We start from the raw sequence: 114,851 nt of genomic DNA, 5'->3' as shown, positions 1-114,851 counted from the left end.
CCCAAAATAAAACGTATTAATTAAAAAAACCTAATCTGCCAATCGTCAAATTCCTTTTCCTTGGAGAGGGATGGGGGTTTACAGCGTACCCAAAGCTACTATGATAGTAATGTTCATTTCCATTTTTTTTACTACTATTTTTTATTTATCCTCAAAAAGTGGTGAGGGGGAACTCCTTTAAAATTTAATTTTCTACATGTAAATCTAAGAAAAATGTTTGCTGCGAGAAAAGGGGACCCCCCTCCACCCTCCCCCGATGCTACGTGCGTGCTAAAATGGCTCTAGATAATGCTTTCCTTGCTAAGCCTCTGCTTTTTTTCACTTAAAAAAATATACAGTCCAAACTTCTGCCCTGAGTTTATTTGCCTACAGATTTATCTTGGTGTGGCCTATAGCTCATCAAGTTCCAAACTCTTATAACAAACAAGGCTAGACTTCAGTTCTTAGTCTAACAATGTAACATTAAAGTTTTATACTCAGTATATAAAGGGAAGAAAACGGTTCGATTGTATCATGGATCAAACCAATCGAAAGCCTTATATATAAATGTAAATAATAGTATGCAATAGCCAAAAGTTTTCAGTTCGGGGTAATGGTTTTAAAGTTATTCCACCAAATTTCGATTGTGTGGTGACTAATTGAGAAATATTTAAAGTAGACAAAGAATCCGTAAAATAAACACGGATCTTTTTAACAAGTTGAATTTAATGATACATTTTTTCACATCTACAAGTCATAATTTTACAGCATGTCAAACTGTACTAATATTGTTCATTTTATAACTTGCAATGCTAAACAAAATGTCATAACGTGCCACTGTAAGACAGTATCACATACTATCAATCATTATTCAGTTACTGAATGTACAGCTTGTTCTGTGTTTGAGAGCCTATCTTCAAACAAAGCTCCCTAAAATCCCTCACCCACCCATCAATTTAATTTACAGTACCATGCAGTACATTGTATTAAAGCATGTACATTATTTTGTCAACCTTCATCATAACCAGGTGATGCTTCAGTTTTCCGGTGCTGACAGAGAATCAACTTCCTCTGTGATTGGTTCATATGCTGATTTGGGCTTTGTTTCTGCATTCAGAGATTCAATCTGAGAATCAGTCAGTTTTTTAATTGCATCGTAAAACTCCGAAAAGTCCACATAAGCTTCCACTCGGCCATTTTCGTCCAGTTCCAACTTGTTTGGGTTGTAAAACCTGGTGGGGAATCTCATTTCTCCACTGCTCTGAGTGGAAGATTCCGTACTAGTGTACGTATGGTTGGTATCCTGAAAGGTGGATTCCAGAGTGGATGAGAGGGTATCTCTTGGCGGGGTCTGTGCTGGGGTGGGGGTCCCTGGGGTGGATGCCCCAGACTCGCTGTGGTTCTCCACTCTCTCTGCCGTGCTGAGTGTCGGTATCGTCACGGTGGGGGGCAGGTTTGGTCGGGGGCTGTAGAATGGCACGGACACTGGGTGATAGGCACCACCTGCAGTGGGGCTGTTTATTGCATTGGCAAGAGGGTAGTTAAAGTTTCTGACTAACAGGGTGATGTCTCCCCGCTTCTGACAAATCTGTTTCATTTCAGGCGTTCCTCCAATGAAGGCATCGTGGTGAATTCGTACCACTTTGTCGACTACTGCTTGAGCTACACCATTTAGTGTGGATTGCTGAGAGAATTCTGCTGCCACCATACGAGCAATGTCAATATTCACACGGTCTGTGTTTGTGGCCGCCTGGAGAGCCTGATAGAGACCATCTGACATGATGATCAGAAAGCTTGGACGATTTCCTATTTCAATGCTTCCATGTACATAAGGATCAGCTATCACTGGCTCCCGAGTGGCATTCCTAAAATTACATGCATCAAAGAATTGTGAAATACATTAAGTAAAGCCTAAACTAAAGGTTTTTTATACAGAATACAACTTTACCATTTCTATTTCTATATCAAACGTGGGTTATGTATTTTTTTTGCAATGTCGCTACCTTCATACCCCGCATGAATAACTTTTATGTTTTTAATTTAAATTACCGTAAGCCGCATTATGTATCTTTTTCTGCAATGTTGCTACCTTCATATAATGCATGGATCACCACAAATGCATTTTATCGTTTAAACAAACCACTCACTGTAGAATCTCTATGTCCATGTAGCCCCCTTTGACATGGTAGTCTCCTATACACCGGGTGCTGTCAGAGCTTCCAATTCTTCGGTGCAGTTTCAATCTTTCCACATCTAAGCCCAGTTGAGACAGTCGATTAAGCTCCTCCTCATTAAAAATTGAGTGGTCCACAGACAGCTGAGCGACCTTGAAAACCCCACCTTCGTCTGTCTGACAGAACAAGGCTCGAGTGTCGCCTGAAATTTTGTGAAAATGCTCATACTTACTAATTACTAAAAGACAATGTAACTTCTGTGTACATTTTTTTGTTTTCAACATTATAGAAAAATTAATGGAAAACTTTTTAACATCAGATCTTTTAACTACCATTAAGTAGAATCTCTGAAATCACAATATATATAAAGATATCTTTTTTCATTCAGTCAGTGAAATAGCTCGATCGATACAAATTAAGTCAATTTATCATATGTGTAACTTACCGACATTGGCCACATACAACTTGCTCTTATAGACTAAAGCTACAGTGGCAGTGGTCCCCCCTGTTATTTCCCTCTCTAAGGCATCAAGTTTCTTCATCACATCAGGAAACTGATTCAGGGCCTCATAGTGCCCTATACCCTAAACGAGTATTATCATAAAATAAAGTTGAGCTGCTGGCATAAGTATTTTCATCTCTAAAACTGCAGCTGGTGATTTTTTTTCAAAACAGAATAAACTCATTGTCTTTTTCTATAGACAGAGACCAGTCATTGGTAATGTGTGTCATTGGATAACCATTAATTAATTAATATAGTATGCTGTGAAAGACAGACGGAGATCTAGACAAATAACTTTTTAGGTTTATTTCTTAATATTGCTCATCTTCTATCTGAGTCTGGCATGCATTTGGTATTTATATAATTAAGGCAGAACTTTAAAGACTAATAATAATTCAAACATATACCTCTGGCAGTTGTAACTGTATTGTTGTCTTCTCAGCAAATATATGATCAATAGATTCAAAAAAACTCTTCTCCACAGCGATAAAGGCCTGGAATTGATAACACAATCATTTCAAAAAGAAATTAAAAAATCCTCTTATATTTTATTCTGGTGTAAATTGAAAATCAAAGTAAATACTGTTAATTTTTTTGTTTTTAATCTTGTTCAAAACAAAATCTAACAAATATTTTTGTTGATAAATGTTTATGAACATACACCAATGTATATATAATGGTATGTATTAGATATCATTAAGATAATGATTCCAGAGAAGAGGATAAAAAAAAAGATTATGTCTCCTTACTTGGTTAAGTACATCTTTAATATCCTCATCCGTTGTTTTCTCCAACAGTTGCCCTAGCAACAGTTCTGCTGGCATCCTCTGGGCAGCAAAGTTAGCAGCCCTGCTTCCATCGTGTCCGTCAAACACGCCGTACAGATAACAGTCCTCGTCATGCCTGAAAAATCAGACCAATCAAACAAAACATTAAGCTTTGATAATATTTAGTTTTTCAGTTTTATACTACACAACTTTAATCACTATCAATTTAACCTGAGGTAAGTTTGATTCTTTAGAAGATTTGATTATGTTCACAATTGTTAAAATTACAGAAATTTTATGTTTGCAATAATCCAAGCAAAAAGTACTTGCTATGATCACTGCGATGGCATGAAAAAATTCATACAGAACGTTTTTGCTATTTTTGCTGGTATGAGTCTTCTACATGAACTGTACCACAAAATTTGAAACTTCTAAGAATTATTAGTCTTGCATTAAAATATTTACATTTTGAATTTAAAATGAAAGCTGCAGTCTTCAAACTCGTGCTCCTCCCTCCTGATGCCATCTTCCCGATAGATCTGATTGGTCGAGAACCCGACCCCTGAGAGTGGACACACAGGCAGGTCATCTGTCCAGCTGAGGGCATGTCCCTGTTAAAGCAACAGAAATTCAGTTTTACAGAGACAATTGGATTTACTAAATTTGTAGAAAAAAGCATACATAACCATGCATATGAGGCATTCTAATAATGAAAAATATGGCAGATTAAACATTATATATCACATTCAGCACATGTATAGCAATGATTTAAGCCAAAATCAAACCTTATATCATCTCATACATAATTAGCATGTTTATAACATGTTGTTTTATAGATATGATGCAGCTGACCAGGCCATGTCTGCTGTTAAAGAGAGAGAGAGAGAGAGAGAGAGAGAGAGAGAGAGAGAGAGAGAGCACTAAATATAAGGTACAGATTGCCAATAATTCACGTTAATCAAAATGTTTCTGTATTTATCTAGTAAAATTAGGATTTATACAGTATCACATGCATGTCTTATAACCCGACTTTTTTATCTTTAGAAATAATGACTATATTTGTTGTCAAATTAATTAGAAAAATGAATGCAAAAGATTCAAATTTACACACGTGTGAACCAATCCGTGGAGGGGATCCTACAACAACACCATTTGACAGCAACCCGCTCGACATTCTCTCCCCAAACAGGGAAAATCCGGAAGTTTTCGTCACTTCCGCTTTCATTTCACAAGGACGTGTGTTATTTTCATTTTGTCTCTCAGAATCTCCGTGTACAAAATACAATCATATCAACGAAAACTAAACGCTGTAAGTGAGAATTAAACCTTGTCAGTGTAATTTAATGTATAGCATGGGAAATGTTTCATCATTAATCAATGACATTATCCTGGCGTTACGGGTTTTTCGATATTGCAAGTTTTCTCTCATGTACTGTGATGAAAACTGTCCATTTTTCCCCTCATATATATGCTTTATTGTTAACTTAACAACCAGCAAAATTCAAGAATAAAAAATGGGAAAATAGTTGTATAAATACGTAAAAGCATATTAACAAATATGTTAATTATTATCCAAAGCACAACACAGCACATACATGTACATTAGAAAGAAAAATCTTACCGTGACCAGGCTATGCTCAGGTCCCGTAGGACATCTGTTATTATAACGATAGAACATTCTATCAACACATACATGTACATGTACATATGTCCATCTTCATGGTTTTTTAGGTTATGGTTATTTTTGTGTTACATAAACTGGTGTTCGTCATTCCCCAGATACAGTATACATGTATAAAATGTGATAGTGGGTTAACCATTAGGGTGAGCCGTTTAGCTCAGTTGATAGGGCATTGTTATTTTTAACCGAAAGCCTCAAGTACGAATATACTTTTGGTCATTAAAGTACTATATTGTTAAGGCAATATGAATTTCACTTAATTCTTTTTATTCAGTGATGAATCCTCTCTGATTCAATCTTGTAGAATCATACAGATGGTTTAAAACTACAATATACAGACTACATGAAAAAAGGACATGAGTGTCCGTAAGGAGGTTCTTGGATTGTACAGGAAAATATTCCGCTTATCTAGAAACTGGCAGTCTGCAGACTCCAGCCAAACTGCAGCAGAAAAACAGTACATAAAGGATGAAGCCAGGGTTCTCTTCAGAAAAAATCAGAATGTAAATAAGGGCAGAAATAATTTTATCAGTGTATCCTAAATTATGATTAAATGAATGCTACATATAAATGATTGACTAATTATTTTGCTCAAATACATTGTTTTAAAAAAAAAATGGCATGATTTATTGACCAATTTTTGTGATTGTGTGTTTTGTCATTGAGTGATAAATTGTATAATAATTTCAAATGAATTTACAAATCCTCAAAACTAAAGATAAACAAAAATTGATGCCAAACAATATAATGAATAGTAAATACTTCTTAAAAAAATAAATTGTAGATCACAGATGAAAATGAAATAAGAGAACACATCAAGGAAGCAAATATAAGGATTGAAATGGGTAAGCAAGTGAAAACTTGATTCTTTTTTCATATTTTGATGGTTACCCTGGCTTTCCCCTCTCGTCTGCAGTGTTTTGTAGTGCAATGCAGTGTAGAAAGGTGTGGGCAGCAGGCTATTAATTAAAATTCTTTTTTTTTTTTTCCTCTCTGAATTTTGGGTTTAAAAATCAATCTCTGCACACCTTACTGGTATTTTGCTGAGCCTTGACATTGCACTTCATGATGTACAAAGATTTCCCAGACAACAAGCAATTTTTTATATGATTTAACTGATGAAGATTATAAAGGCAGTCAAACCATAAATCAAATTTTGTGGAAAACTTTTTGTACTGTAACAAGAGAACTGTAGTTAACTCTGTTTGCTACTCTTCCTCTGAAAGCAGAAATGACTGCAAAAACTATACAGAAAGGTTATGCTCACTCCATGTAATAGGGAGTACCTTTTGTTATTATTATAATATTAACTTTTATTAATGAAACAAGTGACTGTGATATAAAATTCTAATCATCATTCAATTTTTCTGACTTTCAAACCAATATTTATGTTCTGCATTTGAAAAAAAAGATGATTGGCATGAGTTTTGATATATTTTTTTTTTTTGTATTTTAGCTCTGCATTACAAGACTCCATATCCTAGACATGTAAGTATAAAAAAAATGTCAGCTGCCCTGTACATTATTCTTTCTATCAAAGTTTTTGTATACAGTCGCTTGATAATGCCATCTGCCATCAAGAGTTATCTTTCTTTTGTTGTCTTTACTGCAGGTCAACATTCCCCAAAATGTGTTGGCGCCATTAACCTCAAAACTCAAGAAAGCTCAAAAGAGAAAGATCAAAGAATCCATTCCTTTGTATTGGAAATCCTATGAGGATGTTACAAAATAAAGACTTGCACATTGTTTTCCCTTTGACATTTTCTTGTTCACTTGGAAATACTCTGTATCCTTGTACATCACAGGATCTATAGACATTTTTGTTCAGTGCGAGAATCATCTCAGAAGAAACTTTTGCTTTCTCTGGTATAACATTCAGTACAGGATTGATTTATTTTAAGTATGAATAAAGAATGTCCAATTTCCAAATTTGTGTCAAATGAATATCTTCTACTGGTATTTTTTTAAAGATATGGAATGTCGTACTAATTGTACAAAGGAAAAGAATAATGAATTGAAGGGTTCAAAGGCAAAGAATAATAAATGAAAATACGATATCATAACTGGATTTTTATTTACTAGGTCTTTTAATCATTCTAGTCTGGTTCTCTCCAATTAGAATTGTTGAACAATTTAATGATCAATTCAGCCTTACTTTTAGACAAATTGCATTTTACAAATCTTTTGTTTGTAATTATAGAATCAAAATAATTGCTAACAGGAAAAATTTGGCAAATCTTCAAGAAATGAGACAATTAAATTTTCTTCAATTTTCAATATGATAGCATGCATTACCGGTAATTTTAAACAAACGAAGACCAGAAATGTGGTTTTTGATACATGTAATTTTAATGAGACAATGAATTGACACACGATTACAAAGTAAATGTATTTAATATGGCTGCCCATCTAATCAGCTGTCTTCAGATTTGTCTTTTTTACCTGAAAAATTAAACACATTTCCATTATTTATTGAATGTAAATATTTAGAAGAAAATGACAACTTTGAATAAAAGAACTTAATAAATCTATGTGAGATATTTTTGTAATTACATGTTTATCACTCATATTTGTTAGGTTAGCTTTTAATTATATTAGCAGACTTTATAAAATGCATAAGAGTTAACAATGTTTTTTATAACAAAATTAAACAGCAATGTCAATAGAAACCTTACTTTTCTCTCTCATTTCATCCCTTGCTTTCATCCTTGCAATGAATCCATGACTCTTGTTTTTACGGAACTGTTCAAAGGGATCTTTGAGATCCACTCCCACACCTTTGAACATATCTTGCCTGTCTCTCACATCCCCTCCGGAGATGGGATCTACTATTCCTTGCTCACTGGCTCCTAACCCCTTTCCTCCCCAGCCTGAGGAAAAAAATCCCAAAGGATAAAAAATGAGAATAAACTTATTTGTTTAATAAACTAATGTTGTTTGTATCCTAGACCATATCAAAGGAGCACATCGATAAAATTTAATAAAGTTCATGATAAATTAATATTTAATATATGCAGTTTGTATAAAGCATTTTTATTTTTATTTTGTTTTATTTTTATTTGTGAACTTACCCATTTTCATCAGCATTTGGTGGCCTTTGTTGTCGTAACCCAACTTGGAGTCGGGAGTCGGTTGTGCTCCCATCCCAACACTACAAAAACAAGTGAAAGAAATAGCACATCATGCAATTCACACAAACTCGGATAAATTCTACCAAAATTAATAACATGAGGTTTACGCGTACAATTCGTCAGTTGGAGTGGGGCTCCTGGACACTTTTCGTCGCCGTGGTGATGGAGAGGGTGACTTGCTGCTCCTTTGATAAGGTAAAGGTGACTCTGACCTTCAAACACAATAAGTAAATTTAGATTTTTGTAATTACATGTAATAAATTTTTATTTTTTTTAGAATTCTTCCAGAGCAATGTCATTCTCTTTTTTATACCTTGACCTGCTTCTCCTTCCACTTTGCCTCCTGCGACCTCTCGGCGGAGGAGAAGGTGACCTTGATCTACTTCTTGACCTTCTTTCCTCTCTGTCTCTAAATCTCTCCCTCTCCCTGGATCTGGATCTGGAACGTGATCTTGACCTTGACCTGGAGCGGGATCTTGAATGTGACCTTGACCTTCGACCTCTCTGTTGTCTCTCTGCTTCTTTCTCCTCCTCTTTAAGTTTTCTAGCTCTCTGTTTGGCTTTGAAGAACTCGTACAGACCAAGTTTTTCCCATCCTTCACTGCAACAGAAGTAATATTAATACTGAAATTCCAAGCGAAACCTAATTTTGATAATTCTATACATTTTGATTTATTAAATCACTATTTTGTATCAGTGTTATACCTATCTCTAGGCCTCTCATGAGTTGGAGCACTGTAGAAAGCCTCCACAGCTAGCAGTAACCTCTCACTTGGTGGCATTGGAGGAGGTAAGCGGATGTCTTTAGGTTCCAATGGGCGATATTCATGGTCTTCCAACTACATCATAATAAAAGTGATACATTATACTCTGGCATTGGTATATGAAATTCACTAATATTTTTGCCCAGTCCTCAAATAACTTAGTAGTTATTCTATATAAGCCTGATTGATCATGCATGTAAAGATAACAGATCATAAAAAGATCAATTTTCCCATAATGAAGTACGGTAAATTTCCCCTTACTTTAACTAAAGGTGCCATAAGTCCACCTGGCAATTCAAAGTATGGTACTGATGGTGTCAAGTCGATATCAGATGGAGGTGGGGCAAATGGGGGGAGTCCAGCAGGAAAGCCTGGGGGAGGTTTACTCAGATCAGGGAGAGCAAACTGATTCTGACCTGGTCCTGATGTTGAGGGTGCAGGAGTGAAACCTGGGGGTAGTCCTGCAGGCGGGCCACCAGGGCCTGAAAGGCAAGGAAATTTGAATTATACCTGATACATAATAAATTGCAAAAAAAGTACCCGTACTACGAACATGGATATAGACAAATATTCATTTATACATAAATCTTTCAATTTTCCATCCAATCATTTTAGGTTTTTAGAGAAGGTAAATTACCTAATGCCTTAATAAGCTAAAATGGTTGTCTAGTGGAAGAAAACATGTACACAGCGAATTTGATATACCTATTATCATATTCATTATACAAATACAATGGATTACAGATTAAGCAAAGTAAATCCACTGGTCTATAGAACTTCACTATAACTGATTTTCACTGTACATGTTTGTTAGGTATGAACTTGTTCCTTCAACCTCACTGGATCTCATGAACAAATTGATATTTGTAAACCTTCCTTACCGACATTCTGAGGAGGTGGTCCCCTAAATCCAGGAGGCGGTCCCCCAAATCCCCCAGGTGGTGGTCCAAACTGCTGAGGGGCAGACCCAGGAGGAAGACCCTGGAGGGGCTGGGCTCCTGGTATTGGACCAAGTTGTTGCTGAAATAATGAGTCAGCGTATCATTACAGATACACCCTATTTAGATGCATGACTATAGCTCTTTGATCAAATCAATCTATGGTTGCCCATCTAAAATTACTTTGACTGTAAAGCTGCTGTTCTGCAGCTACACCTTAATCTGTGCTTAAATCAGTCACCACAATTAAAGGACTGGTACATAATATATCATACTTTTGAATTTTGCATTTTTCCTCTGCAGCTATATAATTATTAATACTGTTAATCGTAATTTAAAGCATATGAATGGATGAAAACACACCTGCATCAATGGAGGGGGAGGCTCCGCCGAAACAGGGGGTGGCTGGTCCCCCACAACACAGGGCGTTGGTATCATCTGTGTGACCTGTACAACCTGGGGGTCCCCAAGGCTGCTGGGAGGCACTGCCATTGGCGCAGAGGATGGGATCTGTAGGGGACCCGGTCCCATGGACACAGAGAGGGGAACAGATGCTGGGATTCCTGTAGGAATACCACTCCCTAATCCAATCAAAGAAACATTACATTAAAACAAATACAGAAAGAAATTGTGTTCAAAGAAAGAGGGGGAAAATTGAAGAATCTTTTTATATTTATGTAAAATCAATACCCTGAAATGTGCTTTATACCCCTCATTTAAATGTTTCAATGGGAAAATGTTCTGTTTTCTATTAAAGCAACCTTCCCCGGGGACTTTGGTGCCAATTGCAGGAAGCAGCTTTAAAATTGAGCTGTCTTTAGGGCTATTCATGAAATGTTTCGTTCCTTGATTTAAAGATCACCACCACAATTAAAATCAATTACTTTCTGGGGGGTTTTTTGGTTTTTTTTTCTTTTGTTTTTTTTTGTTTTTTTTTTGGGGGGGGGGGGGGCTATATATCAAATGTTCAATGCCAATTGCTGAAGTAAAAAATATTAATGGTTTATATTTCCTGGGACCATTTATCAATTTGTATATACATTTTATGCCTCCAGTTGGCATTGGAACATACTGGTATTCAATTGGTAAGTATAACCAAGAAGAAAAAACGCATACCATAAATCATGAAAATTTAAGCCTTTGAGACATTATTTTCTTTAAAAAATTAATAATCATTTTTTTATTTTATCATCATTAACGTTAATATGATCCTTTTTTTTTTTTTATCTAGAAATATCAAAAACTGTTAATGTTGGAATAGTGGCAGTACAGAGTAAGCCTCCAGTAAAGTTTTATCAAGGTGAAAAGTTTAAATAAAAATGAATGACAGATCTGAAATGACTTGTACTATTCGATAAAAAATTGGTAATTCAATACTGTAGATCAAGGTTGGTCTTGACGCAACTCTATTTTTGCTTCCAGGGAAAGTGCATTCTAAATCAAGTGTATGTCTCTTATAAAAGTGTCATGCTATAAAAATAGATATAGACCGACACTTTACTTTTGTAATAAGGCATTGGATTTGCTTACAAAGAAATTCAGTATTAATATTATCTTAATTAAATCATATCCAACTTAAAAGTTAATGTTGTTGAACTATTGTTGATAAAATACATGTTGTAATACTGTACAGGCCTCAAAATCATGAAACATCTTAACAAGCTTATGTCAAAATCTTCATAAATTGTAATATAAGAAAGTAAAACTTATTCAGACTTAAAAACAACAGTTCAAAATATAAAAACACAATTCAACCTTGCATCATAAACTGCTACTTTCTGCAAATTAACAGACTTAAGATTAAAAGAAATAAATATTTTTTTAAAAATTGAAATTTTGACTTGAAGTCTTAAAGTAGGTTTCATGATCCTGAGGTCAGGTATGTTACACCACCTGGTGGTAGCCCCTCCACCATTGAAGCCATCCCCTGGGGTGGGGGAGGCCCTTGTGGCACCACCTGTTGCTGCAGTATCTGTAACTGTTGCTGCAGTTGTTGCAGCTGGTTGTTGAGGTGGGCGATGAAGTCCTGGTGCTGCTTCTGTAGGTGGCCATACTTCTGTTGAGTGGTGGCAGATATCTGTGCAACAGTCGCACCATGTTCATTAAGCAGGTTTGTCTGAAAATGTAATACATGTACTATAAACATGTATCCAATAATCTTGTTCTGGGGTTGTTTTGGGGGAGGGGGTCCCCAAAATTATAATTTTTAAGATCCCAACAGAATACGGTAATAATATAGATTTTTAAGAAATCTGCAACATTTGAAATCCCATATTTCATATTTTAATCTTATTACAAATTTATAAAATTAATTTAATAGGGAATAATAGCAAATTATAGAATCATACCTGGTAATTAGCTAGGGCTATTGTTGGATTCTTTAGTTGCTGCAAAAGAAAGAACAGGAATGAGTTACCTCCCTTTGATCACAAAATTCAATTTTTTTTATTACCCATTTAATATATATTTTTAAGAACACATGTACTATTTCATACACCATTATGTCTTATTTTCATAATGCAAGGTGTTTTTGCTTTAATTACCACTTGGCACAAAAATATGATAATTGACTTCATTTGCATATAAATTACAGGTCATTTATATGTAGGTTGAAAATCTTTATTAATGTTCAATTTATAGCTAGTACATTGAAGATATTAAAAATTTTCTTCAACAGCATGAAGTTTGCTATCATTTTCACTGTGTAAGAATTCAGTGTATTAAACAGTGCTATTAAATAATTGTTAGATAGATGCCAAAATACACATGTACTACTGTTTTATTTAATGTTCACAGACTTGCTGGTATTTTACCAAGTATTTCCCATAATATTTTTCTGCTTAAACAAATTATGCCACTACATTCTCAACTTTTAAGATTTTTAAGATTATAATTCCCATTACTGGACATAATATGTACACAAGGCAGTGTGTCCTTTACCGAGATCCAGCAGGACTCTTTAAGATCTGCGAGCCAGCAGAAACCAAAACATATTTACGTGGCCTAGTTTTACAATATCTTGTTTAAATCCCGACTCTAGCACAGCAAGGTCGAGAGATCTGCGTATGATGTATATTGTGCAAACGTGTCGGTGATCAGAGGCAGTGGAGTAGAAATTCCTTACATCATGAATTTACCGAGAATTCCAAAGCCATTGAACCCCTATTTCAAAATCCTTATCTTTTGTTGAGAAAGAAGTCTATTCCCTCTTGCATCATTCTGTGAAGTCATTCCACCTTTACTCGTCAGGCAAGAATGAAGGAGTTTATATGTCCGTAAACAAGTCATTAGAAGGAGATTAAAACTTTTAAATTCTGCATGGTCAACAATCCCAAAATGTAAACAAAAACAAACAGTCAACGGCATTAACTGAACAAAATATAAACATGTTTTATGCATGCAGCCTAGTTGTTTTCATGACTGCCTCATATATATATAAACTACATGCAGGTACATTATTTTTCAAATAAAACAATAATTTAAACCAAAATAACTTAAAAACCTTAATATTCAAGGAAGACATAAAATTTGGTTCGAAATATAATGGAGTTCGATCTTTAAGTGTGTATAGAGTTAAATTCTCCTATATAGCTACAGCCTGGAAAGTGACCCTGCCAACTGTGTATGACAAAATAATTTTGCAATCTGCATACATTCTCAACATGTTGAAATGACCACTTCCCATAACTTATATATACACTGCCAGCTAGCTAGCACTATTATATGATCAGATTATCAATGTTCTAAGACGCAGTTCTGCTTTAGAGCTAGAGAGCAGTTACACAATTAACAGAGGCCGCTTACATAAGTTTACAGATCAAACAATCAGGTGAACAGCACATTTTTGAAAATGTGATTTATTTGATAAGAAACATTCTAGTTTTCTTTATGATATTTAAAGTCAATAAATTAACCTTGACCTTCAATGTCCAACAAGTCACCCGAGGATCGTACCACACATAGTCCGATGTATATTTAAAAATAGACAAAAATAGACAACAATGGCTGGTGATGTGTCTATAATTACAGACACTTTCACATTCCAAATTACGTTATCATGAGCAGTCAAGTTAAATAGACAAACTTAAGTCAGTTATATAAATACACAATTATGGCTGCTGTTGTGCCTTTAAATATAGACACTTTCGTGTCTATAAATATAGACACTTTCACATTCCAAATACGGTTATCATAGATAGCCAAGTTCTATATCTATTTTGACCATCACCAGATTTCAAAATTGTTTGTCCTTGTTCCATTGATCTTTATGCATTTTGAATATCTGACAGTTCTGGCTTTCAGAGCTAGGTGGTGTGCAATCACGCTAAACTATTAATAGAAAGAGCCAGAGCACTAATTTATAATTGGTCAAAACTATTCCATGTAGCATTTGCCAAAAATTAAAACCCTCGTCATATATACAGTATTATTTATCATCCATAGATAGCAATACCGGTAGATAAAAACATCTTTAAAGTATTACTCATTGCTCCCGAGCCTGCATGCATATACTTTCAGACATGTTCATATACCTGCATCACTATGAGATAAAAATCACTTTTTAAACATATTGATTCTTTAAATTAAGTTTCTGCAAACATAATGAAATACCTTAAGTTATCGCAATCGATTGAATGAGGTCTATTTATCTTGGCAGCACAACTGACAAGGAAGAATTTTCCTCGATGAAGAGTACAATTTTTTTAACTACATCAGTTTTTATGTCTGATTCATGCATGCTTATCAAATAATGTCTAAAAAAAATACAATCTGAATTTTTTTTTTCAAATCAGCATTAATAACACTCATGGATTGTATAAGCATATTGCCAACTGAAAATTTCCATGACTTGAAAATAATCTAGTAGATAATAGTTTGCAATGATACCACCGACAATTTAGATTTGATAGAAATGGTCCTAATAATTTCTGATCATCCTTCTACATTAATTATATACGGCAACTTCAAAAATGATACATGTACTGCAATAATTGGTGCAAATGTATAATTATAGTTTTAATAAAAGTTCCATGCCCAGATAATATTCCATGTTCTTATTATAAATTTAAAAAAAGGCATTTGAACAGGAAATTCTGTGCAGCTATTTTTCACTGTCTGCATACTAGCTATTTGTTTTGAGGGTTTTGGAGGGTTTTTTTTTAATAAAATATGGAATAATTTTCAGGCTTGGCTAACATCTGACATAATTCCACCTGCTTTTCTAACAAATGTCTACTACACATAGAAAAAGTGTCATCTTGTAACATGTACATTAAATGAAGCTTTAACGCCCCAAGGTGTATAAATTATTAAAGTAGCAAAATATAACTTCTATATAAGCTTTGATTTGCATAAATAGCTTATCAGCAATAATACCAAATATAAAATGAAATAATTTCTACTTTGAGTGTTGAATTTATAATAAATGTCAAAAATTTTTAGTCATTATTGGATGACTGAAAATTATGAAGATATGTAAATTTCTTGTAAAAAAACTTAATAAATGGAATTATATTCTGAAGTTAATTTGGTAAACTAATACATTATGCAGCTTTTGAAGCATAATGATGTATAATCTTTTGGAGGGCCATAAGTAGTAAGCTAATTTATATTTCACAATTATCATAAATCCTCATTCAATTTCTGGTAAAATACTCGTAAATGAAATTTATATTATACCTGCATGTTCTAACAGTAATTATTTTTAATATATAATGAGGTATATATACTATGATCTGCCCATGCAAAGCAAAATTAAGCAAGAGTGGGTGTTACTGCTAAAAAACAACAATTATTTTGACCTCACTCATACAGAAGCAATATCAGGAAGAGAGAATAATATGTCTTTGTACTAATGAACCATTTAAATGACGTATTGCAACTTGAGCTGCACCTACAGTGAACTTCCTATGTCGCCTCACTTCTGTGGGGGAGCTGTACGGGGGTGATAGTGCAAGCCTGAATAAAATCACGTACCAAAAGCTTCTACAGTCTTCAATCGCATTGTTACAATTTAAGGTATAAACTCTTTAAATTAATGATTAAAAAATGCATTTTCTAGTTTGCCTTTAGAAAAACTTGATGCTGCAATCTCGGTCATTGCTCAAAACTTTAAAAGAATCTTTTTAACGCAGCTAATTACTGGTCCTTCCACATATATATTTAAATTAACTTTTTTTCAAAACCAAAGCAATCCTTATTTCTTCAATGTAGGTGTTGGATGCTCGGGCTTTATAAAGCACGTACATGAAATTATTATTCTTAACAAGTAATTTTGACTACGGGCCAGGAATCACGCAGGTTCTGAGCACTGGCACTGACCAGACCATGCCCTTTCTTCTTTGGAAAAATATTATTAATGAGCAGAACATTCGAACAGATCTGAATAATAAGACCTCAATGATTTGTGGGATAAACTCCACTCCCTACATGATGCACTACCATTCCGGCCAAGATGGCGCGCATTGTTTACCTCGATCTTTTCATTGTGACTTTCACCATGTTGCAATAATATTACACCATAAAAAAGACATTTTTTATAATCTAACATTTCAACATTGTTTTGCTGTGTTCGAATTCATGGCCGGGACAGAGTTTATACAAAAAGCTTGTCTTAATTACAGGTATAAGCATCTAAATAACGTAGAGACACTGGTGTTCATAGCTGGGTGTGTTACAAGCATTAACATGACACAGACCACAGACAATGTTTATCACACGCAAGAAAAAACCAAAACACAACAATTGCACGCATTATCTAATCTTGTTTCAACTCTGAGAACAAATGCACTAAACAAAGTATGCATTTTGCACAGATCACCAAGTAATTTGCAGCATACCATTGCGCAGCAAAAGAAATCAGACTTTCATACTTATTGAGAAAAAGTAAAAAAGTGCATTTGTAGTGCATTCAATTAAAATTACAGCTGTGTTCATAAAGTTTGTCTACTTAAGACCTAAATTCAAAATTCAATTTCATCACTTCTTAAATTTAGAAGAGAAAAAAAAACTCATCAAGATCAATCAATCAATTTCAGGAATTTTTCTTGCATCTTTGATCTATGCAAAGGGCAAACTTGCAAGTTAACACAACCGTAATGCATTTTATTAATTATGTACATGTACTTTTAGAGTCATTGAATTCCAAGTAGCAATATACACCTGTTCCATAAAAACATGGGTGAAAATTGATCGCTTTTCAATTCAAATCCTATAAAACAACTTACAAAACAGAATTGATTTTCGAAAAACAAATATGTAAATTGTTAACAAAAGGAAACTTCTGAGGTAAATTATCAATCAAAATGTAAATGGAGGTGATCTTCCATTGTTGATGTACGAAACTTTGTTTTGAGTGTCCTTGTCATTGATGTAAATACAGAGAGGCGCGGCCATGTTAAATCAGCTCCCTGACGTTTGCTTGGCAAAAACAAACATCAGATCTCATTCATTAATATTCTAGAAAAAAAAAACACAGTAATTAAGAGTGCAAGAAGAATTCTTTGAGGAATATAGAGCAGATATATATAAAATAAACTGCTTGGAATGCCAGCATGATGGGAACTTTGGTTGTGTATGCATCAGTGACGCCAATGGCCGAACGTCTGCCAACAAATTTACGCAGTTCATGTCGGGAATATTGAAACATAAATGAATCGTGTGCAAAATTGATGTCCGTTATCTTACGGTCTTGTTACTGAATGAAAGTATACTACAAAATAACTAATTATATTTTCATCATTATAGTCAATTGACTCAAAGTTTCCTGTCAGAGCTTTAGTCACTGCATGCAGAGATGTGGAATATACTGAATAGTGAAAGCAATGAAAGCTTTCCAGCGATCGACCCCTTTATGATAAATGCCTAAAAATACATGCATCTAAATGTTTTCATTATTGTCAAAATGTGTCAATCATATCAAATTAATCTGTAGGAACATTTTTAAAATGATGATCATATAGATTAAAATCTTGTGCAGATGAAAAATTTCATTAAAATGCTTTGTTAAAATCTATATTAAACCCTGTTTTAAGCATGACCATAGAAATTAAGTGAACAATTTCAGATCTGCAGAGAAACTGATCCATTTTAGGGAGAGAGATGTATATGCATATGCAATACAAAAACTCCATCAGTACATCACCCAAGTGTCATAAAATCTATCTGTGTACCTGTGGTTGTTATAATATCAATATAGTAATAGTAGATCACAGCAGTACTTGTCTGCATGTATATTATAATACATACTGCATCAAAATTCACTTTGGTTGGCCCCTCCTGTCACCTGTAGCAAATCACCTGTGTTCAGTACAGACAAGTACCGACTTTATACAAATTTCTGTAGGCGATCATACACCGTTAAAAAAATTATGTTGGCCATAGCCCTATAGCCAAGGAAAGCGGCAAATTTCCTGTCATCAGCAGCAAATTACATTGGACGTCATTGGTTATGTAGGCATTAACATAAAGTGTTTGGTACGACATGGCTTGCAACAACGAAACAACATAAAACCCACAGCTAATTAATACTAATGAAATAATTAGTTCACGACACATTAATTGTCTGGATGCAAAAGACTGCCAATAATCTGCGTGACACAAATTTGTTTGTCAATTAACATTTGTTCTTCTTTTTTAAAAACTTAATTACCTTCCCAGTTTATCAAGTTACCAACAAAAAGGCTTAAGTATATTAGTATGATAATACAACTTTTATTAACTGTTCAGCTATTGCTATTTACTAATATACTTACTTATCTTATAAAGCGAAATCAGCTGATTAATTCATAAACCAATAAATTACATAGCTGATGCAGTGAAGGTTTTCGGACTCTTGTCAATTATTAGTTAAATGCTTCTCTGAACAGAATGATTTGCGACATGCATACAACATGATAAAACAAAGATGGCTGACTGATACCAGACATTAGCTTGATGCACACTCAATTATTAAAACATCCTTAGACCATAATCTTGATTAATTGAATGCAATTGAGAGCAGCTTTTTGTTTAATGCTGTATATTTTTTTTGTCCTGCAAACAAAAGCATGGTCTAAATATTTCAGACAATAAAATCTCTAGAAGACCTTTACTTAAAGTAATAGTCTGGTCTTTGTTGTTATTCTAAATACCAGTACACATCTATAAATTCTCATTCTCTAACATCAAAGCTGTAAAAGTCTCTTTTATTTCCTAAAACTGTTTTAACGAAGTGCCAAACCATTTTAAAAAATCATTGCCGATTACTCGTCTGCATTTTACTGTACAATCAAATGCCCCATTATTACGTTTCCCAATGTCAATCGATCTGTTTAATGCAAATCAAACACTCCCGATGATCGAGTCTACGATGACAAAGATTTTATGAATGACCAATTTTACACTAAAACAAGCAATAAAAAACATTGCTGCAACATGACCATCATGTTCAAACATATGCATGCACTGTTTGTAAAATAAATGAAGTCCATCTCAATGGAATGTATGCAAGAGGAAATGCAATTTATCAATGTTTATGGTTGTTAGAATGAAGTTAAGAGTATGATTTCTACAACATTACATGGAGTAATTTACGATGGACATTGGTATTTTTTTTTCCCTTGATAACGTTGAGAACTCAGTCAGGTGAAACAGACCACCGATGTATCACGTGAATACATTTTATTTAGGTCGCCAGCGAGCAGAAGTACAGAGAACTTGATGTTATTTGATTTATGGCGTAGGACTTTTTCAAAGTCGTCGCTGTCGTTGAATTTTTAATCGACAAAAAATTGATCAAATATGATTGAAAATAAATATATATGCAAGAACTTAATTCTTCTTACCTCAGATTTTCTCCGAAAATTGACATTCAATAGTTTTTGGGGTGAAATATGCTAATTAATAAATAAATGCTATTAATGTGACATAAGTACATGTAATATTTATTTAGCTTTTGTTTAGACAGACATTTCAATAAATCTTTGATGTCTTATTATGATAAATATGTCTTCAAAAAATCAAAATTGATAAATTGTTCCAGTTTTCACATTTCATTTTAAATAACACTGATAATTGATTATTATACCCATGCAGCAAGAATTTAAGTTATAAATGTTGGGAATATAAAGTTCAATTCAAAGTGAAGTCATTTAACTGCAATTTAATTAATCACTTAAATATTAGAATTGCATTGCTCATGGACGCAATTGTACATCATCTGCAGATTATGCTTTTCAAACAGAAGAGTTTCTTCACTTGTGATTCTGGCATTGTTCATTAAGAGAAATGTAATAAGTAACCAGACCTTCAACCTTGATCTTGTCTGAAGAAAAATTTATTTCATAACATAAATTTTAAACAACTTATTATGCATGTCAAGAAGCATATCAGTCCACGTACCATCCAATAAATCTTCTTTACACATTTAATTACACTCTGAATTTTTAATTCAGCCATTTCTTATGCAAATTAGGTAATAAACACCCAGGGCTCTTAATATAATGTCCTGAGAGAAGTCCAATGAAAGCATAGCAGCTGGTATATAAACAAATTTTCTAAATTTGGGCATCATAACAAACCCTGACATTCCCTTCTAAAATTTAGTTATCCTTCTGAATTTAGAATTCAAAGTTGACATTGCCATGGAAACTTTAATTTCAAAAATTAAAATTTGTTTGACGATTAAAATTCGATCCTCTCATAATGCAAGTTACGGATTGACGAATTTTAGCATGCCAACATCTTAATCATTAATTGTCTCCTAAATGCATGTGACATAACACATACCGTAATGTAAATTAAAGACTTGTATTAATTTGCCCAAATTCTGCACCTATTCTCACAAAAATAACTTGTGCTAAAAATTACTGGCACTACACTGAAGTGGGCTAATACTATTAATTGCTAGAGCAACAACAATGGGTAACATCTTGTCATCTTTCCAACACATACAAAGAAGAACCTCCATGATGGAATTTCATTTTTATGGTTCTTTATACTGTTGGGGCCTTTGCGAAAAATTTAAGCACTTCCAAATTTCTTGAAAGCATAATACACTGTAACAGATTGAGCTAAAATAATTGAGCAGTTTGTTCCCCCCTTATCATTCTGCACCTGATTTTGGCAAAGCTTAGAAATTCAAGAATCACGTTCTGTCAACTGCAGATCCAAACAACAAATGGCGGCCCCTCTACTATTAGCTTACATGTATTGTTTCCAATCTGATAATGGTGTCTCTGACGCATTCTCTATTGTGATATATAAATATCAATCTTCAATGCACCGACTTACTCTGACTCAGATGCCACTGGCAAGTCTTTGCAACGGAAACTGTGACCTAATTAAAAATAGTTTAACACCCCCCACCCTCCAAATAAATTCCCTGGCTATGGTAAGCACTAAAAATAGGTTGTGGTTTCACTTCTTTAATTTTATTTAAAAATTATTAACAGTCTATTGTGTCAAAACCAAATTACTTTCAATCAGCAACACATATTAGGAATTGACATCTGATTTACATATATAAACAGAACTGCTACCAAAAATACACAAACAATTAGCTTTTGTATATTTGAACAATGGATCAGGAATTTTGCCTTCAATATTTAAAACCCTTAATAACAAGAAGGGATATCTTCCATTTTAATGCTTTCATTGTCTGCTTGATGTAATCAATCTTTGATAAGACAATTGGATATATGGAAATTGTGTGATATATTCAGCTCAATTTTCCTCACACAACGTCATCATGCAATTCTTACATTAAAAACTGTCACTTTGACTTTTTTTGGCTATAAAAGATCCATATCAAAACTTATGCATGATGTACTACAAGATATTAACTTCATAAAGGAAATTTTCTGCCACGGTATTTTTTCTCCAATTAAACTATAAATATAATTTTAGAAACCCCATTTATATTTTGTTAGATCAGATGACACATAAATCTGAAAAGAAACTTGGGTATCACCATTTCATCAGTTCACATTTTCCAAGTCTGTAAGATATCAGTGACTGACTTTCAATTATTAAAATTTTTGCTATCTAATAACCTTTGCATCACATAGTACAGTACGGTACATCATAAAGGTCAGGCACTGCATTTTCCTTTTATACTCTGGGGTACTAACTTTTTGTTTAATCTTTAATTTAACATGATGTGGTAATTATGTTAAATATAAGGATCTTACAGGAAATAACAGAGAAGTCCTATCTGTTATTAGGAACCTCATGCTATTACTTAATATCATTCTTGGAATAGCTGCATATATACAAATACAGTGGTCATAGGAGTTCTAGCAAGGGCGTAGCTCAATATACATATACTAGTATAAACAATATAACATTGCAATTCATTATGACGTCAAATTTAGCCTTTGCTGATCGGTGTAGATGATTTTAAGGTACGTTAATACAAATATGCCTTACAGGAAACAAATTAATAATTATATTTAATATTTATAAAGATTATATGTAAAATGGCATAAAATAATAATTAAAATAGCTTAAATGTCTATAAATAACATGAAAATTCACAAAAATCATGGTTATTTTCTAGATTTAGGTAAAATAAAAGGTTACAACTAATTTATGACGACAGTTTTCACCTACAGATGCAGACATGATGTTCAATATTTATGTTTTTAACCACATGTATATAAATAATTGTGTGTTACCTTAAAATTCTTCCCTTTTTTTTTGGGGGGGGGGGGGGTGATTATCATATTGCTGTTTTCATAATTCTCAAAATAATTATAGATGAGATCCAAAAAAAAACCAAAAATGATAATTCCCTGATATTTTGACTTCTTCCTATTGAATTTGTCATTTCCTGAAAGATTCATTACATATGGTAATACATGTAATCATTTCAGGAAACAGAGAAAGATTACAATCTTCCACAGAATGAGTAAACTCATTTTTTTTTGACAATGCAAAAAATCTATTGAAATGATCATATATCTAAACCAAAACTATATGAAAATAATGACAAATTATAAATCATACAGTTATTTTTCACTTAAGTCTTTACAAATCCACAAACTTTCTTTTGCAATATAACTTATACAGATAGAAGTCTAATAGCGTAAGGGTTCTCTGACATTTCGCAAAAGGGCAAATTTTGGGTTACAATATACCGTTCTTTGTCCAAAGGTGAAGTACTATTTGTTATAACCATCTGTGTGCCTTCTCATATGTGTCAGCTAGGAAGTTTTCGTTGACTAGCAGCTTGCTTGACTAATAATGAAGTTCTACTTTGTATCTAATTGACACAATGCAACCTAAATTTTCTTGGTACAATGTACTAGACAGCTCCAAGCCCCCATTGATTGTAATTAAAGTGATTAAGCAACCCTCTAATTAATTTGCAAAACACAAGTCAATTGGAAAATTGACTTGGCATTTTTTTCCCCCCTCTATACTGATATTACCTGGTTACACCTGACAATTTGTAACTCTAGCTGTCTGTCGTAAGACTGCGTTTACTACCATGTAATATCAAGGGACAATGTTGCACTTAATGGCATGTGATCGCTTCATAAAAATGGTTTACTGGTTAATGAACAGACAACTTAAGTGCATTTGTTTGTTTTACAGCATATGGATGACACAGTTTTGTTTTTTTTTAAACTGCCTCCTTGTTTAACAGTACACTGCACCTAGATGTCATCTTTTAAAGTGCTGAGATCAGCACACCAGCGTAAATGATACCTCCATGTCAGATTCCCCAGAGGCCTGAAGGCCGGGCCAAACTCCATTATGTGCTTGTCCTTTGTCATAAAAGCTGTACTTTGGTTCGTAGCACCCCACACACACACAGACACTTAGTAGCTTGGGTCTGTGGATACTGTATTTTTTTACTAGAATCTTTGTTTGAAAAAAGTTCTCAATCTTGATCGGTATATATACAAATGTATATGAAATGTATTTAATTTTTTTTTTTATTTGGAAAGTCACAAACATAAAAATCTATTGGTGTGCATTTTTTAATTCAGGTACAGTCAATATCTGCAGTATTGTAGTACATGTACAAGACTCTTTGAAGTGTTTGCATAAAAAACTAGTTCGTTATCTATCTGTTGATTATTAAGAACAAGTATTCAGACCTTGGTATAAATGTTGCAAATTAAAGTCCTCTAACAATTCTTAAGTTAACTAGAATAATTGCTACAGTCAAAATACCGTACTTCAAGCTCTTTCATTTAAATTTCTTTCAGACACTAAATGAATAAATTATGAAGTTGCTCATAAATTTTTGGTAAAACTCTCTTGATCATAAATTCATATCATGAAAAGAATTGCAGACTTTAATTTGACCTATTCAAAATTAAATTCCACATAATAAAATAAATTTTTTACTAGGGACAAATATTCCATGAATTCAAATTGTTAGAGAAGACATCGAACAGTTTTTAACAACGAAGTTCATGGCCAAACCTCTCTTAATTTTCACAAGTCATTCATTATAAAGAACATATACATCTAAACCCGTGAGTCCTGGCAGTAAATGGCTGCGTAATTTTGATATCCAGCCAGGATAAACAAGTTGATCGAGTCTGATCTAACAGGTTCAACCATCGGACAGTCAATGGAAATGGTCTCTGTGTACATCCATCTCATAGGTAAATGGCATCATCCAATTTAATACTGGTCTATTTTTGTCAAAGGCCATTTATTCATTAAAAAAAAAAATGGATTAGAATCTACAAACTAGATATCCTCCAATGAGGGGGGTTCAAAAATCACAGTCAATACATCAATAAATTTATCTAGTTTCATGTTTACTCTTCACTTGACCTAGCAAGCTCATGCTTATCAGAAATTGAGATATATCGAGTAACCATACAATGTAAAATAAAATATAATTTCTTGTTTATCAGCAAGTTGTTGAGGCGCGTATAAAAAAATATTACAACTGAAAAACAGCCACTAACATTCCACCACTAAAATATTCAACAACTCCTTAACATGTATGGCTCGAATAAGGAAGTAAAACGACAAAACCACCCATTACCATAAACAGCAAGACAAGAAGAACTCCACAAAGCTATCGGAGGACAATCAACTGGGATCCGCTTATCATGGACCAATAGCACCTGCTCCTGATTAAACCGGCCGATCAACGATCAGCCGGGAGGGCATTCACTGCAACAAATCTTGTATAAGTGCGCGCAAGATGATAGTTTGTCTCTGATTTGATAGTCAAAAAAACATATAATTTGAGAGCGACAAATTTCATGTATAATTACATTGTAATTCACTGTTGCCCCTCCCTCTCCTTTCTTGCTTAATGACATTAAATTTATAAAAATGGTAAAAAAAATTAAAAGGATAGAATCATTTTGCTAACTTACTAGAACAAATGCCAGCAGAATGAAGCTTTCATGGTCAATAAGCAAGAATTGATCAAATCTAAGTTGATTTTTGACATATTATACATAATTCATGATATCTGCATCTTTTTTAGTTCTTTGGGCAGATGACATTGATCAAGAAGGAAACTCTGCTCGAGTCAGCAGATCTCTTCAATCTGAGCAATATATCAGCTAATACACATCTCAGTCCAGACAAATTAGGGCTTTTACGGTGACAAGTGCACTGCTCGTTTTTTGCCCAATTTGGCCTTGGTGACAAGACCCCATAATAACAGCCTATATAACCTGAAGGAGTCACTATATAGACGTACATGTGCGTCAGTGTCCAAATCAAATTACACACAGCCAGTCCATGCTGAGGTAAATTAATGATGACATAGACAGAACATGGTCAGTTCAAAGCATGTAATCTTATGTCTGGGGTCGTCATTGCCATCGCCCTCCCTAGTTCTTACAGGTATCGAAAGCTGAAACAATTACTTAACACGGAGACTAACTGCTTTGATCACCTGTACAGAGAAAATAAACCACAAATCGAGAATTGATGCTCTAGCTCACCAGAAAATCTGGCCTAATTCTTTTAAGATCAATATGTGCAAATATTCCTGAAGTGCATACTAATGATGCTGGCTTATAATGGCACTGTCATTAATTGTTTGAACAATTGTTTAACATCAACTGACTTTTCAAAACCACATGCAGTTTGACATATTATTGTATACACTCTGATCTGGCAAAAAGGTTCAAATTATCATTGATAAGATTTAATATACCACAAGAGACACAATACTTTACTTCAAAACCAAATCCGAGTGAAAAAATGTTTTGGCAACATTATTTTTTAAATGCTGTATTTGTTCACCTTACAGTCAGATGGTACCAGACACCTTTAGGAGTGGTTGATACATGAAGATGATAAATATCAACTATATAGATAAACTACAAACCAATTTCATTATCATTTCAATCCCTGTCAATATACACAGTTACCACCTATAAAGTATCCAAAAATTTGCATTCATGAGACAAAATCTGTATATTAAAAAAAAATACCATGATAAACCTGTGATTAAAAAGGAGGCAACATATCGGTAATATTACAAAAAAACATTTTGCATATTAGAATTTATTTTCTATTTTTCATATCTGGTACAGGACTTAAAAACACTTTAAAAGGTTCAACCGGATCTAAAGAGACTTTTTTACTTTGAAATAAAAAAGAAAAGGCAATTTGCGTCACAGACAAACTAAGATGATGGAGATATCTGTGCAAACCACTAATTTGTTACAATTAACAACTGTTAATTAGGAAAAAAACTGGATCAGTGTGTGAAGTGTCGATGAACTCTACGCGTTTTTCAAGGCTATATCTACATCTTAATCAAAGTGAATTAAGGATTGAGAGTCAAGGGTCATTCTCATTACACTGTAACTTAAAATCTGGTAACATTCATCAAAGTGTCACACAATACTCTACTGGGCAGTCTTAGATCCTGCACATTTATGCTTCACAATTAAACACTAACATAAACTGTAAATTTCCTACTTAAAAATAACTTTATTCATCAAATAATATCCATGTTTATATATTTATTAATTCATATTATTTACAATCAACTTTTTATTAGGAAGGTTTTTGTTTTCTAGTCAAATTTAAAAAAAAAAATAAAAGCACAAAATCCTTCAAACCAAATTAACAACAAGGACTATAAAATCAGTACACAGTATCTGTTGATGCTTCACAAAAGCACTTAACTTGTAAAATTCAGGATCTAAAGTTGATTTAAAACAATTGAACTCTGTTGAAAGCATCAAATTATTTATTCTTTTTGTAATCATTTATCTACGACAGTCATGTACTGCTAGATTGCGAGTACAAGGCCGGTGTTTTTCTGTTTGCTTTCTGATTATAAATTAACTAGCACAGGGGTCTGGTAACCATGACCTTTATTAAATGACCTTGAAAAACATACATCATCAAATAAGTTTTAGGGTTCTTATAAAAACATCAATTGAAGTTTAAGAACTGGTCATATTCAAATTCAATTGGTTTTTTTAATGACTTTGACCTTGAAACCATTGTTACCTTGACATTTTAACCTTGCAAGATTTCCTTGCATATTACTCTCAACTTGCTTTATCTTCATTGGCATATATTTTTAAAACAGCCACAAAAATCATGTGGCATGTTACCTATCATAGCAGATCCAGTTAAATCAATCACTTGAAGCACAGGTTAACTGCTATATAGGACTTGCGGTATATTGAATCTAGGATATTTTGCCTTAAAACAATACTTTGTGAAAATGTGCAATCAGTACACAACTTCATGCTGACTGCAGCTATATACACTGATTAAGATTGAATGAGGCCACATATTACTGCATCACCACAATAATCAGGTGTATAAGACGAATGTCCTCTCCCAATTAGAGACAGGGTTGAGAAACCCAATCCCTGGAGCACAACATACACAAATCGTGACAGGATCCTAATGTTTTCAGTTATCATCCATCAACAATTATTGTGAAGGATTAAACCAAGAATTAATTAAAACAACATGGCTGGTTAACTTTTAAACTTCTGTTCTTTCATACTAATCACCACAAACTCAAACAAAAAGAGGAGGCTTGAAAAAAGAGAAAAGGCAATAAGAAATGAGCATTTTGTCCAATTTTGGTTTCAATTGGAAGTTGCAACATATGATTAGAACCATTTTAACAAGAGCTTGGACTTTGGGTAGTTGTGTCAAACAGCAATGTGACCTAGGCCTGTCTATTTCACTGCTGGCCACTCAGCCACGGCTCTTTGAAATCAACAAGATTTGTCTGGCTTTTGAGCTATTAAGACTACACAATCGGTGCATATTTTGCTTGAAACCGCGTCATTCAATTTTAACTTGTTTTGACGCAAGAAATAGATAGCTACGTCCAACCGAAAGTCCAAGCTCTTGTTAAAATGGTTCTAACAGTTTAATGCAGCAAAAGCATGCACATACAATATTACATTGGATGCTTTAAAAACCTAAAATGACATTTTCATGGAATTATACATCAATAATAGGTGTTTACACGTGCACAGATCAAACATTATATATAGTTTATTAATGTTGATTTATAGATTATTTACCAGATGGATTGACTATAATGTGTCTCACATTAGTATATTAATACATGTACAAAAAAATATATATATACAAGAATTTGTGAATACCGTATTTGACATACAGATAAACCCAAAATACCAAAATAACAAAGAAAACTCATCACTTTTATTCTAAAAAAAAATTTTTGGAAAAGGTGATATATTATATTCACAAACTTTATTAGTATGCAAGAATGTAGACAACTGGGTCATTACGTATTGGAAAATTGCGTTAAATTTATGTAATTCAAATGACTTCAAACTCAAGATTTATCACTTCCAATGACATCACACATATCTCAGGATCAGAACAAAGATAATCAAAATCAAATATTCATATAATATGACAAACAAACAACAAAACAACTTTAAAGTACATGCTTCTAGAATTTAGAATCTGAGGGGCTTGATCCATGAAATTCTGCTATATGTTTAAAAAAAGGTGTAATTAATCAATGCACGAAGCCTTGACCATGAAGAACCCCAATCAATTTTATTTTACGAGTAATTTACATTTATGATGATAAATAATCCAATTATGGTTTTAAAAATATTTTCAAATTTGAATCAAAGCAATATCAAGAGTAGTGGAAACTTAAATAAAATATCATTCCTACCCCCCCCCCCCCCCCTCCTTTTTCCCCATAAAATTTCTTTCTATTTACGGTAAAAAAAAATCATCCTTTAATATTTGAGATATTATCTGCCACAAAGATATATATATACTATTAAATTACTTTCCTTCAAACTCAATGTATATAATGAAAGTGTTAAAAATTTCATTGGTACCAATTATATAAAACTTTATTTTATATTTAAGTTGAAAATCGTAAATGCGCTTAAGCAGAACTAAATTCTGTTGTCGCTCTTTTTCAGGCTAAACATAGCCTCCAACATTATTGGAAAGACTACGGTGGTTCCCCTAAGACCATAACAGTGTCAAACGAGGCAGATTAAGCACCCCCTATGACTAGCGAAGACTGTGCCCGACAGTCCATCCATACATATATATTTTGAGCTACCTCGATGACAGTCACTTAACATCAATCCTTGCAAACAGGAACTACATTCCACTTTTTGGGGGAAATAAAGAAAGAAGAAGAAATAAAAAAAAAACGGTCAACATACCACCCAGAAATTCAGGTTATCGCAATCAAATTCCTGAGCACTTGTTTGTGTCTTAGCTTTTTGAATGCCCATGTCACATCAACAATAAAAATTCTCTTTAATCATGCAGAAAAAGAAAAACCCTGAGGTGCACTGTGATTTCAAAATGATGCTTTATCAAGGATCAGAAAGATTGCCTTCAATAAGTTTTCTTTAATCTGTTATTTGGAAATTTGCGAGGGATAATGCATCTATGCTTTAATTGGAATTTGGATGAAAACAGATGAAAGATAAAATAGTTAGAATATTAACTGAAAATTAAAAATAAAAATCATAAACAACAATAAGAAATCTAAAAATAGTAGTATTCAATTTTTCTTTTTTACAAAAACATGTACATTATATACATTTGTCACTGAGAGTATATTTGCATGTATGAAATTTATGCCCAAAAATAGCTGTTTTTGTGGGGGTATTAAAAAAACTGGGGGGGGGGGGGGGGGGGTAACACTTCTTTTTAAGCTCACCTGTTACATAAAGTTTGACAATAAAATATATGTCACTAAAGATGCAGAAAAGAATGTATGCATGCTTTCCACTATTTTACCTTTTCATTATTAACTATATACATGTACTTTATCCAGTAATGAGTAGTTCACTACTGGCTATAAGTACACAGTATAACAAATAAACTTGTCTAAAGAAATAATACATAAACATTTATAGTATTCAGCTAAAATCTGTCAACTGTTCAGATAGCCAGAGTTATCTGTATCAACAAGGTCAAGAGATAGTGGTAAAACTAGCTATAGCATCCCATTATATTGGTTGAAAATCTTGCTTTATCTATTCATTCAGAAGCATCAAGCTTGTCGTACATTTCTTCATAGAATTCACCTTTATTCGGCCATGTAAGTTTTAAGCTATTTATCACTAAGTTACACAGAATTCGCTGTTTATTATCAGCAATGCTTCCCATCATCTGCTGCCCTGGAATTCCATGGATATATATCTTGACAGAGTGCCAAAAACAACCTTTCATGGACAAAATTAAGTGTTTCTCCAAAGTATGTCAGAATTTCCCATAACAAGAAACCCAGAACATAAATACTTCCATGTCAAACGCTTTTAATGAGGGCGGGGGAAACACAAACTCTTCTGTCATGTTTCTGCACTACTTAACAAGTAAAAGGTTCTGGAAATGATGTTTTCTTTTCAATATTTCCATACAGCTGCATGGGTAATCACATATCAATTTGACCACTAAATATAGCAGCAAATCTGTCTTCTCTTAAATATCTATCCATCCATTCTAAACACTAATTTATTATCACTCTTAAGTAATACTTTCAATTTTTTTTTTTTTTTTTTTACTTTTTTAGTATAGGTTTTCTTCTACATAGAATAATAATTATTATAGACCCATTTTAATAAGAGCTTGGACTTTCAGTAGGATGTAACTATCAACCTCTAGCATCAAATTAACTTCATATGACACTGGTCTGAAGTGAAATGTGCAAAGATTACGTAGGCTTAGCCCTTAAAGATGGAAAAATCTTGTTGATTTCAATTGCCATTACTGAATTACAGACATTGCTATAGAAAGGCCTACGTCAAACTGCTGTTTGACACAACTTGCCAAAGTCCAATCTCTTGTGAAAAATGGCCCTAATGAACAAGAGTACTGTAGTTAATTAAGGCATGATTTCTCATTCTACTTTGCTAGTATAAGTTGAGGTAATCATTTGATGATCTGTAATTTTTTGGTACTTCAATCAGAATGAAAAAGAAGCAGTTGAGAAACCTCTGCCACAAACATGTGAATTGAATTATGATTTGAATCCCCTATGGAATTATCAGGTAAACAATACCAGAATGTAAGTCAATTAATCATCACACATAAATACACTGAACAAATAATAAAGTTATAATAAAACACCTTTAAAGATATTAACCCCCCCCCCCCAAAAAAAAAGCATTATTGGCAACTGGAAGAAACAATGATAAAGGTGAGAAAACTTTGTATTGTTTTTGCACAGCTTTCATGTCTCTTAATTATAATTCACAGTTTTCTGCCCGCTTTCTAATTAATCTATTGAGGGCAACAATCTGCTGAGATTCCTTAGAGGACAGTACATACATACTATTGTCATACATGTACATTTATAAATTCTCACACGTGTTTAAGACGACCACAACTAGGCCAGTCCATGCCAGGTCAAAATGTCCACTGATAAATTTCTAGCTAGCCACTAATCATACAAGATAAAATTGCCTGACCTCTATCAACACTTCTGACTGTATAAACAAACTTGGAAAGATTTCATCAGAACTATATATATACCATGCATCCATATTTTTTTGGGCATTTTTCCTTCATTTTTTTTTTTTCAGTAAAAAATTATTAAATTATTATAAATTAACTGAAATTTGTTATTGGTACTAGTTTTTGGAGTCCAAAAAAAACATCTTTTCCCTATAACTAAAATTTATGTCCCTCTCTGAATCCAAAGTTTACATACATACCATTTATCTTTCATTTTCATTCTAAGCAATATCATACACTCAATATTTTATTTTTCCGATGCTTATATCAGTCTGTGCATGGTGACGTTTAAATTCCTTGCAATTTTTTCAATTTTACTTCTCAAAATTTTCTAAATCGGAAGCTGTGATTGACATGTCGGAAACATGTGATCAGTAGTAACTTTAACAACCTTGGCTTGTACGCTTATATGACAAATGTTTTTCCATGCATATCGCATGAAAAGAGCAATTCATTTTCACACCACTGAGGAAAGATGTGTCAATTTATTATTGTTGTGGTTTTCCAAATGTGTTCCTTTCGATCAAGATGCATTTGCAGGTCAGATGCAGGTTGAGCTAATTGTGTGTTTTTTTTACCTACCTCAATAGTTTCAGGTGAAAAGTATTTGTTCTGTTCCCAAAGGTTTAATAGCTAAAAAAAGAAATAAAAGGAACATTAGAGATCAAATGTTAACTCTATCAATAAAAATTTTCAGGTTTTTCCTCGAAGTTTTACAAAATGAACACCACCGTCCCCTCCTTCGAAAGTGCTTTACTCATGCATGAGGTAAAAAAAAATAGCCTTAAGAAGGACATTTACTGGTATTTATAACTATGTTAAGGATTGATAACTTTTAAAAAATTCAATCAAGTCTATAATATCTTTTGGAACATAGTATCTGCATTCTGAAGGACGTCTATAAAGATAAATAGTTCATCTTTATAAAATTATTTTCATCTTAATCATTTAATTCTTCTCTGAGCCCTGAGTCTCTTAAGACCATTGCTTATATTTCCAGTTTTTGTGGTGCCGCACAGATGAAAGTCATCGACTCTCACTGCCACCAGTCCATCACGTTAACCCAATATGTAACTTGTTGCATAAGGCAGTACCCATTACACTTGGGTGGACATGTGAAAAGCAGATTAACTGTGTTGTCTACGAACACAACACACAAAATGGTACCTTTGACCACAGTTGGGCTCAAACCAGCAACCATTTGGTTACTGACCTAATTCCTATGATTACTTCCAGCTCATATTATTTTAAATTAAAAAAAAAAAAATCTGTCATTCAAAATCCCTTTTTTATTAACACATATCATGGGAAATCTCAAGCCATTTAGGGGTTTTTTTTATCCCACAAAAAAGATATATTATTGTTAATTGGGACTTTTTGAATTTGGGAAAGTTTAGATCAAACATGTTTCTGATTGATATATGGCATGGTTTAATGCAAAATCTCTCCATGCATGCACAATGGCTTTCAGTCAATTTAACCTATGAATATTAGAAAAAACCGCCTGTGACAAGGCTAGTATAATATGAGACAAATTTATCAGTAACAGTCAACTGACTTCCAAATTCAAATACAATTGTGGTCATCATGCAAATATAAAAGTCAAAATTGTCTGTACTCATTAGCAGATCAATTGGAGGAAAGACAAAAAAATTATGATAAATATATGCAATAGTAAATCATAGGTGGACAGATTGCATTACTTTTCCTACGTAGTACCAGACCAGCACATATCACTGCATGCATAAAATATTTCGCAGTGATAAATATTTACAACAATTACTAATTCTTCTGAACATTCATTGACGACATGGACCATATTTACCGGTATATCAAATCTCTTTTCGATTTTGTTTGTGCTACTCAGAAGCATGTGATAATGATGACTTCATTAATATTGCAAGGAGCGAATCTCTCATTTTTTTCGGTGGTTGTGACGCGCATGCTGAACTTTGTTGTTATGTAATGCTATGCCTTCTGGGCTCTGACCGACCTCCGTCGTCAAGTCTTCACAGACAATCGGGATTCATTAAAAAACGTGTACTAGGTTCTTACCATTGGCAATTAAATATTCAACTCTCTTTTCAAATTTATGGCGGTGAAAGACAAAAAATTTCTCCTGGAATCCATTAATAACATTTTCATACATTAGACCTTATGTAAAACATACGGAGCTCTTCACTGTTATAAATGTCACTTTCAGAGTAACCACCCAAATTTGCATAAGTGTACTTGTTGCAGTGTTCAGATCGGTTTTGCATTGTTTGCCTTCTACTATTTTTTTAAGGGATTGAGACCTTTAAGAAAACAAGAAAATAGTAACAACTTTGTAAAAATTTGGTGAAAAGAATATTTTTCTAAATGTTTTATTTGCATAAAAAGATATAATGACAAATGCTCCACACGCAAACATAAATGATAATGATTATATTCACCACAAACTTTCCTGATTCAGCCATCATTTACAGAATGATATCAGTAACCACACTATGATATACATGTATATAGTTAACATACTTATAAATATTGCATTAACTAGATTTCCGGGTTGAAAATGAGGACTAATTTTTTTGATTCTCAGAGCTATCATTAGATATTATATAACTGAGAATCCCTTGATACTCAAAGTACATGTAGTATATGCAGTATGCCAAAATTCATTTCTTACTTTATGAAGTGATTGGTTTTAGGGTTCTTCGATAAATTAAATGAATCGCCAGTCCAATGTGTGCAGTATTTTTTTTTCTTTTTTCCCTAAAACTTTTCAGCTTCTTTTATTGAGAGGAACTTGTCTTATAAATCCAGATTCATAGCAATCTGCCCTGGCGTCTGCTTCATTTACAAAAAGCAGTGCAAATTAACAGATTACACCCATTAGTCCCTGGCTGACCATTTATAATACACAGCTTAAGGCTATGCATAGTTCAGTAAGCTTCACAGACTTTCATATTTATCACCAAGGTAAAAATATTAACAAGTGTTTTCAAAAGCCACAAACATTTCCCTCCTAAATCCAGTAACCAAATTAAACAAATGTTCGGATATCAAAATATCAAATTATTCTTGATTTCTGCCCTGAAATATATTGGGTGGGGGGGGGGGGGTGTTGTGTTCTTACCTTATCCAGTTTTTGTCTCTTGTCCTCCTCTATTCCTGCACTGGCTGTACAGAAGATTGGAACAACAACTTTCTCCAAACTTATCCTTAGTTCACTTGCATTTTTCCTCACACTGCAAAAAAAGATACAGAAATATTTAGTTTCAATGAGGTATCAAAATCATAACATGAATTTTAAATATATATTCAGAGTGTTGTATTTATATATATATAGTTGGTGATTTGGCAAGAAGTCAATGCCAGTAGCAGTTCATGGTCACATTATTTTACATTATTTCCACTAACAGGATAAAAAAGGTGGAATATGTTCTTGTTATCACACATGTAAAAACAATTAATGCCCTTAAATCAGTTCTGGTTGAAGTAATCAGATTGACCTTGAACTTGGTTAATGACCTTGACTTGAATCATCTCTCAAAATAGCTCTGAACTTAAGTGACCATTATGGTCACCAAGTATGAAATTTAGGCAGGAATAGATAAAAAATACGGAGGAAAATCTTTGACCTGAAAGGAATGTCTGACTTGGCAAAACTGGTACATGTGTGAAGGAAAAAGAATTCATTTGAAGAAGAACAATTTCTGATATATTTTGTTCACAACCAAGAAATTTTCATGCTAATATAAGATTCTACAGAAATATTGAAAAGCTGTTTATTGAATTAAAACAAAGGGAATAGAACTTCTGTCATATAGTCGTGGGTTGATAATAACTCACCAATGGTGTAGGAGATCGTTCATTAAATAAATCAAGTGTAATCGCAACTCAAATACAGCATCCTTCGATGTGATTCTGCACAGAAAAACAAAAAAAAAGATTATCAATTATGGATAAGGAGACTCTCCAACATCCTGTTTATATACTTTGGTATACATAAGGGAGTGCTAAATCTCAAGGATTTTTTTAAAAATACTATTGAAAGTGAAATTTATTTCATCCTAAGATATATGTTGCTTTTGATTGTTGAAAAATAAAGAAGAAATGAAAATTTGACTTCACAAATTTTTTCAATTTCTTTTAATGCATTAATTCACTGCTGGGTTAATCACTTTTTGAGGAAACAGACCAGAAAGTACTATGTCCATATATATTTGGAAAAAATATTCATTATGTACATGATAAATCACATTGGTAGTCTATAAATTTTGCATATTTTTAGCAAAAATAACAATTCTGCATAAATTACTCCCAAAACAATGCTCCAACTTATGAACTACGACGTCATTCTATGAACTGTCCTTTCTTTAACAACTTTCACAATTTACAAAACTACTTATTTACGCCTTTAGGAAAAAATGAAAACAAAAGAGAGAAATATGACTATACAATTCAAATTATACTGCTGACACATATGGGTCAGACATTTTATGATAATATCGCAGCAGAAGTTATTAATTGCAGACCAAAGATTTGATGACTAAAAATGTATTTACACTTTATTTTTTTCAGCCTATCATCCAAATTACTGTACACATTCAATAAAACAGATTTAAGTGATCTAATAATCAAGCTTTAAAAATTCCTTACAACTATTCTCCATTTATGGTCCATTCATAACCCCCCTCATCATCCCACCCACCCCCAACAATTTATCATAATAAATAATGCTATTAGTGTGCTTATTATAGAGTACTGGTACATTATGTTCGTTAGTAGTCAATCAGTAAATAAATGATTTTATTACACAGAGAAAGAAAAGGGCACCATTCTTAAATCTGATGTTAAATAAGTGAGAAAAGATGGTAGAAACACAGTACAGCTAGTAAATAAAGAAAATGACCAATCCACATCAATCAACAAAAATAAGTAATGGTGGCTAGGTTTCTTTTTTTTTAATGATAAAATGTTATCTCATGCAAAATGAAGCAGTGCATTGATTAAAGCAGAACCGTCCATCAACATGACATAGACCAACATCGTTTAACATACAGTGAGTTGAATCACCACATTAAAGAATTGTAAGTTAACCGAGAAAAAAAAACAAAAACAAAAACAAAGCAAAGCCAGTATTGCGTTGTGTTAAATATAACTGTATTATGCCCATGATAGAGCAGTATTGAGTTAAAACTGTATTTTGCCCATCAAAGAGTTAAGGACTAAAGATTTATTGAGATGAGTTGCAGATTGGATTAGATAAAAAAATCAAAGGCCTGAAGGGCCATAATGGCTTACGGGTTTGATATGACTATATTTACATGGATCGAGTATGATTCCCTCTATTTCTTACGGAAACTTTAGTTTATTTATAGCTCTATAGAAAGTAACTAGCTACATGTAATTCATAGATCTATAGAAACTATAACAGGACCGATATCAACATGCCCCATTTGTTGATTGGTCGAACCTTAGTGACCGAAACAGACAGGTTTGAAATCTAGATGCCTCTTTTATCAATTGGTTGAAACCACCATTGCTTTTAGGAAAATCATAGACTGCTTAAAATGATAATGATGATGTCAGACTCAAACTCCACTTTGAGACAATTTGTTTCTTTCTTTTATCCAACGACTGAAGTACATTAACTGTAAATTAATTCAACTTTATATAGGACACAAAAACACTTAAAACCAACATGCTCTCAAATATCAGTATACCTTGTAATCCTACGCACTATGAACTTGTGCGAGAGTTGGTGCACGGTGCAACGCAACAGCGCCACAGCCAGCGCGAAATCACTGCGCGTAAAAATAATATAACCAAATGATGAAATGTACTGCATGTTATGTACTATAATTAATGAATTCTCATGAAATCTACACCAACAAGTATTATTCCATTTTATTTGTATTTCATAAATGTATAATTGTTCATATTTTTCTAGATTTTTCTCTACTTTTTAAAGAGGCTGACCTTCACAAGCTTTTATAAGAAATATAGATTCACAAGGCAGTTCTAACACCTTCTGTTTTATTTTTTTTCCCTTTGTACAGAGATAAACTCTTTGGAGGGGGGGGGGGAGAAACAGGCAGAACTATGCAATTACAGCAAACTTGTTTTGACACCAAATTTAATTAAAATTAATTACTGCACTATAACTAAAATTTGCAGTCAGTCTCTCTTCACATGACATGTATACACAGTCATTTTCAGAGGCATACTATACGATGTCTCTATGTTATAGTAATGTGACATCGCTTCCGTATATGACTTGCAATCAAGCTTAACTGTATATTGTTTTCTTATTTGAGTACATTTGGTCTCAAGTTTCCAATATTTTTACGACATATAAACACTTCAATCATAGCACAACCAAGGTAACACCATTGTGGGAACATTGTGCTATTTTTAGATCTTGGAAAATCCCCAACATTCGATAATGGCGGAGGTGTCGAAGAAGACACATTATATTAAAACAAGTAGTAATTGCCCCTCTATTTATGCATTTATTACCGATTTATACTCCCAGTTTCAATATACCTCAATCATAAGTTCAGTTCTTTAACCGTTAAACACTTTCCCCCTTGCTGAGATCGATGTCGATCGAAGTTAGCGACGCTCTCTGCGGGTGCAAACGTTTTTATGAAGATTGAACGAAATAACGACAACTTTACATTTACTTATCACTGTTAGGATCTGAAATAATTGGGAAAAGATTGTTTGCTTATAATACATGTAAGTATGCATAGCGGAAAGCATGGCGACACTGTGTGATGCATGGCGGGGGCCTATACCTCTAAGCAAAACGGCCTAGGGAAAACACTGCAGTTAATATTCATTCGCGTTAGATTTCGAGTTTATTTAAATAAAGTCAATATTGGTTACAATAAAATAAGTGATAATAACATATGGAAAGTATAATCTTGCTTAAAGATATTTATTATGAACAACAAACAGTTAACTTTGCAACATATGAATAGAACTATTTTTTGTCGCGCATGTTCAGATAACTGAACTCTTTGCCGTAAAGATTATCCGGCAACTAGATGGCCGTAAGCCATAAAAAAAATCTTAAATAAACATATTGCATATCACAAGAAATGTTAACCAAAGATTAAACATTTGCTTGCTCAAAACAATGTGTCTAATTCTGTCCATATAAGTGTTCATGTATGTTTGCTACTTAATTCTATGACCAGAGGATGGTGGTATGAACTTCAAGTAAAAGTACAACCCTAGAATTTACTTGTTAAATGACCTTGACCTTGGATTTTTTTTTGTGTCTAAAAATTCAATATACATTTTTTGTTTGTGATTTTCACCATGGATACTCACAAAATATCATATTTAACAAATGATATATTAACTTTTGGTTAAAATTTTAAGGTGCATTGTCAATCACTGAAAATCACAGTCAGTACCGAATGCTTTCAACCTAAACCATATTCCAACGTATGTCAATATGTTTCGTTATTTTTCAACCATGTTTAAAATGTTTATACATGTACAGTCAAATTTAAATATCATATGTTTTTAAAAATATATATATATATATACTGGTACCCATATCTCAACAAATAAGAGCTTACTAGGCATGTAAAAAATTTGGAACTGGACAAAGTCTTGGTTCAAAACAAAACACTTTCACTAAGTACTTTTTATTCATAGTAAAAATTTTACGAAAAGAATATATCTTGATGAAATCTTATTAGCATAATAGTATAATCCCCTTACAATTCCTTATGTCATGTGGATGAAGATGTTAGTTATGAATACAACACTACGATGTATGAGACTAGATTTTTGGAAGACACCTACCTATTTGGGCTGACATTGGCTTGTACCAACCTTTTTTGCAAATATTTCGCAACAAGGTCACAGTGTTTTTCTGTAATAGTGCAATGCTGAAATATCCAGCTCTTCCCATTCTAAAAAACACAAAAAGAGAGATATAAAATTTTCAAAGAAAATCTGTCACTTGAGTACTGAAGAGAGAAATGAACAGCTGAGGTGATTACAGCTCTGAAGCAAGAGAGGGTTATTATATCAGGCCCATCTTTGTAATCAGAATTGTTTCCTCGTATTTAGGGTTGACGTGCACTCAGTTCAAAAGACTAGCTCAGACATCTTGCTTTGTTTCCAAAAACCCTCTTGCACAAAACGGAAGATGTCTTGACAAACATGTCAAGGACACTTATGGTTGAAACTCTAATACTTATGGAAAAGTTTGATATTAAAAAAAATTGTGCAAAATTTACAAATTCCAAAAAACTGATGCATAAATACAATATATGTGTTTAAAATTGGTTGGGAAAATAATAAGATATTACCCTGGATCAAAATCACTAATTTTGTTATAAGGACATTTACACCAATAATATATCAAAATTCTTATCCAATCACAGTTAAAGGATGTGAGGTAACAGAAAACATTATAGGTATTCATCAATTCACTGTTGATCAATTAAGTAATAATGAAAATTTGATTTACATTTCCAGCATATACTTCCTTAACAAAAGTTTATTAACATATTTATCACTTGTATTAGATCAAAACACATATTATACTTCAGGTATAGCTACTACATCAATATTCCTTAATAGATCTACTTTTTTTTTCAAAAAAAAATTTCAGTAAGCTTACAAAGCATTTATAAATTTCATAACTTGCTTCTTTATAGATTTCCACTTTGATGAACTTGAGCCATTTCTTTCGAAAAAAAAATCTAAGCCTGATTCTTACATAAAGAGATAATCTTTGAAACCAACAAACTTGCACAAAGCTTTCATCTTGTTTTCCCACTAGCAGTGAAATTGTGATAAAAAGGACAACAATTCTTTTGGCTTTAAAACATTCATATCAAATTTGAAAATTCTGTTTTTCAAATATTTTCATTTTCAAAGTATTTTCTCAACTCTTTGCTGTACTCTGTCACCTATATCAAATTAATCTCCTTATCTCTGCTGCTAATGCTACAAACAAAACAAGCTTGGGAAAAAAAAACAACATCAAATTAGTTATAACACGTCTCCTCCTTCTTTCATGGCCATCTGCCCTTACAGTAAATCAGTAGGCGGAGGGAAAAATCAATCTCCCCCATAAAGAATAAATAAACCTGGGCCATCACCGACCTTCACCTTGGACACCAAAAAAAAGGCCAGAGGTTTTGTGCTTTATGGACTTGTTGACAAAATAGGACTGAATTTATGGGGCTCTTTCGTGGTCAGCGCTTAATGACTCTACTCTTGCCACTAGTTGTTCCTGATTATCATGTAATAGACAACACCTACACTACTCCCGGAAGTCAAAATACTTAGACAGCAAGTGCCAATAAAAAGGACACCTCTTTCACCCTTTTTTTGGCTTCATTAAACAAGCGTTTTGTCCATCTAAGGAAAATCTTGATGAACAAGCATTAGCACATGCAAGCACTTTTGGAGCTTTTTATTTCTTTTGTTCTCAAAAAAAGTCATGACTTTCAAATTGTTAACAATGTCTATCAATGCGTATCAAATAATTTTCCTATTCTGTTAGAACTATTTAACTCTTTGTCAATGAAATGATTAGACCATGTCTTTTTTTTTCTCCTTGATTTATTAACTTTACATCTGTTTCTCTGTAAGCCATCATAATTACACCATTATAACTTGTAACCTGTCATATTCATTTCAAAACCTTTCATAAAACTAACCAGAAATAATTCTTTTTCCTGAAACATGTCTGTGCTCGGCAAATCGGTTAATACACCAAAAGCCGATATCTCAATTCAAACGTTTGACCTTTAGCATTGACCTCTTGCAAGATCTCGACCCGTTGACAAAAGTTTGAACTTTCGCATCAATTCTTTTAACAGAAATCTTCTATCCTATACAATCAATGCAAGATGACACAGAAGAATTGATGAATCTGATCGAATAGAGGAGAAAAAAAGGGGAGTGCAGAGAAAGGCGAGCAGCAGTACTTTACCAGAATGGCGTCCTTGGTACAGGAGTCAATGATTGGTTGGACTGTACCATTTAAATCCTCCATGTTGACATCGCATTCTGCTGCCAGTTTCTCCAGTTGCTCGTTTCTTGATTTCACAATGGCCTCTTCTATCTGAATCTGGGTTTTTTTTCAAAGAAAAAAAATTAGATGTTTACAATACATATGATAGTCTATACATAATTAATTCTACCATGACTACACTGTAAAGGCCACTTTTAACATTGCGAAAGAAAATTTCAAAAGGTTTGTGAAAACTACATCTTATTTTATGCTCCTCATATACACATTTTTTTTTTTTTTTACTGAAAAACGCTTGCTTATTTATTCACTTTTAATCAACTTTTCACTTATATTGATGAATTGTGAAACAAACATGATAAAGTTGTCACAAATAAAAGTTAGTTTACTACCGGTATATATAGAAAAATCTTTATAAACAGTACATAGAGCAGTTTTTTAACATCATTTTGCATTTAAATATGGGCACATTTAAATCATTTCTCTACATGCATAACAGATCATATTAATCAAATAAGGAAGATCTAAAGTTTTTGGCTCATATCATATCATAAAAAAAGCTAATTATGAATATGGTACTGAAAAGTTTTTGTTTACAATCTCTTTTGGGTGGGATGGGAGTCAAATAATTTGCCAAAGGCACACAATTATAAATGAACTCGAAACTGTAATGGCACTGAGCTACCACTGCTTGGCTGATATCCAATAGGACAGAGGCCTTATTTTTAGGGTAAACTGGGCTTATCACAGCATCATGCACTGCTCTTCGGGTAACCATGGTCCTTAACCTGGAACATGCTGATAAATCTCCCACAATCCCCTCAAAGAGGATCATGGGAGAGCAGGACAATGTACCAGCTCTTGCTACATGTAATTGTCAAATGGTCCATAAAGTACAATGGTTTGTATCCATCCACTTTGAATTTATCATTACTTAAAGTACTTTTGATTTAGACATTGTTAATGTCTATTAATTGCTCTGAAGAAGATAGATCAACTTGTAAACCTGGATGTGTTGAATACCAGTTTTACTTTGCCTGTTTGCCTGTTTATATTACTTTGAAGTTCTAGAGATGATTGAAGAGCATTACTCTGTTTGTAATCTTCAGTATTAGCAAAATTGAAACATCGTCACTTTTTACTAAAGACGCAAGAAACATATCAAAAGAAAGTAAATTAAGTACTGTGTATATTAATTTGTATTACATTTGTATTGTGAAATATCATTTACTCAGATGCTTAATTTTATTTTTCTTAATTCTATATTTGCAAAGTGTTTTATGTATTATGCCATAAACATTAATTTTCTTTTTCTTATGACTTAATGATTATACAAAAAACCACCCAATATGATTAACGAGAATTTATGCCATTATATGCACATTATGTAATCTTTGTAGGAAAATCTGTGCATGGTAGCAATGGTACCTGTCCATATCAGCCAACAAATGATAAGATTTCTTTTACCATACCTTTTTGTTAAAACAAAAACAAGCAAACAAAACTGGCATTGCATAGACAAATGCCGCAATTAAGACAAGAGTGCTCATCTCTTATAGACTTATAGGCACATGTATCTGACATCCATAGATTTTACACATATAGATATGGCTAATTAAGGTGTTAATAAGAAATATCCGCTCAATTGCTGGCAATGTGACCAAGTTTATGAACTACGTACATGATGCCAATTTGGGCAGTGAGATCTGCAATGTGCAAGCCACACATGCTCAAATTAATTTGGGAATGCTCGTTTTATTGGCAGACAGTGGCCAGTTTATGATCAAGTTTGTTGTTTCTCGTTAGGATGTGACACGCTAAACAGCATTTGCAGGACGTTGTTTTCAGTATACTGTTTATGTCAGTTTATGTTCCAACAAGTTAGCCGTTAATTTCCACCCACTAGTATTGCGTCTGTAATTATCATAAAAAATAAATAACATTGATTGCCATTTGCCCTACTCAAACTAATGTTTTTCAATAAATTTGTCAGGTGTCTTCCGATCATGTCAAACATCCTTGAAGTTCTCTTCGATGGAATTCATTAGCATTCATCAGAGAGATTTCAGAAAATATTGTGTTGAATATGAATAACTTAATGCAATGGCAAAGCCAGAAGATAAATTGTTTACTTTGACAATTAGTAATTACAAGAGGATCAATGCTGCTCCCTCCTTTCTATCTAATTTATGGCCCTTCATTACCACTTGGTGCTGTACATGCACTTTTTGTTTAATTTATTTACAGAAAACAAAATAAAATATTTAATTTATGCAATGATATTTAGCAAATAACATGTTATATCACGGAGCATATGGAATTATATACATGTGCTGCAAAACAATTGCACAATTTTGTAAATCACATTTGAAAATGGGAATTAATGCAAAATGTATAGTTTTTTTTAGAATATGCATATAAATTAAGGTATAGTTTTACCTTACAGTAGTTAAAATAGTAGATAAGATTCCATTTATGTTAATACGGTTCTTAATCTCTCTACCTATTTGTCATGAACTTGGTATTCAGATAAGTACATTTGTTACCTTTAGTTTCAATAACCTTAACCTTGTCATGAAAATTGTAAAATTTCTTAATTTTTGAATTATTTTTAAACAGTTAACTATAATGAAATTCATCATTGAATCAATTGACGTAATAATGTAAAATTGGTCACCAAATGGATTTTGCGACAAAAGCAAACATGTTTATACTAAACAGAACAGAAAAAAAAACATTTATTGTGCAACAGAATCACTATATTTATAATGAATTCAATCTACGAATATTTGACCACAATGCATGGTGTTAGGAAGTACATCAATCGGTAATCTTATCAAATATGAAAAACATGAAACAAGCCGTTTAAACAAAGGATCTGTTTTTCATGATAGAAGGTGTGAGATCTATATCCGATTTCTTTTTTACTTCTCAACACTCAAAAAAGAAAATTCACCGGATATTAAACCCATAATAATCATGATGTTATTAAATAAAACACTTTCAATGGAATACCATATCAAAAATTGGTTCAGTGTTTCAAAATAACTACTGTCTAAAACAATACAAACAATATTGTCATTATTGTCATTATTGTCAATATTGTCATTATTGTAATAATATTATCAAATAGAACAAGATCATCTCTATCATATAAGAGTGGAGAGCTGAAAAACACTCATACCTCTAGGATGAGAATTAAATGCAGGGAATTATGATCTCAGGACCCACTCAGGTACGTTTATGCTTACCTGTTGTTGCTGAATCAGGCTTTGATATTGTGCTGCAAGGTTCTGTTCACTTTGTTTAATTTGTTGCTCCATCATTGCCTGGTGCTGTGCAATTTGTTGCTGGAGGTTCTGAACCTGCTGATTAGGTTGTTGAGGTTGCTGCCATGGTGGTGCTGTTGGAAGTGGCTGTTGTGTCATAACTTGCTGAACCATTTGTTGCTGTTGCATCATTTGTTGTTGCTGTTTTTTTGCAACTTAAAATGAAAAAAAACTCTCCATTTTTAAACCATTCCATTTATAAATTTGAAAAAATGTCAACTTTTCTCATTACTAAGAAAATATCAATTAATTTACCTGCTTGTTCTGTTGTTACTTTATACTGATAATAATTGAAGAATTCTCCACCAAAGAGAAATGAAAACTTGGGATTGTCTTTTTGTTTTTGTTTTGTCATATGTTCAAACTCTGGTCCATTTCTGGCAACAAACTGGGCCAATTTATCAATGATATTCTTCAAGTCATGATCTGATGAGAAAAAAAAAATTGTAAATTAGATGAGGTTGGAGCAATACTTAAGATCTAAATTTTTAAATTCAGAAGTTAATTGCTGTCTCTCTAAATGATATGCTATACTGAATATTTTTAATAAATTCTTATCAATCTTAAAGGCATTCTTTAGGATTTTTCAGTCTAAATACACGTATTATGTTAACTCTCTCAACATGAATTTTCCAACATAGATCTATATCTTATGCTAAAATCACATTTAAGAATATCTATACATAAAGAAAGAATAATTTTACTGTGACCAGGCTATGCTCAGGTCATAGTAAGAATTTGTCGCATATACTTGCAATGTAGCAGCCGTGAAGCGGATCTGCTTCGCATCGATTTTAATTTTGTTAAAAATAATTTGCAGGGAAAAACACATTTTTACATGTTACAAACCTTTTTAAACATGTTTATGTAGTTAAGTCCACAAAATATCCATTTAATGGATCGTATCAAGGCATTTTGTTAATTAATATACACATTGGAATTTTCCTGCCATTTTGCCAGAAATTGCTCTCCGAATGTCTCCGATTTTATCATTATCATGGTTAGCGAATTTTCAAAGGTAATGTAAAAAGTGGCAGTCATTTCATTGCAAAAACAGTTAATGTGGTAAAATGGGATCATAAAAGAGCAACATTGTAGGTATTTGAGACCAATCATATGAAAATTTTGGTGATATAAAATGTGATACTTTTTTCATTTGCTCCGAAGCAAGTATAGGGGACGAATTCTAATGTTAAACCAGGTCCGTAGGACATGTGCAATTTTAACAATTGAACATTCCATCTACTTTATATCATACACCAAATGCAAATGCTTTAATTAAAGCAGAATAGTTTACTTTACAACAATATTCTAAATATCTTAAAAAAATGCTCTGTATCAATGAGAAAAATGCGAAATAAGCTCTACAAATTAACATATACTAATAATAGGTATGATGTTAAATCAAAAAAAAATAATCACCAATCAATAAATGAAAACTACATATATATCCATTAAAATCTTAAAGTTCAAACATTAACTGGACTGTCTATATATGTGATGGCTACACTACAGTTATAAACCTCCAAACCACTTGCCTCTTTTTTTCTTCATGCAATTTCAAAATAGAAGGGATATGTAGGAATGGTATTTGCATTAGATCAGATGAAATAAATGATAACTTAGGAAAGCATGAGAAAATGTGAAATGCAAAAATGTCTTAAAAACATGACTTCTCCTAAAATATATTTACAATCACATTTTTCATATTTCTAAGTATTAAAACTTAAATCAGTAAATGTGACAAAGCGATGCATTTTCTACTGTATGTCGACACACTGGTATCTGTAGCTCCTGGTTGCTAGTGCCTATTAAGCACTGCATACTCATTATCTATACATGAAACCATAAACATAATTCATAAACAGTTGCAAGTTGCAAAAAGCATACCTTCTGGTGGCTTGGGGAGATCCATCCTCACTCAAAATTGGTAAATCAATGTCATTGTAGCTGTTCTTAAACACGTGTAAAAAGCCTATAATCACAAGCGTTTAAAAGATCAAAACGGAATTTTACAATGTTCAAATACACCAAAAAAAAATCATCATCCATATTGCATTTTACATTTCAAAAAATCATAAGTATTGATTGATAAAACTTTTGTAAATACGATAGGCGAGACCCATCTAAATACGATTTCGCGGAAAACGGAAAACCCCGAAGTGCAATGTTGTGAAAAAAATGGTGGATTTCGCGGGAGAACATCTAGAAACGTCGCACATGAAAATAACTAAATTGCACAATGAAGGAAGTAAGTAATGTTGTTTTAAGCCTCTCAAATAGTTTTATTTTGTATTTCTTATCACATTTTTAGTTTCATAATGAAGAAACAAAGCAAGAATTTTGCATATAGTGATTTGTTTTTATTTATATCCATGACCTTCATGGTGTGCTAAGACATGGCGGATGTAAACAATCGTACGAACGTGTAACTTACTACGTCATCGGTGTTGGCTGATCGATTGGGCCACTCTCATGTGACTCAGCCACTCATCGGAGAGGCCACGTAGTCTGGATATAAATAGCTTGAGGTAGTCGAACGATCTTCAGTTGAATGTTGGTAGTCGGATAGGTAGTATGTACGAGTGATAACATCGGAAATAGGGTCTATTGACCTTACAGAAATTAGACAAGGGTCTATAAAAGTTTTTTGGATAGCGGTCTCATATCGAAGACAGTTTTAAGGCAGCCATATAAGTGTGCAATATTTTTTAATTTGGATTTTGTGATACCAACCCAAACACCTCAATGCCTGGAATAATGATTGACGTAAGTAAAGCTACAGTGTTGTTTATACCTTGCAAACAAAGAAATTGGTCCGAGGGGTTTATTAATTGAAAGCATTTGTATTGTCACAAATCAGAATTGATAAGTCAATAGCTTGTTAATTTAGTGATTAAAAATATACAGTGTGAGGGTTGATGATTGTAAACAAAGCAAATTCCTCCTGAAATGTCAGTTTGCCACACCTTGCATTAGGCAGTTATAGGACCGTAGTAGATTCCCATTGTATTTACTATTGGTGACAGTCAAGTGTCGTGTGTAAGAATTGATAAACATAAGCTTTGTCATTGTTTTCAGGAATCAGCTTCTTTATATATACTGTAAATAAGATTTATATGATATTTATTTACAAAAAAATAATTATTTTTTTAATATATTTTTATTTTAAATTAGATATTTTTGGTTAAAAGATTTCAGCCTTTCAAGAAAAAAAAACTACACTACCTTTAATTATTGATATTAAACAGATTTCTGAAAAATTGAAGAAATTTTTAAAAATGTACAGTACATCGTTTGTTGGTGAAATTGATTAGATTTTCAGAATAATTAATAAGTTTTGTTTATTGAATTAACTGATTTATATACACAGTATTATGACCTGAACATGAAACTGGCAAATTTCCAAACCCACACAAAGAAATGTATCACACAAAAGTAAATAAGTAAAGCAATCTTGGGTTAGAAGGAGTTTATAAACAGAACTAGGATATTTAAATGGAACCAATCTGACGTGTGTTCAGTGGGTTATTGATATGTAAATGAAAAGGTGGAATCATCCAGAAATTACCCTAGGTGCTATAAATAGTTACCAATTGCCAATGCATGATGCAACCTGAGTATCATACATACTGTGGGTGTAGACCTCTATATAAATCAGTGCAGGTTTTGTGAATCCTTCTCTTTCTGAGAATTCGGTAGAACTAAGAGTTGTCTCAAGCCATTCTTGCAATGTGGAGGAAATTACATTCAGATTTAGATTGTGCCATAGTTTTAGAAACCAGTAAGTAAATGAAATTAGTATACAAATTAAAATTAAAATAATTTTGAAAGGGGAAAATTATTTAGAAGTAAATTAATTCTTAATCTTACCCAAGATTTTGTTGTTCCCTAACTGAATTTTAGTAACATGTCGGTCAGGATGAATTTGACAATTATGAAGTGAAGGAACATTGCTCTTTACAATGATTAATTAAGTGTTAAAGGATAAAAATTGATTTGTATACCTTGAAGTGAGTAAAAGTGATTTAAAGCACAGGTGTATCAACATTGGAGTAATTATATACCTGCTGTGCTGTCAGTACCCAGACTAAGAGTCAGGCCTATTGGGGCTTAATTGGTGATTTGAGGCAGAGTAATTTTAACACATAGAGATCCCAGGACTAATTGTTTGTTCAGAAGTGGTTTGAGCTATGTAAATTAGAGTCAGTATAAAAATGGGGGTTTGACTAGTGAAATCTGCCAGTCTGTGCCCTGCACTACTCAGACAAAACGTCACCCTGAACCATGCCTTCTTCTTCTGTTCAGGTGGAATCTCAGTATTGCCCCTCCCCGAGACGACCCAACAGCCTGGAATTGACCAGCTGCTTGACCCTGGAAATGGACAACGACCTGGAGAATAACAACAATTCCATCAACAACAACAACAACAATGAAGACAACAGCAGTCCCTTCAACAGAAATCACAACTCGTCTCGGAACAAAAAGAAAAGGAGAAAGGCAGCTGACATTCCAGAAAAACAGTTTAATGGTAAGTGGTCAGTATTGAGTGTATAGGGAGTATAAATGAAGCAGATTATTGGTAATATATATTTTTTGAATTCTACGAATAGCCAAGGGTTTGGGGATTTACATCTTATCGAAAGTGGAAGCAATTAAAAAACCCAAGATTTATTTTTAGAATTACATCATCTTTATATCGTCTGATAATTTTGTGTCTAAAAATAGATTAAAATCCATTACTTCCTAATTGAAATTTTTAAAGTGACTTTCCAGGTTTGACCTATAGGATATATTGATTGGCCATTCATATGTATATAGGATGTAAGAAATGTAGGTCATTGTAGTGATGTGTCAAAGCCGCGTGACTTTTTCCTGTCAATAAAGCTACAAATAATTGCTGGCAGCATCTGGTAGGAATGAATCATGCTTCATTTCTGGGTTCTTAGCTTTTGTTCCCTCTAGATAACCCATAAAAAAAAGAAAGAAAAGCATGATGCCAGAGATACACTAGCACTTCAGTACAGTCTGAAAATCTGTTATGAGTTAGGAATGCACATGAATGTATATTGCCTACAAACATATGCAATAAGTCTTGTGAAAAAAGATGGGAGTAGCATCAATGTTGGGTTTTTTTTATCATTCCAGACCTTTATAGACCAACAGGAGAAATGCTTGGGAATGGATCATATGCTTCTGTTCAAACTTACAAAAATAACCATAGCAACAAGGAGTATGCAGTAAAGGTGATTATTGATTGATTCATTATTACGAATTTGATAACTTAAAAATTCTCAAAGTATAATTTGTTCTCTTTTTTTTTTTTTATTGATTAAATTGCCAATTTCTTTACTTAAATAATTATTCCTAAACAGCCTGTTATATTTTATTTGAAAATTTTAATTATTTATAATTAAATTTTACACAGATAATTGAAAAGAATAATGGAAGATCTAGGAGCAAAGTTTTCAAAGAAATTGAGATATTCCATTTGTGCCAAGGACATGAGAACATCTTGCAGCTTTATGAGTATTTTGAAGAGTCGGAGCGGTTCTACCTTGTGTTTGATAAAATGCAAGGAGGTAAGAAAAATTCTGCACATCTCTGTTTAAATTAAATCAGCTGATGGTTAACCACAGTGCTGAAATCACAACTCTGTACAAAAGGCTTTAGATCCCGTTTGTTGAGAAAAAAACTAGGCCAGTGGTGTTTACTCTGTGCTTGAGGTCAGGCAGGTGCTTTGTTTGTGTTTACCTCGGGACATTTAAATTTATGTAAATGAGCACTGCTGTGCCCCTCTTTTTCGACTGCTTGGATGATCAACAGAGACATAAGGGATTAAGAATTTTTTCTATCAATTTCAGGTACCCTTCTTGCTAACATCGAAAGGCGAGGCCACTTGACTGAGAGAGAAGCAAGTTTAGTGGTTCGTGACATAGCCAGAGCTTTAGATTTTCTTCACCGTAAAGGAATTGCCCATAGGGATTTAAAACCTGAAAATATTTTGTGCGAGAAAACAGATGAGGTAAATATTTCAAACATATATGTTGCATTGAATCTCGTGAGAAATAGCTCTTTGCTGAAAAATGTTGCAAATGCTAAGTTATGGGGGTTTTTTCTCATGAAAAAGTGTAATTTTATCTTTAGGTGGTTCCAATTCGAATCTGTGACTTTGACCTTGCCAGTGGTGTTCCGGTCAGTCAGAATGACAACTGCACCACCCCTGAATTACTCACCCCAGTTGGTTCTGCTGAGTACATGGCACCTGAGGTTGTGGACGCCTGGGTCGGAGAGTCGTTCAAGTACGACAAAAAATGTGATCTGTGGAGTCTTGGAACCATACTGTAAGTATCACTGATGTGATAATAAGAGTACAAAATAGAAAACGTCAGTCTTTACATCAACACCTTCACCAGTGTTTTAAAACTGATTACTGATGAGTTTTCTGTATGGTGTTGTAGGTACATCATGCTTTGTGGATACCCGCCTTTCTACGGTCAGTGTGGAGAGGACTGTGGGTGGGAGAAGGGAGAGCCATGCCAGGACTGTCAGGACAGCCTCTTCACCAGAATCCAAGAGGGCATCTTTGACTTTCCTGATAATGAGTGGTTCAACATCTCGCCAGACGCTAAGGATTTGATCCAGAAACTCCTGGTGAGGGACCCCAGAAAGAGGCTCTCTGCTGTGGAGGTTCTTCACCACCCCTGGGTGCAGACATCTCCAGCTCCCACTCCGCTGGCAACACCAAGAGTACTCACCAGGTTGGTATTATTGTATTGTCAGAAATCTAGTTGTCTACTTGTCTTTTTGTTATAACATTCACTGGAGATAAACTGGTTAGATAAAGTGTGACTAATGACTGTATGGTGTCATGTTTACAGGAACAACAGCACAAAAGACTTGGAGTGCTATGCCAGCGAAGTAATATCCATGAACCGCATGATGCAGCAACACTTGCTCATTTCCGAGCCAACTTCATTCTTCATTGGCAACCGCGACGAAAACTTGTTGGAGGAGTTGTTAGAGGAAACAGACTCTGGGGATGATCTCTTTATGCCCTCCATAAAACTCTCTCCTCCCTGCTCAGGACTTGCCAAGAGACGCACCTGTACAACCCTGAGGAACTTGAACACCTCGGGAGAGCAGAGTGACGGTGTTGACTCGCTTCCAAGTTCACATTCCTCCACCTTTGGTGTGAGCGTGTAGTCATTTCATCATTTCCATTCTAGCATTTCTTGCTTAGAAAATATTCAGGGATCTTGTGTGTATATTGATTCAGAGTATATATAGCTACATTTAAAAACAATTTTCTGAAAAAAGATATCCAAATGTCTTTCAAGTCTTTATAGGAAAAAAAAAATTTGAGACATATTGTCTTCATTGTGAGAGAGGGGAAAGATTCACGAAAGTTTTGAAAAAACAAATAGATGAGTGCTCTTAAAGAACATTAAGCAATCAAAGAAATCAATGTTCATGTGTCTATGTGATGTGTAAATGTGTATGATTGAGAATGAAAAAAGATAGGTGTGATGAGTACTTGATGGTTGTGAAAATGAGATTAGTATTTTTTCAAATGCATTTCTCTTCAGAAATGTTCTCATTGTTATATTTTTTAATTGTCCATGTGTTCGATTTTATCTGTTTTAAATGTTTCCATTTGTATTTTTTACAATTGTTTCATAGAATTGAATTCAAATTGAGCCAGTCTTGATATTAGGACAGAGCAATTGTGTAAATAATCGATCGATGATTTCCAAAATTTCTTCGACAGTTTTGTTGAAGATGCATTCTACATGTGTACTTTGATAACTTTTAAAAACCGGTAATTTGCTCTCTTTCTCAGATATGAACAAAACCATTTCGCATTTTTGATACCAATACACTCTAAGCAATTTAAATTTTTTTTTTCGTCAAAAATGTGAAACTTAAGTTTTGTGTTTTATAACAGTGCCATTTTAACATGCAAAGAGAGAGAGAGAAGGAGAGAAATATACACAAGCTAGAGGCAAGACACAATGTCTAGGAAGCTATGGCCTGAAAAAAGTTGAAATCCGTTGTTGTTATACAATATATTACCTCTTGTCCTTGTCCATGTGTGCTAAAAAAAAGAAGTCAAAAAGGGAATTCCTGAATGGCAACAGGATTTCCATGTGATAACTCATTGTGCAACTGTGATGTTTAAAACTGAGAAATTGATGTTTGAAAACAGCCTTATATTTGAGCTTGTTGTTGCCAATCTTTGTTAAAACAAATGCATTTTATTATGCGAGCTTGTTATATTTGTTCTAGTTATAAAAAATATTTCGAAACAGGAACATTTGTTTTATCATAGAAATTATTTTTTTCACTTTTAAACTATATTGGGTTATAAATCATGTTAAGATGGGTAGGGGGTGCTAGTACTTAGTACAAAATACTATTTGAAAAAAAAAAATAGTTAAAAAAAAAAAATTGTGTGACGACACCATCTGGTATAGTGTCAAAGATATGGAAAATTTGGAGTTAATTTGGCATGATAAGATCTGGAATAACATATCCTGTGTTTAGCCATATTCCTCGTTCATGCAAGCCATGGATCTCAAAATGTGGTTATTGTTTGAAGACTTGCATGAAGTTGTAGGATATGGCCTATTTTGAATGCTGAACGGGTTTTATAATATGTACGCAGATTATGAAAAGTGCTACTGAGCTTGGATCAGAGCCAATGACAAACAAAACACTTTGTGCCACACATGAAAGGAAGTCTGTTCTGTGCTATATTTTTTGTGATTTCAAATCATTCTGTCCAATAATAATTTCCAAAGGAAATGTGTTGACGAAATTTTTTTTTTATTGCAATGCTCAAACAAATATGTGTTCTGCTAACCATTCCATACTCAATTGTATGTGTTAATCATTAATTTTGGAATTAAGACAAATCAAAAGATTGTTTTTAATATTTATGAGAAATAAATGTTGGGGGTGCTTTTTTTTATCAAAGAATATTAAAATTGTTAAAAAAGTTTTCTTTTTTTAAAAGTTTTTACAGAAATTTTAATTAGAAAACTATTCAAATGGCTTCGCTTACAGAGTATTACGGTGAAGAATCTTCGTGAAATGATAATTGCTTGTTCTGTTTTGAGTTTTTATGAAGCCAAGGTTGTAGTTGGGGTTGTTTAATCAACCAGAAATGTCGACCAACTGAAGCTTCATTGAATGACTTGTAAAACTCAGTCATGATGCATTTCAAAATAAAAGGAATAAAATTTTACACATTTGTTGGTTTTTGTCCAGGTCATGTGACAACAGCAATGATACAAATTGTTCCATTGAATGCTGGAGAACAATCGACATAAACTGTACTGGAGGACTTAAAAAAATTGGAAATTTGCCAGACATACAAATGTATATAGCCAAACATAATTTAGTTCAAAAAGTTCATACATTTTTGAAACAGCAGCTTTACTGTTCTTAATGATACATAAATACCTATAAGTTTTCAGTAAAATAAAAAGGTTTTACTTGCAATAAAGCAAAAAAGAATGTTGTAACAGTCTCATTGATCTAACACACACCCTTTGTATATGGAGATCATGCAAGTTATTACACTGCTACAGCAGCAGACACGACCTCTTTGTCTAGTTATAAATAGAAATCTACCTCAGCTTCGTGTTCTGCCAACTAAAGATAACAGAGAGAGAGATCATCATCATAGTAATTTATTTCAACAGTATTGATTAAATGGTTATATTTAACAAGCAGTAACAATCAAAAGCAAAGCACCACAGAGAAAGCTTATTATTGTCACATGCTAACTCCTATCATCCTTAAAATTAGCCCCCTAAGGGCCCCCCACTAATTTTGGTTGTGCTAATGAACCATCCACAAAATAAACTCCTGGGGCAATGGAGTATCAAGTCTTTGTGTGCTTGGTGAGAAATTCTTTCCAGTCTGCATGGAGTCTCACCGTTTCCCTTTGAAGGGTGCCATTCATTGATGAGGAAGTTTGTCCAAGTTCATTAACACATTTTCTTTGATTGTATTTAGCACTTGGTTAACGGTTTCTTAGATCAATCCTCTACAGGGTTGGTTAGTATTTCACACCTTCCTGGTTTGCCAAACATCAAGAAAAATGGAGTTGCATGTAATTTATACTTCAGCTTTTAATCAAATCCAGCTGAAGTTCAAACTGACCAAAACGATGATGGCTGGATAAAAGTTTTGAGCCTTAAATTTATAAGAATTTAATAAATAAATATAGATAATAATACACAATACAGTAATGGCCATAATATACCCCAAATAATGAAGAATTTTTTTTTTAAGTGGACAAACTTAACTGTGGGGGGCAATCCCCTCAGGGGTGAGGTGACATAAGACTTGACACAGTCACTCTGACTATAGCACCTGGTTTCTGTCCCCCATTATCCCCTTTATCAGCACTTAACTTCCAATATTGTCAGCACACTTGTGTTATTATGTCAATAAACATAGATGGCACAAGCCCAAGGACAGCTAAGGTCTATATATATGAATAACATTTGTCCAACCTATATATCTACACTTGACCCTATAGCTTAGATGTGCGTGTCTATCCCTGTTAACTAAGTAGAGTGTTGTCTACACAATGGGTATATATTGGTGTATATATAATGTACACAGACATATGACCCGGAGATACTGCAGACAAAATCGGGTCAGTTGATATATAGTCATAAACAGGTTATCAGGCCAATCAAACAAACATCCAATTTATTTAAAAACACTAAAACACAGTGAAAAATAAAGTGCAGACACTGTACTCTTCTTATATGCAATCAGAGATGCAGAATTTACTATTTCTGTTCGCAATCATAATGATATACCGATAAATTTAGAAATACCAAACAAATACATGTATTATATTAATTGTTCAACTTATTCAGGTACAGTGTATTATGCATAAATAAAACTTTATGAATAAGAGAAATATGAAAGCTATATATATATCATATATATTTAAAAACATAGAATTCATGACTCTGTCCAAAAACTGTGTTTCTTAATTTACAAAAACAGCTTAGAGAACGTAGTTTATGTGATAACGGTTGGAGCATCTCTTCCTGTCAGTTCAGGCAGCTGGGATAACTTGAGTGCAATGTCTATCAAGGGGCGCAAAACAACCTGAAACGAATCCAGTCAAAACAATTGATAAACCTTTGCTCATGGGTGTGCCAGAATGTTTTGTTTTCAACATGTCTTTGCATATACAGCTATTCTATCTGCTAGAATGCTTTATCAAGCAAATTCTGAGATAAAACAAAAATATAAGATGAAGATAAAATATAATAAGATGAATAAGATAAAGATAAGATAATAAGATGAAGATAAAAAAAATCCAATCTTTAATTGTATTAACACAAATGTGTTTTTATCACGGAAAGAACAACTTGAAAAAATAACAGTACGTCTATTCTCTAGCACTGATATTGTTTTTTCCTGCAGCTATTATCAATTTTTAATTTATTTTTTTTAACACAAAAACTCTAACATGTCTTAAGGTATCATAGAAACTAGCTTTTATAATTAGAAACTGAACTTGCTCATAAATGTCTTACTAAAAGTTGATTCATGATTAAAAAAAGAGGAAAAGCCCAGACGTAGTCAATACATTTGTACAGTCAAATTCCTGTTGTGATCAAAGGCACCACTGTAGTAAAGTAATCCTATTTTCTGTGTACATCATCAGTTTTGACAATTGCTCATTGATGTTTTCATTTTAAACATGGATGTATGATTAATCTTTAAAGTTATTAAGCACTGACAGTTCTGACAAATATTCTAGAAAATACAACAGATAAACAAAGCGATTATACGTGAGGCATTAAATTGAATTAATAACTCCTCCGCATCTCATTTCCTTTCTCAAATAATTTTGGCTAAGAAAATTAACAGTAGAACAATCAAAGTCTTCAACAACCGTCTAATTCTTAATTAATGCTGTCTGAATAAATAGAACGGCTTTCCAATTAAACTCCTGTTTACGTAAGGTGCATATATTTCAAAATGGTTTTTTGAAAGGATTATAAAATTGAGATAGAAGTTGGTTAAGCTCCCACTTCATTGTCCGCACTGACCGATATTCTCCAATTCTGATCTTTGAATTCTGTTTATTTCTATTCCTGGCAGGTACATGTAAAACGGATTTAGAAACATTGGAACATCTCTCACATTAAAATGAGACCACAGTCTAATCCACCCACAGAACCCAACGGAGTAAACATGGTCATTTTAATTTTTGCAATATCTCCCTGCTCTTCTTTTCTCCAGAGAGGCTGCTTTAAAATCCTTTTTAAATTGCTTTTGTTTACTCATATTCTTTACAATATTAAAAACAGAAATATTCCATCTCACTCAAATACCCCTTTAAATTGGGTACACATGTACTATAGTTTTTTATTCATCTGATACATGTACTATACTTTAAATTTTGTCACAAAAAAAAACAGGATCAGTTTCTGCATAGCAAAGATCTAAATGTAATACCAGATGGGGTTTTTTAGTCACCTATTGGTGAGCACATAAAATGGCAATTGTTTTAAAATTGGGAATGCTGGAAGGGACTATGGAATACTAATGCGCTTGTTTATGCAAAACTCTCATGTTTTGTTATTTGGGCTTTTTTTTGGAAAGAATGCAGGGGGTAAAGTTTGAAATATCTTGAGAGTGCCATAATTATATGTACCTGTGGATCCATTTCATATTTGGCTGGGTCACTCTCGTACCCTTCCAGATACATCCGAATGGTGGCGCCACTACTTCCTGTTCCACTGAGGCGGAAAATGATGCGGGAATCATCGGAAAATATCAGGCGAATACCCTGCAGCATAAACATGGTGTAAGTGCAAACACATAGAAAAACGCAGATTAAAAGTTTAATCATGATTTTCTTATTTGATCAAGATATGTTGCCAATATACCAGTAGTAACTCCCTACTTCAAACAGTTTAATATTAATATGTGTACCAGTGAACTTGTAACATATAATTACTAAAGTTAAATGTACTAAATGTAAAAGAAAGGACTTCTAATCAAATACTGGTGCATGTATCAATTTACTAATATGCAAAAGTATTTATCAGAGTTAGTTTTATCTGTTAATTTCGGAAGCTCAAACATATGAAATTTATTCCTAAAATAAATGCATGTTAATTTTTTCAATTATGTACATCACAATAGAAGAGTTGGCTGGTGAACTTTGATTTCATATCGAAATGAATTTCAGTAATACATGTTTCATATAAATCTCATAATACATGTATTGGTTCTAAGAAGTTGAATTTGTAAACACTAGTAGCTAGTAAGAAACAGGAACTAGTGTTTAAGGAGCGCCAAGACTATAATTGTCGCAAGAAGCCCTCTAACACTTATAAGTATCCGTGGTGGACTGAAGTCACAGAAAGCAGGATGCTGATAAAAGTGGGAGTATGTTGTACAGCATGTATTTGTTCTACTTTATGCAGCAATTGACCGCAAAGAAGTGATGCAACCCAATTGATGTAACCCAGTTAAATGTCATAAAATGTCACTCATAAGATTCTGATGAAATACATGAGAGGGTCAGGAAATGACGCAATTTTTTGTTGATGAAGAGAGAGAAAGTGGTGGTAACAGGAGCCACTGGGTTTGGGGACAACGACAAAACATTGGGCTATATTCCTTATATAGAAATCAAAGCTAGTCGAGATTTTGATGTTGAAATGTATATGATACAATGTACTCTTCATATTGTCTTAAAAATATATACTATAAATAACGCAAGATGGTCTCTTTTCATCCATGAAATTGCAGATACGCATATTACCAACAACAAAAAAGTTTTTCCAAATATAATTCCCCAAAAATAATTCAAAACCTTAATTTTTTCCTTTGAAATCCAGTACAATTCTTATCATTAGTGTGTTTGTATAATGATTCAAAAAGTGTTTGGATGTACTTCTTTAAAAACTACACGTATCTTCATTTTGCAAAAAACTATAACAATGAGACCCATCTTTTAGTTTGTCTGTTCAGGTACATTTGAAATCTGCTTCATTTGAAATTAATATTTTTTTCCTGTGCCCTGGTACTCTGATAAAATGGGCAATTTTTCCTGTACACTGAAACCTCTCTTTTTGCTCACCTGGTTTTTACTAATGCTGTGATCCACAGGATCTGTGTAAGAAAAGTTGTCTGCCTTGGCTAATGTGTAAGACTTGTCTCCAGAGGTAAATACTTTTCCAATGTTGGACTGGTCAGCAACATATGCATTTAGATTTGCCATCATCTTATTGGCTGGTTCTGATTCACAGTTTTCATAATCATATCTGAATAGAGAATAGTTAAGTTTCGTAAATTTCTTCTATCAAGTATCTCATATCTCTCTCTCTCTCTCTCTCTCTCTCTCTCTCTCTGGCATACTTGAATTACAACAATGTTTTATTCATCAGAAGCACTGAACTATTCTTTATTCAGCACAAACTCTATAGTAACTATTAGTTTTGATTCAATGCAATTGTCAAAACAGACTGCTCTCTCTCTCTCTCTCTCTCTCTCTCTCTCTCTCTCTCTCTCTCAGAGAGATGCTAGCTGTCTCCAGTTTCAGACAACACAAGAAAAATACTAGAAATAGAACGTTTAAACGTGATCTAGAACAACATTCCATTGTTAAGCAATTATCCACGAGTTCTTAAGTGTTTGCTATTTTAAGACATTTCTCCTTAACATGAAGTATATTTACATGTACTTTATTGCCAAAATTTCAAGTAGGTAAAAAATAAATTCACTGCAATTGTGACAAAATAAGTCAATGGGAAATTCCAAACTGATATCCATAGTTAAAGCTAATATGTCTCAACTATTAGTTAATCTAAGACATTGTAAATACCAGGGGTGACCAATTAACTATACCTATCAACATTATAAAGAACAATTAGTTTAGAAATATGTACTTCTGTCAAAAGTCAATCACAGATAACAGAGAACTATGACACTGACACACTCTCTCTCTTTATCCATTGTTATACCCCCCCCCCCCAATCTTATCATTGACCCAGCAGGGGATGAACTTTCTACAAGTCAAACTCACAGCACATAATTATCATAGCCTGTTAAAGAATGATTGCCAAGAAAAACCAAAGACAATCATTTCCAACAGCATTAGGGGGTACATTCTTATTTTCTCTATCCCAGTGAGATCGGTATAATTGCTCTTGTCTCCAAACCATGTGGAGCAGCGGGTATAATTATTTTTCTGCGACCAGAGTTCAGTAAATGAATATCTTCCAGGCATTCTGACACACAAACCAGGGTCATATGATGATAAATAAAAATCTCTCTGATGATAAATTAAACTGAGGCTAGAGTTTACATGTATATGCCTCCGAGCTCTGTAACCTGGAGAATAAGTGGCTACACGGGACTTGTGTTTAATTCATCAGATAATTATCTTCTAGACTAATGAATAAAGCACTTGGCAGTTCTCATCAAAAATTGAGGTACAAGTGAACTTTCTTTCATTAAACAATTTTTTTTCCACACATTATGAGATAATAAATAGTAATATTTTATCAAGGGGTTCAAATATACACATATATCAAAACCTACAACCCATCACACAAACCACAAATATTTGCATAGCCATATGCAGTTCTCAAATTCATATTTCATAGATGCATTTGTGCATTAAATATGTTAAATCACTATTGTCTTCATGCATTATTTTTGTTTTCTTGGGCTGGTATATTCATAGTTAATGTTTTAATTAATTAACAAGGGTAACCTGCTGTTCTTTAAACTTTTCTTTTAAATTTTTTTTTATATTTAAGAATATAGATACCAGGCATATAAAAATAGAAATATATTCAGGTAGATTTCTTGCAATACCGGTACATGGGGAAATGGGGAAAAATAAGCGAGAAATCACCATACTCCTAGCTGAAGATTTTTCAAGCATACATGGAAGATCAAGTCTGTTTAAATACAATGAAAATAAATTCACTCAAACAATTATGTCTATATAAGTATTATTTTTAATGATAGAAAACTATTTGTAATAAATTAGGTCAATTTATATTTCCAGTGCTGGGCTCAAAATCAGTTTGGTGACTTTGTTCTATTCATAATTTTTTTTTTTTTTGGTAGGGAACAAGTTTTCACTTTGTTCATGTTTTAAACAAGTTTTACAGTATCTATATTGTAAAACAACTCCTCCTTAGTACTATACCGGTATATGCACGTCTTCAAAAATGATTGAATACAAAATGCTTTTACAGTGTATTTGTACATGTATCATTCACTATAAAGAGCACTCTAAATGGAACCTTGTGTAGTATGCTGTTTATGTACAACAACTCTTACTCGAGTCGACACAACTTGAAAACTGCTGTATGGGAAATTTAAACTAAACTATTTTCTATATGTATCACACAATGAAGAACTCGCCAAACCTTGTATAGAAGTTTCGACCATAGGTGTGCCAGTGCTTTTTTATGCATTCCTCCACACTGCAGTTCTGATTGGCTAGGACGGACAACCAGGCTAGGACCGCCCATAAGCCGTCCTTTTCACGGATGTGGTCTGACCCGGTTCCAAAGCTCTCCTCCCCACAAAGAGACAGGCGACCAGCATCCATCAAGTTTCCAAAGAATTTCCATCCTGTCGGAACCTCAAAACAAGTTTGATTCTTGGCTTTAGCCACTCTGATATAAATAAAAGCAATAGGTTTCATATTCAAACAACTGACACTAATAGTACTTTATTAGAAGATAAAATTCATATATAAAAATTTTATTCAAAAATTTTAAAATTTGTACTGGGGATAACACAAACATTTTCTCTCTCTCTCTCTCTCCTTTCTCTCTCTCTCTCTCTCTGTCTCTCTCTCTTATGACCAATATTTCTGGACACCTCTGCCTTATCACTGACCTGTCTACTGCTCCACTTGTTGGCATACTCCGGGCATAACCTTTGACCCCAGTCTCTTTGAAATATGGAATACATTCTAGATAATGTGCTAAAACAGCCAAAGAATCTGATGGCGTCACGAAGAAGGCATTCTTTCCCAGGATCATGTTCCTGTCCTGTAATATCAGAGCATCGTAATTAATTTCTACAGTGTAATTAGTGAATTATGGATCAGTACAGGTGTTGAAGGTCATTAAAATGTGAACACGCGGTTTCTCCTAAATTCATTTCTTTGATGACACAAGAACATATGCAAGTTGGCACCACCAAAGAATTTGCACTTTTATAATTTTTTATTGGCATCGCTGGAAAAACAGACATTCTGATTAATGGAAACATTAAACTTTCAAAAAAGAAAACATTAAAAAAAATGAGGAAATAAAAATGCATTCTAGTGTTATAAACTTTCATAAAAATGTTTGCAATGCTTAATGCTTAACCCTTAACCAGCATATTCATTCTACCCCCCCCCCCCCCCCCAGCTACTTAAAGATTAAAATAAGCCTACTCCATCTCCATCAAATGCAGCACCAAAGTCATAATGCCCCTTGGCCATCTCTGTCACTAAGTCGGCAGCATAAGTCAGATTGGGGTCGGGATGTTTGCCCCCAAAGTCCTCTAGAGGGGTGCAGTTGACCACACTGTTCTGTGGGGCCCCGAGCTCCTCACAGATCACCTTCTTGGCATATGGACCCATAACTGTAATTATTAAAGTAAAATCAATCAAACAGAGATACTTTTTGTATAAATAATAATACCAACTAAATGTACCTTATAGTAATACGTGTATCATAAAGAGTTATACAACGTAATTAAAACCAGCCTGAGTGCTAATTGTTTCACTTGGAAAATGCTCTCTATATCTCAAACAGGTATGTCAATAAGTTTTTGTATATTGTATCATAAAATTCCACACAATTGCAGCACAAAAATTTGACATCTTTTTAACAATAGCTATCCTCAGTGCTTTCAAAGTTAATGAGAATAAATTGGGGTTCTATATTTTTGCTTTCTATCAAAACCTGATTACGGTACATGAACTTGTTGGTTAAAGTTGTTTTACTACTAAATAACAATCTTGAACAGAAATATTTTTATCACTCAATGACAGATCATGATTTTCAAAATTCAAGTTTTATGTACAAGCATGTTCACCCAACATTACATTTTGCTTATTGTAATAAAAAAAAAATATATAATGTTGACATTAAAGACTCAAATTTCTGTCCAGTCATGAAGTTTGTGTTTAGACTTAACTAATTGGCTGAAAACTTCTACTGATCATATCATTAATCTGAAGACTTAAGCATCATTTTACAGTACCGATCCATTCTGTATCACAAAAACAGTGTGAAACGTGAGGTATAGAAAACAAGATTAAAATGTCAGTGTCTCCAGCATCAACACCATATTGGTCAACAACAAGAGATCATGTTTCGGTATAATATACCCGGTACATCTCAACTCAATCAAGTACTACAGAACTTACAGGCCTGGGTGCAAAGGTACTACATGTATTTATTGTGGGGGTGGGGGTTGCTAGATTTTTTTTGGTGTACTATTGTTTTTTTTTTGGGGGGTTGGGGGGTTGGGGGGGGGGCATGGATTTGTTTTTGTGATAGGAACAACGGCAACAGAAATCTCAGTCTACCTTTTACAAAACTAAACGCCTGAGTACTGTTTTCTTTCTAATTTGCTAGACTCTGGGCCTAGGATGTGTAATACTCAAGAAGGAAAGGTGGGTGGGGTGGGTGGGTGAAGGTTTTCAGAGTAAAGCATTCAACACTAGCTGCTAAGAAGACCAATAGGAAAATCTCTGTCACACACATAACTGGTGATACGTATATCTCATACTTGTGAGGTCATTTTACTTCTGGTTTTTCCATACTACATGTACATACGCTGGAGTAAACTGTTACTCAACCGCCATGTATAATGTACAGTAACAGTCTTGTACCCACAGTACGTCGAATATTATGTGGCGATTCAATCAGCCAATCAGAGAGAGAGAGATATTTACGCATGGAACAACTCTAACACCCCGTGGCATTAAGGAAGAAAAAATAGTTGGATCACTGATGAGATCTATATACTGATTAATTAACACATTTATACTTATTGACAAGTACAAGCAAATTACACACCACTGAATCATTGTATGGATAAGTTACATGTACATAATCTAGATATATCCTCACCTGCACTTATCACATGAGTGACAGATCTACATGTACATACTGATTGACATATATTTTTTAATGCTGAAAAACTTAATTTTAGACAAATGATACACAGTTAGCATTAAATATTGTGGACTCATTTTTGCATGACCTTAAAGATTTTTTAGACAAAATTTATCAATTAATACTTAATACTAATACTTAATACTTAATACTTAATACTAATACTTGTCAAATTTTTGAAAATCATGCATGTTTTTAGGACTCCTTTGCATTATTAGTTGGTAATTTAAGACATATATTAATTTTTTTTAATCTGTAAAGTCATGTGATTACATGTAGCCATAGATATATTTACTTATAAATAAAAAATTAATTGACTTGAATAACAAGTATGATTTTACTTCCATCAGAGGTTAATATTTATCTCAATCATCTTCAACTCGAATGAGAGGTGAAATACATGTTATAGTTATCTAGTTATTACCGGTAATAAAGTCAATAACTGCTTTTATTATATATTGTACAGTACCCATCAATTTTCTTTTCTTGATACTGTTAATTCTACAGAGTGTGATTCGATTTTCTGGATCACCACACTGTGGTTTAATTACCAAATCCATATCACCCCTCTCTGAAACCGATGGCATTGTACACAATAAACAAACATTTGCTTTTTCATAGCGCATCTTAAAAAATTGCTTTGTGCAATAAGTAAACATTTAACATTTATTTAAAATGAATACCAGGTAGGTTTTTATAAAATAGTGAAATCATTCTTTTGATTCTTACAGTTCATGTTCAGGCACGTAGCATCAAGGGGGGGGGGGGGGGAGGGGGCAGGGGGGGGGGGCCTGCCCCCCACCCCCCACCCCATGGACTAGGATTTTGAAGATTTGGGGAAAGTCCTAATTCCCTTCTTTTTCTTGCAGCAACACATTTTTTAAAATTTACATATAAAAAATTGAATCATCACGGATTTGCCCCCCCCCCCCCCCCCCCCCCACTTTTTTGGGAGCATTGAAAAAATTAATATGAAAATAAGGGAACTAGGATTGAAATTGTAGCTATATACTACGCCAGCCCCCCCCCTTTTTTTTTTTTTTGCTTGTCAAGATTTTTTGGATGAGTTTTGCCCCCCCCCCCTTTCAAAAACGATGCTACATGCCTGATGTTCCACGCATACATGCAAACATACTAATTGGCAAACCAACTATCAATTCTATCTCTTGAGTTAAATTCCCAGAAAAGATTTATCAATATTTCATTACATGGTTTTCATTTAAATCTTACTGTATATATAAAGCAACATGCTCAACTATAAATGGCTTGAAATTATGAAATTACATGTAAATACTTAATTTGATAACCTTTATTTCAAGTAACATTTTGCCGGCTCTCTTGTTACCATGATTGCACAATTATTTATGTTTCTTATGGTAATTCCTTACTTTTTTTCAAGTAAATACACATTCTTAGCCACATTAAGCTACATTTAGATGTTCTTCAATCTAAATGCACAATTACCGGTACTCAAGTCCTTGCAGCAGAATATTGTTTTACAGTAAGCATGAGCAAAGAGAGATAACTCTATATGCAAGCCATCCAGATGTATTCCTTTCAGTGACATAATATCTTTGAAATCGATATATCAGACCAATGCAATAAATGAAAAAATTTTGGGCAAAAGTGAAATAAACTCTAAAAGCATCTAATTTAAATTTTAGAATTTCATCAATATACATTTACCCTCTTGCATGTTCTACATAATTTGATATTCATAAAACACACTAAGCAGGTAAATAAAAAATGTTACTTTAGAAACAACAAGCATGCAACTACATGTACTATTTAACTCACAATCTGAGATATATCTGTTCATTGATTCATTATCTATGGATAGCATTTTAGAAAAGAACAATCATTCTATGTAAGAATCATTCAGAACTGACCTCCATTCATTGCATCAATAAGCACTTGTTTCCCTGTGGACAGGTAGTTTTTCAGAGCAGGGAAGTCGAATATTTCCTTCATATACTCCACATAATCCAACACAGAGTCTATGACCTGAACACTGAACTCTTTACCATCAACCGTGTATGTAGAAAGACCAACTTTGGAGATATCAGCATTCAAATCGGGACAAATCTTGTACTCACTGATGCTTTTTGTTCTTTCAAATATTTTGTCTGTTACATTTTCTGGAGCTGGACCTATAATAAAATTTTTAAAAAATAGGATTTCTTTGAAATAAAATGATCAATAAAATTCTGCAAGCATAAATTGTTAAAATTATGTCACCAGGTTAGCAAGTGTCTGAGGTGTGTGACTGTCATTTAATACATTGGGTCTCAGTTGCTTAGTGTTAAGAGCGCGGACATGTTACGTCAGAGGCCCTGAGTTCGAGTCCCCTTTGAGACTGACTTTTTACCACCTGTTACACATCTGTTATCCTTTATATCTCTATATAAAATAAATTTATGAATCTTCTACCTCCTCTGATTTATATTTTTATTTTCCATATAGATATCGGTAATCAAAGTCAATCAGTGTAATAAATACCTAAGCCAAGTCAAAACTAATTTCAAACTTCTTGAAAACTCAATCAGTTAAGAGTTTTCATTTCAAACTTGAAGACATACGGATACATAATTTAATTATTCTCTATGCAAGAGTACTTTTATCCCTTTTTCTGCACTACTGTTCTTATTAAACTTCATCCATATTTTTAACTCAAGTCTTGATGGTTAAATCATTCTAATATCTCACAGAGAAAAATATTAAAATCTTAACCACACACAAATTGAAGTTCTAAATAAAATTTGAAAAATTATGTCATTTCAAGCTTTAAACCGCAAATATTTCATTTTCTAATTTTGACTTCATTTGACTCTAACTCAATGCTATGTAGAGAAAAAAAATACTTTGAGTTGAGATAAGTCTTGGTACATTGTGTTGCTATTAGAATGCATTACCTCCATTTTCAGTATTGAACTTTATGCCAAAATCAGCATCTGGGCCCCCAGGATTGTGACTTGCAGTCAAAATAATTCCACCATTAGTTCTGTATTTACGAATGACACAGGATACTGCTGGTGTTGACATTAAACCATTCTGAGCAACTATTACTTTAGACACCTGAAGTAAAATGCCAGAGAAAATTGAGCAATATCTTACCAACCCATGCTATTCAAAGTTCATGAAGATTCTTATCTAAAAAAAAAAATTAATGGATTAATGTATGCTTGCAGCTTATATATAAAATTTCAAAGTGCTTCTGTATCTTCCAATTTTGACAAAATATAACTTTTCAAAAATAGTCTTTTAGTAAAACAGTGCATTTTTATGCGGGCTAATTTTTCATTTATTAATATTTTGATTTCAATTTACCTAGCCTTTTGCAATATATATCTATACAATATACGTTAAAAATTGTGAATAGCTCCCAATATACTAAGGCAAATAGTTCTGCAGCTTGTCAAGTATAACCAAGACATACCCAATTTGCTGCACACATTTTAATGATGAGCAATGTTGCCTCCTTATCATAGTATCGTCCATCGCCTCCGATGACTAGAGTCGAACCCTCTATTTTACTTAACCCCCCTTCCAGTATACTCTGCACAAAATTTTCCGTGTAATTTTTTTGCAAGTAGACTTTGACAGCTTTCCTTAGTCCGCTCGTCCCCGGCTTCTGTCCCTCTATCGGGGAAGATGAAACTGTAGTTGATGAGTATGACATTGCCGCATACAGTATCGTGGAAGCTGGCCTTGACAGTCACCTCTCTGCCGCCTGCAGGAAATGTGTCACGCAGTATAAATGTAAGCGTTTGAAGAGGACAAAAATGGATAATCTTATTCCGGAATAAATCCTTCTCACCCCCTCAAATCAAAACAAACATTTTTAATTAACTAAAGGGATGCATTCTCTTAGAATGACAGACACGTAGCATCAGGGAACGGGAGAGAGCCCCCCTCCCCCCCCCCCCCCCGCTCACACACTCAAGAAAATAAATATTTGCCAATCTGCTAATGAATGGGGGGGGGGGTTAGTGGTTTCAAAGTATGTAAAACGTCTGTTTTACCGTCAATTTTGTTAACTTTCCTTTTATATTTTACATGCTCTAATGAAGGGGAGGGGCAACTTCTTCAAAATTCAATTTTTTATAGGTTAATCTAAAAATTTTGATAATGTTTGTTGGGGAAAAAAGTCACATGCATGAATCTAGAGGGTATAGGGGAACCGGACTCCCTAAGAATTTTAAACTTATTTGATCCAAATAAATGGAGTAAATTTACTCACATTGAAAAATTATCAATAATACCCCCCCCCCCCCCCCCCCCCCCGCAAAAATTATGAACCAGGTCATAAATTAGCATTGGCCAAACCCTATCACAATTCTAGAAATCCTACAATACTGTAAATAAACAAATTTGAAGAAATATCTAATATTTGTATTAGCATTTGATTTGTTAAAGTGAAACTTCTTATATTTCAAACTCTAGAAAAATATCATCTGAAACAATTTTTTTTTAAAAATGGATGAAAATTCTTTATAAAAATCCGGTAAATTGATTGAAATATTAGTAATGATTTTAAAAAGTCTTTAAAAATCCGACCGGGTGCCTCACTTCAACGTTACTTTATCTATTAGCCTATAATTATATTTTATCCTTAAAAATAAAAAATAACGATCAAATTTTTGGGAATCAAAACCGTTTGAAAATAGATGAGAGCTAGTATAAATATGTTCATTTATGCTGATATGATGAGATAGAGATATTCCAAAAAATCATCGATTGGTATATTAGAGGAAGATGGAATATTAGATATCCTAATTCCAAGCACTGAAAACTGCATGGACACAACACGCCTGATGAAAAAATGATGGCCAAAATATTCTGTACCCTCGCCTTGATAAGGACTGCGAACGATAGCATTGTCCATCCGCCTAACAAAAAGTCATTTTTTGATAATTCTCTAATTAAATTTATTTTTTATGATAATTTAAACATTTATGCATATTCTCATTAAATACATGTATAAATGATTTGGTCAAACAAAGAGAGAAAACTTTGTATTTTGGATTAAAACAGTTCATTTCATAATAGAAACTAATTTAGCATATTCATACCGAAGGGTTTGTTGTTTCACGGGGGGGGGGGGGGGGGGGGGGGGGGCATATGCCTACAAACCAAAATACATTCCAAAAATGCATTTTGCTTTGTAACGTTTCAAAATTAATTAACAAATACGAATTAAAATGAAAATTTTCTTTAACATCCAACGTAAGCACGTGATTCTAAAAGTTTTTTAGCACATGTCGGACGCTATATAATATTTTCACCACTCACAGGGACCAATTTTAATGAATTTTTTTAGACCCTCCGAAAGCAAACTTTTGCTTAAAAATTAATAATATAACTACAAATTTTATTTTGATATAAATTAATTATGATTTGATAATACTTTATAGTAGATAACTTTGTTTTTAAATACTAAGTATCTGGCAGAAATTCCTAAATATTTCGATGTAAAATGTAGGCGGGAAACGGGCGTTAGCGTTCACAGTTCTTTACTGAATTTATATCACTTTAACTTTGAATAATAATTGAAAATGAATTATATTAATCTGAGAACGCACTCTGAACAAGACGTAAATAAAATATTTCAAGAACCAATTTTGAATGACAAACATTTTTTTTGAAGAACAAACCAGTAACACTGGGTTAGAATGCTTAAATATCATTTTTATATGTATGAAAAAAAATCTGTTTGTCGATGCATACGCGGATCTAGAGGGGTAGGGGATCCAAGATTCAAATTTATATATTAAATTTACCGAAAATTAGCCTCGGACCCCCTCCCCCTCCGTCAAACACAATTATCCCTGGGACCCCCCCCCCCCCACCTTGCAATTTTTTTCCGAATCCGCGCATGCGATGGTGGATTCAAAACAACAGGTAAATAAAAGCCTAATGCAAATCTTGCATGTGGATATTAATTTATAGAATAAAAACAAGTTTTTACTCGATATTTTAGAGAAACAATTGATATTATATTAACATAAACGACAGTACACTTTTGTTTGCGTGCAATATTTTACAATTAAAATTGAAAAAAAAATTTATTACATGTACTTATATCCACCTCCGTCATTTAAAAATAAATTAAATCCGCGCCAGATTTACCTATGGTCCTTAGAACGAGGAAGTATAAAACAAGTCTCGTAAATTCTCATTGAAATCTCTCTCATCGACATTCCAACCTATATATATACTTTGTCGTTAAATATTTATCACAGGAAACAGTAAGTATAGAACATTTACATGTTATATATATGCCAATGAATTTAAGATACATGTATCTCGATCTCATGTATTTCATAATTATCTATAAGAACTTTGTTTCACATATATCTATGGACACAAAAAGTATATTTTATTAAAGTGGGTCACCTTCTTAATATGTGTCACAAATTCAAGCGACCACCACCATCAAGAAAGCAAATGCATATGCGTCGGAACCGGGGGGGGGGCACTTTTATTTTTGCAAAGCCCCCCCCCCTTTCAATTTGCTTTCGACGCCACTGAAAATGGGAAGAGTCTATTACTGAAATGATTTATCATTGGCGGATCCAGAGGGGGGGTTCCGGGGGTCGGAACCCCCCCTTTCTCTGGAGCATATAAATTTTTTTGAAAACTTGTAATGCCTATTTAAAGGCAATTGTCCCCATTTATAATATAAATACTGTAATTATTTCAAATAAATGCTTTTAAAATTGCTAATTTAAAGAATTTTTTACAACGCACCGTAATTTACATGTACATGTGTTTCATATGAAAAACCCTAACGGTTTTTTTTTTTCGAAAAAGGTACATCTGTGAGTAAACATGTGGAAAATTAAAAAAAAAAATAACTAAGCAGTGTCACTAAAAACACAGATTTATAATTACATCTACAATGTATTGTCTACTCTATTTCTTTAAAAAATCAATTATAGTTAATTTTATGCAAGTTATGCTATTTTTCTGGAATGCTAGCTATACCGTACCTCGTACTCACATGAAACACAAAAGAAAGCCCTTTTTTGATTTGTTTCCAAGAATCGGAAATTATGCTACAAAATACCTTGTAAGGGGTTTATATATAAACCATCATGAAAATGCACAACTTTTCAAAACTTTCCTGAATAAGATCGCTTCAGTACTAGTGCCGGGTGATGTGGCGCACCCATTATACAGAGGTCACATCAAGTTCCGTGGGACGACTAGCTACTGCTTGTACAATTGTATTACACATGTTCCATCTATTCAGCAGATAAACTATCCCCATTTTTGTCATATCCTATCATTTAGACCTTTATTTAAGAAGGCAATCGATAGAACTCAAAATCAATAAATATTGAATAGTTCAGAGTTTAAACATCAAAGACATAATTTTTTTTTTTTTTTTTACCAAAAATTCATTTTTATTATATCTTGTCGTAAAAAGTCTGAATTATTTTTGGTTTCTTAGCGTTTCTTTCTATTAAGCATAGCATAGACGCACGTTCTCATTGCTGGAGACTCGTTTTTTTTTAAGGCTAGAAATTATGCAAATCTTCCTTTCCTAAACCAAAACGCTCAATAATGCAGTGCACTCTGATATTAAAATAGATGTGAAATAGATATTGATGAGATAATTGTTTATTAAATTTACGCACGGAAAACGTTCAAAAGGCCTTGTTTATTGACAAATGATGTATTTTGCACATATTGATTTTCATCAATTGGAACCCCCCCTTTTCAAAATTGCTGGATCCGCCTCTGTTTATGACTCCTTCAGAAAAGTGCATGACAAGCAAAGCCTTCATCATGAAAGAATAACATTCTGATATAATTAAGCAAATTGAAACTATAATATTTCAAACTCTCTCGATTTATTAAATCCCATCTGCAAAGTTTAGGAAATGAAGGTGAATGTAGTTTTGGTTTCGTTTATTCTGTAGATCAAAGAGAAGTAACTCTGTTCATTCGAGTGTGGATCCAGGCTTTTTTTCGGGGGGGGGGGGGATAATTTTAATAAATTGCGTATTTATTTCTGTATTGATTTTGTTTTGAAATAATGAGATCCGGGTGTAATTTTAATATATTGCGTATTCACTTTTGTACTTTTTTTTCATTTTTTGAAATATAATGAGATCATAGATATAATGTACGCCAGTAATATGCTTATCATCAATAACCTTCACTTCCAAAAAAAAAAAATCTTTTAGAGATGGCAATGTCTGCAGAAGAAGAAATACCGGCGATGGCCCAGCACTATTTGGTTTGTGGCACTGAAGACTGTAAGAGGAACTGTCAGTTCTATTGCAATCCTTGTCACCAAAGATTGTGTGAACGATGCAGAGACGAACATCAGGAAAGTCCTGATACCAAGGACCATGAAGTGGTCCCTTACAAACAACGCAAACCACAACTTCCAGAGGAGAAATGCAATCTCCATCCAAAACGAAATGTAGAAATTCTTTGTAAGGAATGTAATGTCCCTCTTTGCGCTAAGTGTATCTTCATGAAAGAGCACACCGGTCATCAACTTGACGATCTGGAAGAAAAATACGCGGAAAAGATCGCATTTTGCAGATCAGAAATATCCAAAATCCAAGAGTATTACCTCTCAACATCACAAGGTTTAAAAAAAGAGATTAAAGAAGATGTCATGGCAATAAAAAATACTATGGACGACATCAGAAATTCCATAAGGGCTGAAGCGGAGTCTCTGAAAGAGTTTGTGGATAGGGTCACATCAGACAAATTGGAACAAGCGAATATAATGGAAGAATCACTTCTCAAGACACTAAAATCACAGGAAAAAACTTATGAGGATTACACTGAATATCTTGAAAAACTTCTGAAGGAGTTTCACAGCTACAAGTCCATAGACAATATCAGAATTTTATTTTCTGATGATTTTAAAAATTTAAAAATCCAATCTATACCAGAGACAGCACAACCAGTTTTACCAGTGTTTACTGCCGGTCATTTCTACAAAGACGAAGTTTCCAAGTTGCTTGGTAGTGTAAATTTTCCAAACATCAAACCTGATAATAGAAGAATAAAACCCATGGAGAATGCTTCTACACAGTTAAAACTTACAGGGAAACAGATGAGACGAGACGTAGAGAAATTAGACATGAAACAAACACTGTCTCTGTCTTCCTCTGTCACCAAGGTCAGGGAATACACAGTACCAGTTGTTGGCAGTGTATATCATATATCACTGGGTAAATCAGGCAGACTCTGGTTCAGTGATTGTTATGGTAACCTTGTCCAAACAGATTTACAGGGGAATCAGGTACAGAAGATAAAGACCAGTGGTGAAAATGGCTACCACACAGTCACACAGGACGGGGATCTGATCTATACAGACAGAAAGAACAAAGTCATCAATAGGATAAAACAGGATAATACAATCACTAAATTTATTAAAACAGGAGACTGGGAACCACTCAGCATACACTCCTCCCGCATCAACGGGGACATACTGGTGGGGATGATAAAGGATAAAGAGGCTAAAGTCACCAGGTACAACAAGACAGGAAAAGAAATACAGAACATACAAAGAGACAACAAAGAACAGGAACTGTATAAGTATCCACACTACATCACAGAAAACATCAATGGTGATATCTGTACATCAGACTTTAACAAGGAAGCTGTAGTGGTAGTGAATAAATCAGGACAACACAGGTTCTCCTACACTGGTCAAGGGTCAAGGTTTTTTTACTATGGTATCTGCAATGATCTCCTTGGTCACATCATTGTCTGTAACGGTTATCCTGGCAATAGTACACTTGAAATCATTGATCAGGACGGTCAGTTCTTGTCTCTACTACTCACACCACAACAAGGGATACTTCCCTTTGGTGTGTGTGCAGATGATGAGAGCCACCTCCATGTGGGACAATGGAAAACCAAAACAGTCACAGTCTACAAGTATCTACAGTAAATCTTCAACGTAAAGATTTATGTCAGCCGTCATTCAACAGCATTTGTATATAAGACATTTATTTTCTCTTCAATCTAAATCATTGGGAATGTTGTATCAACGTGCGTGTAGTAAAATGCATTTGCTATAACACTAAATAAACTGAAAACAAGAAAGCTACCACCAATGTTCATGGATACGCCCGCCATGGCGTGAATTTTTATATATTTTTAAAGTACATTCCTGCGGGATATGAAGGTAGCGACATTGCATGAAAAATACATAACCCGCGTTAGCGGCCGGTTATGTAAATTTTTCCTGCAATGATCGCTACCTTCATAACCCGCATGAATCATCAAAGAAAGCATTTTATTATTTATATTTTAAACATCTTTCTTTTAACTTATTACTAAATTGATTATGAAAAGTTAGTAAAATTCACTAAATTACTATTAACGTACATATATAAGTAAGTTAGCTAAAAGAAACAGCCAAATCGTCTCCTGTGAAACTTTGAGTCTGGCATCATCATGATCATTTCGTCCAGTCCGTGATTTTACTTTGGTCGCTGTAAGTTCAAACCAATCGATGAACAGGGCGTGTCAATTTCAGTCCCGTCACTTTCAGCCGCTGTAGATTTCGACCAATCGATAAATGGGGCGTGTAGATTTCAGTCTGGCTGTTTCTATACAGCAACTTTCCGTAAGAAACAGAGGAAATTATACTTGGTAGTTGTAAATATCGTACAGTGAGTCTTCCTCGCTCGTCGTCCGAGTGTTTGACCCATCGTAGTTTGTAGTGTTTTATTTGATGACGAAAGGAATATGCTGATCGTTCAAATTTCAAATTAAACGCCTAATTCATTGTAAAAGACTGTTCCACATGTATCATCTTGTTGGTAAGTTACAAAGTTAACCATTTAGTTAGATGGTCAACAAAAAACCCATCAGATTTGAAGTAAAAAAAAAACCAAACAGTTGGACTATAAAATTTGAATATTTTTCTATATCTTTGAATGAAGCTCTTCTCATAAAGGAGATAAATATTGCGTACAAAAAAAACCCACGACCATCCAGCCCTGAAACTGAACAGTTCATCCGGACTAGAGGAAAGAACCTCTGCTGTTTTTTTTAAGGTCATTATCAAAAGTCTAATATTATCTCAAAATTAAACATTGCTAGTTTCATAGGATTTGTATTCATTCGATTACTTTTAAACTTAGTTTAAAGATCAGACAAAATGCATTTTTCTGAATACTTTTTCTGATTTAACTATTGTCTTAACAATTCGTGAATCATTTGCGCGTTAATGCGTTAAACATAATATATTTGACGTGAACTATATTTGGCGGAAAATAAGTTTTTTCAACGAGATGGCGTGGACTTGAATTGGCGAATTCTTGAATGTTCCATATATCCATGGTGCTACATTCCACCAAAGACGCTGAATAGAATACACAGCCATGTGTACTACGTTAATAGTATGTTGCATTAATAAAATCGTAGATATATTTCTTCCAATCGCAGTTGTTTTGAACTTTTAAAGTCACTTTCTTGTCAGAAGTGAACATTTAGTTTTTATGGTTTTTGTTGCAAATTTTTAATTCCAAGCAAAACCGTAAAAAGAACTTCCATTGGGACTTCTAATTCCTGGCATTTTTGTGGCTAGATTTTTTAAAAGATTTTTTAACAGTGATTTTGATTTTTTTTTTTCGGCTTTGGTTTTTTGGTTGTTTTTATAAGGGGGGCTTCAACTCTTGTAAAAAAAAATGTTGTAGATGTTGTAGAAACACCGATTACTTCGGTGTTTGCTTTACTTGACAATATTAAAATGTTTGCATGAACAATTACAAGACCTATATATTACTACGTGCTATCATTCATTTGGGGTCGAGGTTCTAAACGCAAACACGGTTTATTTGCGAAAAAAAAAATCGCCATTGGATCCCAAGACGACCCAATGGTCTGTCTTATCACTCAAAGATGACATATCTTTCGAACTTGTTAGTCGAAAAAAGATAGGTTGAGGCTTTACGGATATAAGAAGTAGTTTATCACTAAAATTGTTGTTTTGAAATTTGTCTTTTTTGGCCGTTTTGTCCCCCCTTTCCCCCTCCATTCCCTAAATTAATTTGGGCTAGTTTCCATACATACTCTCATAGTTATAAGTCGCCTACTGTACGGGTGCTTGCGATCAATTGTTGTTTATTCTAGTAAATTGTCATAAATCAACATTTTGAAGTCAATTGGTAGAAAGCGTGTTTTAGAGCTACTTAACTTGTTAATTTGTTAAAATTCGGTGCTAAGTTTGTTTTGCTTTTTAAAGTTTAATAACCCCTGTATTGAATGTTGTCCCGTTTTTATGGACCATAGTTCAAAGATTGTGTCAAAAAAATTGTTGTTTGCTTTCAAGAGCAGCACTTATTCCATTGCCTTTTGACATGATATTTTGTTTGCATGAAGATGTATATATTTATATTTAAACTTAACAATAGACTTGTTTTACATTCAGAATCAACATATTTCAAGTTTTTCGTTTTACAAAATATTTCTCTTATACAATTTCTGGTAAAAAAGAAATACGAACAATGAACATTGATAAAATCATATGAAATTAGAGAGATTTTAATAAAAGTGTCAGATATAATTTTAAGTTTTATATTTGTCGTCGTTTAATGTGAGGTGATATGCGTGTGTTCTTTATGTTATTTGCCTTAACTGAAGCTCGGATCTCCTCGGATCTCCTCGCCTTTTTTATGATAATAATTTTAACGAAACCAAGATACTTTTTGGCATTTTTTATAGAAAAATTCAAACAAATTAGCACTTTCAATAAATACATGTACTCGAAAGATGCGTTATATTTCTGTACAAGCAATTGTTAAGGAGCTACATGAACACATTACTCTGCGTATACCACGTAAACCGTTCCTACGACATAGAATTCACCCAATTCTACTTTAACTGAAAAATAGTTATCGTTCTTTTGGTCCCAAAGACATCGTGACGTCACCACCATGCTTTGGCTTCCTTTCTGAGCCGCAATCACAGAAGCGATTATCTTGTACCGAGTAATGTTCAGCTGCTTTACTCTTTCTTTGACGACATCACAGGCTAATTTGCATTTCCCCCCTAAAACTGAAGAATCGTAGGTTGTTATGGATTTGATTTTTTCTTCTAAGACCTCCGATATAATGCTTCGTATAGACGATTTCCTGAATTTGACATCGGGGCTCATTTTGTAGGTATTTTCATACTTGGCATCTAGTTGCGGCAACTGGTCACCGGAAGTAGCCACGCTATGGCGGTCGTGGTCTTTGGTGGACACAGACCACAATTATTTTTCCCTCTTATTCCTTTATACAAAAATAAATCATATAAAAAATTCCACCGGCTCAGATGAGTTCAAATACAGCATACCTATAGAATGACACTAGTCCAACAACATATCCAAACTACAGGAAAATCAATCGAGAGGGGACTGAGATATGGCCCCTAAAATAACCCCTACCATGAAAAAATCACTTTCACTTGGGAATTTGTGTAAACATTGGCCTCTTTACACCATTTCTATTGCGCCTGTAAAGATAATTTTTCTAAAATTTTTCTTGCCTGTATTTCTTTTTAAACCTTCTTTCCACCCATGCCATAAAAGGAACCAAATTCGACCATTTAGTACCCCTAGGAATTTTTGAAATAATACATACATTTTTAGAATGGAACTACTTGCCTGGTCAATGAGCACGGGGTAAAAATAGTGGTATGTGACCTAATAATTACACAATTCTTCTTTGATTTTGATGAAACTTGGTAGGTATACACTTATACCCATAATACACCTCCCTGTGAAATTTGGCGGGAATTGTGTATTCTGCATCAGAGTTATAGGCCTTTGAAATCTGGTCCAGGAAGGCTGGTGTCCGGTCAAGTCGTACACAGACCAACTCGTATACAACCCTATGGTCTGTGTGTGGATGATGAGAACAAATTTTGTATACGAGTTGACCTGTATACGAGTTGGTCTGTGTACGACTTGACTGTAAATCGGAAGGCTGAAATAACATACAAAATCTAGCATTTTACACACAATATTCAAATTTCAAGAGCTACATTTAACATTTATTACTTGTCAAAAGTTTCATTAATCTATTACATTCATTAACCTAACATGTATACATGATGATGCTAATGATGATTTAATTCTTTTACACCTGGAACTATTTTTTGGAAATTTTTGAAAATAATAACCCAAATATGGCTAAATTTTTCAGAAAATGCCAAAAATGAAACATTTAATCACATGCTATGAGCTTTAAAAAATATTTAAAAAATTCTGCATTAAGTTTGCTATAGAAATCAGGTATTTTGATAAATATACAGTGGCTAATCCGTTTACATTAAGCAGATAATCACATAGAACCATTCACACATTTTCAGGAAATGGCACTTGCTGACCAAAGTAGATTAAATCAGAGTACACAGGGCTGATATGGATAGACATAAAATGCCTTTTGAAACAAAACTAACAATTTAGAAGAATTAAGAATGAATTCTATTTGTCCATTCATTACATATACACTGGATAAATTACTTAAATGTACCCTAATTCATAAGGAGCCTTGGTTCATGAAAACTGTACTCATAAAACAAAGGGAGATAACTCTACACATTAAAATCCAAAGTAGGGATTTTTTACAAACATTAACGAGAAACTATTTTAGAAATTACAAGTCCATCACCTTCTTTCACCATTATCTGGTGTGATTAATCTTGAGGAGATCATACCTTTTGTAGCGAGGATTCACCATTCAAAGTCATGGGTTTCTACATACATTGTGCATTTAGAGGTGAAAATGTCTGGTATGTTACCATGAACAATGATGACCAAGACTCAAATTAATGATGAGAGTGCCAAAAAGATATTACTACAGTATTACAAATAGTAAAGTTTCTAGCAGACCTCATATATCTTGGGCAATCACTGTTCAATGCCAGCAACCAAACTCATACACATGCTACATTTGTTGGTAGTTACATTTCTAGGACACAAAGAGGGGAAAAAACTGACATAATAAGACTTTAAAGCAGTAATTTAAATAAACGTTTGCAAGGCATTGATAATTTCGATGCTAAAATGACTTTTTCTAACCAGTAAAATGTATATGTCTCATATAAATATCTATACATGAAGGTTTACATATTCTAAAGTACTGAGGAAAATGTTGTGATGCCTACTCACCATCAGATTTCAAGTGTTAAATTGTAAGAAAAATATGAATAAATGAATAAAATCAACTTACCATTTGTTGTTTTCTTCATTATTTCTCTGTCAAAATGGTGTTAACTGGGGGGGGGGGAGCAGCAGGTGCCTCTTTACCAGCTTGTATGTCCTGTCATGCAATCTGCTAGGCAGTGAAATATGTCATCATTCATAGGAATCATAAAGTAACATAAGCCCTACTTTCCTCCTTATAATTTAATCAAAATAATATTAAAGGAAATATATATATACTTTTACATGTAATATGATAAATATCTCTCTCTCTCTCTCTCTCTCTCTCTCTCTCTCTCTCTCTCTCTCTCAGAGAGATGCTAGCTGTCTCCAGTTTCAGACAACACAAGAAAAATATTAGAAATAGAACGTTTAAACCTGATCTAGAACAACATTCCATTGTTAAGCAATTATCCACGAGTTCTTAAGTGTTTGCTATTTTAAGACATTTCTCCTTAACATGAAGTATATTTACATGTACTTTATTGCCAAAATTTCAAGTAGGTAAAAAATAAATTCACTGCAACTGTGACAAAATAAGTCAATGGGAAATTCCAAATTGATATACTAGTATATCCATAGTTAAAGCTAATACGTCTTAACTATTAGTTAATCTAAGACATTGTAAATATCAGGGGTGACCAATAAACTACCTATCAACATTCTAAAGAACAATTAGTTCAGAAGTACCTATACTTCTGTCAAAAGTCAATCACAGATAACAGAAGAACTATGACACTGACACTTTCTCTCTTTACCCATTGTTATAGAAACAGAATTCAGCCCCCCCCCCCCCCCAAATCTTATCATTGACCCAGCAGGGGATGAACTTTCTACAAGTCAAACTCACAGCACATAATTATCATAGCCTGTTAAAGAATGATTGCCAAGAAAAACCAAAGACAATCATTTCCAACAGCATTAGGGGGTACATTCTTATTTTCTCTATCCCAGTGAGATCGGTATAATTGCTCGTCTCCAAACCATGTGGAGCAGCGGGTATAATTATTTTTCTGCTGCCAGAGTTCAGTAAATGAATATCTTCCAGGCATTCTGACACACAAACCAGGGTCATATGATGACAAATAAAAATCTCTTTGATGATAAATTAAACTGAGTCTAGAGTTTACATGTATATGCCTCCGAGCTCTGTAACCTGGAGAATAAGTGGCTACATGGGATTTGTGTTTAATTCATCAGATAATTATCTTCTAGACTAATGAATAAAGCACTTGGCAGTTCTCATCAAAAATTGAGGTACAAGTGAACTTTCTTTCATTAAACAATTTTTTTTCCACACATTATGAGATAATAAATAGTAATATTTTATCAAGGGGTTCAAATATACACATTTATCAAAACCTACAACCCATCACAAAAACCGCAAATATTTGCATAGCCATATATGCAGTTCTCAAATTTATATTTCATAGATGCATTTGTGCATTAAATATGTTAAATTACTATAGTCTTCATGCATTATTTTTGTTTTCTTGGGCTGGTATATTCATAGTTTATGTTTTAATTAATTAACAAGGGTAACTTGCTGTTCTTTAAACTTTTCTTTTAAATATTTTTTTTATATTTAAGAATATAGATACCAGGCATATAAAAATAGAAATATATTCATGTAGATTTCTTGCAATACATGGGAAAATGGGGGAAAATAAGCGAGAAATCACCATACTCCTTACTGAAGATTTTTCAAGCATACATGGGAGATCAAGTCTGTTTTAAATACAATGAAAATAAATTCACCCAAACAATTATGTCTATAAGTATTATTTTTAATGATAGAAAACTATTTGTAATAAATTAGGTGAATTTATATTTCCAGTGCAGGGCTCAAAATCAGTTTGGTGACTTTGTTCTCTTCATAAATTTGGGGGTTTTTTTGTAGGGAACAAGTTTTCACTTTGTTCATGCTTTAAACAAGTTTTACGGTATCTATATTGTAAAACAACTCTTCCTTAGTACTATATATGTACGTCTTCAAAAATGATTGAATAGAAAATGCTTTTTACAGTGTATTTGTACATGTATCATTTACTATGAAGAACACTCTAATTGGAACCTTGTGTAGTATGCTGTTTATTTTAGATGCATATTGTAAAACAACTCTTACTCAAGTCCACATAACTTTAAAACTGCTGTATGGGAAATTTAAACTAAACTATTTTCTATATGTATCACACTATGAAGAACTTGCCAAACCTTGTATAGAAGTTTCGACCATAGGTCTGCCAGTGCTTTTTTATGCATTCCTCCACACTGCAGTTCTGATTGGCTAGGACGGACAGCCAGGCTAGGACCGCCCATAAGCCATCCTTTTCACGAATGTGGTCTGACCCGGTTCCAAAGCTCTCCTCCCCACAAAGAGACAGGCGACCAGCATCCATCAAGTTTCCAAAGAATTTCCATCCTGTCGGAACCTCAAAACAAGTTTGATTCTTGGCTTTAGCCACTCTGATATAAATAAAAGCAATAGGTTTCATATTAAAACAACTGACACTAATAGTACTTTATTAGAAGATAAAATTCATATATAAAAAATTTTAAAATTTTGTACTGGGGATAACAAAAACATTTTCTCTCTCCCTTCTCTCTCTCTCTCTCTGTCTCTCTCTCTTATGACCAATATTTCTGGACACCTCTGCCTTATCACTGACCTGTCTACTGCTCCACTTGTTGGCATACTCCGGGCATAACCTTTGACCCCAGTCTCTTTGAAATATGGAATACATTCTAGATAATGTGCTAAAACAGCCAAAGAATCTGATGGCGTCACGAAGGCATTCTTTCCCAGGATCATGTTCCTGTCCTGTAATATCAGAGCATCGTAATTAATTTCTACAGTGTAATTAGTGAATTATGGATCAGTACAGGTGTTGACAGTCATTAAAATGTGAACACGCGGTTTCTCCTAAATTCATTTCTTTGATGACACAAGAACATATGCAAGTTGGCACCACCAAAGAATTTGCACTTTTATAATTTTTTATTGGCATCGCTGGAAAAACAGACATTCTGATTAATGGAAACATTAAACTTTCAAAAAAAAAAAATGAGGAAATAAAAATGCATTCTAGTGTTATAAACTTTCATAAAAATGTTTGCAATCCTTAATGCTTAACCCTTAACCAGCATATTCATTCTAACCCCCCCCCCCCCCAGCTACTTAAAGATTAAAATAAGCCTACTCCATCTCCATCAAATGCAGCACCAAAGTCATAATGCCCCTTGGCCATCTCTGTCACTAAGTCGGCAGCATAAGTCAGATTGGGGTCGGGATGTTTGCCCCCAAAGTCCTCTAGAGGGGTGCAGTTGACCACACTGTTCTGTGGGGCCCCGAGCTCCTCACAGATCACCTTCTTGGCATATGGACCCATAACTGTAATTATTAAAGTAAAATCAATCAAACAGAGATACTTTTTGTATAGATAATAATACCAACTAAATGTACCTTATAGTAATACATGTATCATAAAAAGTTATAATTGAAACCAGTCTGAGTGCTAATTGTTTCACATGGAAAATGCTCTCTATATCTCAAACAGGTATGTCAATAAGTTTTTGTATATTGTATCATAAAATTCCACACAATTGCAGCACAAAAATTTGACATCTTTTTACCAATAGCTATCCTCAGTGCTTTCAAAGTTAATGAGAATAAATTGGGGTTCTATATTTTTGCTTTCTATCAAAACCTGATTACGGTACATGAACTTGTTGGTTAAAGTTGTTTTACTACTACGGTAAATAACAATCTTGAACAGAAATCTTTTTATCACTCAATGACAGATCATGATTTTCAAAATTCAAGTTTTATGTACAAGCATGTTCACCCAACATTACATTTTGCTTATTGTAAAAAAAAATATATTAAATGTGGACATTATAGACTCAAATTTCTGTCCAGTCATGAAGTTTGTGTTTAGACTAAACTAATTGGCTGAAAACTTCTACAGATCATATCATTAATCTAAAGACTTAAGCATCATTTTACAGTACCAATCAATTCTGTATCACAAAAACAGTGTGAAACGTGAGGTATAGAAAACAAGATTAAAATGTCAGTGTCTCTAGCATCAACACCATATTGGTCAACAACAAGAGATCATGTTTCTGTACAATATACCAGGTACATCTCAATCAAGTACTACAGAACTTACAGGCCTGGGTGCAAAGGCACTACATGTATTTATTGTGGGGGTGGGGGTGGCTAGATTTTTATTGGTGTACTCTTGTTTTTGGGATTTTTTTTTTGGGGGGGGGGGTGGGTATGGATTTTTTTTTTGTGATAGAGACAACGGCAACAGAAACCTCAGTCTACCTACTGTGGTTTCATCAATATTCGTTGAATACCAATTTTCGTTGATTTCGTTGTTAAGTTTATCCTTGAAATTTAATATTCATTGAACTGCAACTTCTACTAATACTTTGTATTGATAGGGTCATTGGCCACGAATAAACGTATCCTTGAAACTGTGATTTTCACTTTATCCACGAAAATTGATAGCCTTGAATATTAATGAAACCACAGTATTACAAAACTAAACGCATGAGTACTGTTTTCTTTTTGATTTGCTAGACTCTGAGCATAGGATGTGTTATTCTTAAGAAGGAAAGGTGGGTGGGTGGGTGAAGGTTTTCAGAGTAAAGCATTTTACATTAGCTGCTAAGAAGACCAATAGGAAAATCTCTGTCACACACATAACTGGTGATATGTATATCTCATACTTGTGAGGTCATTTTTCTCCTGGTTTTTCCATACTACGTCTACATGTACATACGCTGGAGTAAACTGTTACTCAACCGCCATGTATAATGTACAGTAACAGTCTTGTACCCACAGTACGTCGAATATTATGTGGCGATTCAATCAGCCAATCAGAGAGAGAGAGATATTTACGCATGGAACAACTCTAACAACCCTTGGCATTTAGGAAGAAAAAATAGTTGGATCACTGATGAGATCTATATACTGATTAATTAAAACATTTATACGTATTGACAAGTACAAGCAAATTACACACCACTGAATCACTGTATGGATAAGTTACCGGTACATGTTCATAATCTAGATATATCCTCACCTGCACTTATCACATGAGTGACAGATCTACATGTACATACTGATTGACATATATTTTTTAATGCTGAAAATCTTAATCCCAAAAATTGGTTAACAGAAAGCCTTTTTAGACGAATGATATACAGTTAGCATAAAATATTGTGGACTCATTTTTGCATGACCTTAAAGATTTTTTAGACGAAATTTATCAATTAAATGCTATTAATTGTCAATTTTTTGAAAATCATGCATGTTTTTGGGACTCCTTTGCTTTATAAATTGGTAAGACATATATTAAATTTTTTAAAATCTGTAAAGTAATGTGATTATAAATATAGCCTTATAAATAAAAAATTAATTGACTTTTAAATGTACATGAATAACAAGTATGATTTAACTTCCATCAGATGCCCCCCCCCCCTTTTTCTTGCAGCAACACATTTTTTAAAATTAACATATAAAAAATTGAATCATCACAGAGTTGCCCCCCCCCCCCCCCACTTTTTGGGGAGCATTGAAAAAATTAATATGAAAATAAGGGAACTAGGATTGAAATTGAAGCTATATACTACGCCAGCCCCCCCCCCCCCCCCCCCCCCCTTTTTTTTTTTTTGCTTGTCAAGATTGTTTGGATAAGTCTTGCCCCCCCCACTATCAAAAACGATGCTACGTGCCTGATGTTCCACGCATACATGCAAACATACTAATTGGCAAACCAACTATCAATTCTATCTCTTGAGTTATAAATTCCCAGAAAATATTCCACCATATTTCATTACATGGTTTTTATTTAAATCTTACTGTATATAAAGCAACATGCTTAACTTTAAATGGCTTGAAATTATGAAATTACATGTAAATACTTAATTTGATAACCTTTATTTCAAGTAACATTTTGTCGACTCTCTTGTTACCATGATTGCACAATTATTTATGTTTCTTGTGGTAATTCCTTCCTTTTTTTTCAAGTAAATACACATTTTTAGCCACATTAAGCTAGATTTAGATGTTCTTCAATCTAAATGCACAATTACTCAAGTCCTTGCTGCAGAATATTGTTTTACAGTAAGCATGAGCAAAGAGAGATAACTCTATATGCAAGCCATCCAGATGTATTCCTTTCAGTGACATAATATCATCAGACCAATGCAATAAATGAAAAAATTTTGGGCAAAAGTGAAATAAACTCTAAAAGCATCTGATTTAAATTTTAGAATTTCATCAATATACATTTACCCTCTTGCATGTTCTACGTAATTTGATATTCATAAAACACACTAAGCAGGTAAATAAAAAATATTACTTTAGAAACAACAAGCATGCAACTACATATGTACATGTACTAACTCACAATCTGAGATATACGGTATCTGTTCATTTATTCATTGTCTATGAATAGCATTTTAGCAAAGAACAATCATTCTAATAATGTAATAATCATTCAGAACTGACCTCCATTCATTGCATCAATAAGCACTTGTTTCCCTGTGGACAGGTAGTTTTTCAGAGCAGGGAAGTCGAATATTTCCTTCATATACTCCACATAATCCAACACAGAGTCTATGACCTGAACACTGAACTCTTTACCATCAACAGTGTATGTAGAAAGACCAACTTTGGAGATATCAGCATTCAAATCAGGACAAATCTTGTACTGACTGATGCTTTTTGTTCTTTCAAATATTTTGTCTGTTACATTTTCTGGAGCTGGACCTATAATAAAATTTAAAAAAAACAGGATTTCTTTAAAATGATCAAAAAAATCCTGCAAGCATAAATTGTTAAAATTATGTCACCGGGTTAACAAGTGTCTGAGGTGTGTGACTGTCATTTAATACACTGGGTCTCAGTAGCTTAGTGTTTAGAGCGCCGTGACGTTTCGTCAGAGGCCCTGAGTTCGAGTCCCCTTTGAGACTGACTTTTTACCACCTGTTACACATCTGTTAACCTGGTGACAAATGGTCAATTTACAATTACCAATTTATCCTTTATATCTCTATATAAAATAAATTCATCAATCTTCTACCTCATCTGATTTATATTTTTATTAGTCCCCTACCAGTTTTCATTTTCCATAAATCTATTCAAAGTCAATCAGTGTATTAAATACCTATTAAGCCAAGTCAAAACTAATTTCAAACTTCTTGAAGAAAACTCAATCAGTTAATAGAGTTTTCATTCCAAACTTGAAGAGATACGGATACATAATTATTCTCTATGCAAGAGTACTTTTATCCCTTTTTCTGCACTACTGCTCTTATTAAACTTCATCCATAGTTTTAACTCAAGTCTTGAAGGTTAAATCATTCTGATATCTCACAGAGAAAGATATAAAATCTTTACCACACACAAATTGAAGTTCTAAATAAAATTTGAAAATTTATGTCATTTCAAGTTAATAACCGCAAATGGTTCATTTCTAATTTTGACTTCATTTGACTCTAACTCAAGGCTATGTAGAAAAAAAAAATGCTTTGAGTTGAGATAATTCTTGATACATTGTGTTGCTATTAGAATGCATTACCTCCATTTTCAGTGTTGAACTTTATGCCAAAATCAGCATCTGGGCCCCCAGGATTGTGACTTGCAGTCAAAATAATTCCACCATTAGTCTTGTATTTACGGATGACACAGGATACTGCTGGCGTTGACATTAAACCATTCTGAGCAACTATTACTTTAGACACCTGAAGTAAAATGCCAGAGAAAATTGAGCAATATCTTAAATTACCAACCCATGCTATTCAAAGTTCATGAAGATTCTTATCTAAAAATAATTAATATGGAGTAATGTATGCTTGCAGCTTATGTATAAAATATCAATGTGTTTCTGTATCTTCCAATTTTGACAAAATATAACTTTTCAATAAAGTCTTTTAGTAAAACAGTGCATTTTTATGCGAGCTAATTTTTCATTCATTTATATTTGATTTCAATTTACCTGACCTTTTGCAATTTAATAGCGAGCGCAGCTCGCCGGCGCGCAGCGCCGGCGCGAAGCGAGCTCTACCGGCAAGGCGTGTGTGAATAGAAAATTCGGACTAGTTGCACATTCATTCAACGGATTTTTTTGGCGTCAGTAAATCGGACCAGTAATGCATCATTTTAATCGTCCCAGTAGTTCCCTGTAATCATGGCAATTTTTATCACTTCACACTCTCACGAGAATCAGCAAGACAAATTTAGACAGTAAAAACAATAACGATGTAAGCGACATACAGTCAATGTTACCTCTAAAGTTCACCTCAATACACTTTCAATCAAAAATAATCGTGTGACGTCACAAACGTTTACACATTGATCCGATATATTTTTTCGGAGTCAGTAAATTTTGACCCACAATTCATAGTACCAATGGTTTCCAACCTCACGTTCCAACATCACGTTCTCCCGAGAATCAAAGTAAAACCTTTGAAAAGCTTATAAGATGTGTAATTTTAAGAACATCATGCTTTTTAAGTAAATAAAACCGTATACTTCGCATACTTTTATTTCTCAGGGGAGTTTTAAAGAGTAAGACGACACTTAACAAACGTCAGCTTTGACGTCACAATAAGCACTGATAAGGGGAAATTACTCTAATTGAAGTTATTGTAAATCTGCTGAAATGACCACAATCCTCTCAAAATCTTGCAAAGGCTAAGATAAAGAACAGCTGACGAATAAGGACATTTCTTCAGATACAGGAAACAGTTGTAAATTGCACTAATTTGGATGAATGCTCACAAATATTTTATTCACTAATATGTTTTACGGTTCTACCGTTCTGGCGAGCGCAGCAAGAATTAGCCTACACATACTGTACCCTGCATCATTGTCAACTTATAGTTTTATTTAGGTATCAACGAACGTCAACGAATTTTTGAGAGAGTATTGCTCTACAATAAGTATTCCAAAGGTACGAATTTTAATGTTATGATACATACAGCGCAACCCCCTACCCAGAGAGAGAGAGAGAGAGAGAGAGAGAGAGAGCCCGGTACCTGTTTGTAAGTGTAATTTCCCACTTTTAAATTTAATGTTCTGACTATATGCAATATCTACATAATTTTTTTACCTGTTTATTTTTTCATTTTATTCCTTTTTATTGAGTTCAAAATGGACTATTGTTTATTTCCTCCCTACTCATATACTTATATACCTGCCTACTGTACATGCATGCACAATTAGTTTAAAAATGGATCGATATGGCAGTAAAGTATGGCTCTTGCTAGTATATATATAAAAATCTCTATATTAAAAAAAGATTAAAAACAAATCATATGTCAATGAGGCAAGTATCGCAGACTATACTGAAATAGCCAGTACACTCATTAGAGATGTTTGATCCACCTCTAAATTTATCGAGGGAAATATAGCGCGAGTGCACTGTGAGAGCATTATGGGACGTAGACAAAAAATTTTGTTTAATGAACTGTAGGTTTAGCTCGTTCTTTTTCCCGCGCACACTAATTCTTAGAGCTCGCTTCGCTAGCCGGCGCTGTGCGCCGGCGAGCTGCGCTCGCTATAATTACGGTAATTTCCTGAAACGTAACGTTATACGTAGCAGCGTTTTTTTAAAGGGGGTGGGTGGGTGGATGGCAGCCTCATTCAAAAAATCTTTACAAGCAAAAAGAAAAATAAATCATGAAAATTCTAATCCTTCAGCCCTTTAGCAGTTCAATGGTTTCTTTATTTTCACTTCCATTTATTACATGCGGGGGGGGGGGGGGGGGGGGGGGGGGGGGGGAACAACACCATGTTCTTTTAACATGATAAGCAAATATTTTTAAGCGTAAATTAAAAATAAAATTCAACATTAATTATTTTTTTTTAAGTGGAGGGGCAAATCCATGGTAAGTCGATTTTCTATGTATAAATTGACAAAAATGAAAAAAAAATTAGCATGGGGGAGCTCTATGATGAGCCAAGGTTTATATTTAAGTTTAAGAAAAAATGTCTACTGCAAAAAAAGGGGGAAATCAATCAATCAATCAATCATAATTACAATCACTTTAAAAGAGGAGATGCAGTGCAATGAATATTTATATATTAAAATCTTTATTATTTAACAACATTGTATCTGAGATTATACTACTGTTCTACTTATAAATAAATAAATTATAACAAATCTTATAAACTATGAATATTGAAAATTTACTGAAAAATAGGTATGTTTTATTTTTTGGCATTCAAATTTCACGTTGTTAATTTTATTTTATTAATTTATTATAATTCATTGTTTGATCACATGCTGTGCTCGCCCCAACGGTCGCACCGTAAAACATATTAGATATCTATACAATTTAAAATAGTGAATAGCTCCAAATATACTAAGGTTCTTATGAATGAATTTAATTTAATTTGAAAATAGTTCTGCAGCTTGTCAAGTATAACCAAGACATACCCCATTTGCTGCACACATTTTAATGATGAGCAATGTTGCCTCTTTCTCATAGTACCGTCCATCGCCTCCGATGACTAGAGTCGAACCCTCTATTTTACTTAACCCCCCTTCCAGTATACTCTGCACAAAATTTTCCGTGTAATTTTTTTGCAAGTAGACTTTGACAGCTTTCCTAAGTCCGCTTGTCCCCGGCTTCTGTCCCTCAATCGGGGAAGACGAAACTGTTGTTGATGAGTGTGACATTGCCGCATACAGTATCGTGGAAGCTGGCCTTGACAGTCACCTCTCTGCCGTCTGCAGGAAATGTGTCACGCAGTATAAATGTGAGCGTTAGAAGAGAACAAAACTGGATAATCTTATTCCGGAATAAATTCTTCTCACCCCCTCAAATCAAAACAAACATTTTTAATTAACTAAAGGGATGCATTCTCTTAGAATGACACACACGTAGCATCAGGGAAGGGGAGAGAGCCACCCCCCCGCCCACACAATCAAGAAAAGAAATATTTGCCAATCTGCTAATGAGTGGGGGGGGGGGGGGGGTTAGTGGAACTTTCAAAGTATGTAAAACGTCTGTTTTACTGTCTATTTTGTTAACTTTCCTTTTATATTTTATATTTTACATGCTCTAATGAAGGGGAGGGACAATTTTTTCAAAATTCAATTTTTTATAGGTTAATCTAAAAAAATTATTGGTGTTTGTTGTGGAAAAAAGTCACATGCATGAATCTAGAGGGTGTAGGGGAACCGGACTCCCTTAGAATTTTAAACTTATTTGATTCATTTTACTCACATTGAAAAATTATCAATAATCCCCCCCCCCCCTTGAAAAAAATATGAATCAGGTCATAAATTAGCATTGGCCAAACCCTATCACAATTTTAGACATCCTAAAATACTGTAAATAAACAAATAAATGAAGAAATATTTAATATTTGTATTAGCATTCGATTTGTTAAAGTGAAACTTCTTATATTTCAAACTCTAGAAAAATATCATCTGAAACAAATTTTTTTTAAAAATTAATGAAAATTATTTATTAAAAATTCGGCAACTCGATTAAAGCAATATGAGCTGTATTTTTTAGAATTTTATTTTGCTGCAAAAACCTGCTAGTATGATAAGTCTGCATATAACTTAAAATTTTATGATAAATGAGGTTTGAAAAAATCATTAATTTTTGTCAAGGGAAATATTTCTCTTCTAAGGAATATAAAGCAAATCAATTTTTGTACAGGACGACAATAATTCGATTTTGCTCCAAATAAGGCCTCTTAACGGCCTTTTCCACAAAAATATGGCGAACAGAAATTGAAAAACCATGATATTTTTGTCATTTTGTAGAAAAGAACATTTTAGTAAAAAAAAAAAAAGCAACATGAAAAATGCACCTCATATTGCTTTAAAATATTAGCAATGATTGAGTCTCAAAAAATCCGACAAAAATAACGATCAAATTTTTGGGAATCAAAGCCGTTTGAAAATAGACGAGAGTATAAATATGTTCATTATGCTGATGTTTTTATAAATAATACTATTATTATTAATAATGCAACCAAATATTTGGGCGTCCTGTAAAGAAAACTGCATGGACACAACACGCCAGATGAAAAAATGATGGCCAAAATATTCTCTACTCTCACCTTGATAAGGACTGCGAACGATAGCATTGTCTATCCGCCTAACTAAAAGTCATTTTTTGATAATTGTCTTATTAAACTATTTTTTATGATAATGTAAGCAATTATGTATATTCTCAGTTAATATAAATGATTTGGTCAAACAAAGAGAGATAACTTTGTATTTTGGGTTAAAACAGCTCATTTCATAATAGAAACTACTTTAGCATATTCAGGCACGTAGTGCTCATCGTTTTTGAAAAGGGGGGGGGCAGGCTCATCCAAAAAATCTTGACAATCAAAAGAAAGAAAAAGAAAAGAAAAAAAAGGAAAAAGGTTACTTTCCAAACGTATAAGGACAAAACAGTATTTTTTAAACACTGGTTTAAAATGCTTAAATATAATTTTTATATGTATAAAAAAAAAAGATCTGTTTGTCGATGCATACGCGAATCTAGAGGGGGCGGGGATTCAAAATTCAAATTTATATATTAAATTTACCGAAAATTAGCCTCAACCCCCCCCCCCCCCCCCCCTCCGTCAAACACAATTATCCCTCGGAACCCCCCTTCTGCCACCATACAATTTTTTTCCGAATCCACGCATGCGATGGTGGATTCAAAACAACAGGTAAATAGAAGCCTAAGGCAAATCGTCCATATGGATATTATTCTATAGAATACAAGCAAGTTTTTACTCGATATTTTAGAGAAACAATTGATATTATATCAACATAAATGACAGTACCTTTTGTTTGCGTGCAATATTTTACAATTAAACTTTAAAAAATTTTATAACATGTATTTATATCCACCCCGTCATTTAAAAATAAATGAAATCCGCGCCAGATTTACCTATGGTCCTTAGAACGAGGAAGTATAAAACAAGTCTCGTAAATTCTCATTGAAATCTCTCTCATCGACATTCCCACCTACTTTGTCGTTAAATATTTATCCCAGGAAACAGTAAGTATAGAACATTTACATTTATCCCAATGAATTTAAGATATCTCGATCTCATGTATTTCATAATAATTTATAAGAGCTTTGTTTCACATATATCTTTGGACACAAAAAGTATATTTTATTAAAGTGGGTCACCTTCTTAATATGTGTCACAAATTCAAGCGACCATCACCATCAAGAAAGCAAATACATAGGCGTCGGAACCGGGGGGGGGGGGGGGCTTTTATCTTTGCAAAGCCCCCCCCCCCCCCATTTCAATTTGCTTTCGACGCCACTGAAAATGGGAAGAGTGTTACTGAAATGATTTATGACTTCTTCAGAAAAGTGCATGACAAGCAAAGCCTTCATCATGAAAGAATGACATTCTGGTATAATTAATCAAATCAAAACTATAATATTACAAACTCTGTCTATTTATTAAAACCCATCTGCAAAGTTTAGAAAGCAAATGCAATGAAATGAAGGTGAATGTAGTTTTGGTTTCGTTTATTCTGTAGATTAAAGAGAAGTAACTCGGTTCATTCGAGTGTGGATCCAGGCTTTTTTTCGGAGGGGGGGGGGGGGGTAATTTTAATAAATTGCGTATTTATTTCTGTATTGATTTTGTTTTGAAATAATGAGATCCAGGGGTAATTTAAATATATTGCTTATTTACTTTTTTACTTGTTTTTTTTTCTTCATTTTTTGAAATATAATGAGAACATAGATATAATGTACGCCAGTAATATGCTTATCATCAATAACCAAAAATAAAATCTTTTAGAGATGGCAATGTCTGCAGAAGAAGAAATACCGGCGATGGCCCAACACTATTTGGTTTGTGGCACTGAAGACTGTAAGAGGAACTGTCAGTTCTATTGCAATCCTTGTCATCAAAGATTGTGTGAAAGATGCAGAGATGAACATCAGAAGAGTCCAGATACCAAGGAACATGAAGTGGTCACATACAAACAACGCAAACCACAACTTCCAGAGGAGAAATGCAATCTCCATCCAAAACGAAATGTAGAAATTCTTTGTAAGGAATGTAATGTCCCTCTTTGCGCTAAATGTATCTTCATGAAAGAGCACACCGGCCATCAACTTGACGATCTGGAAGAAAAATACGCAGAAAAGGTCGCATTTTGCAGATCAGAAATCTCCAAAATCCAAGATTATTACCTCTCAACATCACAAGGTTTAAAAAAAGAGATTAGAGAAGATGTCACGGAAATAAAGAAGACTATGGACAACATCAGAAATTCCATAAAGGCTGAAGCGGAGTCTCTGAAAGAGCTGGTGGATAGGATAACATCAGACAAATTGGAACAAGCCAATAAAATAGAAGAAACACTTCTCAAAACATTAAATTTACAGGAAAAAACTTATGAGGACTACACTGAATATCTTGAAAAACTTCTGAAGGAGTTTCACAGCTACAAGTCCATCACCAATTTCAGAGTTTTATTTTCTGATGATTTTGATAAATTGAAAATCCAGTCCATACCACAGACAACACAGCCTGTCCTACCAGTGTTTACTGCTGGTCAGTGCTACAAAGACGATGTCTCTAAGTTGCTTGGTAGTGTAAATTTTCCGAACACCAAACCTGATAATAGAAGAATAAAACCCATGGAGAATGCCTCTACACAGTTAAAACTTCCAGGGAAACAGACGAGACGAGACGTAGAGAAATCTGACGTGAAACCAACACTGTCTCTGTCTTCCTCTGTCACCAAGGTCAGGGAGTACACAGTACCAGGTGTTAAGAGTTTATATTATATATCACTGGGTAAATCAGGCAGACTCTGGGGCAGTGATGATAGTGGTAACCTTGTCCTTACAGATCTACAGGGGAATCAGCTACAGAAGATACAAACCAATGGTAAATATGAAGGCTACCACACAGTCACACAGGACGGGGATCTGATCTATACAGACAGAAAGAAAAAAGTCATCAATAGGATGACACCAAAGAATGCAGTCACTGAATTCATTAAAACAGGAGACTGGGAACCAATCAGCATACACTCCTCCCGCATCAACGGGGACATACTGGTGGGGATGATAAAGGATAAAGAGGCTAAAGTCACCAGGTACAACAAGACAGGAAAAGAAATACAGAACATACAGAGGGACAACAAAGGACAGGAACTGTATGATTATCCACACTACATCACAGAAAACATCAATGGAGATATCTGTACATCAGACTGTAACAAACGAGCTGTAGTGGTAGTGAATAAATCAGGACAACACAGGTTCTCCTACACAGGCCAGGGGTCAGGGTTTTACCCCTATGGTATCTGTACTGATCTCCTTGGTCACATCATTGTCTGTAACGGTTATTCTAGCAATAATTCACTTGACATCCTTAATCAGGACGGTCAGTTCTTGTCTCTACTACTCACACCACAACAAGGTATAAGATATCCCCGTGGTCTGTGTGTAGATGATGAGAACAATCTCCATGTGGGACAATGGTACACCACCACAGTGACAGTCTACAAGTATCTACAGTAAATCTTCAACGTAAAGATTTATGTCAGCCGTCATTCAACAGCATTTGTATGCAAGACATTTATTTTGTCTTCGATCTAAATCATTGGGAATGTTGTATCAACGTGCGTGTAGTAAAATGCATTTGCTATAACACTACAATAAACTGAAAACAAGAAAGCTACCACCAATGTTCATGAATACGCCCGTCATGGCGTGAATTTTTATATATTTTTAAAGTACATACCTGCGGGATATGAAGGTAGCGACATTGCAGGAAAAATACATAACCCGCGTTAGCGGCCGGTTATGTAAATTTTTCCTGCAATGATTGCTACCTTCATAACCCGCATGAATCATCAAAGAAAGCATTTTATTATTTATATTTTAAACATCTTTCTTTTAACTTATTACTAAATTGATTATGAAAAGTTAGTAAAATTCACTAAATTACTATTAACGTACATATATAAGTAAGTTAGCTAAAAGAAACAGCCAAATCGTCTCCTGTGAAACTTTGTGTCTGGCATCATCATGATCATTTCGTCCAGTCCGTGATTTTACTTTGGTCGCTGTAAGTTCAAACCAATCGATGAACAGGGCGTGTCAATTTCAGTCCCGTCACTTTCAGCCGCTGTAGATTTCGACCAATCGATAAATGGGGCGTGTAGATTTCAGTCTGGCTGTTTCTATACAGCAACTTTCCGTAAGAAACAGAGGAAATTATACTTGGTAGTTGTAAATATCGTACAGTGAGTCTTCCTCGCTCGTCGTCCGAGTGTTTGACCCATCGTAGTTTGTAGTGTTTTATTTGATGACGAAAGGAATAAATTATGCTGATCGTTCAAATTTCAAATTAAACGCCTAATTCATTGTAAAAGACTGTTCCACATGTATCATCTTGTTGGTAAGTTACAAAGTTAACCATTTAGTTAGATGGTCAACAAAAAACCCATCAGATTTGAAGTAAAAAAAAAAACCAAACAGTTGGACTATAAAATTTGAATATTTTTCTATATCTTTGAATGAAGCTCTTCTCATAAAGGAGATAAATATTGCGTACAAAAAAAAACCCACGACCATCCAGCCCTGAAACTGAACAGTTCATCCGGACTAGAGGAAAGAACCTCTGCTGTTTTTTTAAGGTCATTATCAAAAGTCTAATATTATCTCAAAATTAAACATTGCTAGTTTCATAGGATTTGTATTCATTCGATTACTTTTAAACTTAGTTTAAAGATCAGACAAAATGCATTTTTCTGAATACTTTTTCTGATTTAACTATTGTCTTAACAATTCGTGAATCATTTGCGCGTTAATGCGTTAAACATAATATATTTGACGTGAACTATATTTGGCGGAAAATAAGTTTTTTCAACGAGATGGCGTGGACTTGAATTGGCGAATTCTTGAATGTTCCATATATCCATGGCTTGATTTAGCAGATGCTACATTCCACCAAAGACGCTGAATAGAATACACAGCCATGTGTACTACGTTAATAGTATGTTGCATTAATAAAATCGTAGATATATTTCTTCCAATCGCAGTTTTGAACTTTTAAAGTCACTTTCTTGTCAGAAGTGAACATTTAGTTTTTATGGTTTTTGTTGCAAATTTTTAATTCCAAGCAAAACCGTAAAAAGAACTTCCATTGGGACTTCTAATTCCTGGCATTTTTGTGGCTAGATTTTTTAAAAGATTTTTTAACAGTGATTTTGATTTTTTTTTTTCGGCTTTGGTTTTTTGGTTGTTTTTATAAGGGGGGCTTCAACTCTTGTAAAAAAAAATGTTGTAGATGTTGTAGAAACACCGATTACTTCGGTGTTTGCTTTACTTGACAATATTAAAATGTTTGAACAATTACAAGACCTATATATTACTACGTGCTATCATTCATTTGGGGTCGAGGTTCTAAACGCAAACACGGTTTATTTGCGAAAAAAAAAATCGCCATTGGATCCCAAGACGACCCAATGGTCTGTCTTATCACTCAAAGATGACATATCTTTCGAACTTGTTAGTCGAAAAAAGATAGGTTGAGGCTTTACGGATATAAGAAGTAGTTTATCACTAAAATTGTTGTTTTGAAATTTGTCTTTTTTGGCCGTTTTGTCCCCCCTTTCCCCCTCCATTCCCTAAATTAATTTGGGCTAGTTTCCATACATACTCTCATAGTTATAAGTCGCCTACTGTACGGGTGCTTGCGATCAATTGTTGTTTATTCTAGTAAATTGTCATAAATCAACATTTTGAAGTCAATTGGTAGAAAGCGTGTTTTAGAGCTACTTAACTTGTTAATTTGTTAAAATTCGGTGCTAAGTTTGTTTTGCTTTTTAAAGTTTAATAACCCCTGTATTGAATGTTGTCCCGTTTTTATGGACCATAGTTCAAAGATTGTGTCAAAAAAATTGTTGTTTGCTTTCAAGAGCAGCACTTATTCCATTGCCTTTTGACATGATATTTTGTTTGCATGAAGATGTATATATTTATATTTAAACTTAACAATAGACTTGTTTTACATTCAGAATCAACATATTTCAAGTTTTTCGTTTTACAAAATATTTCTCTTATACAATTTCTGGTAAAAAAGAAATACGAACAATGAACATTGATAAAATCATATGAAATTAGAGAGATTTTAATAAAAGTGTCAGATATAATTTTAAGTTTTATATTTGTCGTCGTAAAATGTGAGGAATTGTGCGTGTGTTCTTTATGTTATTTGCCTTAACTGAAGCTCGGATCTCCTCGGATCTCCTCGCCTTTTTTATGATAATAATTTTAACGAAACCAAGATACTTTTTGGCATTTTTTATAGAAAAATTCAAACAAATTAGCACTTTCAATAAATACATGTACTCGAAAGATGCGTTATATTTCTGTACAAGCAATTGTTAAGGAGCTACATGAACACATTACTCTGCGTATACCACGTAAACCGTTCCTACGACATAGAATTCACCCAATTCTACTTTAACTGAAAAATAGTTATCGTTCTTTTGGTCCCAAAGACATCGTGACGTCACCACCATGCTTTGGCTTCCTTTCTGAGCCGCAATCACAGAAGCGATTATCTTGTACCGAGTAATGTTCAGCTGCTTTACTCTTTCTTTGATGACATCACAGGCTAATTTGCATTTTCCCCCTAAAACTGAAGAATCGTAGGTTGTTATGGATTTGACATTTTCTCAGTCTATGACCTCCGATATAATGCTTCGTATAGACGATTTCCTGAATTTGACAACGGGGCTCATTTTGTAGGTATTTTCATACTTGACATCTAGTTGCGGCAACTGGTCACCGGAAGTAGCCACGCTATGGCGGTCGTGGTCTTTGGTGGACACAGACCACAATTATTTTTCCCTCTTATTCCTTTATACAAAAATAAATCATATAAAAAATTCCACCGGCTCAGATGAGTTCAAATACAGCATACCTATAGAATGACACTAGTCCAACAACATATCCAAACTACAGGAAAATCAATCGAGAGGGGACTGAGATATGGCCCCTAAAATAACCCCTACCATGAAAAAATCACTTTCACTTTGGAATTTGTGTAAACATTGGCCTCTTTACACCATTTCTATTGCGCCTGTAAAGATAATTTTTCTAAAATTTTTCTTGCCTGTATTTCTTTTTAAACCTTCTTTCCATCCATGCCATAAAAGGAACCAAATTCGACCATTTAGTACCCCTAGGAATTTTTGAAATAATACATACATTTTTAGAATGGAACTACTTGCCTGGTCAATGAGCACGGGGTAAAAATAGTGGTATGTGACCTAATACTTACACAATTCTTCTTGGATTTTGATGAAACTTGGTAGGTAGACACTTATACCCATAATACACCTCCCTGTGAAATTTGGCGGGAATTGTGTATTCTGCATCAGAGTTATAGGCCTTTGAAATCTGGTCCAGGAAGGCTGAAATAACATACAAAATCTAGCATTTTACACACAATATTCAAATTTCAAGAGCTACATTTAACATTTATTACTTGTCAAAAGTTTCATTAATCTATTACATTCATTAACCTAACATGTATACATGATGATGCTAATGATGATTTAATTCTTTTACACCTGGAACTATTTTTTGGAAATTTTTGAAAATAATAACCCAAATATGGCTAAATTTTTCAGAAAATGCCAAAAATGAAACATTTAATCACATGCTATGAGCTTTAAAAAATATTTTAAAAATTCTGCATTAAGTTTGCTATAGAAATCAGGTATTTTGATAAATATACAGTGGCTAATCCGTTTACATTAAGCAGATAATCACATAGAACCATTCACACATTTTCAGGAAATGGCACTTGCTGACCAAAGTAGATTAAATCAGAGTACACAGGGCTGATATGGATAGGCATAAAATGCCTTTTGAAACAAAACTAACAATTTAGAAGAATTAAGAATGAATTCTATTTGTCCATTCATTACATATACACTGGATAAATTACTTAAATGTACCCTAATTCATAAGGAGCCTTGGTTCATGAAAACTGTACTCATAAAACAAAGGGAGATAACTCTACACATTAAAATCCAAAGTAGGGATTTTTTACAAACATTAACGAGAAACTATTTTAGAAATTACAAGTCCATCACCTTCTTTCACCATTATCTGGTGTGATTAATCTTGAGGAGATCATACCTTTTGTAGCGAGGATTCACCATTCAAAGTCATGGGTTTCTACATACATTGTGCATTTAGAGGTGAAAATGTCTGGTATGTTACCATGAACAATGATGACCAAGACTCAAATTAATGATGAGAGTGCCAAAAAGATATTACTACAGTATTAAAAATAGTAAAGTTTCTAGCAGACCTCATATATCTTGGGCAATCACTGTTCAATGCCAGCAACCAAACTCATACACATGCTACATTTGTTGGTAGTTACATTTCTAGGACACAAAGAGGGGAAAAAACTGACATAATAAGACTTTAAAGCAGTAATTTAAATAAACGTTTGCAAGGCATTGATAATTTCGATGCTAAAATGACTTTTTCTAACCAGTAAAATGTATATGTCTCATATAAATATCTATACATGAAGGTTTACATATTCTAAAGTACTGAGGAAAATGTTGTGATGCCTACTCACCATCAGATTTCAAGTGTTAAATTGTAAGAAAAATATGAATAAATGAATAAAATCAACTTACCATTTGTTGTTTTCTTCATTATTTCTCTGTCAAAATGGTGTTAACTGGGGGGGGGGGGGAGCAGCAGGTGCCCCTTTACCAGCTTGTATGTCCTGTCATGCAATCTGCTAGGCAGTGAAATATGTCATCATTCATAGGAATCATAAAGTAACATAAGCCCTACTTTCCTCCTTATAATTTAATCAAAATAATATTAAAGGAAATATATATATACTTTTACATGTAATATGATTAATATCTCTCTCTCTCTCTCTCTCTCTCTCTCTCTCTCTCTCTCTCTCTCTCAGAGAGATGCTAGCTGTCTCCAGTTTCAGACAACACAAGAAAAATATTAGAAATAGAACGTTTAAACGTGATCTAGAACAACATTCCATTGTTAAGCAATTATCCACGAGTTCTTAAGTGTTTGCTATTTTAAGACATTTCTCCTTAACATGAAGTATATTTACATGTACTTTATTGCCAAAATTTCAAGTAGGTAAAAAATAAATTCACTGCAACTGTGACAAAATAAGTCAATGGGAAATTCCAAATTGATATACTAGTATATCCATAGTTAAAGCTAATACGTCTTAACTATTAGTTAATCTAAGACATTGTAAATATCAGGGGTGACCAATAAACTACCTATCAACATTCTAAAGAACAATTAGTTCAGAAGTACCTATACTTCTGTCAAAAGTCAATCACAGATAACAGAAGAACTATGACACTTTCTCTCTTTACCCATTGTTATAGAAACAGAATTCAGCCCCCCCCCCCCCCAAATCTTATCATTGACCCAGCAGGGGATGAACTTTCTACAAGTCAAACTCACAGCACATAATTATCATAGCCTGTTAAAGAATGATTGCCAAGAAAAACCAAAGACAATCATTTCCAACAGCATTAGGGGGTACATTCTTATTTTCTCTATCCCAGTGAAATCGGTATAATTGCATGCTCTTGTCTCCAAACCATGTGGAGCAGCGGGTATAATTATTTTTCTGCTGCCAGAGTTCAGTAAATGAATATCTTCCAGGCATTCTGACACACAAACCAGGGTCATATGATGACAAATAAAAATCTCTTTGATGATAAATTAAACTGAGTCTAGAGTGTATATGCCTCCGAGCTCTGTAACCTGGAGAATAAGTGGCTACATGGGATTTGTGTTTAATTCATCAGATAATTATCTTCTAGACTAATGAATAAAGCACTTGGCAGTTCTCATCAAAAATTGAGGTACAAGTGAACTTTCTTTCATTAAACAATTTTTTTTCCACACATTATGAGATAATAAATAGTAATATTTTATCAAGGGGTTCAAATATACACATATATCAAAACCTACAACCCATCACACAAACCACAAATATTTGCATAGCCATATGCAGTTCTCAAATTGATGCATTTGTGCATTAAATATGTTAAATTACTATTGTCTTCATGTATTATTTTTGTTTTCTTGGGCTGGTATATTCATAGTTAATGTTTTAATTAATTAATTAACAAGGGTAACTTGCTGTTCTTTAAACTTTTCTTTTAAATATTTTTTTTATATTTAAGAATATAGATACCAGGCATATAAAAATAAAAATATATTCATGTAGATTTCTTGCAATACATGGGAAACTGGAGGAAAATAAGCGAGAAATCACCATAATCCTAGCTGAAGATTTTTCAAGCATACATGGAAGATCAAGTCTGTTTAAATACAATGAAAATAAATTCACTCAAACAATTATGTCTATATAAGTATTATTTTTAATGATAGAAAACTATTTGTAATAAATTAGGTAAATTTATATTTCCAGTGCTGGGCTCAAAATCAGTTTGGTGACTTTGTTCTATTCATAATTTTTTTTTTTTTTTGTAGGGAACAAGTTTTCACTTTGTTCATGTTTTAAACAAGTTTTACAGTATCTATATTGTAAAACAACTCCTCCTTAGTACTATACCGGTATATGCACGTCTTCAAAAATGATTGAATAGAAAATGCTTTTATAGTGTATTTGTACATGTATCATTCACTATAAAGAGCACTCTAAATGGAACCTTGTGTAGTATGCTGTTTATGTACAACAACTCTTACTCGAGTCGACACAACTTGAAAACTGCTGTATGGGAAATTTAAACTAAACTATTTTCTATATGTATCACACTATGAAGAACTTGCCAAACCTTGTATAGAAGTTTCGACCATAGGTCTGCCAGTGCTTTTTTATGCATTCCTCCACACTGCAGTTCTGATTGGCTAGGACGGACAACCAGGCTAGGACCGCCCATAAACCGTCCTTTTCACGGATGTGGTCTGACCCGGTTCCAAAGCTCTCCTCCCCACAAAGAGACAGGCGACCAGCATCCATCAAGTTTCCAAAGAATTTCCATCCTGTCGGAACCTCAAAACAAGTTTGATTCTTGGCTTTAGCCACTCTGATATAAATAAAAGCAATAGGTTTCATATTCAAACAACTGACACTAATAGTACTTTATTAGAAGATAAAATTCATATATAAAAATTTTAAAATTTTATTCAAAAATTTATTAAAATTTTGTACTGGGGATAACAAAAACATTTTCTCTCTCTCTCTCCTTTCTCTCTCTCTCTCTGTCTCTCTCTCTTATGACCAATATTTCTGGACACCTCTGCCTTATCACTGACCTGTCTACTGCTCCACTTGTTGGCATACTCCGGGCATAACCTTTGACCCCAGTCTCTTTGAAATATGGAATACATTCTAGATAATGTGCTAAAACAGCCAAAGAATCTGATGGCGTCACGAAGAAGGCATTCTTTCCCAGGATCATGTTCCTGTCCTGTAATATCAGAGCATCGTAATTAATTTCTACAGTGTAATTAGTGAATTATGGATCAGTACAGGTGTTGACAGTCATTAAAATGTGAACACGCGGTTTCTCCTAAATTCATTTCTTTGATGACACAAGAACACATGCAAGTTGGCACCACCAAAGAATTTGCACTTTTATAATTTTTTATTGGCATCGCTGGAAAAACAGACATTCTGATTAATGGAAACATTAAACTTTCAAAAAAGAAAACATTAAAAAAAATGAGGAAATAAAAATGCATTCTAGTGTTATAAACTTTCATAAAAATGTTTGCAATGCTTAATGCTTAACCCTTAACCAGCATATTCATTCTAACCCCCCCCCCCCCCCCAGCTACTTAAAGATTAAAATAAGCCTACTCCATCTCCATCAAATGCAGCACCAAAGTCATAATGCCCCTTGGCCATCTCTGTCACTAAGTCGGCAGCATAAGTCAGATTGGGGTCGGGATGTTTGCCCCCAAAGTCCTCTAGAGGGGTGCAGTTGACCACACTGTTCTGTGGGGCCCCGAGCTCCTCACAGATCACCTTCTTGGCATATGGACCCATAACTGTAATTATTAAAGTAAAATCAATCAAACAGAGATACTTTTTGTATAGATAATAATACCAACTAAATGTACCTTATAGTAATACATGTATCATAAAAAGTTATAATTGAAACCAGTCTGAGTGCTAATTGTTTCACATATGGAAAATGCTCTCTATATCTCAAACAGGTATGTCAATAAGTTTTTGTATATTGTATCATAAAATTCCACACAATTGCAGCACAAAAATTTGACATCTTTTTACCAATAGCTATCCTCAGTGCTTTCAAAGTTAATGAGAATACATTGGGGTTCTATATTTTTGCTTTCTATCAAAACCTGATTACGGTACATGAACTTGTTGGTTAAAGTTGTTTTACTACTAAATAACAATCTTGAACAGAAATATTTTTATCACTCAATGACAGATCATGATTTTCAAAATTCAAGTTTTGTGTACAAGCATGTTCACCCAACATTACATTTTGCTTATTGTAAAAAAAAATATATTAAATGTGGACATTATAGACTCAAATTTCTGTCCAGTCATGAAGTTTGTGTTTAGACTAAACTAATTGGCTGAAAACTTCTACAGATCATATCATTAATCTGAAGACTTAAGCATCATTTTACAGTACCAATCAATTCTGTATCACAAAAACAGTGTGAAACGTGAGGTATAGAAAACAAGATTAAAATGTCAGTGTCTCCAGCATCAACACCATATTGGTCAACAACAAGAGATCATGTTTCTGTACAATATACCCGGTACATCTCAACTCAATCAAGTACTACAGAACTTACAGGCCTGGGTGCAAAGGTACTACATGTATTTATTGTGGGGGTGGGAGTTGCTAGATTTTTTTTGCTGTACTATTGGTTTTTTTTTGGGGGGGGCATGGATTTTTTTTGTGATAGGAACAATGGCAACAGAAACCTCAGTCTACCTATTACAAAACTAAACACATTTTTAATTTGCTAGACTCTGGGCCTAGGATGTGTAATACTCAAGAAGGAAAGGTGGGTGGGGTGGGTGTGTGTATGTTTTCAGAGTAAAGCATTCAACACTAGCTGCTACGAAGACCAATAGGAAAATCTCTGTCACACACATAACTGGTGATACATATATCTCATACTTGTGAGGTCATTTTACTTCTGGTTTTTCCATACTACATGTACATACGCTGGAGTAAACTGTTACTCAACCGCCATGTATAATGTACAGTAACAGTCTTGTACCCACAGTACGTCGAATATTATGTGGCAATTCAATCAGCCAATCAGAGAGAGAGAGATATTTACGCATGGAACAACTCTAACATCCCCGTGGCATTTAGGAAGAAAAAATAGTTGGATCACTGATGAGATCTTCATACTGATTAATTAACACATTTATACGTATTGACAAGTACAAGCAAATTACACACCATTGAATCATTGTATGGATAAGATACATGTACATAATCTAGATATATCCTCACCTGCACTCATCACATGAGTGACAGATCTACATGTACATACTGATTGACATATATTTTTTAATGCTGAAAAACTTAATCCCAAAAATAAGTTAACATAATCTAGATATATCCTCACCTGCACTCATCACATGAGTGACAGATCTACATGTACATACTGATTGACATATATTTTTTAATGCTGAAAAACTTAATCCCAAAAATAAGTTAACATAAAGCCTTTTTAGACAAATGATAATCAGTAAGCATTAAATATTGTGGACTCATTTTTGCAGGACCTTAAAGATTTTTTAGACAAAATTTATCAATTAAATGCTATTAATTGTCCAATTTTTGAAAATCATGCATGTTTTTAGGAATCCTTTGCTTTATTAGTCAGTAATTTTTTAGAATCTGTAAAGTCATGTGATTACATGTAGCCCTATAAATAAAAAATTAATTGAATTTTAACTTAAATATACATGAATAACAAGTATGATTTTACTTCCATCAGAGGTTAATATTTATCTCGATCATCTTCAACTCGTATGAGAGTTGCAATACATGTAACAGTTATCTAGTTATTAATAAAGTCAATAACTGCTTTTATTATATACTGTACAGTACCCATCAATTTTTCTTTCTTGATACTGTTAATTCTACGGAGTGATCCATTATTCCAGATCACCACACTGTGGTTTACCAGATCCATATCACCCCTCTCTGAAACTGATGGCTTTTTAATAGCGCATTTTAAAGGAGTCTGTATAAAAAAAATGCTTTGTGCAATAAGTAAACATTTCACATTGGTTTAAAAAAAGATACCAGGTAGGTATTTATTAAATAGTGCAAACATTTTTTTTTTATTCTTACTGTATACATGCAAGCACACTAATTGGCAACCCAACTATCAATTCTATCCTTTGAGTTAAATTCCCAGAAAATATTCCACCATATTTCATTACATGGTTTTTATTTAAATCTTACTGTATATAAAGCAACATGCTCAACTATAAATGGCTTGAAATTATGAAATTACATGTAAATACTTAATTTGATAACCTTTATTTCAAGTAACATTTTGCCGGTTCTCTTGTTACCATGATTGCACAATTATTTATGGTTCTTGTGGTAATTCCTTACTTTTTTTCAAGTAATTACACATTTTTAGCCACATCAAGCTACATTTAGATGTTCTTCAATCTAAATGCACAATTACTCCTAAAGTCCTTGCTGCAGAATAATGTTTTACAGTAAGCATGAGCAAAGAGAGATAACTCTATGTGCAAGCCATCCAGATGTATTACTTTCTGTGACATAATATCTTTGAAATCGATATATCAGACCAATGCATTAAATGAAATATTTTTGGGCAAAAGTGAAATAAACTCTGAAAGCCTCTGATTTGAATTTTAGAATTTCATCAATATATACATGTATTTACCCTCTTGCATGTTCTACATACATGTAATTTGATATTCATAAAATACACTAAGCAGGTATTAAAATAAAAAATGTTACTTTAGAAACAACAAGCATGCAACTACATGTACTAACTCACAATCTGAGATATACGGTATCTGTTCATTGATTCATTGTCTATGAATAGCATTTTAGCAAAGATCAATCATTCTAATAATGTAATAATCATTCAGAACTGACCTCCATTCATTGCATCAATAAGCACTTGTTTCCCTGTGGACAGGTAGTTTTTCAGAGCAGGGAAGTCGAATATTTCTTTCATATACTCCACATAATCCAACACAGAGTCTATGACCTGAACAGTGAACTCTTTACCATCAACAGTGTATGTAGAAAGACCAACTTTGGAGATATCAGCATTCAAATCGGGACAAATCTTGTACTGACTGATGCTTTTTGTTCTTTTAAATATTTTGTCTGTTACATTTTCTGGAGCTGGACCTATAATAAAATTTTTAAAAAAATAGGATTTCTTTAAAATGATCAATAAAATTCTGCAAGCATAAATTGTTAAAATTATGTCACCGGGTTAACAAGTGTCTGAGGTGTGTGACTGTCATTTAATACATTGGGTCTCAGTAGCTTAGTGTTTAGAGCGCCGAGACGTTTCGTCAGAGGCCCTGAGTTCGAGTCCCCTTTGAGACTTGACTTTTTACCACCTGTTACACATCTGTTAACCTGGTGACAAATGGTCACCTAATTTACAATTACCAATTATCCTTTATATCTCTATATAAAATAAATTTATCAATCTTCTACCTCCTCTGATTTATATTTTTATTTTCCATATATATCGGTAATCAAAGTCAATCAGTGTATTAAATACCTAAGCTAAGTCAATACTAATTTCAATCTTCTTGAAAACTAAATCAGTTCAGAGAGTTTTCATTCCAAACTTGAAGACATACGGATACATAATTATTCTCTACGCAAGAGTACTTTTTATCCCTCTTTCTGCACTACTGTTCTTATTAAACTTCATCCATATTTTTAACTCAAATCTTGAATCATTCTAATATCTCACAGAGAAAAATACTAAAATCTTAACCACACACAAATTGAAGTTCTAAAGAAAATTTGAAAAATTATGTTATTTCAAGTTTTAAACCGCAAATGGTTCATTTTCTAATTTTGACTTCATTTGACTCTAACTCAAGGCTATGTACAAAAAAAAAATGCTTTGAGTTGAGATAATTCTTGATACATTGTGTTGCTATCAGAATGCATTACCTCCATTTTCAGTGTTGAACTTTATGCCAAAATCAGCATCTGGGCCCCCAGGATTGTGACTTGCAGTCAAAATAATTCCACCATTAGTCTTGTATTTACGGATGACACAGGATACTGCTGGCGTTGACATTAAACCATTCTGAGCAACTATTACTTTAGACACCTGAAGTAAAATGCCAGAGAAAATTGAGCAATATCTTACCAACCCATGCAATCAAAGTTCCTGAAGATTCTTATCAAAAAAAAAATTAATGGCTTAATGTATGCTTGCAGCTTATATATAAAATATCAATGTGCCTCTGTATCTTCCAATTTTAAAATGGAATTTTTCGTTTATTTATATTTTATTTCAATTTACCTTGCCTTTTGCAATAGATATCTATATAATTCAAAATAGTGAATATCTCCCAATATATTACTAAGGTACCGTTCTTATGAATGAATTTAATTTAATTTGCAAATAGTTCTGCAGCTTGTCAAGTATAACCAAGACATACCCCATTTGCTGCACACATTTTAATGATGAGCAATGTTGCCTCCTTTTCATAGTATCGTCCATCGCCTCCGATGACTAGACTTGAACCCTCTATTTTACTTAACCCCCCTTCCAGTATACTCTGCACAAAATTTTCAGTGTAATTTTTTTGCAAGTAGACTTTCACAGCTTTCCTAAGTCCGCTCGTCCCCGGCTTCTGTCCCTCTATCGGGGAAGATGAAACTGTTGTTGATGAGTATGACATTGCCGCATACAGGATCGTGGAAGCTGGCCTTGACAGTCACCTCTCTGCCGTCTGCAGGAAATGTGTCACGCAGTATAAATGTGAGTGTTAGAAGAGAACAAAACTGGATAATCTTATTCCGGAATAAATCCTTCTCACCCCCTCAAATCAAAACAAGCATTTTTAATTTACTAAAGCCTTTAAGGGATGCATTCTCTTAGAATGACAGACACATAGCATCAAGGAAGGGGACAGAGCCCCCCCCCCCCCGCCCACCACTCAAGAAAATAAATATTTGCCAATCTGCTAATGAGTGGGGGGTTAGTGGTTTCAAAGTATGTAAAACGTCTGTTTTACTGTCAATTTTGTTAACTTTCCTTTTATATTTTATATTTTACATTCTCTAATAAAGGGAAGGGGCAAGTTCTTCAAAATTCAATTTTTTATAGGTTAATCTAAAAAAATTAATAATGTTTGTTGTGGAAAAAAGTCACATGCATGAATCTAGAGGGTGTAGGGGAACCGGACTCCCTAAAAATTTTAAACTTATTTGCTTCATTTCACTCACATTGAAAAATTATCAATAATACCCCCCCCCCCCCCCGAAAAAATATGAACCCGGTCATAAATCAGCATTGGCCAAACCCTATCACAATTCTAGAAATACTGTAAATAAATGAAGAAATATCTAATATTTGTATTAGCTTTCGATTTGTTAAAGTGAAACTTCTTATATTTCAAACTCAAGAAAAATATCATCTCAAACAAAATATTTAAAATATGGATGAAAATTCTTTATAAAAATCCGGTAGATTGATTGAAATATTAGTAATGATTAAGTCTTAAAAAATCCCCGGGTGCCCCACTTCAACGTTACTTTATCTATTAGCCTATAATTATATTTTATCTTTAATAATAAAAAATAACGATCAAATTTTTGGGAATCAAAACCGTTTGAAAATAGACGAAAGTATAAATATGTTCATTATGCTGATGTTTCTTTAAAGATAGAGATATTCCAAAAAATTATTGATTGGTATATTACAGGAAGGTGGAATATTAGATATTCTAATTCCGAGCACTGAAAACTGCATGGACACAACACGCCTGATGAAAAAATGATCCATCCAAAATATTCTATACCCTCGCCTTGATATGGACTGCGAACGATAGCATTGTCTATCCGCCTAACTAAAAGTCATTTTTTGATAATTGTCTAATTAAATTTATTTTTTATGACAATGTAAACATTTATGCATATTCTCATTAAATACATGTATAAATGATTTGATCAAACAAAGAGAGAAAACGTTGTATTTTGGGTTAAAACAGCTCATTTCATAATAGAAACTACTTTAGCATATTCAGGCACGTAGCATCGTTTTTGAAAGGGGGGGGGGGGTAGGCTCATCCAAAAAATCTTGACAAGCAAAAGAAAAAAAAAAGAAAAGAAAAAAAAGGAAAAAGGTTACTTTCCAAAATTCTGAAAATCCTAATCTGTGGGGGAAGGGGGAGGGGGAATAGTATACCTTCAACTTCAATTTCACTTATTTTCTTATTTTCAATTCAATTTTTTACATGGTCCCATAAGTGGGGGGGGGGGGGGACTCCTTGTTAATTCAATTTTTTTGTATGTAAAAATCTTTGCTGCGCATATACAAAAGGGTTTGTTGTTTCACGAGGGGGGGGGGGGGGGGGCATATGTCGTCAAACCAAAATACATTCAAAAAATGCATTTTGCTTTGTAACATTTCAAAATAAATAAACAAATATGAATTAAAATGAAAATTTACTTTAACATCCAACGTAAGCATGTGATTTTAAATGTTTTTTTTAGCACATGTCGGCCGCTAAATAATATTTTCCTTACTCACAAGGACCAATTTTAATGATTTTTTAAAACCCATTCGCTACGCTGTTAGGTAACTGATTTGGGAAAGAAAAATCTTGAAAACGCCATCTGTATAAAACATAAAATAAAATATTTCAAGAACCAATTTAGAATGATAAACATTTTTTGTTTAAAGACAAAACAATATTTTTTAAACACTGGGTTAAAATGCTTAAATATAATTTATATATATATATAAAAAAAAAAAATAAGATCTGTTTGTCGATGCATACGCGAATCTAGAGGGGGCAGGGATTCAAAATTCAAATTTTTATATTAAATTTACCGAAAATAAGCTTCGACCCCCCCCCCCCCCTCCGTCAAACAAAATTATCGCTCGGAACCCCCCTTCCGTCACCGTACAGTTTTTTTCCGAATCCACGAATGCGATGGTGGAGTCAAAACAACAGGTAAATAAAAGCCAAAGGCAAATCTTCCATGTGGATATTATTCTATAGAATAAAAGACAGTTTTTACTCGATATTTTAGAGAAACAATTGATATTATATCAACATGACAGTACCTTTTGTTTGCGTGCAATATTTTACAATCAAACTTGAAAAAAAACTTTATTACTTGTACTTATATCTACCTCCGTCATTTAAAAATAAATTAAATCCGCGCCAGATTTACCTATGGTCCTCAGAACGAGGAAGTATAAAACAAGTCTCGTAAATTCTCATTGAAATCTCTCTTATCGACATTCCCACCTACTTTGTCGTTAAATATTTATCCCAGGAAACAGTAAGTATAGAACATTTACATGTAATATATGCCAATGAATTTAAGATATCTCGATCTCATGTATTTCATAATAATTTAGAAGAACTTTGTTTCACATATATCTTTGGACACAAAAAAGTATATTTTATTTAAGTGGGTCACCTTCTTAATATGTGTCACAAAGTCAAGCGACCATCACCATCAAGAAAGCAAATGCATAGGCGTCGGAACCGGGGGGGGGGGGGGCACTTTTATTTTTGCAACCCCCCCCCCCCCCCCCCTTCCTTTCAATTTGCTTTCGACGCCACTGAAAATGGGAAGAGTCTATTACTGAAATGATTTATGACTCCTTCAGAAAAGTGCATGACAAGCAAAGCCTTCATCATAAAAGAATGACATTCTGATATAAATAAGCAAATTGAAACTATAATATTTCAAACTCTCTCGATTTATTAAATCCCATCTGCAAAGTTTAGAAAGCAAATGCAATGAAATGAAGGTGAATGTAGTTTTGGTTTCGTTTATTCTGTAGATCAAAGAGAAGTAACTCTGTTCATTCGAGTGTGGATCCAGGCTTTTTTTTCGGGGGGGGGGGGGGGTAATTTTAATAAATTGCGTATTTATTTCTGTATTCGTTTTGTTTTGAAATAATGAGATCCGGGTGTAATTTTAATATATTGCGTATTCACTTTTTTACTTTTTTTTCTTCATTTTTTGAAATATAATGAGATCATAGATATAATGTACGCCAGTAATATGCTTATCATCAATAACCTTCACTTCCAAAAATAAAATCTTTTAGAGATGGCAATGTCTGCAGAAGAAGAAATACCGGCGATGGCCCAGCACTATTTGGTTTGTGGCACTGAAGACTGTAAGAGGAACTGTCAGTTCTATTGCAATCCTTGTCACCAAAGATTATGTGAACGATGCAGAGACGAACATCAGGAAAGTCCTGATACCAAGGACCATGAAGTGGTCCCTTACAAACAACGCAAACCACAACTTCCAGAGGAGAAATGCAATCTCCATCCAAAACGAAATGTAGAAATTCTTTGTAAGGAATGTAATGTCCCTCTTTGCGCTAAGTGTATCTTCATGAAAGAGCACACCGGTCATCAACTTGACGATCTGGAAGAAAAATACGCAGAAAAGATCGCATTTTGCAGATCCAAAATCTCGAAAATCCAAGAGTATTACCTCTCAACATCACAAGATTTAAAAAAAGAGATAAAAGAAGATGTCATGGCAATAAAGAAGACTATGGACGACATCAGAAATTCCATTAAGACTGAAGCTGACTCTTTAAAAGAATTAGTTGATAAGGTCACATCAGACAAATTGGAAGAAGCCAATAAAATAGAAGAAACACTTCTCAAAACATTAAATACACAGGAAAAAACTTATGAGGAATACACTGAATATCTTGAAAAACTTCTGAAGGAGTTTCACAGCTACAAGTCCATAACCAACTTCAGAGTTTTATTTTCTGATGATTTTGAAAATTTAAAAATCCAATCTATACCAGGGACAATAGAACCAGTTTTACCAGTGTTTACTGCCGGCCATTTCGACAAAGACGAAGTTTCTAAGTTGCTTGGTAGTGTAAATTTTCCGAACATCAAGCCTGATAATAGAAGAATAAAACCCATGGAGAATGCCTCTACACAGTTAAAACTTCCAGGGAAACAGACGAGACGAGACGTAGAGGAATCTGACGTGAAACCAACACTGTCTCTGTCATCCTCTGTCACCAAGGTCAGGGAGTACACAGTACCAGGTGTTGACAATGTATATCATATATCACTAGGTAAATCAGGCAGACTCTGGTTCAGTGATTGTTATGGTAACCTTGTCCAAACAGATTTAAAGGGGAATCAGGTACAGAAGATACAAACCAGTGGTGGATCTGAGGGCTACCACACAGTCACACAGGACGGGGATCTGATCTATACAAACAGAAAGAACAAAGTCATCAATAGGATAAAACAGGATAATACAGTCACTACATTTATTAAAACAGGTGACTGGGAACCAATCAGCATACACTCCTCCCGCATCAATGGGGACATACTGGTGGGGATGAAAAAAGGTATAGAAGCTAAAGTCACCAGGTACAACAAGACAGGAAAAGAAATACAGAACATACAGAGGGACAACAAAGGACAGGGACTGTATAGTTATCCACGCTACATCACAAAAAACATCAATGGTGATATCTGTACCTCAGACTTTAACAAATATGCTGTAGTGGTGGTGAATAAATCAGGACAACACAGGTTCTCCTACACTGGTCAAGGGTCAAGGTTTTTTCCCTATGGTATCTGCAATGATCTCCTTGGTCACATCATTGTCTGTAACGGTTATCCTGGCAATAGTACACTTGTAATCATTGATCAGGACGGTCAGTTCTTGTCTCTACTACTCACACCACAACAAGGGATACTTCCCTTTGGTGTGTGTGCAGATGATGAGAGCCACCTCCATGTGGGACAATGGAAAACCAACACATTGACAGTCTACAAGTATCTACAGTAAATCTTCAACGTAAAGATTTATGTCAGCCGTCATTCAACAGCTTTTGTATATAAGACATTTATTTTGTCTTCGATCTGAATCATTGGGAATGTTGTATCAACATGCGTGTAGTAAAATGCATTTGCTATAACACTAAATAAACTGAAAACAAGAAAACTACCACCAATGTTCATGAATACGCCTGCCATGGCGTGAATTTTTATATATTTTTAAAGTACATTCCTGCGGGATATGAAGGTAGCAACATTGCAGGAAAAATACATAACCCGCGTTAGCGGCCGGTTATGTAAATTTTTTCATTCTGGCTGTTTCTATACAGCTATATATGAATAAAGTATAACTCTCCGTAAGAAACAGAGGAAATTATACTTGGTAGTTGTAAATATCGTACAGTGAGTCTTCCTCCCTCGGTCGTCCGAATGTTTGACCCATCGTAGTTTGTATAGTGTTTTATTTCATGACGAAAGGAATATGCTGATCGTTCAAATTTCAAATTAAACGCCTAGGTCATTGTAAAAGACTGTTCTACATGTACCATTTTGTTTGTAAGTTACAAAGTTAACCATTTAGTTAGATGGTCAACAAAAAACCCATCAGATCTGAAATAAAAAAAAAAACCCAAACAGTTTGACTATAAAATTTGAATATTTTTCTATATCTTTGAATGAAGCTCTTCGTATAAAGGAGATAAATATTGCGTAAAAATGACCACAACCATCCAGCCCTGAAACTGAATAGTTGATCCGGACTAGAGGTAAGAACCTCTGCTGTTTTTTTTAAGGTCATTATCAAAAGTCTAATATTATCTCAAACTTAAACATTGCTAGTTTCATAGGATTTGTATTCATTCGATTACTTTTAAACTTAGTTTAAAGATCAGACAAAATGCATTTTTCTGAATACTTTTTCTGATTTAACTATTGTCTTAATAATTCGTGAATCATTTGTGCGTTAATGCGTTAAACATAATATATTTGACGTGAACTATATTTGGCGGAAAATAAGTTTTTTCAACGAGATAGCGTGGACTTGAATTGGCGTATTCTTGAATGTTCCTTTTCTTATACATATATCCATTGCTTGATTTAGCAGATGCTATATTCCACCGACGCTGAATAGAATACACAGCCATGTGTACTACGTTAATAGTATGTTGCATGAATAAAA

At 33.7% G+C, this 114,851-nt stretch overlaps 9 protein-coding genes across 13 annotated transcripts; 5 read left to right on the top strand and 4 right to left on the bottom strand.

Annotated features, from left to right (window-relative positions):
• Positions 1-683: 683 nt before the first annotated feature.
• Positions 684-4,664, bottom strand: LOC105348086 (TGF-beta-activated kinase 1 and MAP3K7-binding protein 1). Its single transcript, XM_011457394.4, has 7 exons — positions 4,534-4,664; positions 3,888-4,033; positions 3,405-3,558; positions 3,063-3,149; positions 2,599-2,737; positions 2,127-2,355; positions 684-1,844 (listed from the first exon to the last, which is right to left on the bottom strand). The coding sequence occupies exons 1-7, from the start codon at positions 4,645-4,647 to the stop codon at positions 1,016-1,018; spliced, it is 1,698 nt and encodes a 565-aa protein (XP_011455696.2). The 5' UTR covers positions 4,648-4,664; the 3' UTR covers positions 684-1,015.
• On the top strand, positions 4,622-7,032 carry LOC105348085 (LYR motif-containing protein 1). Its single transcript, XM_011457393.4, has 5 exons — positions 4,622-4,731; positions 5,408-5,606; positions 5,888-5,948; positions 6,560-6,591; positions 6,716-7,032. The coding sequence occupies exons 2-5, from the start codon at positions 5,460-5,462 to the stop codon at positions 6,833-6,835; spliced, it is 360 nt and encodes a 119-aa protein (XP_011455695.3). The 5' UTR covers positions 4,622-4,731; positions 5,408-5,459; the 3' UTR covers positions 6,836-7,032.
• Positions 7,033-7,428: 396 nt separating this feature from the next.
• On the bottom strand, positions 7,429-47,266 carry LOC105348084 (calcium homeostasis endoplasmic reticulum protein). Of its 2 annotated transcripts, none has more exons than XM_011457391.4 (19): positions 47,089-47,266; positions 45,454-45,624; positions 45,121-45,353; positions 41,831-41,968; positions 39,682-39,791; positions 35,704-35,778; positions 34,988-35,099; positions 32,452-32,502; positions 12,285-12,323; positions 11,830-12,052; positions 10,300-10,517; positions 9,880-10,018; positions 9,260-9,480; positions 8,940-9,073; positions 8,548-8,835; positions 8,348-8,446; positions 8,175-8,254; positions 7,779-7,973; positions 7,429-7,545 (listed from the first exon to the last, which is right to left on the bottom strand). In XM_011457391.4, exons 1-19 carry the CDS (start codon positions 47,111-47,113, stop codon positions 7,517-7,519), a joined length of 2,580 nt encoding a protein of 859 aa, XP_011455693.3. In that variant the 5' UTR covers positions 47,114-47,266; the 3' UTR covers positions 7,429-7,516. The 2 variants fall into 2 exon arrangements, with proteins under 2 accessions (XP_011455693.3, XP_011455694.3); XM_011457392.4 differs by having other exon boundaries at positions 39,712-39,791.
• Positions 47,267-47,305: 39 nt separating this feature from the next.
• Positions 47,306-54,448, top strand: LOC105348083 (MAP kinase-interacting serine/threonine-protein kinase 1). 3 transcript variants are annotated; one of them, XM_011457389.4, is made up of 8 exons: positions 47,306-47,449; positions 49,507-49,729; positions 50,347-50,444; positions 50,627-50,780; positions 51,063-51,223; positions 51,346-51,542; positions 51,660-51,959; positions 52,080-54,448. In XM_011457389.4, the coding sequence occupies exons 1-8, from the start codon at positions 47,441-47,443 to the stop codon at positions 52,402-52,404; spliced, it is 1,467 nt and encodes a 488-aa protein (XP_011455691.1). In that variant the 5' UTR covers positions 47,306-47,440; the 3' UTR covers positions 52,405-54,448. The 3 variants fall into 3 exon arrangements, with proteins under 3 accessions (XP_011455691.1, XP_065921376.1, XP_065921377.1); XM_066065304.1 differs by lacking the exon at positions 47,306-47,449 and adding an exon at positions 47,711-47,967; XM_066065305.1 differs by lacking the exon at positions 47,306-47,449 and adding an exon at positions 48,827-48,982.
• Positions 54,449-54,882: 434 nt separating this feature from the next.
• LOC105348082 (phosphoglucomutase-1) lies at positions 54,883-90,361 on the bottom strand. Of its 2 annotated transcripts, none has more exons than XM_066065303.1 (9): positions 90,042-90,361; positions 87,180-87,342; positions 86,108-86,368; positions 82,782-82,972; positions 82,251-82,402; positions 81,796-82,047; positions 59,339-59,522; positions 57,902-58,036; positions 54,883-56,340 (listed from the first exon to the last, which is right to left on the bottom strand). In XM_066065303.1, exons 1-9 carry the CDS (start codon positions 90,282-90,284, stop codon positions 56,251-56,253), a joined length of 1,671 nt encoding a protein of 556 aa, XP_065921375.1. In that variant the 5' UTR covers positions 90,285-90,361; the 3' UTR covers positions 54,883-56,250. The 2 variants fall into 2 exon arrangements, with proteins under 2 accessions (XP_065921375.1, XP_065921374.1); XM_066065302.1 differs by lacking the exons at positions 81,796-82,047; positions 82,251-82,402; positions 82,782-82,972; ... (1 more) ...; positions 87,180-87,342; positions 90,042-90,361 and adding exons at positions 61,644-61,895; positions 62,122-62,276; positions 62,669-62,859; ... (1 more) ...; positions 67,316-67,478; positions 67,840-68,139.
• On the top strand, positions 70,589-75,710 carry LOC117684863 (uncharacterized). Its single transcript, XM_066065301.1, has 2 exons — positions 70,589-70,651; positions 72,599-75,710. The coding sequence occupies exon 2, from the start codon at positions 72,601-72,603 to the stop codon at positions 74,329-74,331; it is 1,731 nt and encodes a 576-aa protein (XP_065921373.1). The 5' UTR covers positions 70,589-70,651; positions 72,599-72,600; the 3' UTR covers positions 74,332-75,710.
• A 2,134-nt stretch (positions 90,362-92,495) lies between the features above and the next one.
• On the top strand, positions 92,496-95,935 carry LOC117684861 (tripartite motif-containing protein 3). Its single transcript, XM_066065290.1, has 2 exons — positions 92,496-92,625; positions 93,389-95,935. The coding sequence occupies exon 2, from the start codon at positions 93,391-93,393 to the stop codon at positions 95,125-95,127; it is 1,737 nt and encodes a 578-aa protein (XP_065921362.1). The 5' UTR covers positions 92,496-92,625; positions 93,389-93,390; the 3' UTR covers positions 95,128-95,935.
• Positions 95,936-102,406: 6,471 nt separating this feature from the next.
• LOC136269789 (phosphoglucomutase-like) lies at positions 102,407-108,628 on the bottom strand. Its single transcript, XM_066065298.1, has 6 exons — positions 108,311-108,628; positions 107,814-107,976; positions 106,764-107,024; positions 103,475-103,665; positions 102,928-103,082; positions 102,407-102,698 (listed from the first exon to the last, which is right to left on the bottom strand). Exons 1-6 carry the CDS (start codon positions 108,551-108,553, stop codon positions 102,422-102,424), a joined length of 1,290 nt encoding a protein of 429 aa, XP_065921370.1. The 5' UTR covers positions 108,554-108,628; the 3' UTR covers positions 102,407-102,421.
• A 2,407-nt stretch (positions 108,629-111,035) lies between these two features.
• LOC117684864 (uncharacterized) lies at positions 111,036-113,843 on the top strand. Its single transcript, XM_066065291.1, has 2 exons — positions 111,036-111,167; positions 111,949-113,843. The coding sequence occupies exon 2, from the start codon at positions 111,951-111,953 to the stop codon at positions 113,682-113,684; it is 1,734 nt and encodes a 577-aa protein (XP_065921363.1). The 5' UTR covers positions 111,036-111,167; positions 111,949-111,950; the 3' UTR covers positions 113,685-113,843.
• The last annotated feature ends 1,008 nt before the right edge of the window (positions 113,844-114,851 follow it).

Source organism: Magallana gigas, chromosome 7, assembly GCF_963853765.1.
Source record: "Magallana gigas chromosome 7, xbMagGiga1.1, whole genome shotgun sequence".
NCBI classification, from domain to species: Eukaryota; Metazoa; Mollusca; class Bivalvia; order Ostreida; family Ostreidae; genus Magallana; species Magallana gigas.
Note: the sequence above shows the minus strand (reverse complement) of the source record. Positions and strands in the feature narration are given on the sequence as shown.

Coding starts and splice junctions, on each gene's coding strand:
- LOC105348083 (XM_066065304.1), top strand. CDS start 47,947: ATGCCTGGAATAATGATTGAC. Junction 50,781..51,062: donor GTTTGATAAAATGCAAGGAG/GTAAGAAAAATT, acceptor TATCAATTTCAG/GTACCCTTCTTGCTAACATC. Junction 51,960..52,079: donor ACACCAAGAGTACTCACCAG/GTTGGTATTATT, acceptor TCATGTTTACAG/GAACAACAGCACAAAAGACT.
- LOC136269789 (XM_066065298.1), bottom strand. CDS start 108,553: ATGTCATACTCATCAACAACAGTTTCATCTTCCCCGATAGAGGGACAG. Junction 107,977..108,310: donor AAATGTGTGCAGCAAATGGG/GTATGTCTTGGT, acceptor ATTTTACTTCAG/GTGTCTAAAGTAATAGTTGC. Junction 102,699..102,927: donor ACAAGTGGAGCAGTAGACAG/GTCAGTGATAAG, acceptor TATTTATATCAG/AGTGGCTAAAGCCAAGAATC.
- LOC117684863 (XM_066065301.1), top strand. CDS start 72,601: ATGGCAATGTCTGCAGAAGAAGAAATACCGGCGATGGCCCAGCACTAT.
- LOC105348085 (XM_011457393.4), top strand. CDS start 5,460: ATGAGTGTCCGTAAGGAGGTTCTTGGATTGTACAGGAAAATATTCCGC. Junction 5,949..6,559: donor AAATATAAGGATTGAAATGG/GTAAGCAAGTGA, acceptor TTTGTATTTTAG/CTCTGCATTACAAGACTCCA. Junction 6,592..6,715: donor AGACTCCATATCCTAGACAT/GTAAGTATAAAA, acceptor TCTTTACTGCAG/GTCAACATTCCCCAAAATGT.
- LOC117684864 (XM_066065291.1), top strand. CDS start 111,951: ATGGCAATGTCTGCAGAAGAAGAAATACCGGCGATGGCCCAGCACTAT.
- LOC105348086 (XM_011457394.4), bottom strand. CDS start 4,647: ATGAAAGCGGAAGTGACGAAAACTTCCGGATTTTCCCTGTTTGGGGAG. Junction 3,150..3,404: donor TTAAAGATGTACTTAACCAA/GTAAGGAGACAT, acceptor TATCAATTCCAG/GCCTTTATCGCTGTGGAGAA. Junction 2,738..3,062: donor TACAGTTACAACTGCCAGAG/GTATATGTTTGA, acceptor ATACTCGTTTAG/GGTATAGGGCACTATGAGGC.
- LOC105348084 (XM_011457391.4), bottom strand. CDS start 47,113: ATGGATCTCCCCAAGCCACCAGAAG. Junction 39,792..41,830: donor GTACCAAGGACGCCATTCTG/GTAAAGTACTGC, acceptor TGTGTTTTTTAG/AATGGGAAGAGCTGGATATT. Junction 9,481..9,879: donor ACCACCTCCTCAGAATGTCG/GTAAGGAAGGTT, acceptor CTTGCCTTTCAG/GCCCTGGTGGCCCGCCTGCA.
- LOC105348082 (XM_066065302.1), bottom strand. CDS start 68,082: ATGTCATACTCATCAACTACAGTTTCATCTTCCCCGATAGAGGGACAG. Junction 62,860..66,292: donor TATTGATGCAATGAATGGAG/GTCAGTTCTGAA, acceptor TAATAATTACAG/TTATGGGTCCATATGCCAAG. Junction 56,341..57,901: donor AATATGAAATGGATCCACAG/GTACATATAATT, acceptor GATTCGTTTCAG/GTTGTTTTGCGCCCCTTGAT.
- LOC117684861 (XM_066065290.1), top strand. CDS start 93,391: ATGGCAATGTCTGCAGAAGAAGAAATACCGGCGATGGCCCAACACTAT.